Raw genomic sequence first — 108,105 nt, 5'->3', positions numbered from 1 at the left:
CAAAATGCTTCGAAGGCAAAGAAAAACCATGCAAAACACAGGTTCACTGGAGCTGGCTCTCCTAGCTTTCTCTTAGGCCTCAGCCCCACACTATCTCAATCATTAGGTTGTACCCCTTTAAATAGTTAGACCATCCCCTCCCTTCAGGAAACAAACACAATTTGGGCACAAGGATTTTCATTATGTAAACGGTTCACATACTGATGTGGCAGTGTCAAACACTGGTATAATCATGATATATAACCGCAAATATCCCAAAAAGGAATGGTACCTTCCGACCTTGAGTGCCGCGTATGAGCAATGTTGACAGAAGCTGAGGTAAATGTGGCCAACTTCCAATGAAAGCGGCCAGTAAAAACAACTATTACCATCTCATTAAAGCATTAAATGAAGCATGAATGAAAGTCTCTTGTTCGTGGTTTTTTGGTGCTAGAAACAAGGCTTCACCGCATCCATATGTGAACCCATGAAACACCGGTAGAGCAATGCCTGTGTCATAAGTTATGTCACGTTGGTAGTTATCAGCAGATTTTACTGGAACATCTGTACATATCTGCAATATCAACCTAGTGCACACTTTTCAAGCTGGTAAGATAGCAGGAGAATTTTATCAACATCTTTATCACCAAGTTAAATGTTGTGAATGCCTGTATGATTGCAGCAATACCTTGTACTAAGACATATCAGTGACTGTCATGTATAGCATTCTCAATCAACATTTTGATGTGACTACATATTGTGGTACATCATGTCGTGTGAGTAAATGTATTGGTGATTAAGTGTACTGTACAGATCAATTCAGGATGGCACAGGTTGTGGCTTGTTTCTGCTGGAGAATTAGATGGTATTCTTGCAGGAGGATTAAATCGTGCTACAGCATGCACTGGTTATTGTCCCTTGTGAAGCTGTGAATTTGAAAAATTCTCCTCATTTAAATTGTGGATCTCCTCTGTTATTGGCCAAAAAATAAGCCAATCTCTTATTGGCTGCGTTAACAATCATGCCTAAAGAATACTGCCTTAACAATCATGGCAAAACAATGACCTTATAAGAATTGCTAACAAATTTCAGTGGGAACGCTTACTTTGGTGGGTACCTTGCACAGGAGGAAGTGATTTGCTTTACGTTGTAATAGAAACAAAGCTATTATTTCTTAATTGTATATGAAAAATATCCCTTGAATATAATACAAAACTCTCTCTTTTATTTATGCACACACGCATATACACATACACACACACAAACACACCCTTTTATGCAATACTATTTGGGAATTGACAGTTGTATATTGGCTAATCTTACCACAACCCCTGCTTGCCCTGAGGCAAGGCGAGCGCAATCCTCTAACACTCACATGCAGCCACTGGCTGCAGGTCACATGGTGCACTGCATACCACAGGAGGCTGAGCGGAGGATAGGCACCGCTCTGCCTGAAAGAGGTGAGGAGCGCCGACCCTGGTTAGCCTTACACACTGCTATCCCCGCCAGAACGAAGGTGGTTTGTGGGTTCCTGTTCATCCTGTGGCGATGGAATGGAAACCTGAGAGAAACCTAGTGGTCAGCCTGCGCTTAAGACGAGCAGTCAAGATGTGCGCTTTAACCAGTGAGCCACACCGGAGTCCCATCAGTGCTTGTTTTGTTCAAAAGATTGACTGGTTGACACCTCTAAGCATTTTCCAGTTCAGTGCACCAGTTTCTGACTCACCTCTGTCATCCACACACCCTTGTTTAAATTTAGACAGGGAGACTTAACTGGTTTTACGGTTAGGATTGGAAAACCAAATTTAAAAAGAAAATCCGAAAGATTTCCAAACCCCTAGTTGATGGCGTGGGCACGACTCATTGTTCAAGGTACACATTGTGACTTGATTATGATTAATTACACCCCATTGAGTGAAATGTCTAACCCTGATATTCTAAATCTCCATTGGTCTATTTTGTCTACACAGAAATCCTAACGGATCAGCTAAAGAATAAGGATCTGATTCAGAACTGAAACTGAAGCAGAACTACTTTCACTATTTTGACCTCATGATCGATGATCCACGCAGGGAACATAATTTAACAACGTCAGTAGAAAATGACTCCTATTTTACAACCTGGGAAAAGTGTTTGCATGTGTTCAGCTGCTAGTGCTTGGCCAGGAGGAATGTGGGGTGAGTTGTGCTGAGTGGTAATTATGATTAGAGAACATTACAGAACGTGCTCCGGGGCTCCTACAACTATAATCCAAGGCATGACAGCTGACAGCATCTTCAAACCTCTCTTCCTACAAAACATGAAAACCCAGCAGTAATTAAGCTGCATAAATGTCCCACTTTAACACAGCAATGTTATAAAGGTGATGTCTTTCCCACTGAGGTGTATAAACAAATCACTAAACAGGAGATCAGAGGAGATCACGTCCTTTCAAGAGAAACATCACCAGGGGTGACCACACCCTTTTGTTTTATTACGCTGCTGTCAAACGGAGTTGAGTTACAGCATCCTCCGAAAACTGAAGGAGTCTGAATTAAAGTCAGCACTGGAGGACACAGCAGCTATAGTGCATGGGAGGAATCATACAGTCTTCTTGTGCTGTCGAAAGAATGAGTCCCCCTGACACAGTGGGCTCAGTTTGCTTAAGACTTCATAAGTCTTAGCTGTCATTCTCTTATTACGTTCATCTTATCAGCGCCAGTTATGTCACGAATCAAGTTACCCTTTTGCCCGAAAAGCAACAACCACTGTGACTTCTTCTGTTTAAAGATCTGTGGTATATGCACGCGATTGGTCAGTGTATTGGTTTGCGCCTGTCTGCATGTTTGGATTGCACTGACTCCAGCAACCTCATTACCTAGAACCGCAGGAGAGCGAAAGCCTGGGGTGAAGCAGTGAGAAGAGACGGCTCTGTTGAGGGTTCGAGATGATATGTTAGCAGAGGAGGGAGGAGTCACGGCTTCAACAAGGATTATTTATGGGCCACGCCATGGCATGTTTACAGCCGTACCCAGCCAAGGTGCCAAGGTTATGTGCCCTGATGTGAGCATTTCAGAAGTGACAGCATGCTGTGCTCCTAATGTGAATAAACATGCACGTAAAACTGGTGTGAAAAAAAAACAAAGGGCTTTTCAACCTCAGGCTTTATGTAGGTAATGGGACACCTGGATAGGGAACACAGTACTTTGAGGTATTTTTTAGTTCGCTATAGGACTGTATAATTTTGCCTATGCACGCACACTGAGAACACTCCATGGGGACAATGTCACAACATCACATAAATATATCAAGACTTCCCAAACCAAATTAATGCTCTCTTCTTTCCATTAGCCCTTTCATGTTTACCCCTATATTAATGCGAATGTTTCACAAGGTCAATTCACATCGGCACTGTCGGCAACATGAATGGATAGGTTTGGGCAGAGGGGAGTTAAGAGGGTAAATCTCCAAAGCTTAGCTTGCGGTTTTTTTTTTTAGATACAGCAGCAGGAACAGGAGGTGCTTAGTTTACTAATAACAGAACACAGTGCACTCTGGGCTTTCTTTGGGGGGCTTCTGATTCATCGTTGGGTTGTTTGCCTCCAGGCACCCTCCCATGTAATGAAAGAAAAATGAGCCCCCCCCTTCCCAGAAAATAAAACATGAGTGGCAAGAGGGTCGAAGAGGAAGGTAGGTGTCCACGTTGACCGTCACCTGTGGCGTTATGTGTGGCCTCGGGAAGGTGTCCGAGGAGACAGTACCGGGCATCGCGTCTCAAATCTGTTTTCTTCTTGCGTGGGATCATCACAACCTCTCAAAGTGTCCCTTCAAGTAGGTGCCTGACACGCCACAATGCTCTGTGTCAGAAGATCTGAGTTTTCACTTCCTCTGACAAGGGCGAGGTGACAGTTGCTAGTGAGAACACTTTGCTGGGGGTCTGGCATCTCAATACCCGAATCAGGCGTCATGGAACAAGAGACGCTAAGTGGTTACATGTGAGGTGTATGATGCACAGGGATTCGTTGTGGTGGTTCAACACTTCACTTCTCAGAAGGTAAACTTGTGTTGCCCACTGCCCCGGCTCATATAATCCACTTTCACAGAGCAAAGCACAAATTGCACAAGACCTAAATATCACAAACTTTAAAGCCAAGGGATAACAGAGTAAACAAGTAATTTTTGGAGTCTTTTACAATTGCAGTCAGGGCTTTATTCTCCCAGTGCCCCAGTGGGGAATTGACCCAGCAACCTTTCGGTTATGAGCCCTGCTTCTTCCCTTGATGCTATGCTGCTGCCCGGGAGGCAATCTGCTAGGCCGGTGTGGGCATGCAGGCACCAGTAGCGGATTGACTCGGTGAGTTGGCAAACCCAGGCTGCAGCACCCAGCTTGCAAAGAGCACCATGGCAGGTGTGCAACCTGGGAACCCATCACATCAACACCTTATCTGCTTCACAAACATTCACCATTAGTTATGTGCATCTTTCAAAGGTTACTTCTAGGAAAATAATTTACGGCCCTTAGAATAACACCACAAACGGTTTTGCAGTGGGGAAGAATGTTTGTTGGCTTTTTCCCACACCCATTCACAACCTCTCAGAGCTTGTACTGGAGCATAGTTCCACCTTTTTCCACACACTATAGTTACTTTATCAGAATTAGACCTTCTCATTCAAGACATCAGTCAGTGTGAGCAACACCCATCACCTACTGATTCTTCTGTTGTTGGGTCAAAGCCATGTACATTTATGAATTTGCATGTTTTTGTCTTCTGTTGATGAAGTGTTTTTTTTTTTTTTTTTAGCCTGTGCCAAAACACCTCTGAAAGTTCAGTTCAAAGCAAAGGAGAGAGAACCAACCATATGACACAGATCTAATTAGAATGTTTAATGGTTGATCTTCACAACAGTGACAACATTGAAGATGTTACTGTATTACAGACATATAATACAAGTTCTGAATACGATGTTTTATATATTTATATTGTAAAGTACAAGTAATAATTAATATTAATAACAAAGAAGAACAACACATAATAAAAGGATAAAAAAGTGACAAATTTGATGTCAATAACTTTTCAGAATCAGGTAACAGGAACAAAATCAGCCAAATGTTCCATTCCACTGTATGTCAAAACACTGAAGTGCTATTTGTTATAACCTTACAAAATATGCCTTAAAGCAGTAAGTTGATTTCCTTCAAGGAATAGTCCTATAAAATAAGTTACAGTGAATTTGTCTAAACTGACTTTGTTCCCGCCATCCAGCCTTTTGTATGCATACAAACATCAGAAATATATTGTACACGTCTAAGATACTTTGTTTTCTTGTAAAATAGCATTTTTTTCTAAACAAGGAAAAACTACCCATTGTTGTCAATAGTTACATAATATGTATTTTTACATGTGTGTGCGTATCCTGTTACAGATATGCACACACATGCACGCACACACACTCACACAAACGCACACGCACTTATTTTACACTCTACTTTCTTGGCCAACCTTGCATATCAATAGCTTTATTTATTTTGACGAAGTGACAAAAAACTAGTCTGTAACAGTTACTTCATGAAGTTGAACACACAAGACAGACAAATACTTCATATCTGATCACATGATCGCCGCCGGGCTCTCATACATCGTCAGCTGGTAGAGGAGGTATGTTGAATCTTGGTCTTGTAAAAAACGCCATCTTCTCTCTACGGTAGGAGGTGAGAAAGGGACTGTCAGCCTTGGGGCTTGTGTAGAGGGTGTGTACGGATGGACAGACAGATGGACAGACAGATGGGGGGGGGCTGGGCTGTCCTAGCGCCTCACCTGAAGGTCTGCACAGGGAGCGGCTCCTTCTGGCTCTGCCCCCGCAGCTGCAAGATCTCTTTGGACGCCTTCCTCAGCCTCCTCTCTGCCGCCTCCTCCTGCCGCAGCTCCTGCGTGCTCTGCCTGGCCTGCGCGCACCCCCCGCGCACATCGCACAGCAAACATGAGGACTACACATTACACTGGGCCAGGAGGGTTTCCACATAAGCACTACACCAGTCCATTAATGGCCATTCCAGTACTGGTATCTGTCTCTCTGTGCTGTATGTAGGGGTTTCTTCGTGCCGGTAACTGTCTCTCTGTGCTGTGTGTAGGTGTTTCCTCATGCTGGTACCTGTCTCTCTGTGCTGCGTGTAGGGGTTTCCTCGTGCTGGTACCTGTCTCTCTGTGCTGCGTGTAGGGGTTTCCTCGTGCTGGTACCTGTCTCTCTGTGCCGTGTGTAGGGGTTTCCTCGTGCTGGTACCTGTCTCTCTGTGCCGTGTGTAGGGGTTTCCTCGTGGTGGTACCTGTCTCTCTGTGCTATGTGTAGGGGTTTCCTTGTGGTGGTACCTGTCCCACTGTGCTGTGTGTAGGGGTTTCTTGTGGTGGTACCTGTCTCTCTGTGCTGTGTGTAGGGGTTTCCTCGTGCTGGTATCTGTCTCTCTGTGCTGTGTGTAGGTGTTTCCTCGTGCTGGTACCTGTCTCTCTGCGCTGTGTGTACGTGTTTCCTCATGCTGGTACCTGTCTCTCTGTGCTGTGTTTAGGGGTTTCCTCGTGCTGGTACCTGTCTCTCTGTGCTGTGTTTAGGGGTTTCCTTGTGCTGGTATCTGTCTCTCTGTGCTGTGTGTAGGGGTTTCCTCGTGCTGGTACCTGCCTCTCTGTGCTGTGTTTAGGGGTTTCCTTGTGCTGGTACCTGCCTCTCTGTGCTGTGTGTAGGTGTTTCCTTGTGGTGGTACCTGCGTCTCTGTGCTGTGTGTAGGGGTTTCCTCGTGCTGGTACCTGTCTCTCTGCCTCTCGCAGCAGGCTACGGAAGCGCTCGTCCCTCAGGGCCCAGAGCGGCAGCTCGGTGGCCTCCCGGGCCTGTGCATCCTCCAGCCGCAGTTTGAGCTCCCGCAGGGTGCTCAGCTCCTCGTTCAGCTGCCGCTGCCGCGTCCTGGAGGCCTGGAGATCCAGCTCCAGGTCCAGGGATGTGCGAGTGGACTGCTCCACCAGAGAGGACCTGCAGGACTGCTGCCCAACACGTACATTAACACACATTAACACAGTGACATATTATCACAACCACACACATTACTACAACCGCACACATCACTATGAGAAACGCAGACACAAATATGACCATATCAACAAGTTATCACAACCACACAGAAGCACACATCAAGCTCTTCTGAACTGATGTGTGTGAGCACCCAAGATTCTCTCTCCTCCCCAGGGTTTTTATCAACACACACAGTGCATGGTACCTGTTTATATCGCAGAGTACGCCTTTCCAACGTGTTCCTGATGAAAGGGGACTTTTTTGGTAATGTTGAACTATCGCTGTCACTGCGGTACAGCTGAAAGACAAAAATAAAAAGTGCACTATTTATCATGCATATTTCATCCAGTCTTATGGAGAACACTTGAACTGACTGAACCTGGAAATATCAAGCTTTTAGGACTTGGCTCACATATATTAGTGGTGTGTGTAAAGGTGTGTATACCAGTTGTGTGCGAGGGTGTGTGTACATATAATATTGATGTGTTTGAGGGTGTGTGTAGGTACTTCAGGCATGTGTGTACTGACCCTGCAGACATACTGGCTCCGTGCTCCAGGAGAGAAGGTCTGGGAGCGCACGATGGTGCTGCTACGGACGAAGGGAGAGGCGTGTCCCCAGCGCCCGCCCCTCTCTTTCGGCCGCACCGTGATTGGCTCCAGGAAGGGCCCCTCCGTGTTGGTCTCCTTGTCCACCTATCCAGACACAGCCCTGTTACTCACGCACCAAGGTGCTGCCACACCAGTTCTACACTTCTGTCAGACATACAACCAACTTGTATGCATGTTTACACCACAAAATGCCGCCTTACACACTCCAGATTTAAGTGTGTAAGGCGGCATTAAGGAAAACACAGCTGGACTATAGCTTGCATTTGTGGGTAACTCAATTGACAGCTCCCCCAGCAAATGGGAAAATCAGCAAATATGAAGACTTAAACGCAAAAGGGACTCATTCCTAAATACAAAAATATATTTTCAAATGAACAACAAACAAGTGATTAATACATATATTTATGTAGTAACAGTAAAATGCAGGTAATGTGTAAAACAAATGTAAGAGTGCTGGATGTTGCGGTGCTTCTGTTGCCTTGAAACAGAGAGGGAAGCTGTGAACACGGAGGGCTGCCTGGTGTGAATTTTCAGCGCTGGAATGTTCCTGAGGGCCTGTCAATGTGGACCTCTCGGGGATCCCGTTACCTTGATGACAGGGGGTTTGCTGCAGCGTCCCTCTGTGGTGGTGCAGATGCCCTCCATGCACAGCCCCTCGGGACACGGCGTCACAAACGCGGTGCTGTTGCTGCAGCCGCTGTCTACCGACTCCGCCTGCCAGCTCCTGCAGGAGAGACCGCGTCACTGTCCGAGCTGACCGTGTCACTGTCCGAGCCGACCGCACCACTGTCCGAGCCGACCGCGTCACTGTCCGAGCCGACCGGACCACTGTCCGAGCCGACCGGACCACTGTCCGAGCCGACCGGACCACTGTCCGAGCCACTGTCCGAGCCGACCGCGTCACTGCCCGAGCCGACCGCGTCACTGTCCGAGCCGACCGCACCACTGTCCGAGCCAACAATGTCACTGTCCGAGCTGACCGTGCCACTGTCCAAGCCGACCACGCCGCTGTCCAAGCCGACCGCATCAGTGTCCGAGCCGCTGTCCGAGCTGACTGCACCACTGTCTGAGCCGACCGCGTCACTGTCTGAGCCAACCGCGACTCTGTCTGAGCCGACCGCGATTCTGTCTGAGCCGACCGCAATTCTGTCTGAGCCGACCGCGACTCTGTCTGAGCCGACCGCATCACTGTCCGAGCCGACCGCATCACTGTCCGAGCCGACCGCGATTCTGTCTGAGCCGACCGCATCACTGTCCGAGCCGACCGCATCACTGTCCGAGCCGACCGCGTCGCTGTCCGAGCTGACCAAGTCACTGTCAAAGCCGACCGTGTCGTTGTCCGAGCGTTAATGCCTAAGCAGACTGTGTCCCTATCCTAAGCAGACTGTGTCCCTATCTGTCCCAATTGCATCATTTCCCAAACCAAAGGGAGATTTTACTTCTCCCTTAAGATTTTACTGCTCCTACCTCACTTCCTATACCTCACACTGTTTGTATAGAACAGTTTTATATGCCATTTGCCATTTATTATGATTGCTATTTATATATGCTTTTTGCACTTCTGGTTAGATGCTAACTGCATTTCATTGGCTCTGCACCTGTGCTCTGAACAATGACGATGAAGTTGAATCTAATCTAAATCTAATCTAAAAACTGTGAGCTGAAAGCTTAAAACACCTATCACCACACCTTTGCTGGTGCTTATAACAGGAAATTAACATTAGAAAGAAAAGAGGAAAACATCTGAACAGTAACTATGTAACTATTATGAATAAAGGTGGTTTTAGTGTTGGGGTGAGCCTGGGGAAGTGGTACCTCTCTGACACCGCCTCGCCCTGCTCCTCCTTCCTCTCCAGCTCCTGCAGGTCCTCCTCGCTGAGCTCCAGCACTCCTCTCTCCAGCTCTGCAGGAGCAACAGAGTCCTGCTGGGGGGGGGGAGAGAGGCTGTTACACACCCAGGGTGTCTCCGGTTCACATACCTCTGATCTTTCAAGCAAACAGCCTGAAGCTTGCTTCCAGCCTGCAATTATGCGAAATGAGCCATGGTTGGTGAAGATCGCCCAAGAGGTTAAACCAGTACTTTGGGTTTCTATGCTGAGCGTCAACACTAAAAACGGTCCAGCCTTCGACATACCGACCGGCACAAGCAGGGTTTGGTATTTTACAGGTTAAACTGCCCTGAGACCAGTCATACCTCTGATAAACAGGGTGAGGTAGTGCTTATGCAATAACTGCTCACATTGAGTCATGACTGATCGAGTAAATCAAACTGACAGCAAAAAAAGGTTTAATCAACAGCCAAAGTCAACCATGTATGCATCACTCATTTCCACAAAAAAACAAAACCATGACGCATGTAGTAAACATTTTGATACTCAAAGGGCTCATTTCAACAGCTCATGCCATCAGCAGATCAGATCTATATATGAAATGTCAAAATACCAGTGAGTTTCAAGTAATAATTGACTGTCATAGGAAAGGCAGATGGATCATCACAAAAAGGTACAATAAATGTCTAAACCCGCCACACGGCAATTCTGAGCCCTGCCTCCAGGCAGCTGAGCCTCGCCTCCAGGCAGCTCCGCAGTACTCACAGTACCTTGATGTCTTCCTCTACGCTGTCGGGTAGTGTGGGCAGGCTGCCCTCCTGGAGCCGGCCTGGATCAGTCCTGTGCAGCTCTGCCCCGCCCAGCATCTGGACCCTGTGCCACTGGAAGGCCATTTCTGTACAGCCCTCACACTCAGCCAGCCCCACCTGAGCCACACCCTAGACACACACACACACACACACACACACACAAACACACACACACACACACACAGTGAGCTTCCATTACATTAGCTTTCACAGAATTTTCAGAACTAACGCTTTCACCTCCTGAGGTAGATAGATGCTACAGGAAATGGAAGTGTACAGCGGCTCTTATGAACAGAAGAGTCTAGCAGTGAGTCAATAACTCCTGTAAATCCCATTTTGTGATTCGCATTTCCAGGAGCATTAGTGACATTACCATGGCACACAGACTTGTGCCCATTCATTTATCAGAACCACTTGTTGTCCATCTTCGCTAAGACGGGCGAAACCCTCATGCATCCACTGCCAGGGACTGTTCTCATTTTCAGGAGGTCTGCGCAGACGGTTCCACCCACCAGCAGCTCCTCCTGCGTCTGCGGCCCGGCTGCGCAGACGGACAGCTGCAGCATGCGCAGGCCCAGTGCGGCGGAGGGGAGGGGGATGCGGAAGCCCTCGTTGAAGGTGATCTGGGCCTGCGGCTCCTGGGCCTTGCAGCAGTAGCAGGCGCAGGGGCGGCCCGCCTCCACCGGCAGCAGGTGCACCTTCACGTACCTGCACACAAAGGTAAGCGCAGGGCGGGCATTCAACAAGGAGGGCTCTCCACCTGAATGAGGCCATGGGGGGGTCTGTTAAACGCTGGGGGTGCAGGGGGGCGGGGACTCGGGCTTACACTGTGTGTCCGTCTCTCACGGCGGCCGTGTTGAAGTTGTTCAGCTGCAGCAGGTGCAGCAGGAGACACTCGCTGCTGGCGTCGTGACTGAAACGGACAGACAGGAGAGGACACATATGGCCTCAGTGCATACAGGGGGATAGAGTGTGAGAGAGTGATGCACAGGAGTAGGAACAAGACTTACAGGAGCCCCAACTGCATCAGAGCTGGCTCTGCTGTAGTTACATCACTGGGATACTGGACCTCCTCAATGTCCTCCGCCCTGCTGTAGGAAGGAGGGAGAGAGGGAGGGAGGGAGGGAAGGATTGAGGGAGAGAGGCTCTCAAATTTACATCAGAAAGGGAGGCTATAAATAATAGAAGAACATTTGGAAACACTTATTTAAATGACGTGCATTGCACATTTTTAATGATCACATGAATGATATCAAGAGAACCCCAACAATCCACTCCAGGTCAGGACTTGTAGTTCATCTTTCTGGGCATTAGATGGTGTCAATCTTCAAGAAACTACAGTGTAACTGCAATACGGTAAATTGAGATTCATGATATGCAACAAGCACTCACATTCAGGACTGAGCATTCTGAACCATTTCCTATAAGCTCGGAACCTGAGATATAAGATCCTCACCCTCCTCCTGTCTACCATCCAACACAAGCTTTCTGTCAGCAAGAGCTTCACTTTAGAGCCAGCGCAGAAATACAAAACTATAAATAAAAATAAAAAGCAGATTTTTCTGCCAGCTCCTCCTAGACACAAAAACCATGCGAAGAAACTTATCGCAAGTGATTCAATGTGCAGTCTGTGCATGGTAATTGAGCTCATTGTTCAGTGGAAAGGATGAAAAGCATGAGATTGTAACAACTAATGACACCAGATATGATGCTTGGCAATGGAGGACAAGTGAGCCTTGTTTTTTACTCAGTGTCTACTCACTGACAATCGCATCAGTGGACAATGTGTCCTGTAAGACTTACAGCACAACTTTGGATATTTCCAGACGCCATTATGGTGGCATCTAACAGGCTCCAATCGAGGGCAGCCACATAATGTGTTAGGCTGGCCAGTTACAGAACAAGGACAGAAAATGTTGAGAATCACTTGAAAGAAATAATAGACAAAACAATGGAGCAGTGCTCAGGCACTTTTCAGCAGTACAGTGGTTTGTGCATAAACAGATCTGGGTAGTTCTAGAAGCAGTCTGGACAGTTCAATGTAAGAGAAAGGTGGGTTGGAAACTATGCAATCAAGAACTGGCCTACCACATTAATATGAGCAACATGAAAAAGCATTTGGAAAATCCCAGAGAAATAAACTAAGAGATGCCCATGACCCAGCTCAGAACAGCTTCAATCCTCCGCGTGTTTCTTTCAGACTACTGTCTAACCGCACCACGTAGAGAGGAGCTTGCAAAATGTACTGAATATTTACTGGTAAGGCTATGAGACCCATCAGCACTCTGGAATGGGGAGGTTTAGGAAATTTTATGATGAAATAATGACCATATCCATTCACTAAAAAAGGAGGATCAGTTTCCTCCATATCCTGTTGCTTTGTCACTGCTATATGAGCGAAGCTGAAATTTAGATTTCTTGGTGTCTCTGGCCCTCTTGTGGACATGTTAGCAAATATGGTTTACAAATACACACTCATCCAGTGTGTAGCCAGTGAGTCCACCTTAATCTGAGAAAGCAGGGAGCAGGGGAGTATTTAAAAGATCATAATTAAAACGATTTCTGGGCTCCAGCTACCAATAACAACATTTTTAAACATTACGTTTATGTAATACCCCCACCACTAACTCTAATGGATAGCTCTGGCATACAGACAGGCCATCTAGCATGGCCAATGGGTCAGGGTTGGGGTTCTAGGCTTATAGAACACAGTCTAGAATTCCCAAACATGCCTAGAAGTGCTAGACAGGAATCGCAGAATGTATGAAAGAGTTCCCCTTTAAGGAGAGCCAGCTGAAGGCTGAGTTTTGGCCTGCACTCACCTCTTGCTCCAGGCTTCAAAGACCCCGCTGTCGGTTGCCAGAGCGTCGTCAGACAGACCTGCTGAAACTCTCCGGGCCCTTCGGCCAGACCTGTTCGCGCTGTTACAGCGAAGGGTCACTCCTGCACGGACACACACACAGACATACAGACCCAAAGACACAAAGAGCAGTTAGGAACGACCAGCGTCACCGATGTTATCGACATCGTTCTTCACTGGGCGACAGCGGTTCCACTCGCCTGTCGTGGTGAGTATCCCCTGGGGGGCGCCGTCCCTGTGGCTCTTGCTGTCAGCTGGGTGAGCGGCGGCAGCGGCGTCGCCGGGCACGGAGGTGTGGGCGTGGTTGTGGGCGGGGCCCCGGCCGGCCAGCTCCATGTACTCCTCGGTCATCTGGGCGAGGGGGCAGTCCTGGGGGGCGGAGTGGTAGGGCGTGTCCATGGGCGAGCTCGGGGGCGAGAGCGAGGAGAGCGAGGAGCGGGAGGAGAGCGACGCCAGCGACTGCGGCGTGTCCTGCGAGCGCTTGGCCTTGCCCAGCGCCAGGAGGTCGCCGCCCCCGACCCCGCCCCCGACCCCACCTCCGCACGCCGCCGCGCTCCGCGACAGCGCCTCCGGAGGCAGCAGGAAGCGCAGGTGGGGGTCCAGCTCGCCGCCGGCTTCGGGCCGCTCGTACTGGGGCGGCCCGTAGATGTCGCTGAAGCTCACCGAGCTGAGGGAGCCGCGGGAGGACGCCAGGGACCCGCGGCTGGAGGCCAGGGAGCCGCGGCTGCTGCCCGACGACATGGTCAGATTACTGGCCGACAGGCTGAGAGGCAGGGAGAGACAGCAGGCAACAGGCCGTCAAACGCACCACCACACAAAAAGCCACACGCCTCCATACAGATCTCACCACACTGCCCCACTGTACATTTAATACTGTACATTTCACATAGATATCAATATGCAATACTGTATTGCGATAGTATATACATTTCATATACTTCATTCAGACACATATGATATAAATATGAAACAGGAATACAGCCGTGTGTGGCTGGGCTCCACAGCTCACCTCTTCAGCTGGGAGTGCAGGTAGGTGGTGATGCGTGTGGCCTCTTCCAGCTGCCTCAGGAGCACATTCCTCTTCTCCTGCTGCAGAATCCTGACAGGGACACACACACACACACTCTTCCTTTAGCACTCACAGTTTCAATATGGAGCCAGTAAGACAGTCAGAATATCCTGCTCCTAACAACCACATATGGATACAGTCAAAATTTCAGTGTACGCAACATTACGCTACATTATTGTAATCAAACCAGCAAGCTTTCAGTTACAAACCCTGCTCCTTCCTGCTACACCACACTGCTGCCCAGTGGAAGACCTGCTTATGTTGAAACGTACTGCACTCTTTTAGTGAGAGTGGTGATCTTATGGTTTTGTGGTGCTTTTAGTTTTAGTTTTTATATAGCCAAATTCTATACCAAACAGTGCCAGTAAGGTTGAAAGGTCCCACTTTACCCTAAGTGGCCTTGATTCCTGTGTATGTATACTGACTGTTCACACATACCAATGCGTCTGTATATATCAGCTCTTACCCATAAGTAATTACACATGCTACAAACAGGCTGAACAGTAGTTAGTATGATTTACTCTCTTCTGTTCTCACTACACTGTGGCTATGAAATCCACCTTCCAAAAAGATATGGTCATATTAATTTATACTGGATAGCTTTTATGAAGCACTGTGCACCCAGTTAATAACAAACTACATATAAAAAGCACAGAATTACATAACAAGTCAATGAATGTAGTACCAGCTCAGGCTGGCTCAGATCTGATGATGTGCTAAATGCCTAAAATGGCAGTTTAAACAGGTGAAATGTGTTAAAGACAGCAGAAAGTTGGAATGTACATTTCAGTGTCTGAAAACACCAACTGTTTGACGAAGGCAGAGACAGAAAAACAATGAAATGGAGTGAAATTCCTGCAGCTGTCCCATGACTCCACCCCAAATAAAACACTTTGGACAGCACTGGCTGGACAGGCAAGCCCGTGCAACTGCTGAGCTCAAAGATCTCAGCAAATCACCATGCACCATTCAGACACTCAGACACAAACATCCACAGGCGAATCGTCTCTCCAGCCACATCAGGATGTAATGTGGAATTCAGGCGCCCTCTGGTGCTGATTAACAAAATAGTCCAAAAATTGTGGAGTTATGGCAGTGCAAATTACTGCACCGCCCACTGAGACATCCAACACTCCCTGGGTATTGTGGGCATCTTATGGTCAGATGCCCCTTGCCAAGGGGTAACCATAACTGCTGGTTGTGGTGATTTGGGCGCTCTTGTTTTTCCAGCTTCTTGTGCAACCGGTTCGCTACATGGACCATCATTTGTCCCACTGCCCTGCCTTCCTCCTCCTCTTTCTCCTCCTCCTCCTCCTCCACCACCGCCGCCACCACCTCCTCCTCCTCCTCCTCCTCCTCTTCACTCTCTCTCTAAGTACCACACAGCTCTGCTGGTGGCCCAATCTGCTGGCGTCATGTTTCTAGACAGTATTCTATCAGCAGAGACACAGGCTTAATCTCTGCGGAGGCATAGGGGTGCCCTTATTTACTGTGTGCGCTGTATGGGATGCTCTGTGAAATGTATCTGTTTGTTAGATTGGGCTGATAGGGCACTCCTGCAACAATGTGTCCATGTTCAGGAGCGGAGGCCCAGTCCACTGCGCCCTGGAGCTCATCAGGTTTATCCGTCACAAAAGGACAGTTACCCAGGATTTTCCTGGCCTGCTTGCCCCGTTGCCATTGGCTCTCAGCTTCCAGCTGGTTATCTGTGCGTTTCCTCTGGAATGCTCTTGACACGTTTACATCAGACTACAAAACGGTGCCTTTGACTGTACTGATTTCCACAGTTTAGTAAACCTGTCAGCTCTGCATCTGAGAAGGAGTTAAGGTTAGCATTAGCCCTGGGTTAAACCCTGTAAAGCCTGAGGCAGAACCGGTTCAGGCGAATCTGACGGTATGAGGCCCGCTGTGAGGGGACGCATGGGCCGATTTAACCCACTGTCACAGGAAACAAACACATATGACATCGGACCCATATCAAAGAATCTACAAGCAACAACATCCCCAACTAATTGCATTTTCTATGGAAACAGTGGTCCAAGCCTGAAAAGATGACACAGACCCATGTAATGCACAGAAAGGTTGTCACACTGACAGCATCACAGGAGACATGCAGTTTCTCTGCATAAGCTGGTTCTGAATCGCTCTGGAGACAAGACTGAAAGCGCAAGTCCGATCTCTCACTCCCCACCTTCCCCCTGCCCCCCCCACAGAGTGCGAGTGAACCCTGACCTCTGGCTGGCCCCCTGGCTCTGGGCGGCGTGCGCCCGCTGCACCTCCTCCTCCAGCCTGCGGCGCTCCTCCTCCAGCTGCAGGAGCGACTCCAGGGGGCGCTGCTGCTGGCTGAGCAGCGTGATCTCCTGCAGCAGGGCCTCCTTCTCCCGCAGCAGCTGCAGGCAGTCCCGGTCCCGGTCCGCCTCGGCCCGGCCCGGCCAGCCCTCGCTGTCCATCTGCGCCAGCTGGTGCTGGATGCTGGACACTCTGGGGGTGGGGGCACAGTGCATTACAATTACCATACACTTCAAAAGAAAACTTGCTTAACATCTTTAGCCTAGCAAGAAGCTGGCAAGAACCCCCCTCCCCATCTCTCTCTGATTGGTTATCTTGGCTTGAATTGGTGATGGGACCTGCATCTAGATAATCTTTCTGAAAGTGATTCCAACGATGGGCATCATTACTGCTCAGTGTCATTATTATGGTAATCACTGTGATGTAACCACCTTCATTCATTTGATCTGAAGCGATTCTGACACACGTGTGCGTGCTTGTGTAAATTCAATATCCAACACCAGTGTCCTGCATAGGTGTGTGTGTATGTTGCAGCCGTATTCAATGCCAGCTGGCAGTGCCCTGTAGACGCTGGTTTGTGTTTGTGTTTGTGTGTGTGTGCGAGTGTGTGACTGTATGTGAGAGTATGCTTGTATGACTGTGTGTGTGTGTGTGTGTGTGTGTGTGTGTGTGAGAGCCTGCACCCGTGGTGCCAGTCGGTGGTGCCCTGCAGAGGTTTGTGTGTGTGCGTGTGTATGTGAGAGAGTATGTTTGTGTGACTGTGTGTGTGTGTGTGTGTGTGTGCATGCCCGCTGACCGGTGCCAGTCGGCGGTGCCCTGCAGAGGTGGGCAGAGCGCTGGCTGAACACAAAGGCAGCTCAGTGTCAGCACCACGGTCGCCCGGGGGCAGGAATGCATGCTAAATGAAGAATTTGACCACCAAGCTCATTTTCCAAAAGTGGGCCATTCAGAGCGCCGTCCGCTCGGCCCGGCAGCGGCGGTGCTGCGGACAGGCCGCTCCTTCGGCCAGGCGGCCTGCAGACTGCAGACCCGCAGTGCCGCAGCACCTCATGTCTGCGCCCGCTCGGCCAGCCCAGCGCTGCCTCCCGCCGACTCCCGCCGACTCCCGCTCCAGGTACACGCGCTCGGAGAGCTGCCGCCAGCAGCTAAACGTGCCGTCCTTCATCCTTGTTCTTCACCTCCACCTCAATCAACAGACCGAGACGCACTCGTTGACCTAAACCTTCGACACACCCAAAAATGCCGGAATTTCCCCCCGTGGGCGAGCTGCCCGGCAGTATATGGCCGTGAGCTTGGAAGTAAACCAGCTAAGCTAAGAGTGGTCACACACAGAGCTGGACTGTAGGATTTGGGAGGGGAAAAAACCCCCGCCAGGGGAATGACCGCCATTCCCAAAAAAGGTTGTTAGCATTGATACAGCAGCACTTTATGTGGAGCATTAGGAGAGTCAAAACAGCAGCATTGTAGGTACAGCATCAGGAGAGTCAATACAGCAGTATAACTGAGGGCTCACAGCTAAAACGTCACTCACTTTTTCTTGGCTTCTTCATACTGCCAGTTGAGCCGAACTTTATCCACCAGCTGCGAGGAATCTTGGGAACCAAGCTTTAGGAAGAAAGTCATTTCCACCTTAGTTAACCTGATACATCAAATATCTACACAAAATATCTACAAGAAGTATTCTGACATACTTATGTATTCTGTGCTGTATACACACAAAAAAGTACATTATACACTGAATCATCAACAAAATTGCCATCAAAACAGGATTGAGAAAAAAACTTCAGTGCCACTTTATGTTAATATTACATCTAACACTATGAAGACCACATTCATTGTGCTCATCATCTCTGAACATTTTTAAAGAAGATGGATATACAGAGAGGTAGGCAGAGATGTACACATTATACCAAGAGAAGGAGCTCCAAGTGAGGGCTTGAAAAACAGACTACACAAAAGGCATGTTGAACCGTTAGCGTAGCGGGTAGCCGCGCTGCTGGGAGACGGCGAGGCAGGGGGACCCACCTCTCCGGCGATGTCCGTCTGGCAGCCGGTGTCCCGGCAGCCCTGGGTGACGCAGGGCAGGCGCCCGGGTCCCTCCTGCGGGGGGTCCCCAATGCACAGGGTGTGCTGGAAGCTCACCGTCAGCTTGGCCAGGCTCTGCGGGGGATGAGGGCTTTAACACGGGGGAAGCAGAGCACAGCATCGGCTGCAGGACCAGCCTCCGGGCCAGCGTGTACACGGGGGCCAGCTAAATCTCCGCCTGCCCCCAGCATGCGTCTCGACCCACGGCAACAAGCTCTGCGGACCCACCTCCCTGCTGGTGTCTGAGAAGGTCTTGGGGCCACTTCTGAAACACCTCAGGGTGTTTGGGGTGCTTATCTCAGCCGAAAAACAACATGCATAAACTGGGTACATATAAATGATATAGCATTAAGACCTGCATACTGCCCTGCATGAAAGTATCTGCCAAGCTGTATGCCATGTGACCTCTTTGCTGGCTTTGAATTGCATCCATGTCATCCTGCTTCATTTACAGCTAGAAAGCATTGTATACCCGAGGATAAAACACTGTATCTTTCGGTTTTAAATAAGTAACCAATCTAAGAAGATGTAGTGATCTGACACGCATTCATGAGATTTTGCAAACACATATCATAGGAGAGATCACAGCACTGAAATTCCCAGCGAAAAACACACCTCAACGAGATTCAACATGCGACCAGAAGGGGGCATCATTGAAAACGCTGACAGTAATTTGTTTACAAACAATGCTGATTTTAGCCAATGGGAACAGTGAGAAATGTGTCCAATGCTTGGACATGGCAGGAAGCTCTTCAATTTGGCTTAAACCACAAAAAGGTCAGTTAGAGCAGCTCCATCTCCAAGTCAGATCAAACACTTATAACTACTTGAAAAACCCCTTGAAAAACTACTGGAAAAACTACTTGAACTCAAATAAACATTATATTAAATCACTGTTTTGCTGAAATACAGTAATAGACACACTTGAAGAGATTATTTTGCAACCATTTTAAATAGTTTATATAACAAATCAAATTTTGGAAAAGCAATTTCCAGAAAAGAAGACATGGCATATGTGGTAAACCAGAGTAAATTATTGAATGGATACTGTAACAGCTGGTTATCTGATTAAATCGGTCAGGGATTTGGCTTTACAGTTAGTACAACACCACGCACTGTAATAATAGCAGTAGCTGATAGAAATGAAATACAAATAAAATAATGATGCTATTTGGCTGTACCAGATGAGAGGCGCTGAGTTTGGGGTTCTGTGAGACGAAACAGCAGTGCAGAGAAATGCCACCCAAACTTTCCCTTAAAGTGTAGGAAATTAGCAGTAATAATAATAATAATAATAATAATAATAAGCTCATGTTTTCCCAGTTTTTCATGGTCATAGGGGGCACTTTAAAAACACTATGTCTAAAAGTGGCAGTGGTTTGTGTGTCTCCAGCCCTACCTGGATGAGGTCCTGCCTCTCCCTCTCGCCTGTGCTGATGGACTTCTTGATGCTCCGCAGCTCATTGAATATGGCCTGGGCCTCGTCCAGTTTGTAGCTGGCCTGACTGCTGGACATCTTCCTGTCAATCCTTCAACACATACACAAATGCATGGGCATACACGCATACATAGGCACGGACCCACATGCACACACATCAACATCCACAGAAACACGCAGGCACACATGCATGCGCGCATGCACACACACACAGACACACACACACACACACAGACACACATCAACATCCACACAAACGCACAGGCACACACGCGCACACACACACGCGCGCACACACATACAGAGCACACATGCACGCGCATACACACACACACACACACACACACACACACAGGCACACACATATGTCACACCATTTCATATAAGGCTGATGTGCACAGAAGAAGAAAAAAGTCCATTTCTGAAAGCCGCAAACACGCCCCCGTTTTCTCACTGTAGGGTTTACAACAGTACTCCCCATAAGCAGTGACCACTGCGACTATATGCATCTACTGCGAGACAGTGGGAAGGAGGAAAACATGCTTCTGTTAAGGAGCGGCTGCAGTCTCAAAACAACCTTAAAGGGATTAGGGAAATTACTGAGCTGTAATGTACAGAGCTGTACGACAGCAGGGGAAAGGGCCTGAGTGTTTTGGTGTTCGGTAAATTTGCATTAGTATAATGACAGCATATCTGACAGTTGTGCTTTCTTTGCAATGACTCCTTGCCTTTGTTTTGACTTGAGTGCACCATGTCTTTGACCCGCTTTTAACCTGTATCTGATGCTGTTTCTCACCATAATATCGTCATGGTTTTTCTATCTGCCCCTCAATTCACCTCACAAAAAGGAATTTACAGAAGTGTATTAAAAAAAACTCAGTACATTTGGAAACAAGGTTGCTGACATCGTGTCTGAACCTTTAGATGTTGGGATTCCCCTGCACTACTACTAGTGGTGTTGACTCTAATATTAATTTTAAAAACAGAGATTAGGCATGTTTTTATGGCAGGCTTAACAGCATCATAGAAATCAATCCTTAAATACTAGTTTGAGCGTAGGCATAGTATGAAATCTGTATTATTATTTAGATATCCTTATTCTAGAAATATGCACTGCTAAGCTCCATAGGACCTCTTTAAAAACCTTAGATAGCTGGTCCCAAGGGACCGATATTTTCAAGGGTCTGATTTAAATTATGTTATGTATACATAATTTGTTTATGCAATGCAGTTTACATGGTTTTCTTATATATCTAATTGCCAACCACCCTCCGCCACCCTCCCCCTAATTTCTGTGTTGTGTGTATTCTGTGCTGTGTCCTGTGTCTTCATGTTGTTTTCCTGTATGAATGTTTTGTTAAAAGCCCAATAAAAAATAGAATCACAAAAAACAACAAAGTACTAGATGACTAAATGCTCTGATTCAACATAATCAGAGTCCATTTCCTTTTTCTTAAATCAAAATGCTCTGTACTCATTGGCTGTGTCTGGCTGAGATTTGATATGATTTTTCTCTTAGGATCTCAGCTTCCGCCTGAAGAGAAAATTGTCTTGAAACCTTTACAGTGTCTTTGTGTAATACTAGCCTGGCATGAGACATGGGTATTTCCTGAGGCTAAATATTTCAAATAGCAACTGACCAAATGCTCCATGTCGTCATTTATACCATACGAATATATTCATACATACAGGGGTGTCTTTATGCGAGAATCCACATGCTGTACATAAAAATGTACACAAACATCTAAATATAGTTTATGTCAGATTCTGCCCCACCCCATGTTCCACACCTAATTATAAAGAATTAAATTGGGAATGACATCACTCAGACTGTTACCAAACAGGGCGGCGTCTGGGGTTTGAGTGAATTTTCCTTCTTTTATGTGCCTGAAGCCCTTGACGGCCAAGTACAGCTTCCCAATTTGATGATGACTACACCAGGGATTCCCCATGGAAAAGTACTCCAGATGAGTGCTTCAGATGAGCTGTTACTACGAGAAACCAAAGCACATGAAATATAAACATCTAGCTAAATCAAGCTGACAAATAAACAACTCAAAAGTAACTGCCAACCGTAAGGGAAATGGCAAAAAAATTGACTATCAGGATCTTTACATTTTTGTATGTACGTATCTATGCATGAATGTGTGCGTAATACATACATATGTATACATATACACTACATACAGTCTATACGCACACATACATATTTAGCGTGACTTACAGCATAAACTTAGCATGTTCAACTAATTGGAGCGTGAAATTAATTATGTCTTTGAGAAACACACTTTTCATAATGAAACTCAAGGAAAGTGCTTAGTTGGCCGTCAGTGGAGAGGTTGCATTACTGAAATGGCTGATGTGTTCATATACTTTCCCTGGGTTTTCATTTCAGCAATGTGCCTCAGAGACCTTCCTGCTCAATGGGGTAGCCTTTTTGGCCACAGTAAAACAACGTTGGCAGGACGTAGAGGCACCTCTGACCCAGAAGGCACGATTAGGAGTGTGAAACGTGAGCCTGCCACAAAACCCTTCCTGTGTTGTGGCCTTTTTTTTTTTTTAAGCAGCAAGAATATTAGGAGTATAAATTCTCCAACGTCCAGCATGAAACATCACCCATGGAAACAAAACGCCACCACATCTCCATAAAACGGCAGCCGTAAACAAAAAGCAACAAAATTTATCAATATGCATGACTTACTAACACATCAAAAGCGCCTGACCTTAAGTCATTATTGATAATCATTACCGTTTACTCACTCTGTGACAGAGATTCTGTCAATGAACTGGCATAGTATCTTATTTTTTTTCAAACATGAAGCGCAAAGATTATTTCAAAGCCATTTAGGTAAATTGAAATTGAAATCTGCCTTATGCTCATATTGCCAGTGTGAGGAGTCTCTATTCATACGGCTATCTTCATGCTAACGGTGCCGCGGTGCTGGCCTATCCCATGGTGCTCCTCTGCAGGGCCTGCGTGTCCGCCTGCCTCCGAGATCCTCAGTGCTGGCACGGAGCCCTGGGCTCGCCGCGGCCTGCTTCCTGAAGGGCCTCCAGTAACAGCCAGCACTGTTCGCCCCGGGACCCTGCCCCTCACCCGAAAAACAAGCGCCGCTTTGTTCCCCCGCCCCTCCGGAGTCTGGCCGTTTATTCACGTATCCAAACTCGCCACGATCGGCGCCTCTCCACCGCCGCCGAGCTCCCCGGGAACCAGAGGGGATGATGGGAGGCCCTCTCTTTACGGGATGCAGTCTGTTCCCACCTCGGGGGGGAGCGTGCCAGGGGCAGAACCTCTCCCGTTTGGTGCATTTCGGTGTTACGGACAGAGAAGTTCACTCAAAGGGGCTGGGATAGAGGGATTCGTGAACCGTGACCCGTGCCTCCCTAAAGTAGCGGCAGACGTACGGCCGGTTTCAGAGCCGTCTCTCAAGTGGAAGTAAGCAGGAGTTGGAGCTGCGTGCGTTACAGTGCTGAGTGCACAAGACTCAAAGCCTTCCAGCCCAGCTGAGCAAGGAATCCCCCATCAATCACTCCACCAAAATACAAAAAAAAAAAAAAAATTTAATCCATCTGTATGAACATCACCTGAATGCGTACGGTGTGAAAGCCTACAAGGTCACCATGGTTACAGTACATTTAAATGGCAAGCCGGACTGTGCCATAGGGGGGGGAAGTAAAAACAACAATGTGTGTGGTCCTCAGAAAATTCACATTGACAGATTTAATTTTTCTAAAGAGCTCGGTTTTTTTGTTTGTTTCTGTGACAAGCAGTGTTCTTGTTTGTGCCACTTTTGGGGCAAGAAATGCTTCTCCAAGAGATGTGAAACTTCAGGGAGCGCACGCTGTTTGTTTATTCAACGAGACGCCGTGCACTTTTGGCAACACAATTCTTTTTGCGTCAACGGCAGTGACCTCTTATTCCAGAACGGACCTGTCATGAGGGCCCATTTTTCAGGGCCTCGGTCCCTCTGGGTTGGGCTAGCGGGAGAGACGGGGAGCCTCTCTTCCAGAGAGAGAGCCATTTGTGTTTTTGTGTTTCTGCCCCCTTCGCGGAGTGTTCCGGCAGGCTGGACCCCCGGTCTATTCTGGGAGCCTCTCAAGCTGTATATTATCTAAGAGATAAAGGCCCTCTCGGCTTCAGGAAACGCACAGGAATTTGCAGCCAGATATCTCTGCGTTTCTACAGCCATTTCTCCCTGGCTCCCTGTGTGTTTTTTTTTTTTTTTGTTCTCTCCCCACCCCCCTCCCTCGCCCCCCTCCCTCGCCCCCCCTCCTCCTCCTAACAGAGCACTTCCTCTCCAGGGCGATCCTTGGCTCCAGCTCCGCGCTGCTGCATCCTCTTCCTGAGGTGGAGTCGCTTTCCCCCCCCCCAGCCAAACTCAAACAAGCCCACGCCGAGGAGTGCCTTCCCCCCAGAAGCAGACACAAGCAGCACAACCACAGCTTCATCCAGGAGCCATAAAAACACACACACACAACCACACACACACACACACACACACACACACACACACACACAACTGCCCTGTGTCCTGCTAGCGTCCGCTAAAACAACAATGAAGGCTGACACGACTGTTTCAGGTTGTGACAGAAAGGTTACAAAAAAAAAAAAAAGGTGTGTCAAATCAAAAAACATTTCCCTGACGTTCTCACTATTGTTTACGAAGGCTGCGTGCTTTGCTGAATGCGGTCTTTTTCAGATTATCATCTGTAGCTTTTTCGGTTTGATGTGCCGGTGAATAAGAAATCGCTTTAATTGGATGATTAAGTTTTAAATTAAATAAAAACTGTGTTTCTACTGTGTCATTTCATGGATTTTTTTTAAATTTGACATTTTTTTAGAAAATTATTTCAGGACTTCTTGACAAAGGTGCTTCTCTGAGGTGACTACATATCCCAAACATCTGGTCAGGCATTACTGACTGTTACAGGACACTGCAGTGATGTCAGCAGCAGTGACCGTGATGTAATCAGCCACTTCACGAATGAACAACCTGCGGTTTTTAATCAAGGATCACAGCAGCGGCCGTTTTCTTATTCCAGAGCAGAATTTATGATAGATAAATAGTAATATTAGTAAAGATTTATAGTAAAGATTTTTTTTAAGAAATAACAAGCCAATTATATGGAAAAACAAACAGAAGAGCTGAATAAGGTGGGAAAACAAAAGGTAGGAATATTACTTAGATACTAATGAGAACTGTGCTACAGAAAGCAGGGGAATGGGAGGACTTTAGCAGGGCTGTAATAGTTTCAATAGATTGGGTGATTTAGCATATTCATAGAGCAGGTCAATGAAGATACAGTGTTATAAGCTGGTCTCACATAGGCTACAAGCTTTAAAATGAAAAGCTTTCTTCATTTTTAGGCCTTCCTTTAATGTAACATGTAATGTATTTATTGTGAGCTACTCCATCATCTCTAAGTTTCTGTTAAGAAAGGAACAGTTTCTGTTTTGTGAGGAAATGTGTGATGAATGACACAGCTGACTTCTGTGATGTGTGTAGGCCCATCCCCAGCCACTCTGCACTGTAGTGACACAAATTTCCTCTAAAGGGAAAAAAGAGAACGGTTCAGGGACAGAGAGCAGAGGGGGGTGTAGAGGAGACAGCTGGGGTGGAGGTGGGGGTGGTTAGAGACTGGGTCAGACCACGGCAAAGGAGCATGTGAGAGAAGGGGGTTCTGGGGAAAAGGGGCAGTACTCACTCTTGCAGGGTCTCCACACCCATCTCCTTGTAGTGCAGTTCCTGCTTCACCTGAGCCAGCTCCTGCTTCAGAGTGGAGAGCTGGAGACACAAGGCACAGAGGCCGCCAGTGAGAGTCAGCCACCAGTGCGCACAAACCCCGCCCCCTCTCCCCTGTTACCAATCCCGCGCTCCCTCACCCTCGTCACTCTGTCACCGGCGCAGTGGCGTGAACAGTAAGCTCACCCTGAAACCACAGACTGGCACAAACCCGCAGACAACAACATGAACCATTTTTCCCAGCTCCAGGAAATCTAACTACCACTTACACATTTCTTACTTACATTTTCTGGGGGAAAAAAAAGTGCCCTCCTTTAAAGTGGAAAGTGAAACTTCAGGTCATGACAGCACTCGACTGAGTATGAAAATCAGTATTACAGAGAAACGCTGGCTGTTAAGGTGGCCTGTGGTTTTCCCAGGCTGAGCGTTTGGGTGATTCACCTTCGTCAGCAGACGAGTGTCAGCCGTTCCCCCGGGACGACGCACGGCGACATGCCCGGTCAAGCACACAACGCGCTTTCAGGCGTGTCGCCTGCCCTTTCCCCGAAACACACCCTGTTTACTGCACACCACCAAGACAGACAGGGACGCCAACAGCTCCGCAGTGGGGAGAGCCGCCTGACATCCTGAGTGTTAAAACTAATCATTTTAATTATTTCCAACTCAGGGCTGACGCTCAGGTGCGTTGGTGTGACGACCGCTCCCTGAGTTCATGACTCGACTCGGCATAACTAGCCAGCTTGGCTGACACTGAATGAAACTTGCTGGGGTGGCACTTGGCTGGGGCCAAGCTGTGACAGCGACAGTGCCCTACAGTGGAAGGGGCCCTGAAACTCCAAACATGGCCCCAGCAGGGCCCTGACACTCTCCAGCCTGAGGGCTGATCCTGCGGCTCTGGGGCCCCCCAGCAGGCCACACCTGAGCCCCTCCGCGCGGCACAGGGGGCCTGACGTACGAGGCATTGTTCTCTGCTGATAATGACTTACCCTCTCACGCCTACAGGCGATTTCCGCTTTGATTTGGTCAGGGTCATATTTGGCGTTTGAAGTGGATCCAGAGAATGCTACAGCAGAGAGAGAGAGAGAGAGAGAGAGAGAGAGAGAGAGAAAGCCTGTCAGCTAACAGTGAAACCAAACGCTCTTCCAACATTAACAACACCCCCCCCCGCGCATCCTAAAAATGCAGGAAAAGGTGAGCGACACTGTATCCCCTGAGAGAGGGGCCTCTGTGAGAACCGCCTCCCTCGCTCTGTGTGGAGGGGTCACAGTCTCCCGCTGTGGGGTTCCCAGTCTGCGCCCCCTCCCCTCGCGGGCGTGCCAGCGGCGAAGGCAATTCACGGGAAGTGAAGGAGTGAGGAGAGCTTTCACTAGGGCAGGAAAGGGCCTGGCCTGGCATTCACGCACAGTGGAATTCTATGGGACCAAACCCTACTTCAGGGGAAGCCACTGACAGAGGCAGGGGAACTCACTCAGAGCTCAGCTATACACTTTACATTCACTGAGATAAACACTGCTACAACAATATTGTAATATAAAAGGCTTGAGACACAGCAGGGAGAGAGTCAGCGCCCAGCACGGAAGGGGGTGGAAGTCAGTGCTGAACAGGGGAGGGGTCACTTTCTATTCACTTTAATTCATGTGCACTGTTTGAAAAGTGTACACCCTCCACTGTTTTAGATTGCAACGAAAAAAAACGTTTTCCTTGAATGAAGCTTTTGGACTGAGGCCCATGTGACGAGGGACGCAGGGGAAGGGGGTGGGGGTGGGGGGGTGCAGAGGAATGAAAGATTAAAGACTGGCATGCTCGGCATGGCAACGCCACGGCGTCAGGCCACCAGCGCTGGGCTACGAGTGTAACTGAGAGCATTCCAGCTACGAGGGTGCCCCAGAGGGAGCGAGGCAGCCACGGACGGCGGCTCACACAGACACCTCGGGGTAAACTCCAGGGGGCCAGGGGGCTCCCACAGCCAGGTTTGGGAGGAGTGTGTGACTGTGCGCACACAGGTGGGTGATGTTAGGCGACAGCGTTAGGGCGAAAAACAGATTTGGAATATGCATTTAAAAGGGGTGACATCAGGTGACAAAGTTTGGGGGTCTAAAAGCTGGTGAGAGGTGTTTGGAAGAGTGAGCATTTATAGTGGGTGACATCAGACGACGGGATAATGGCGTTGGGAATGTCTCACAGTTCAGGAGGTTCATTTGGAAGAGTGTGCATTTACAGAGGATGATGCTGGATGACAGAACTTGCGTTTTCAAAGCTGGCGAAAGGCAAGTCTGGCAGCGTGAGCGTTTCTAACGGGGTGAGCGGGTTCGGGGGTGACTCACCGCTGGTCAGCGAGCGGCTGTCCTCCTCCGACAGCTCATGGAAGCGCAGGAACTCCTGCTGTGCCAGCTCCAGGCGCTGCTGCTTGATGAGGTACATCTCCTTCTTGGCATTGAGCGCCTCCTCCGCCACCACCAGGTACTCCTTCAGCATGCGCTCCTGCTCCTGCCGCCATTGCGTCCGCGGGTTCTCGATCTGGGTGGTCTCTGCGCGGCGACGGAGATGAGACGAGGAGGGGAAAAAAAAAAAAAAAAACGCAACCATTTCTTGTGATCCTCAGATCTGTGACACAAAGACCCTCAATCTGAAGATCTGAAGAGGAAGAGTGAGGAACCCAAGCTGCGTGTCTGCTGCCCTGCACCTCACCACATGACCGTGTGGAAGCAGAGAAGCACATAATGCTCCGATTAAGGGTCAGTTAACTCTCCATTTACATTTCACTACATTATTTTCATTTAGCACACAGCAACTGACATAGATTACATCATTTCATGTTATCCACTCATACAGCTGAATAGTAACCAAAGCAATTCTAGGTTAAGTACAACAGCAGTGGCCCAGTGGGTAATCAAATCTTTTGGTTACAAGCCCTGTTCCTTACCACTATGCCACCCGACTGTACAAACAGCTGTGTCTGAATCATAATATGTGATTGACCTGTGATCCAAATGTGACTGAACTGTGATCACATTGTGATTGAATCACAATACAGGAGGCCCTTGTCATCCACAGGAGTTGAAAGCTGCGTCCCCCCACGAATGGGACAACAGGTGAATGCTGTACCTTGCTGACTTATGTGCAAAGACGGACTTATTCCTGGCGCAAAACAGCCACATTTAATTTTAAAGCAATAATGCAATAAACGAGTGATTCATGTGTGCATTTATATAATAATGTGATAATAAGGCGCAGTACGCAAAACAAAAGCAAGACTGTAGGCGATGGTGCAGCATTCAGAGGCTCGGGAACCGGGAGTGCTGCCAGCACGAATTTTCAAAACCGCGAATCGCAAAATCGGAGAGCAGCAAGGGTCAGATAAGTTTACCTACACTGAGGGTACAGCTCGCCATGAGTTCCTGAGAAAATTCATAATAAATCCATTCATTAAAAAAGTGTGCTTGACTTTTTTTTGGTTATGAAACCGTACATCTCAGATTCCTGAGAATCTTGATAAGTCTTGCCCCTGAGGGGCCCGGACTCTGCAGACAGTGTCCGAAACCCAGCTGTCTCTCTGAGGAGGGGCGGAGTCTGGAGAAGCTGAATAGGTTGCAGGGGAGGAAATGAACCCACAGAAACCCGGACGGGCTCGGACCGCATCATTCAGGTCACAGCTCGGCTGGTGACAGCAGCCCCAATGGTGGCGGTTTGCTTGTTTAGAGTCTAGAATTCTCTACTATGGTTTGTGGATGCTGGGCCTTTACCTTCAAGTATGTCACAAAAAATTAAAAAAATAAGCCTAAAAAACAAGAAAACTACAGAAATAATGCTTGGTCTTGTGCCATCTGGTTTCTCACACATCTGACCTTTACACTTATACCTAACCCTAACCCTAGCCCTTTACAATTTCACCAAATATCACTTTTTAACCATCATTCAGAAAGTGATAGTTTATTGAAGCAAAAATGAAAGCAAACGGTTTTAAATCCAAATAAGCCCACAATGATGCTTAAGTTCAAGATGATGCGTGACAAGCATTCCTTAGCAGTAAATGCAAGATGTGAGTTGAGATGTAAAGCCAAGATGCACACTGACAAGAACAACTGTTAGTAAGGCTTCATTCAGAATTGACATTACAACACACAGAGATGAGAGACTTCCCTGATGGAGAGAGGAGCATGTGGAGGACTTACTGTTGATGTGGTCGATGTAGTAAACGCCGACCTGCTGGTCGTACACCACCTCCCAGCCCAATGGCAGCTCGTCGCCAACACAGTCGGCGAAGGTCAGAGGTTTGGTAATCCTGCATCAAAAAAAAGCACATAAAACCTGTGAAATTCACCGTCACATATTCAACTGAGGTGACTGTCCCCTTCATACTTCTGTTCTGTGGCAAACCTGGAGTATGGAGTGGAGTATGACAGCAGCGTCTTAAACAACCACCATCAGTGCATGTTCCTGTGAGAGTAACTTCCATGGACTGTTTAACCCCTTCAGGATAAATCTATAGCTTCTGTGATGAACAATATTGTAGAGGAAAAAGGAGGTTCACAAACACATTCCTAACGGCTGAAAAAAAACAACATGTGAATGAAGGGCCCAGTGCCTCTTCCTGGTTTACAGGACGCTAATCTCCACAGAGGAAAAGAGGCAGACAGAGACAGCTCACTCTCGGGGTTAAGGTCATGGGAGGAGAGCGGCTGGAGGCCGATGCCGCATTCCGTATCGCCCCGTCTCTCCCCGCTCGTCTCAGCCATGCTGATCACAGATCAGCCCCTGAGCCTTTGAGGGGAGACTATCCCTTCCCAGACACTGATCCCAGATCTGTGTTTCTGTGGCCTGGAGGAGGGGGGCTTTAAGAGCAACGCAGTGAGGGATGAGGGAGAAAGTGGTTATCTGAGATAAGAATTTTTTTTGGTGTTAAGAAATCATGGATGACGTATGGATGGGGAAAAAAATTATACTTTTTTCTTTCCGAAACTCAACAGTGGATGTGGACACAAAAGCCCTCATAGTGGCCTTGATTTAGGGAACTAGACAGGAGAAAAGAGGTAGGTGGAGAGCTTCACATGCTCAGAAGCCACTGAGGCAGTGCGTACTTTCTGCGCTGCCGTCTGGAGACTGGACGCATGACGCACGCAGCATACCCCAAAGCCCTGACCAAGGCCAAGCATGCCAGAGGTGCCATTCCTTCCCACTGAAAGCCCTTTTCACAGGGGCAGATGTTACTACAGTGAAATTCTTACTGAAACCAATCCCAACGAAACACACTTTGAAGTCACGAAGAAAAGTTTTCAAACAAGCCGATCTTTTTTCAGAGAAAATCATCAGAAAAAAATGAACTCGGATTCTGAACTGACGATAAAATGAGGCATTTTATTCCTCCCAAAAATCAACTCAAACAACACATTTTATATTAAAAAAAACAATAAATATATATACATATATTATTATACATACACATGTAACACAAAAAGACAAGAGAAATCCACAAAATAAATCCAGAATAGGTCTTGCTTCTGCTTCAGATACTCAACATGCACCCCAGATTCCCAAGTGCACTGTAAAATTCAGTTCTTAAATGGCAGATTGACAGAGTCAATTATTTTATGTCAACAAGGAGAAAACAACAGGAGAACGGAGCAATGCAGAGGCTTTAAACACAGTGCCAGTCAACACCTAACAGTTCCATTAAGCGTCCGAATGGGGCGAGCGACAGGGACAGCCGCAGTCTGCAGGTTCCTGAGGCCATTGATTACCCCGGCAACGAGGGCCAGGAAAGCTGATGCCGGGGCCTGCAGTGCGTGTGCGGTGTGTGTGTGTGTGCGGTGTGTGTGTGTGTGTGTGTGTGTGTGTGTGTGTGTGTGTGTGTGTGTGTGTGTGTGTGTGGGGGGGGGGGGGGGGGGGGGGGTCCTTGCATTCCGGAGTGCAAAGAGACAAAGTGACTCTTCACCTTCGCCACTCACAGCGCAGATGAGACATTCCCAGACTGACACTGTCATCTGCAGTGTGTCAGGGCAGGCCATCCGCCTGAAGGGTTAAACACACACACACACACACACACACACACACACACACACACACACACACACACACACACACACACATAAGCCCACTGGAAATGTTAACAGGCTTAAAGACATCTCAGATCTGTACATCAGGCCATGTCAGAACCATCGTTTGCACTGGAAAAACATAAGGTCATATGAGAAAAGAGGTTATTATAGAATATTATTTATATATATATATATACATACATATAATGTAAAATGTAACATACGACAATCATTATTGACTGTAAGCACATATAGCATGCCACCATGTCTTTTCCATGGCACACACTGCCTCTTGCTGTGGTTCAACAGGAAACATCTTGCCTCAAACAACTACTGACTGCCGGCCAATCACATCATAGAATGGTCATTTTTCCAGTGCCTGTCGTCAGTCCATCTTGTAAACCATAACTACTGAACAAAACATACGATTCTAACAAAAGTTAGAATCACAGCACATAGGTAACCAGAAGATAAATTACTGTAGTTTGCAAGTGCCAGATATGAAAACATCCAGGGCGTTAAGATACAAATATTTGAAGCACAAATAACTGAAGGCCCATCTGTTCAAACTTTCTTACTAATTTGTCTTAACTTAGAAATTTGGAAATGTTATAGATCAAATTCACATAATGTGTAGCTTTTTAGCATGCTTGCTGCAAGAGGTTTAGCCTGTTTTTTTTAATTGGTGTGAACGTTTAACGCTCTTTCAAATTCCATGTTTTAATACCGCATCAGTGGTATGGTATTACAGAAATCAATTACATTTACTTAATGCAACACTCATTCATTCAGTTTTATCCTATAGCTCCTGTAAATTGTATATGGTGCATCAGTTTAAATGCATCCCGCAGATGCTTTATCTTCATCACTGGCACTCACAAATTTTAGTCAAATCAGGTCAGAAACGCATTCCAGCAAAAAAAGCATTTTACTGAGAAGTATCATGCTCGAGGCTATGAGACTCTGTGAGAGAAGTGATGTCGGAAAAAAAAAACAGGGGAACAGAACATTATTCAACTACTATCAAAGCCCCGAGAGGAGAGAAATACCTCCTCGCTAACGGATCGGAATCGGGGAACGCTTTTTTGAATGTTTGTTTTGTTGCCGGGTCTTGTGACAGGAGCTCTGGGCCTGCCAAGCTGGGTCATAGGAAGCGGTGTACTGCGGCCACACTTTCACACACAAGTACACAGAACAGAGACCAGGGAAGGAGCAGAGGAGACTGTGTACTCCCACTGCACTTTCACACAGAACAGAGAAGGAGCAGAGGAGATGGTGTACTCCAGCCACACTTTCACACAGAAGCATGCAGGGCTGAGAGGTAGCCTGGCCTACTCTACCCACACTCACGCAGAAACCCTCCTGCCCCTGCTCTCTGAGAAACAGCCCTTTCTGACCTCCACACATTGGGACAGGCCAGCAGCCACATATTTCAACATATACTGGGAGCAGGGCGCAGTCTAGATGTACATACTCTTACACGAACTCATACATTCCCAACACAGGCTCTCCCCGATAATCCAAGCCAAATGATGTGAGCTAATAAAACCACTTGAAGAGCCTAAAATGTGAGCTATATTTGAGAGCGACAAAGATGCCCTCTCTTAAATTCAGCTGTAGAATTTCTCCTCAAGGGACCCTTTTTATGGCCTGACATTCGTTCATTCCTACAGGGGGTGGAGTCCGGAGTCCCTTGTCGGCATAATGGGGGGACAATATCTAGATGCTTATGGACGAAGCAGACTTTAGCTCTGAACATCAGTCTTGGTGAAAACGGTTCACTCTTTAAGCAGTATTTGTTTGGATAAGACCAATATTACTCACATCTTAAGAGACAATTTCCTTATTACTCATAAACATGGTGAATCACCACCTCAAACAAGCAGTCGCTTCCTCCCCTCAGTCTGACCAGACATGGGCCGCCTGTATAAATCTGGAATTCTGACATACATATACCGCCTATGTAAACAATTGTACACATGTGTGTATGTTTGCATGCATATATATTTACTTATTATATATAAACATATGTACATATGAAACTAGCTGATTTTTTATGTTATAAATGAGAACATGACTGCAGCATGCTCAATCACAGTGGTCTGCTTGTTTCTCCACCCAGTTAAGAGGCACAGTTCAGCAATGTCATTTCTGTGGCAATTCTGTTTTAAATGGTGTTACGATAGAGAGCCAATGGGGAGGCGATAAGGGAGAGCTGAGCAATGATATTGTCATCACTGATCTGTACGTGATTCTCTGCATACAACAGCCCCTGGCTGTTCATGGGAGAGACATTCCAAAGATCTTAGTGTAGTATGACATTCAGATACTTTTAAGCACTACACTATCAGTATCATCATATGTGAATGTACTAGATGGCCAATGGTACTTGCTATGCATACTGCATAGTATGCCAGTGGGTGATTTGGGACACAGCCTTGTTAATGCACAGGGTTCTCACCGATTCACACACACACTCACTGAGTCAGACTTAACTGGAAAACCACGGAGGAAAAAAGCGCCTTTTGATGACTTCAGCCTCAAGGTAAAACGGCAGCAGTTGAACAAAACATCCAATGTGTCACTGACAGAGTCATTTGTTGACCTTAGAAATCCACATGCATTATTTGTGTCACAGGTTTGCTACCAAAAAAAACTGGCACTCGGTCCGTAGATTCAACATTTCAAAAAAAGAATCACAAAAACAAAGCACAATCTACAGTATCTGTCCTCATGAATGGAGAGCCGATACTGTTCGGGTGGGAACAGAGTTCTGGGCTCGCAATCTCTCTATTAATGGTTAAAACTGGCCCTTTGCTGACGTTCCTCCCACTGGTTTTCCAAAGGAAGCTTCTCAGAGCTGTGAGAGTTGATCTTCTCAAGCCCCGTCTTCCTGCTGAGGAGGAAACGCGCATTGCCAGGAGCAGAAATCTTATTGTCGTTAGCGTGCAGTTCCTCAGCCGCGCGCATGGGGAAAAGGGAGACCGCTCCAGGACCTATTTTAAGCCTTGGGAATTTCTCAAAAGTTTCGCCCCCGACTACGTCTTCATCTTTAAGTGCGGGCGGAGTACACGGCCGACATGCCATTATAAATCGGCAACGCACGACGCGAGCGTCGGATTACACGCGGGTCTGGTTAATGAAATGATCTCAGCGCTGAACTCGCGCGTCTGTTTGGTTTTACGGAACACGGCAGTGTGAAAACAAGACCTCAGTCAAATTCCCACCGTTCATTTCTTCCTCTTCCCATCCATGATCCACCTTTTCACAAATATACAGACACACTCATAAAACTTGATTTTAAAGATTGTGACATTAGTTCACCAGTAATAGCAGCTGTTCTTAAACTTCTTGAGAGGGCAAGACGGGAAAGCTGTCCTTTCCTCAAAGACAGCAGACAGGGAGGACATGGAGAGGCAGCCTGAGCATGACCTTTGGAATTATTATATTAAATCTCTTGGCGCAACTGAAAAGGGGGATGAGGATCTTTCATGGCAGCAGTGTAGCAAGATCTCAAAAGTATCTAATTTGGAGGGTTTTTTCCCTTACAGAAATATGACGAATAACTTTTTCCTAGAGACAGACGTGGAGCCGAGCTGCTGCGCCGAGAGGCCGCGCCACGAGGCACGGGGGCTTCCCTCCAGCGCTGGCGTCGAGGCAACCGTCTTGTGGCTCGTTCTTCAGAGCCAGACTCAGACCTGAAGCAAGAAAGCTACCCTGTGGAAGCTCAGGCAATTTCTAATCCAGTTTTAGGTCTGGATTAGACTGCATGTAGTCACTGCAGTATTGCCATTTTTGTGTCTCAGCAACTACAACTGCAATAAACTACCTGTCACTGATGCTCTATGCATATTGTCTTGTGTGTTCATAACACTGTAAATGTGTTCTGGTTTACCAAACTTACTTAAAAGAATACATGTGCACTTTCTAGTGGTTCTAGTGATTGGCGCACTTTTTGTTGACACCCGATACCTGTTGAATAATTTGCTTTGTCTGCAGTCCCCTAAATTATTACAGGTTTCAAGGCGGTCAGCAAATATGACTTTGAAAGAGATTTATTATGAAATATTGTTATAATAATTACTCTCCATTACCAGTTTGACCTTCAATGGGGGAAATTCTCGCGAATTTAGTTTTCAGCACCACCCGAGCACGCTTCGATAAAATGAATGGAACATTTATACAATAATATGTATGTATATTTATATTTGTATATCATATTTATAATATGTATATATATGTATTTATAATATGTACATTTATACAATAATATGTATTTATTTTGTCGTCGAGTTCTGTATTAGAATTTTGAGCACGTTTACTTGAGTTTAAAGCGTCGTGATTTCTAAAATCTGTAATGTATGTCTTTTCATTTTAACAAAAACGTGAAACAAAAACGTGAAATGTTCCTTCAGCAGCGCTGGACAGAACCGTGCTGAAAATTAAACATGTTTATGTGCGCTGCATTTCAATGAAGTCAGTCGCTTGTCCGAAAGACATTTGCTAATTCTAAAATAATCCGCGTAGTCTGCGTGTTAGCCGGCAGATATTTCTGTCTGGAATGGTCCTCATTGTCTGGCGACGGCTCTCCGTGGCATGTGAGGCTGAACTTTCGGCCACTGGGTCTGCTGCCACTATCCCTGTTGCTCCTCCGGCACGGTCCGCGTTCGCATCAAAAGCGCCGGAGCCGCATTCCAACTGCCAATTAAGATGCTGCAACCGACAGTTTCTGCATTCCTCTTCTGGAATGTTCCACTAAAAATAATATTCCCAGTTAAACTAAATTACAGTACCCAAGAGGCAGCGTTTTAACACTTTGGATTTGGGCCTTTATTTCGGTGGCCGACCCCAGAACACCTTAGGGGGCAGGCCCCGGGCTCCGTGGTGAAGCGTTTTTAAAACGCTAATAAAATCCGAAAGGCGGATCCGCCGCCTCTGCCTTTCATGTTAGCTCCATCAGCACCATGTAAAAACAGCTTTAACTTGGTAAATTGGCCTACTGTTTTTCGTTCAGGGAGACCTGTCACCATGGCAATCTACAGCCTCCCTGCTACGGCAGCCCAAATGGGACATATTACAATTTATGTTTATGTGCTGCGTGAGCATACCGGTCCCCCATCGGTAATCTTTGCCAACACACAGGGGAGGGTATCTTCGTAGCATCATCACGCATGCTGTTACTCTGCCAAAGCAAGGGACAGAGAGTTCCACTTTACACTTTATCAAAAGCAATACGCATTTTTCTGAACAAAAACAAGCAACACTGGACGTTACGAACACAAGCGAGCCACCGAACATTCCTGAAACGAACTTAAAAAACTTTTTTTTTCACAATAAAAAAGTTTTTTTCTTCGGTATCCGGGACATTCAGCTCCACTTGCAGCAGATGAGGACAGATGAGTGAGCAGATGCTGAAGGCTTCTAGAAAGAAATAATGTCCACGGGACACGGCCTTGAATGAAGCACGCCGCAATCCGGACATTAAAACAACAAATGCAAGGCACACCAAGATAGACACGGTCATACAAGGGCATGGCGCAGCAGAGTAAATCGTGATATGCACCAATTTTAACTCAAATATGCACCGCAAATAACTCCGGTCTTCACGCTAATAACGTCTCCGTGTCTGTGCTGCTGCGAAAGGGGTCTGCGAACGCATGTCGCTGGTAAAGGGGAAAAAAAGCGCCGCAAGTGTTGTTCTAAAAATTGCGATCTGGGTTTAAAAAGAAAGAAGAAAACAACATTAAGAGGAATGCTGCTTGTGTTCCTCCGGAGGGGCTGGTACGCCCGCTCGGCAGCTGTGCATTTCAGGGGGCCACGACATGTCCATTATGTTCAGCATCTTATGAAAATAGGTTTACTATAAGTAGCACGGTACCCTTAAGGATGGTATCTCTGTCCCCACACACATGCAGACGCACATATACACACACATTTAGACCACTTCCAATCACATGGTGATAGTCTCCCTCCTGGGAAAGTGACCAATGGATGAATCTGGGGGAAATAAGGAGCAAGTCCCCCTGGAAAGCGGGATACATGACGTCAAAAGTTAAATTTATGCTATTAAATTCGAAAAAATATTAGACAAAAAAAGTACCATCAACCATTCCGTTTTCCAACCCCCACACTATATACCTTCAGTGGTGAGCACGCTGAGCACTTTGACTTCATACTGGAATTCCACCAGACGTAGTCTGGGCTACATGTCATTGGCGTGAATTTCAACAATCCTAGAAATGACAAAAGCACCCACCCGCAGTTTCGAGATGCAAGGATCGTAATGGCACTTGTGGAAAAGCAGCCGTGCTAATGTTTGTAAACGCTGAAGTGGATTCAACCTTTGGCATTTCCTGTTTAGTTAGCATTCCTAACGTTATTTGCATAGCTAATGAGCAGTAAGCAGAACTACGAAACATACAAGCTCTTCGTCAGAACCTAGAGAGCAGAGGAGGTAGTTCAACATGCAGTGAGATTCTGATTCTGAGCACTTCAGAAATGAGTCAAAGTGACCAGCTGAGCAATAGGACTGCACACCCCCCTGCCTCGGTCTGAATTACCGAGTCCCTCTTTTAGATCAAGTCAGGAGTCGCAAAAAAAAAATAAACACAAAAGCCTATTCAGAGTGATTTAAGAGTTTAAAAACTCAACCTAGGTTAGGAATGACCAACTTCCTGTACTATGATCTGGCGACTTTATGACTAGCCAGAACCGCTGGCCTGAGTGGGCAGTGTCCACCAGCTATCTGCACTGTGATTGGCTGAGAAGAGGATGACGCAATATTATCTGACTAGGCAGCAGCATATTGCTGCAGATATGCTATATTTCAGAGCACCTCTGCATTTTAACATGAAGCACATCTACAATTCATGTGATTCATATTCATCCAACATGGCCTGAGACAAATCAAATCTTGCTTTCTTGAACACTTTAACTATAATTCATTCATTGTTATGTGTTGTATGCACTACATGAAATATATGTGAAATAAGCAATTTGCTCCAAGCTTTGAATCATAACCAAAAGCATTAATAGATATCTGCACAAACTACAATAATGAAAAATGCATCAACTTGTGTCAAATACATTAGACAGCCATACTGGCCAAGTTCCCGGTCCCAGGGTCACAACAAGCACTTGGCACACACCTACAAACAATTACCACGGTGTGCCAAATGTGAGCAAAATCAGGCAGTGTTGTTCTGCATAGAATAAGACTAAATAAAACAGCCACTATATCTTAAAAGTCTAACAATGTGACCATGAAAAATATTTCTAGAGAGAAACTAAAAGCAAATGACAAGCTGGCTGCAGAGGACGGACAGACACACACACACACACACACACACACACACAAACCAACACCAGATGAAACAATGACATGTTCATAACCTATTAGTCCACAAACAGAAAAAGTGGGTGTTATAAAAACATGAGGGGGAGGCAGCATAGCTGTGGGGTTCAGTGCATGTGAATAACCTTTGGTGTTGGAAACATGGCTCTTTCTTTCCAGAATAATTGAATTTGGTGTGCTTTGTGACCACACACAAAAAGCCCCCCTCTGCACAGTGGCTGGCTGCGGCCGGGGCGATTGCATAAGAGAGCTAATAAAGCCGGCCGGCCGGCCCCGGGTGCAGGGGACGACACAGGGGAACGGCCTCTGTGAGGAGGCTTTGTCTGGGGCCACTCGCCCGCGGCCAGAGCCCCAGGGTGTTGGTGTAGGCATGCTTCACATAGCGTTCATTCCACATGCGCGCGCACACACACACGCACGCATGCGTGCACGCGAAGACGCACACTCATAGACACACACGCACGCACACACACACATGCATGCATGCATATATGCACACTCATATACACACTTGCACACTCAAACACGCATGCGCATGCGCACACACACACACACACAAAGCTGTGGGGGTTGACATGCACAGCTGAGGCTACCTGAGGCACCCAGTATCCATCAAACACTCCTTCAATCATTTCAAAGAGGAGCAAAGTTCACACCATTTTCTGCTGTGTTTTTTTTTCCTCCAGCACACAGTTTCTCACACGTGCGCAAGAGCACCACTTATGTTGTTAAATAATGAGGTGAGCCTGTGGAGTAGGCCAGTACAAAGCGTTTTCTACTACATTGCAAGGGAGAGAGTAAATAAGAAAAATCCCAGAGATGTAACAATATTTGCATAATTTTTTTTTACTGAAAAAAGAAACAAGATTTTTTTAAAAAAAACAGGGTGCATGTCCTGGGAGCCCAGACACTACTCGGAAATGGCCCAATTTCACAGGGTGGTTTCAGCGGTTTCCCAGGTGACTGCGTAGTGAATTCGCACCGCGATCACACTTTTCACTACAAGCCGCCACCTAACCAGCGATGCTCCAGAACCTTCCGATGCGCTGTGGGGGCGGACAAACACAGATTGGCGCATGGCACCACGACCACACCGACAAAACGCAGCATCCGGCTGCACACCAAGCGGAACTGTTAACCGTAGAGGCCAGGCTCGGCGGTTCAGTCCCTGCCCAAACTGAAAGGTCTTTCGATGCTGTGAAAAGCAGACACCGAGACTGGTCCTTTCTACAACGCGATATAAAACATACTGTGGAGTTGTTAAACCTCGGAGCTGCTCGAGTCACTTGTGACCTACGGGCCCACAGTCACAAGCACCACGGCATCGCCACAGCACGCTCCTCTCCAACATGCAGTGCCACTGTCTGCTCCCGTAGTATCATTCACACACACATTCACTTCCTCGCCTGAGAGTCACCAAATCGAATGTCACGCCTCCACTGGCCACAGTCAGGTATGCCCCACTCAGGAGCTGGCTGCTTGGGGTTTGAGGTGGGGCATTATAACTGACCCTCTCCTCTCCCTGTAGATTCCTGTTCATTCAAGCAATGACAGTAAAACTGGATGCATGGAAAACAGAAATCATGTTTCCATTCTTTATTAGAAATTGGATGAGTCATTCTGCTCACTTGATTGGTCACACCAGCGCAATGTTTTGTCCGTTTCTTCGTGGTTTGAATTAGCCATACTTTTTCCCCCATAATGCCAGCGTTGTTGCGATCTATGACAAAGTGAGTTTTCCAGTGCGAGCAGCCACTTCCGTCCGACACACTTGCTATGCTACGCTAATGACTGGGCGCTTCGCTGGCCTCACCCAAGCCGAGCTGAGCAGAGTCAGCTGGGGAGAGCCTGGGCCAGGAGCAGCTCGGCTCGCCGAGCCTCAGATCAGACTCAGCCTAACGGGCGCGGGGAAGGCGAGCCAGAGAGCTACACCGTGCTGTCAGTCCTGTGCTCTGCTGCGTCCCTCGCCAGGCAAAGCCAGGCCGACAGCGGAGGGCTAACGGCCCACTCCTCCCTCACTGTCACACTCAGCAACACGGAGCCACATGCATGCAAGCATGTAAAAAGCCATGGAATTCACCACCAGGAAGCACACATTACACTGGTCTTAGATCAGATTACATTAGCGTGGGGCGGACGCGGTCCCACTCGATTATTTATTTTATAATGAATGAGCTGAAAACACAACAGGTTGCTTTCGATGCCTACTGAGCTGTGGTGATAAGACTGCCATGAGGTTTAAGTCAAGCACTGTTATACCAACTGAGCCATTAGCAAAGCTAAATAGTAGTAATAATAATAATACTTTACTTTTTATTTTCAGTAGGTTTGCAGAACTCCATCCATGTGCATAAGGATACACTGACCATGTCTAATTTTTGCCCAGTGTCACAAACATTGTTCTTCCCTGTCACTTTCTTTCACAATGTGAGTGTCTCTGCATCTCAGTTATTTAAGGAGGTCACTGGCATAAAGAGAGCCCTTGCTCACAGGTCCCCCAAGCCGCCCACACCAGCTGTGCTCCTACGGCCACACAGATGTAGACAGGAGATGTCAGACATATCAGTGCAGCAAACAACAGAGTTATCATATGACTGGGGGAGGGCTGCATTCAAGTAGATCAGGTTTTTTTCCTTATCTCCATCACCGCTCTCCCTACCCACTTCCTCCATTCAACAACAAGGGGTACAGCGCTACACGCAAGACACCGACAGGGCCCACCCATACAGAAAATGGAAGTCAGACAGTAAACAGGACCACTCCATTTTGTTTGTGTGTCTGGGGGTTTCTGTGACAAAAAACACGGAGCAGGTTTCATGCGCATTACAATGCAGGGGTACGGAGATCCCACACAGGAGACACATTTCACAGGGACCGAAATCAGAAACCTGCCCTAGGCCTTTCTCCTCCTCCTCTCCCTTTGACATTTTTTTTCCTCTCTCTGGCCGGATCTGCATTTTTGTGAAACAATGCCAGAGTGACAATTCCAGGAACTACCACGCAAAAACAAAGGTCCAATCTAAAAAACAAAACAAAACAAAAAAAAAGCTACTGTTACACTAGCACTGAATTTCACATTGATATTTGGAACCCAGCAGTGACTTCCACGTACAACTTAACTGTCACACATACTGAGAGACTTCAGACCTAGGCCTACTCAACACAGCCCCCAGAGACAGACATACGACTTTTCACTGAGTAACCAAATCCACTTTATTTTAAAATTGAATAAAAAAAATCTGATTTAGAGCTCGCCAGTAGCAGCAAACTCTGACACTAAGCTCGGCATCAGCCACTGAAATTAAAATAAGTCATGTAAGAACGTGGTTTCATTTTGGGTGCTCATGAAAACACAAACGGCGCAAAGCAGGTCCTTGCAGCTTTCCCAGTGGCCTAACATTCCACGCATATTTTTATAGAGCACTCTGGGAACTGCAGTTCGGTTCTCTGTTTCACTGGCAGTTTGTTTACCCTATAAACATGCATATGAAGATTGTAGTCGAAATACACTTGGGAACCCTGTATATCATATGACAAGCACAGATTTCCATTAATAACTCAGTTCGGATATTTAGACAGGCTTCCTGGCGTTCCATTTCATCTAATACGCACTGACTACAGACATTTAAGTTTAACTTCACACATCTGCTTCTCTCTCCTAATTCGGTTGCTTTTTCAGAATATATCGTAGTTCCAGGAAGAGTAATATGTATTCATTTGATGGGTTTAAAATCTTCAATACTCATTACGATTTTCTTACTTAATTTACTACCATGTTCCAGTACACCAGCTACTGTAGGAATCTTATGTTGTTTGATCGGTGGAATCTAACACAGAGTCCTAGAATAAGACCCGGCACAAGCAAATTATATAGAAATTGCCTTCATATCACCATGCAAGTCAGACCGTTAGGACTGTTTCAGATCCAAGAAATACTTGACAGCACATTGCCTATCATATAAATTAAGAGGCTAATGTATTTTTTTTTTTTTTTTGCGGAGAACCCGGTTTGTCGTTTAAACTTGTCAATACTTAAAATGTTGCAATGAAGTCAGCGATCGATTAATTTTGCACCAAAACAGAGGCTCATTATCTTCCATACAAGTGATTCCAACAAGTACATATTTTAGGGAAATTTTAGGGACTTTCTCCAGGAACACTCACATATTAAAGTTCAGTAAGTTAGCCAAAAATGTCAAAGCTAAATTAAATTCTAAAACACAGAACTAATCAACTGATTTAACACAGAAGCCAAACATATGTATTTTTATATTTTTCATTTTAATAATTATGACAGTAAAAAGACGCGTTTCTCCCATTGAAAACCAAAATGCTTGCATTGCTCTTTGAGATCTAGTATTCGGCCTGCTGGACATGACTTATGCATAGCTATCCCTTTTTCGGGTAAATTTCCGAAATCGAACGACCAAAAAAGCTCAACATTTGCCAGTTTTCGTCATAACAACATAGGCTAATGGACCCTGAAATGTTTTGCCTACTTTTGCTTTCCTTCTGAAATACATTTTAACAGATTATACATGAGTGTAACAAAACGTGAACTAGTCCCGTTCCTGTCTTGATGACATTATACACCCCTTAAAGGCGTAGACTTGTGTTTACATTCATTCTTTCTGACTGGTAATGCCACCAATTCATATCATACCAGCACCGTGCAATAATGCAATTAGCTTGTTAAATTGCTCATCGCGTTTTTGCCCCCGCCCTCGCCTTTTCCTGTGGATGCAATTGCCGTAATACCTAAATACAAATCGACAGAGACTAAGATCGGGGGGCTACGATCCCTCGCAGTAATGCTTTACCTGTCTCTCGGGTCGATCCATGAAGTTTGTCGGGTGTTGTGGTCGATGTAAAACACTCTTCCATCGTAATCCCGAGCTTCCTCCCAGCCTGCGGGCAGCGGCAGCTCCGAGCTTTCTCTCCGCTTACTGCTGCTTACCCACGGCATAGCGTTTGGGATGTTGAGGGGGTTCTCGCGGATGCCAGACCCCCCTGCCTTTTCTCCGGTAGAAAAACAGATATTTAATACATTACAAAAGTTTTCTATGATTCCTCAAAACTACCAAAAAAGAGATCGCGAGAAAGTAAGCGTAGAATGGACGAGGGTCCGCCAGCGTCCACTTTTTCCTAAGTTTTGCTGGTCTCTCAGGAGTCCTAACTTCGGTCGTCCATGTTTGCCTCCTCTGCCATATTTCATTCCACACTGTCCATATATGGGCAAAGCATATTTGCATACACGATGCCCAAGAGCCAATATATTATTAATAAAGAGCTAGACGACCCAATAGGAACACGCCTGAGTTTTTTAATGGTGTTTGCAATGGAAGTTGAAGTATCTCCCGAGAGAGACAGCAAAAAATTGGAAGTTTATATATTTTTTCATGTTGGCCTGTATTGACTCTTTTTTCTAAACCGATACTCTGGATGGATGGTTTGGAGTAGTTGTTTTTTGTTTGTTTGTTCTACTGCATGTTTACTGCAACACACGTTTACAGCAAAATTAAGATTTAAAATGCTGCATTGATTATTATATGGGTGTTAATTATGCTGGAAATCAGGAACGTTTTGGGTGAGCTGTAACAACAACAACAAAAATACCCGTATCATAAGCCACACCAAATCTGCGTTAGAAACAGGAGGACTATATTTTGTAAATTAAAAAAGTATGAAAATGACGAAAGTAATAATTTACATATTCGTTAAAAAAAATAAACAGCTATTTATCTGTGTGTTTATCATAGTCCTACTTGAACTAAACACTGTGTGTAACAGGACTCATTAGGGAAATGTTTTGTATTTTATAGTTGTAATTACAACTGTAATCTAATCAAATGAATTCACTTTCTTTTGAGAATAACTGTTATTCCTAAATTGATACATTTTTAAACTAGTAGTTTTTTAAACGGTTTTTATGTACATTTAAGTACATCATGAGCAATACGTTCATATAAACAAAATATGCCATGTGTTCTTGAAAGGGGGTGGATCCATCACTTTTGGATGCTTAGAATGCATAATTAGAAATTGAATATTGGTACGGAAGCGTTACCGGACCGTTTTGAAAGAACATTCAATCCTACAGTGCCCCCGTGATCAATTTGCAATTCTGATATTGTGAAACTGATGTTAGAGCTCCACCAAGCGATTTAAAATATACCCCCGCACATTTAACGCAGGCTATGCAAGAATCACATTATCTAATTGGTTTTAGAAATGATGTTTTTTAAAGAATTTTATTTATTAATTTAGTTATTGTTTTCTGGCTTCACCTGCCACACAGGATTCCACAAAAATCACAAGTGATTCAAGTGAATTAGAATTGGCTGGAATTAGGAAAACGCTTTAACACTCGTCACTATTTGAGATGCAGCATGCTACCGCGCTGGTGCCCATTCCTTCTGGGACTGGTAATACATGCTAATGTAATTTTATGTCATTAAAACAATACGATTGTCTTACTCCTAATCGTTACTGATTGCCAACGCGGAAATGTGGCCGTAATGTGTTCCTCTCTAAAACGATCTTTTTCAGGTATAGATTGAATAGAATGAAATTTTCACCAATAGCCTATTTTGTAAAGGTACATTTGATTGTAGGCCTACTGTGAAATGGATCTCGTCAAGGGGAAATGTCAATGAAACAGACACTTCAGAAACTCTAAAAAATTAAAATAGCCTGGTACCCAATCCTATCGATATGCAGATCGGTGTAACGCGCATGCAACGCAGATCCAACCTAGAGGAAAGCGGTAAATACTGACACTTGATTAACGACTTGACAAACTGTTTTAAAATAAATTTACACTGAAAGTTAATGATACGATCTCATTCAAAAGTAAAATAATATAATAAATAAATATATCTAAATACATTTGATATAATAAAATAAATATATTTTAAGAAAAGCTTGTTCCCAAATAATTCGCTCCGAAGATGCAACAGAAGATGATACAACTGTCAAACACGAGCATGCTATTAATGGTCAAGGGAATGCCTCTAATTAGACAATAGATTAAAAATGCTTAATAAATCACAAAAATATGAAATCTTAAGTTTATTACACAGGCATATCCAACTGATGTACAGCACTATATTATGTTACACATTATTAAACCGAGCTTTGCAGTAGGTCGGTTGGTTGGGTTGAGGACAACCTCCGTCCTCATTCAGCGTTTAGCAGCAGCGGCATTTCCTATGACAGGACTGTTCGAGAGGAATGCTACATGTCTGATTGTTTCTGCTTCAAAGCATTTTAAGAGAGAAAAATGCCCAACTAATAACGGGTATGAAAATAGCAGTGACAGAAATCATGAACAGCCCATGTGCTGCTGTTTGCACGAGCCCGAGTTTCTACCACGTATTTCTCTGCATGTTTAAGGTTTGAGCTGACTCCGCCCATAGGGCAAAGGACTATGGGTCATCATTCCACGATCTCTCTGAAAAGCTCCTGCGCTGAAAACTAAGCCCCCTTCACTCGCCTCCTTTAGAAACGGGATACCTGAGCTCGAACGCTAATACTTCGGAAACTCCTCTGTAAAACTGCTCACTGAGAACTCCTAGTGGCACTATAGTGCAACGACAGACTATCAGACAACCACAGCGCTACAAACCATTCACAGACACAGGACATAAATACTGTTACTTTCCAGGTGCAAATATGTTTATTCAATATTACACGATTTTATGTGTTTTAAATATATTTAACAAAGAATAAATAATAGAGCCATACAGAACATAATTCTGTGTGCGTAACTGATAACTATCTTCCCTTTGGCCACAAAAATGCCAAATGTGAAGGCTGTGCTGATAGTTGTGGGTTTTTTGTAAAAAAAAAAAAAAAAGTTTTATTTTGGAGTGTAGGTCATGTCTGGGTCATATATTTCTCACCAGTGAGGTATATTATGGTAGTTGTGCTGCTGTGAAATTCCTGCAAATCAGATTGGTCAGCTCCATGCAGGGACCGCACCCGCTGGGATTCTGACTGGAAGTGGCAGACCGTAATCACCCCGACATCACCCCGCCCATGCTTACAGTAAGCTCATAATATCAGCTTACCACAGTAAAGTGCTTGTGATGGAACTGGTGATTACGACAGCTTCTGCCTCTACTACATTAAATATTGCATTTATTTAAATAGTGTATTTCAAAACACGGCATGTAAAACTGCAGCGTTTGTAGTTATGAATTGTGTATCACTGTACTTTCTTGTCTGGCATGAAGATTTCACTAAGATGCAAAACACTTCCCTTCTCATGGGCACCAGCACCACAGATATGAATTCTTGGAGTGTTGGCCTATCCTGTGATAGCTGCTAAATAAAATTGCCCCCCCCCCCCCCCCCCCCCACACACACACAAAGTAATACCCAAGATTACACCCTCACCAACAGCTAAGCCTGGAAACACATACTTTTGAGTGCAGGTTTTGAAAAGAGTAGCAGGTTTGAAGATTTATCCCCAGAAAAGTGGTTGGAGGAACATGTGATATGACCATGCAACCTTACACTGCTGATGTAGCATGGAATGGAATGTAAGTGGACTTCATTTCATTCCTTTTTAAATTTAAAGGTTCAAATAATATGATAGGATACATTTAATTTATGAATTGGTGGGACATTTGCTCTCAGGTGTAATGGATTGAAAATGCCATGGATATGACATTGGTGTGAATAAAATGATTCATGTTACTTATACTTCCCAGCAAGCACCTAACATCAAGAGATATACCAAAAATTCATCTTTTTTAACTTTTAAAGGAGAAAGAAGCACATCTCCAGGATATTCCTAATGGGACATTCCGACACACTCAGTGTGCTGAGTTAGCTGAGTTTTTTACACACACACACACACACACACGCACACACACACACACACACACACACACACACACAGCAAGAGAGGGAGAAAGTGAAAAAAGATAGAAGAGAGAATGTGAGAGAAGTGAATGTGAACGAGATGAGGAGGGAGAGAGTGTAAGAGAAAAGAGGCAGAGGGAGAGAGAGAGAGAGAGAGAGAGAGAGAGAGAGAGAGAAAGAGCGAGCTGTGGTCAGCTGAGCATTCTGCTCTGCCATGGGGCAGCTCGGAGAGAGGGTGTTTTGTGTTTGCATCCTTCTGTGTTTGTATTTGCCTTTGAAAAGCTTTTTCTCCTCATCACAGCCTTCATCCTCAGCCTCCTACGACCTGCCGCCACAGTCTACATAGCGTTCACATCACAGCTCTGATGCACAACAGAAGGCTTTTGTCTGCTGACATGTTTCCCAATCACATGCAACAAAATGCCCACTTTGAGACGGCATATCTGTAGCCTCTGCACACAAAAAGGTAAGAAATCCAGCATTCTTAAGCATTCTACCATTCATAAGAAAACATGACTTTTGATCAGATGTACTTTTTGCCATCTCTGTTTATATATGTACATAATTTCAGCACCTGTATATTTAGATCTTGCAATTCTTGTCAGAATGATGAAAATGTTGTTTAATTTAGGTTTCAGTGGACTTGGGGCTATCAATCTGAGTGGACAAATAATTCATGTATACACTTAAACATTTTTTGTCTTGTGATGTGTAACCATGACATGATATTTTACACATTTCATTCATTTGATTCCATGATGTTGAAATATTATTAACTCAATTTTGATGAAGATATCAACTGGTTATATTTTGCATTAACCAATGTTAAATTATTGTATCTTCTGAGTACTTTTTACTAAGTTTACATTGTGGCTGGCAGTTGAAATTAATCAAAATGAACTGACATCCCAGAAAGATTTTTAGAAAGCATTTAAGTATGCATTTTATCAGTTACCCTGCAGGTAGTGAATAAATTTGAAAACACCATAAATGTCTTGCTTGACATACATTTGTTTTCGAAAATGTATCTTATTTATCTATTTTAAAAAGAACAAATCTAAATACATTTGTATTTGTTGGTATGAAACATAACACAATTTATTCTCAGAGAAAAACTGCCAAACTCTCAAAGGCACTACTTGTTGAGATGTTGAGATGTCCATTGTAAACTAGGAATGGTGTCCTTTCAGGGGCCAAATTTAACAAGTAAAGAAGATGTTATCTCTTCTCTGCCAGCCAAGCTGTTTGGAAATTATAGCGTGAGCCGTATAAATTTGTCTTCCACCACCTCAGATTTTATTTGCTTCTCCTTGGAAACCCAGCTGTACAGCTTCCCATCCAAAGTGAGAAAATAAAGCAAAGAGACAAAACACTGACGCGGCCCTCGTGCCCGGAGTGATGAAGATCTTTCTTTTAATGACATCCTGTCTGTGTTTCAATAGCATCCCATGTGGCCGGACTGTTTGGAGACTGGCTGGAGTCTTGTTGTATCTTGTTGTTGCCTGTCCTTGTCTCTCTCTCTCTCTCTCTCTCTCTCTCTCTCTCTCTCTCTCTCTCTCTCTCTCTCTCTCTCTCTCTCTCTCTCTCTCTCTCGGCCAGCAGCGATAGTCACTGCAGAGGGGAGGGCAAAATGTCAAGAAGCTTCTTTCCTCTCAACCGCAGATGATGTGTTTTCCCCTTTTCCCTTTTTTTTTTTGAGAGCAAGCTGATTTTGAAGGAGTGCTCCTCCCAGGCCCCTTCGCTGAAGCCCAGCAGCACTAATTGGCCAGTGTTTTGAAGAGCTCACACGGCGACAGGAGCTCCTCGCAAGCGCGGCAGCACAAGAGCACTCAGCGGCCGAGCCGAGCTGAGCGTGCCGAGCCGAGCGAGCCGAGGGGAAGTCGTCCGTCCTCCGGGCTGCCATGGATGCCGGAGCGTGTGCCCTGGAGCTGCTGGGGATGTTCGTCTCCGTCGTGGCCTGGCTCTGCTCCCTGGCCACCACCATCATGCCGCAGTGGCTGACGCTGTCCACCGACCTGCTGCCCACCGAGAGCTACGAGCTGGGCCTGTGGGAGACCTGCGTGGTGCAGGAGATGGGGGGCATGGAGTGCCGGCCTTACGACAGCCTCCTGGGCCTGCCACCGGACATCAAGCTGGCACGGATTCTCATGTGTGCAGCTCTGGCGTCAGGCGTCCTGGCAATGCTGGTGCCAATCCCGGGGCTCCACCTGGTCAACAGCTGCAAGGGCCCCGAGGGCCGCAGGGTCAAGCGGGTGATGAGGATGCTGGGGGGCGTCTTCTGCCTCCTGTCTGGGGTGCTGGGCCTGGTGCCGGTGTCGTACATGGCCCACCTGACGGTGCTGCGCTTCTTCGACGAGTCGGTGCCCGACGTGGTGCCCCGCTGGGAGTTCGGCGATGCCCTGTTCTGTGGCTGGGCTGCGGGCTTTCTCCACCTGGTGGCTGGGGCCCTGCTGGTCAGTTCCTGCCTCTGCCAGAACGAGGACCGCCACCCCGCCTCCAGAGCGAGGCGTGAGTTCAGGGCCCCGGACCCCACGTCCCAGAAGAGGTCGGAGTACGTCTGAAACCGGTCCTTAGGATTCCTCTGGAGAAAGTCGAACCATTTTGGTGTCTCCCCCTCACTCTCTAGAGGTGAAAGGATACCCCTTTCTCTTGAGGCTTTTTGTTAAAGTCATCTTTGTAACGGGGTGGGAAAGTTGCGAGGACAGTTCTTGAATGATAAATATTTGCTTTCAAGTATTAGTTGCACTTTGAAGCTGCAAAATGTTTTTAAAAACAGTAGCGAGAAATTCATCTGCTGCTTCCTATATACAGTTTTCCTTTCTTGACGCAATCACCATGTTAATGGCTTTCAGTCTCCTAGATGATTTAGAACGTTATTCCATATTATTCGCCAATATTTTGACAGTACTTTGTCAGTGTTTACTAAATCTATACAAATGGAAGTTTATGAATATGATATACAAAATAAGTGATAGCCTACTTGTACATATTCTGGTATTTTTCATCTTGATCTTGACAACACAGCTTTTATGCTCTTTATATAATGAAAGGAGAGATGGTACACTAGAGTACTTGACAATTTGAGAACGATAGAGCGGGCGATATATTGCCATTTTTCAATGCAATTCAGACTTCAGGAGATTTTCCTGGCAATGTGAAGATGACCGGTGATATGATAAATCAAATGGTTAATCAACGATTGTACTGTTTTTGCGTAATCATCTACTTGTATTTATTATTTACACATTAGTTTTCGCCAACACTTGCAGTCCCCGTGTCTCTGTCATAACAGAGCGCATTGCAACGGTTCAGTAAAATGAGAATCAGACCATCTGTAAATCGCAGCATCGTGTAAATTGTGGTTAATATTTGTTTTTACTGTTGAAACTGCAAAGAGATAAAGAACTTAACCAGAAAATGTTTGCTATTTGTTTCATTTGTGTATGTTTATTTAAACTGAAGAGTTTTGAAAATAAGCGGCTGTATGTATTTAGCGTAGCAAAAGTCATTTATACTTGGCAGAGAAAAGGATCAGGGAGAGCAGTTGGACCTTTTATTCAGTCATGGCATTAAGGGTATTATCACACTTTCAAACTGATCTTATTATGTTTTACTAGCCAGAGGACCCCCGGCTGGCAAATTTACAATTTTCGGTCTTGTTCGTTCTGTAACCTTTTAATTCAGCCGAACCTTTTATCGGAGCAAGGGAGGGAAAACTAACTCTCTCAAATGTCCCAGTCATCATAATCATGCTTTCATTATCATCATCATGCTTATCATTTTATTTTCACTGGGTCTAAGATAAAGTCAGATGTCATAGAAAGCCAAACATGGTGGTTTTCAGTGCAGGGGCGTAACAGGCACTTTAAGTAAATCCGACCCTTGAGGGGAAGTGCTGATAATGGGTCAGCCAGGACTCGGTGCCAAAGCTGCTTCTGTCAGCGTGTGGCGCTCCTTTCGGTTCGGGGGAAGAGTGCTATAACGCGTTGAGCTTGAGAGCACCAGATGTCTTCCACCTGTTATTGCGCTGGTCCTCCGCCCTCTGCCCCCGCTAAGACGCGGAGCTCCTCGCCACTACGGGGAAACGAACGCAAGGTCGAATGACAGTGGAAGGCAGCTTTAAACAACGACAAAATAGCCATAACCACTTTCACCTAAAGCCATGTCGTAGTGTTCCACATGGGACCTTGAACTAGCAAAGCTTATCTAATTGCGTGTGTTCTTTTTACCGCGGTTGTGTTCTTGGATCAGCTCGTCTGAGACATGCTTCACTCCTGCCAGACAGGAGCCAGAAAAGCACTTTTCCCCCTTTATTTTAAGAAAAAAATATAACCTTGGTGTGGCAGGTGTAGTCTACTGGAAAGAAGTGTTTGAAACTAATTCCCCCTGACTTCTTCGTAGGTCCCCGAGCTAAGCTGTGTTTAATGAACGGCCTTAATGAATGACGCGTCCTGTGAAGAATTTTAAACAGACTGCGCCGCAGATCCATCACATCAACGTAATTACGCAAGTTCGCCCGGGTCAAGCTGGGCAAAGAATGTCAACAATGTGTTCCCGATTTATTTATTGACTCGTTCGTTTATTTTTAAAAATCCAGGGGGTTGTAGTAGCAATGGTGATCCCGGCCTGCTCCCGATCTCCTGGCGCTACGGTTTTGCCCGGCTCGCACTCTGAAGGTAGTGCATCCCGTAGCCTGCGCTCGTGCTGTCATCTGATGGCTCCCTTGGTTGTCACAATACACAGCTTGCGACAGATACAGCGTGCACTGCGAAAGCATGATACAAGCATTTTTTCCGGTTGCTGTTCTTCTGTCTTCTCGAATCTTCTATTTCAATTAAAGCAAGCTATAGAATTTAACATAAAGTGAGAGCAACATATATGTTTGCGCTCAAAGTACGTTATGGTCGTACTACACACAAACAGTGATGTTGAGTTACACTAAATTAGAATATGAACATAAAAATGAGGTTGTGTCAAAGCGGGGATGCAGACATGCAGAGAGCCCACTGGTCAAAATAAATTGTGTCGGTGCCAGAATTTTTTTTATTGTTTTTTGGAAAGGAATACACAGAGTATGTATAGTTTACGCGGGTTTCAGGGAATGTTTACTGGAACAGATATGGAAATGTTTTCCACACACAGTTTTGGACTGCGTATGTTACGTGCATCACAGGATGTATAGCTCAAATGGTGGGTTTTTCGGCAATATCCAGGTGACTGGACAAAATCTGGTGACTACGGTGTTCTATAACTGAGATGATATCAACACTGAGCTATCCAAAGCAGTGAGCGTCTGCCCTGCTGGATCAGCACGCAGTAGGCGTGTCTCATCGCGTCAGGGGAAAGTGAGCAGTAAGCAGCGCTCCTCCCGCGCAGTCTGTGTGTACTTTACTCAGTTAAGTGCATGGTTGTCCACGGAACTACGCAAGACTGGTCGAACGAGGCAGGTGAGGTTAACGTTTGGCTGGAATGTGTATCAGCGGCTTTTCTGGCTGTCTGCACAGAGGTTTGAAAGAGAACGAACTCGGTGTACCACAAGCCCGTTCCCCACAGCTCTACACTCAAATGTAGAAACACAAAAAATATATGTAAAAAATACAAGCAAAAAATCTTAATTGAGTGGAATAATAGCAAAATTGTTTGGAAAACATTTCAAGCTCAAATCAATTCACTGGAGAATCTTATCCTGGTATCGCAGATGTGCTAACTGTACCACACACACTTAAGTTCAGAGTAACTAACTCCAGGGCATTTTGACAGGATATTTGGGGCCTTGAGAGGATATCAGGTTATCTGTGTTTATTTAGGAGCAGGAAGAGACTTTCCCAATCTCTAATGGCAAACGGCTGACCCAAAGGGACCTTGCTGTTTTCTCGGAGGCATGACGTAGTCTGATATCAGGAGAGACGCTACAGATAGAGGCACATTTATATCAATCTTTGGGAAAGTGTGGGGATGCTCCTCATTAGACTGCCTGACCTGCACTGTAAGGAGAGAAGAGGATCCATGAGCAAAGACAGACACTGTGTATGGATCTCATTTAAGCCCTGAAGCACCTGACCTAAACATATTACCCATGCGTGTCTTAAATCATGGTTAGAAATACACCAAACACTATGGCATGTTAAATATTAGAAAAAGGTCATAAGACACATGGGTGGGGTCCACATTTTTCTTCAATTTCTACAAGACGACAATAAGGAGGTCAGTCTTACGGGCTTATGGTGGTTTCACAGAGTTAAATGTCACTTCTCAACTGGTTCACCTCCTGGCAACTACCCATGCAACACTGGATGCAAGCACTTGTAAGCACTTTATGGTGTAAAGAATATAGCAGTGCAGAAATTAATGTTCATTGTTTTCAGTCAGCACAGAAACCAGTTACTGTAGGGAGTCATGCTGCGTTTGTCCTGAGCTGTGGTTCACAACTGACTTTCTGCACATCTCTGCACATTCTCTGCTATGTGACTAATCACCTAATGAAGGTCTAACCTAAAACACATGGTGCATTTTCCCTTAAACTTCTTTTTTTTCCCCCCCACAAATAATCTGCTCCTCTGCAAGTTTTCCCTCTGAACAGCACTGCACAGGCTAAAAAGCACAGCGCGAAGCAAGCCCCAGGTAGCTCTAGGTTACGAATGCCAGCGTGGCACCGTTAAGCCGAAGACGTCAAAACACAAATTAGAGATACAATCTGGCTAACTCTCTGTCTCCAGTGAGGGCATTTGTGGAATGCTCTTCTTCTGTATCATTATAGGAAAATTCCATATTCAAACACCAACACTTTTCTCACAGTGCTGTTTTAGCACATTCAGGGAATGTTCGCATAGAAGCTTTCAGACAGCAGACCTGGTAAATACATATGGTTGTAGAAATTTAGTGTCTCAGTAAACCATATATACAAGCAGTGAAATTCTAACACACTTAACATGTGATCGAGAGTAGTAAATCATGCGATCATAAATACAACGCAATTAAAACGGACTATAAATGCTTACAATACACATGTGATCTTCAATGGCCTTCCATCTTTATTTTTTACCAACAGCTTGTTTTTTGTGACAAGAATTCAGAATTCAGAATTCAGACTGGCACTAACCGAGATCCTGCCATTCCCGGTCAGTGCCAGATCTGCGGATGGCCACTTAGCAGCTACTCTTCTCGTAGTACTACACTCCAGGGAGCCTCTCACATGAGCAGGCCTCATCTGATCTTCTCAATGGGTTCTCGTCGGACAAAGAGCCGTGCCCTGGCCCGACATAAAAGGCCCTTTGTTTGTGGGCAGCCTCCCCTCTGTACAATGCTGACAGGAGGGAAAGCAGTTTGGCCTTAACGCACTTCCTGTGCAACAATCGCTCACTGTGACAACGCTGCGCAGGGGGTCGGCCCGAGAGGCTTCACGTGTCTGCCGCTACCAGCCGCCGCCCCGCCCGCACACCCCAGCCCTCCACCTGCTCACAAGGTCACCCTGCGTCACCCCCCCCCCCGCCTGCTGGTGTCCAGGTAGGAGCAGTAAGGAGCTGAGCCTGTGACCCAAATGTTTTCTGGTTCCACTGGTAGGTGAGGCACTACTGTTACACCCTTTGGTTCCTGCATCATCAAATAACCACTTTGTAAACAGATGATATATCTGATATGCGTGTGCACTGTGTAAAGGTGCCAAGCAAATATATAATGAAGGCTGAGGCTGATTATTTTGTTCTTTTGTTGGGAGACTGGTTGAGAGAAAATTTCAGGTTATACACTACTGCAGACATCACTTCACTGGGACGATTAAGGAAAAAAATAATCAGAATCATAGATTCATCATGGCATTCTGGAATCATAAACTGGCGGGAATAAAAAGATGACCCAGGCCTCTCTACAGCGTGCCTGTTTCAGTCTGAATCCCTCCCTGTGACTGAGCCTGCACTCGAAACGCTGCGGCCCGTGATGAATAAGGCGTGACCATGAAGACTCAATGTACAGACACCGTGAGCTGTTTTCAAAAAAAAAAAAAAAAAAAAAATCCTAATTTAATTGGATATAAATAATGTGCCTCTATCATGTAATCTGTAGGATTACAGGGGGTTTGTAAGAAGAAAATCATAAAATTCCCACTGGGATTTCTGTCAAAGCCAATATCTGATTTCCACAAGATTACAGTACAGCGAGCTACAAACCAAAAATCCACAAAGCCCCGCTAATGGGGGCAGACAACACACAGAGAGGCTCTGGTAAAGTTCATTAGACCCATGGCAGGGGGTTCCACCAGCCAGCGGCAGGTTGCTTGGGTAATTGTGTTCCCCGCGGAGTCTTCCATGCCAGGAGGAAATCCCCTCTTTCCTCTGTTCACCGGCTAAACTCCAACATCCAGAACTGGACGCCGGACGCTAATAACCACAACAATGCTGGTTCGGTGGACTGGCGTTACCTTATAAGCCGGGAGGACGCGTTGGCTGAGCAGCGGTTGCTCGCGTTCACACGTGCCTGACCTAAACCGCACTCAGCCGACTTTGCAGGGGGCACGCCAGCGCCCACATGAACTCGAACCCTGAGATTTTAACACTGTCGCTTCGATCGGTCAAAACAAAATAAAACTTCTGTATAAACGTCTGTGGTGAAAGCAGCTAACTAAGGACTTTCCACAGAGACGCATTGAGAAATAGCAAGGCATACAGATGCAGTTGCAGCCTTGAGTCTTCGATGCAGTCGAAATTGAAGAATGTTACTTGTCTCAGTTTGCAGGCCTGGACCTCAGAAAGATCGGGAGGCTCACACCGAATCTAAGCTGGAGAGAAAGAACCTCATACACTCAAAGCAGTCAGTCTGCAGAGAAACGTATATATCCTCATTCAGTCTAGTCTGCATTTGAGATGCACATTTCTCCAGTCTGGTAGCTAGCCTCGTTAGACCTGAGGTCACACTAGTACTAGCGTATTTCGAATGTGACTTTTTTCACAAGGAAAATGATGTGAGTCCTGAAGGGATTTGCACTTGCCCGTGGGCCCCTGGGGCTGATGGGATAGAGTGAGCTGGGCGAGGAGCTGCTTTCAGCCCCCCTTCAGGGCACAGCAGCGGCAAATAACCTCCATACAACGGCAGTGATCAAGAGGGGGCGGAGGCTGTTGCTGACCAACACCTCCTTAAAAACGGAAAGATCACCATCAGCGAAGAACTCCACCTGAAATCTTAAGACAGGCCGAAGTGGTTAGCGTTTGCACGCGATGGGTGTGTTATTTCGGATGTGCTGTGAGGACAGGGAGGTAGCTGTGGTGCAGGAGCAGGTGGCCGATAATAAAACACGCAGACTGCAACTCAACGCCCAGGAGCGCTGAGGGCAGCGTCGAAACGCGGAGGAGCATCATCTGACCACAGCGGAGAGCACATCTCGGTCAGAACGCTGGCCATCCCATTTTTCTGCCCACATCTCAACTTCCCTGACCCAAGCGTGACCTTCTGTCTCTCTTATGTGCATTTATATATATAAGGATGTGTATTTCTCAGAATTATGTAACTGGGTATGTGGAGGTTTACTTGCATGCGTATAGTATGTGTTAGCATTTTGTTTGTAATGATATAGTCTTTAAGTTCCACATATTGCTTTGCAATTACATGTCAATCAGTGCACACACAGTGATTTCAGAATTATGCACTAACACTTTTTCACATGTGCTTAGTGGTGCAACTTTTCATGCCACTTCATTAGCTGCAATGTCTAAATTGCACTGGACAAGAGCGACTGTCAAATGACACTTTTGTGAAAAAAGTAACGTAATATCACTGAGTAGTAGTCTAGTGCAGTGGCAGGGACGAGGGGCTTGTTATCCCAAAGGCTGCTGGGTCAATTTCCCTGCTGCTGTAACCTTAAGAAAGGCTCTTAAACTTAACCCATTCCATTCCAGTAAAAATGACCAGCTGAATAAAAACAGGTGATATGCACGTCACTCTGAGTTAAGAACATCTGCCAGGCAAAGCACTTCCCTCACAAGTGATGTTCGTAACATTCCCTAAGAGAGCACAGGTAAAGCATACAGCACATCCACCCACCCGCCAAAGGAGAAGGCTGGAAACAGTTCCACGAGAGAGTAACGACTGATGTCAATGAGTAACATTCAGCTCCCATTTTGCTTTAATGTGTCCCATTCTTGTAAAAGTACAATATATGATTGGGTAAACACAGCATACATGTACATGTGCACACATACATTAAGATCTTGAGATGCAGGGTGGTGAGAGTGGAGAGTACCCAGGCACAACTTCACATATGGATTTTGTTCCTTCAGCTGGGGAATGCTAGGAGTAAAGTGCTAACTCAGTTTATTTTTCAATCGATAATATCGTAGTGCCCTTTTAACCACACAGGGCTTCATATGGCAGTTACCACTCGGTCTCTTCAGCTAGGAAACGCCTTCCAGAGACTGGGAAAAGGTCTGGCCATTCAACAATAATTGTGTTGAATGAAATAATCTTACAATCTGGCAGAATATTGAAAAGGAAAAGAACAAAAAATGGAGGACAAAAAAAGACAAAACAAGTGAGCGAAAGACTGATGGTGTTTTCGGGACCAGCACCTTACCTTCATTGAAATGTTATCCTTGTATGCATGTTCCTTGTATGTTTTTTCCATAAATAGGATCAGATCATTACAGCAGTGTTAACAAATGCTAAACTACATAATGTGGGGATAGTGATCTCAAAATACATGAAAGACTACTGGCGTATTTCACTTTGCTAAACCTGACTGAAGGGGTAAAATACTCTCCTATTCAAGTCCTCCATATTTATTCAGAAGGCTATAATAAATTACTAAAACCGACAGTTAATTTCTTCTTGTTTTCAAAAAATTTTAGACAATATGAAAAAAATGCGCCACTCTACAAAGCAAGTAATTTGGGGAGATTGTTACCCATAGGCTAAAGCATAGGGTTTATCGCATTCCCTGAATAAAATAAGATTTCGAGCAGCTGTGTTTGCATGTGCTATACTTCTTTTCAGGTGCTCCCTTATAGTAGTTCCAACAGAGCATCTGTCTCTGTGTGACAAAGCACAGGAAAAAATAGTCTCTGTCTGAGGAATTTAAATATAATGGCGGCAAAGCAGAACAGCTGCAAAGACAACAGTCTGTGGTCTTTCTCCAGTTGGAGCAGGACTGTACATCTGTGGACGAGGAGTGCCACTGCAGACAGACAGGGCCTTCAGTAGGGCGTCCTCTGATCCAGGGGCAGGCTGTCCGTCAAGCACTTCAGCTGCTCCTCCCCCAGTTTGATCCTGTCCTCCAGCTTGCGCTGCTCGATGATGAGCGCCGACTTCATCTTGACGAAGTGCTCGTAGTCGGCCAGGTCGTCCTCGCTCAGGTAGCTGGCCAGGATGTCGTAGACCACGCGCTCCCGCCGGTCCAGGTTCTCCTTCAGCTCTTTGGCGTCTTCGTGCTGGCAAATCAGCAGCTTCCGCTTCTCCGTCAGGGTGCGCTGTGTGTGTGTGAGCGGAGGGACAAAAATGGTGAGTGGCATTCTCTACCAATCATGAGGGGGAATATCAGATGGCAAACAAGCACCGCTCACGATAACCTTGACAACATTGGTCAAAACCCAACATACTTCATCTTTACACAATTATGAAACCCAAATGCAGCAAAAAGATACTGCTAAAACAGGCCAACCATTAAACATAGAGCAGCCTGCCATCAGAGTGCCAGCAATCACTGACATTCCACCCGCACTGCCTGTTACACTGCATGTGGCAGACGTTAAATCAGCACTTCTACTGTAAAAAAAAAATGATCTAAGCTTATCTTATGTACAGCGGGCAAGCACTGCCAAGGACAGACTCTCCTACAGCACGTACATTTGGAGACGGATGGATATATACACGGATATATACACCAACAGCACTTTGTCATTTCATGCACGACTTCAAACATCCCAAACATACTTGAGAAATGACAATATCTCTTTTTATCACATTGTCAAACTGAATATATCATGTGTGAATGTTTTTTTCTGTATAAGTTTGACATATCTCTTGATATGATGACAGCGTTAGCACTGAGTGTGTAACACTGGGGCATCATACCCATTGTATTATTTTAAAAACCTTGTATAATCGCTGTGTGGTTGTATAAAAACAAGCTTTGGGCATCTCTCATTGTCTGCTTAAATGTCACTTTTAACAGTGTTTTGTGTAGAATGACATCATCCTGATCCCTGTATGCCGAGCGTAAACATTTTGTAAAGACAATGTTGGGAATGAGGGTAATACTTTGGCAGCACATCCATGAGATTAATTAAAACACCTTATACAAACACACAAACACATCAGAACCTTAATTTAAATAATGTTGAGGTTACAGCCATGAATCTGATACCCTGCACTGTACTGTCGAGTCTACTGCCAACACACTGTGCTGCGTTAGTGGTGGGGTGTGTCCTTCACTGCCCTGCCCTCACCTTCTCTCCTGGCGACGCCCCCTCCTCCAGGTTGTTGAGGGCGTTCTCCACCCGGGCCAGCCGGCCGGACAGCGACAGCAGCAGGCTGACCACCTTGTCCAGGTCCCCGACGAACATGCGGAACTTGTCCAACTCGTTGGGCTTGCACACCCGCTGCACGGTGGCCTCCACCTCGTCGCCGAGGGCGTTGTTGGCCTGGACATCCTCCCGCAGGCTCTCGCGCGCCTCCCGCAGGACCTGCAGCTTCCTGCTCAGGCTGTCAATCAGCTCGTGCTGCCGTGGAAACAAGAGACCTCAGTCACAGTGGGGGTTCCTGCAGCTGAACCAGCAGTGTGGAATGGCATATCTCCTTCAATTTTGTGAACAACATTTATGGTTTTATAAAACATTCTATGTAGAGGTTGAGAAAAACTTTTCATATGTAAACATACATGTAGCTTTATCACATTCACAAGCACACACGTGCGCTCACATATACACACACATATGCAAACACGCTTAATTACATCAGGCCTATTACAGATTCCAAAACAATACTGCTGTACTGAACATTTTTCTACCTTGCAATTCCATGTAGCTCAGTGACAGACCTCTCAAAAAAATAACAGAGAGGAGGTGAAGGATTCGCACCTTCTTGTTGGCCAGGTCAATGTCCAGCTCGTCCTCAGAGTCCTGCTCCTCGATCTGGTCCTGCATGTCCTTCATCTTGATTAGCAGTTCCGCCTTCGGCGCTGACGTGCTGTAGTAGGAGGAGCTAGTAACTAAGCCAACTGCCGCAGCCAGGTTGTCCTCCTCTTGCCTGGACAGAGAGACATAAAAATGCTCAGCATAGGTACATCACCTCCCTCCTATCACCTGTGTCACTCTCAAACACACGGATGTACACACACACACACACACACACACACACACGCACACACACACACGCACGCACACACGCACGCACGCACGCACGCACGCGCGTATGGCCACGAACACACACACAGGCTGGAACCCATACTGAATCATGTGGTCTTGTGCTGGATCCCTTACTGAATCGTGTGCTCTTGACCCCATATATAAAAGTCACAACTTAACTATAAAAGTATTTATGGCAAGTTGGCAGCAAAGATGTTGTGTGAACTTTTGGAATAGTACAGAATTTTCCATAAAACCTTCAGTGATAAATAGCCACGATGTAACCTTCAAAACATCCATTATGTAATAAATTTCCATAGTTTTTTATCTTGCCATTAGTAAAACTGCATATGAATATGAACAAAACAGAAAAGTTGTTATATATTATACCACATGTCCTGCTGTGACCCAAATAATGGCACACCACAGCAGTTTATATTGATATGAATGTTGGTTTCTTTTCAACAAGATAATTTAACATCAGATAATTGGCAAAAATGGCTCAAAAAACATCCTCACCATTATCCTTCCTTGTCTCAAAATGTTCAGTTTACTGTCAAGTCTAGTTAGTCTCACTTCTCTGACTGAAGTTTAAGCAGTAGTGCACAAATGTTTATTGAAGACGGACTGAAACAAACAAGGGTTTACCCATATGGATGTACGTGCATACTGACTTTTGCTGAATTCACACTCCCTGTAAATGTGATTTAACTGAAATACAACATGTTGCAAGAAGCCACCAGGAGGTGGCAGCACAGCAAGGGCTGTGAAGTTTGGTATAAGCTTGCACGCTTTTGGCTAAAACAGCTTCCTATCCATTCATCCCACTGTTTCAATAAGGAACATTTCCAAGTCTTACTATCTCTGCTCAAAGAGGAGAGGAAATATTTGAGCTAAGGAATTTTAGCCTCATCCAAATTAAACAAAAATGTTGCCCACCATGTATTACAAATGTGAACTGGCTCTTCACAGAGGGTTTTACAGTGTACAGAAAGGATGCCATGGCTGAAGAAGTTACAGCCTTCACCTTGTTCATATGGCACTGAAACATGGACACCCTGAGGAGCTGACTAGTGGCTATACGGTCACCACACTCTCCACAGTATGGTTTACAAGAGAAGCGCTCACCGCTCCTCGGTGCTCCTGGGGGAGCTCTGCTTGGGGGCCGCCCTGCGGCGCTGCTGCGCCTCCTCCAGCACCTGCTCCCCCTGGGGGAAGATGCCCTCCATCAGGTCCATGGTGGTCTTCATCTTGGTCTGGTCCAGGATGTCAGCCAGGGACTTGTCCCTGCCCAGAATGTCCCTGGCGAGCTCCTCCCTCTTCCTGTCCTCCTCGGAGCTGCCGCCGATGGGCGATGCAACCTCGCGGGCGGCATCCTGCACGGGCGGGGCCTCCTGGGGGCCCCCCGGCGGGGAGCGGGCCCCTGAGGGCCCCAGGTCACGAGCCCCCTCGGGCTCCTGCCCTCTCTGCCGGGTGTAGGGGGAGAAGAGGGAGTAGGATGGCTCGGAGGGGCCCAGGCGGGCCAGCTGGGGGCCGGCGGGGGGCTCGGCTGGCGGGGGGCTCGGCCGGCCCTCCCTCTCCATGCTGCTCTCCGCCTGGTGGACGATCTTGACGGGAACCTTTTTCACCGCGCTGTGGCCCTCCGTCAGCTTCCCCATGCTGTAACAGACAGGGACTGTGAGCGCCACACATCCAGCTTTCAACCCACACTCTGTCACACGGCAGACCCCCTCACCCACAATGACCCAGGAAGCAAGGGTACAAAACCGTCCCTAATAAAGTCACAAGACCAACGATACGCACAGAATGTGACTGACGACATCTGAGCATACGTCAATCCATCCCACAAGGCTGTATGAACTAGTGCCACCGAGCATACAGACATAGAACACTGAATTTCATCAAGCACAAAAATGCCCACCACCCCACTGCAACACTGAAGAGAGGGCAACATTTAAATTCTGATAGAGCAGCCAAAAGGCAGTCTGAAGAAGTGGGCTTTCAGTCTGAAACCAGCCACTTCACCACCCTGACAACTGGACCACAGCTATGTCTACACACTCCCGCTGTTATGAAAAACTTACATAACTGACTCAACACTTTGGCTGATGAAACAAATGTTACTGAGCAGTGGTCAAAATGACAACCAAAATGAAGCAAACAGCTAATTCCAAAAAAAAAAGCTAAATGAGCTAAATCCTCAGCATAAATCACCAAATAATTTGAAGTATTTTATGGTCTCTTCTGAGGTTTTTAGCCTCGTCTCTGAAAAGGATTGACACTGCACCCCTAAGATGCCTGCTCCTGGAGAAATAAAAAAGCAACACACAGAGACAGACACAGATCTGATAAAAGGGTGTGGCCCGCACAGCTGAAGGGGGTCACATGACATTATGAAATTAGAGATTTTTTTCCATGCGCAGCCCTGGTAAGCAAAATCACAGATGAAGGGCAGCACTGTGATTGAATTAGTGAAAATGAATGCATTCAGCTGTTCCCACAGGGGGCTTCAGGGGCCCCAGCTGTCACAGCTTACTGGGGGAGGGTGGTTATCAGGGCAGCTTACCTGGAGGGGGCGTTGTCGTGCAGGGAGACAGGGGGCCTGTCTGTGAGCCTCTGAGGGGCGAACTGAGGAGACGGTGAGCGCTGGCAATCCATGGAAGGTTGGAGGAGGGAGGTGGGCTTGGAGGAAGAGGAGGAGGAGGCGGAAGAAGACGAGGGTGGGAGAGGTGGTGGCTCAGGTTTGTAGGAGGCGACCCTGTGTGCGTCCCTGTGCTCGTCCTCCGGCCCCGAACCCTGCTGGGGGTCCTTCCCGGGGAAGGGGCCCGGGGAGAGGGCGGAGTCGCGGGCGGGGGAGAGGGGCCGCTCCGCGCCGGGAGAGAGGGGCCTGGCAGCTCGGGTGCTCCCCTGTGCTCGGAGCAGCGACTCCTGAGAGTCACTCAGGGAGGAGGCGCTCCCCAGGCGCCTGTACTTGTCCAGTTTCGGAGGGGGCGGCCTCTGAGGAACGGGGCCCTTCTTTTTCGGAGCGGGGTCGGGGGCGGGGCAGCGGTACGGGGGCGGGGCCCCGGCAGGGTCCCCCGGGTCGGGCCCGTCGTGGGGATGGTGGTGGTGCGAGAGCGGGACGGGCCTGTCACCGCTCTCCGGCTCCTCCTTCACAGCGGGCTCCGCGCTTGGCTCCGCCTCTGGCGTCTCACCCCTGCCCGCGTCAGACAACCTGGAACACGAGAGTACGACATCACACACCACAGCGAGACACCTCCCGCACAAGACAGTTAAGGATCTACAAACCAAAAAAACAAACTTTGAGATTTGCGATCAGTGCTGATTCACCGTTTTACAATAAGCCGACCAGATTCACTCCTCTTCCAGTCCTCACAACAGCTTCCCAGTGTTCCTCAGAGTCTTTCCATGGCAACTTTCAGCCAGGCAGACTAAACTGCATTTCTGTGCTCCCACAAGCTGGCCTTGCATTGGTAATGAAAGATCTCTCGCCGTCAGCAACTCACATTTTTTCTTTCTTTCTTTCGGTCAATTGTTTTTGCTACATTTTTAACTCTTCATATTCCGGAATTTGCAATTCAACAGTGTTAGCTAAGAGAACAACAGGCCTCTTGTGTGACTTCCAGGCAGGCGTAGCGGCCGTTTATGCCCATGTCTGAGCATGGGAGAACATCCCGGAGACTTACAAGCACAACGCAAAGGCAACTCTTTCAGCGGCTCCACTTGCGAAGATGTTTAGCGTTGAAATTACCACTGAGGCAAAAACAAGAGGAGCTGGCAGCAGAGAGGTCCCATCCTTCAGAGCAGGAGGATGACAGCATTTCAGAGGGAAATAAAACAGCTCGTTTTCCCAGCTAACAAGGAGGAAGCACAGCTAATCCAAGCTCGCAAATCAGCTTAGAGATAAAGGCACCACCGACAAGGGCTTCATTCTTAGGCTACAGAGTGTGCGGACTCACGGAAAACGACCCAAAGCAACACGGGCATGGAGCTCACGGCGAACGGCCGAAACAGGAGGAGAGGGGAGCGGTGAGGGAGAGGAGGAGGAAGAAGAGCAGCTGTACCTGACGGTTCCGGGGAGTCGGCGGTTCTGCTGAGTTCTAAGAGATATAGGGAGACAGGGGTTTGGGCGGAGGGGACACAACGAGGAGGGAGAGAGTAGAGGAGAGAGAGAAAGATGAGGGAAGAGGGAGAGCGAGAGAAAGAGAGAGACTGTAAGAAAGAGAGAGGCGTGCAAGTGGGCTGGAGTCTCCACAGACAGGAAGACTGTAGGAGCAAGAGCCGAGAGAGGGAGAGCGAGAAAGACAGGAAGAGGGAGGGAAAAGAGAAAACAAAACTGAAGGGAAGAGAGGGGAGAGTCTCAAAGTGAGAAGGAGAGTGAACGAATGATGGAAGAGGGAGAGTGAAAAGAGGAACGAGTGACAAAGCACAAGACAGAGGGATGGATAATGACTGCAGGAAAAAAAAAAAAAGAGGAGCCCGAAGCACAGAGTCTCGCCGTGTCTCTCTCAGCCAGTCTCCCTCACGGTAAAGTCACGCAGAACTACGGGCACATGCTCAGGTACATGCGTTTCTTCTCGTCAAGCTGAGACAAGCCCACCTCCATGCGCGGTGCGTCCGCCTGCAATTAACCCTTCCCGCGGCGCAGGGAGAGCCGAAAGCACCGCATCCCTCCCCCTTGTAATTATGCCCAATCCCCGCCTCCCCGATGACTGCTTTTAAAGACAAGCAGCCTTTCTTTCATCAGGGGCTCTTTGAAGCTGGTGCTGTATCACAACAAATTCTGACATAATAAGGCGCACAGGTGGATCTGAATCAACACCTTAGCCGCCGGCGTACAACAACAGACCTGCCCCGGAGCTGTGGCAGGAGACTCTCCGCTCAGCCCAGCGCTGAGAGAGCCGTCAGCGTCGCCTCATCTATCTCACACTCAAAGAGGCTTTTGTGTGAATGAAGCTTTAGATGAATTCTTTGTTTTGCGGATGCTTCTGCTCAGGGTGACCCGCAGAGCTCATAGCTGGTGTATTCCACATACACACCAACAGACGGAAATTACTCTGCTCAAGGACACTACAGCACAGACCCACCGGGGATCTGATGAAGAAACCTGCCGGTTATAAGCTCAGCTGTCTAATCTGTATGGCTCACTGCTGCGGACTGCGAATGCCTGTAACATGCTGTGAACCTCAATCGCAGTGAGAACGTCTGTGAGGATTTGTGTGGAAATTGCAAACTGTGCTGTTTTTACAAAAAATACTGTGCAGTTTTGACTGTGGGATGGTCAAAGCGCTGTCCAAACTCACAATCTATCAAAAATGATAGACGTCAAACACACGCTGTTACTCAAGGATAGTTTGCCAACTGTGTGGAGAAATATGAACGATTTAACCTTCTGACTAACGAGACCAGAAGACATACTGTGATCATGCATCACTCCATATCAGCGCTCGCTTTGCCCAGGTAGCGTACGGCGCGTGCATGTCAACGCCAAGCGTTTAAAGCGCAGTTCAGAGCCACATTCACTTCTCGGTTCGGGTTAGAACGAACAAGTCAAATTCCTCATGTGGGACACGTCATCCAAGAACAGGGCATTCCGCATGCGAAATACTCCGTAATGCAAGTGACCTGCAGTCCATTTCACCGCTAGATTCAGGCAAGACAGCTCCATGGTGTCTGAATGAATGCAATCATGAATGCCCCTGATGTGTAGGAGATAGTAGATGCACAGTATAGGCAGTGAGGGTGAGTGGGGTGTTCATCTGAATCCACAGGTGCCCACTGGAGATGGAAGGGTGAGGTTTGATCACACCTCAAAATGGGTGGAGCTATCATGTTTTATCAGCTATAAATACAGCACCATTTTCCTATGGAAAGCCATGTCCCTTGATTGAAAGTCACTTTAAGTCAGTGATTGACAGCATACTCTTGCTCCATCCATTGTAGGACTGTACGATTCCCCTACAACCATTCCTGTCACCTTATTCGCGAATCTATGACCACACCAGAGCTCATCCTTATGCTTATCACCTGAGCTGCAACCCTTTTCACAGCAGATATGCATGGCTGCCTTGAAACCCTATACAGAAATACCAGTACAGGAGATTCAAACAGGGTTTCACAGATCCAACCATTTAACATCTATCAGAAGGTTGCCTGGAAGAGCAGACAACACCGAGTGTAGACATCAGAGAAACAGCTTTAGTCTGGTCCTGCAGTTTAGTTCACATGACAGCTTTAGGAACAAAGGCCCATTTGGGAAATGCAGCTTTTATTTGCGTTTCAACAACATTCATTCAACAACACGCTCATTCGGAGCTAGTCGAAATGGACTGGATTACAGGTCACAGCACACGTATGATGTCACTGATGATGAAGTCATCATCAGGCATGGCTCCTTCAATCCACAGAAACACAGGCATAGCACAGGGTAGGGCTTTTTTTCTGGGTCCAGAGTTTTAACAAGGTTTCGGGGTGTTGCATGCAGCATGCTCGGAACAGTTCGCTTACTGTTTAAAAGACGACAGAGAAAGAAAGCTTCAGCCACGAGAGGAAGCCGCTGGAGAGCACCTGTGAAGTGTCAAAAGTTAAGCGCATCACAACGTACCCCAGATTATACGACACGAAGGTCTTTAGAGGCCACATCTTTACCCCTTGAGGCAAGGCACAAATTTCCAACGTGAAAATCAATGGCCGCGTCAGACCCGGAGAAAAGAAAACAAGCGATTAAAGATTCCTCTTGGGAAAAAAAAAATCAATCTCGTGGCTTCGCCGCTCCCAGTGGCTTGTTTAGAGCAGAATGTAAACACGCGAGGCGTTTAATCTCATGTCACATGACATCATCGCCAAACAGCCGCTGGGATCCACACACACAGGCTGGGCCTTCGCCCTGCTGAGGCAACACCACCAAACATCCTGCAGCTATGTTAGCTATAGCTAACAACATGCTCCCAGCGCATTTCAAAGCATCAGTGCCGCCTCATTTTAACAACACTGAGTTCAGTTTTTTTTACCTGCCCAGGGTCTAAAGATGAAAATTAGCATTACAGTTAACTCTGGCACTCCTACATAGCAGCATGTGCAGAAATGTTGATTAGTGTGCACTGTCCCTGTCAGATAAACATAATAATAAAAAAAAAAATTAAATCATCGCTTTACTATATAATTATGAATTAACATGTAAATCTGATTTTAACTTGGATCTTTTCGGTTATCTGGCAATAGAACTGGACTTGTTTACAAGGGTATAGCTAGAACAAAACAAAGTAAATAGCCCTTAAACGTCTCCTTAAAAAGCTAAATCATTTTTACTCTTTGCTTAGAAGACTAAATCACGCTCAAGTTTTATTTTGGCATAGCCTCTTTCTAGTGCGCCTTTTAAAACCAAAAGCAGTCAACCAGACCGAAGCTTAAAACAAGAGCACGAGGCACCTGCTTGTATATCAGGTGCTCTTCTGTGTGATGGGGGCCCAGGTAGAGAGGCCTTCACCTACCGCAGGAATTCTGCTGAATCACAAGCCCAGAGCAAATGCTCATCTATGCGTCCATTTTGGGTCTACCCAGCACTGCCTTTAACCTGGGAACTCCTGCAATGGGGAATGTGCAAAACCAGCTACTAAAATGTATGGTTCCTACATTCAGAGGAAAGCCGAGTCGCTCAGTTCAATTTCAGTGTCTCAGTAAGCTCTCCTGCCTTATTTTAGCTCTACAGGTGCTGGTTCTCCCATCACGCACAGACATGGACACAATTTAAGGGTGTGTACCCAGTTATCCCTTTCCATGCCTTGCATAGTCCACAAAGCCTGACACTGGCTCAGCACTAAGTAAGCTCCTTACAGTTTAACTGTTAACTTACAGTTTAACCCCTTTCCTACCGTAGGGCAAGGGCCAGGCTCACTCACCAATTTCAAGTTCTGAGCGATCTTCCTGAAGGCCAACACCTGACCATGTGAGTGAAGCAGCACAGCCTGACAGTACAGGGTGCTGACCTGAGTACAGCCAGTCAAGGGGCCAGGGTGGAGGACTGTGAGGTGACACTGACACCTCCAAAGCTGGACTCCGCCGATATTCCATGAGGAGCAGGAGATTTCAAATCACTAGAGAATTACTTTCTCTAGTAATTTAAGTCTTTAATAGCGGTAGCTATCGACAGCTACATTGACTTTACATCTATTACAGATATTATTAAGTACATTTAATTGTATACTTGTTGTAAACTTCACTACTTTACAAACAACACATATAAATATAGCTAATTGTAACCATGTAATGTTAGCTAGCTAGGCTAATGTTCATTACTCAACTTGAGAACTTAACGTGAAGGTGCGCTCTTTTACCCTCTGATTATGATACTAGTGCAGTGCGTACAGTGTATATTCGTTTGACCTGTCGCAGCTTGGCGGCTACAATGGAAAGCCCACTGTATCTTGTTAGCTGAGTGCAGCCAGATTTTAGCATGGCTTAGCTCACCAGGGATCTGTCATGGGAAAAGAGGTACAACTGTACCACACAGCTGCCATTGTAACTAAAGGGGAAGAGCTCTGGCCAGATGAGCAGAAAAACCTGCTCTTCACTTAGACCGAGCGTGTTTTGACACCTGCCGAGAGAGGGCTGGGGCCGGCCTTCTCTGAGGTCCCAAAGCACGCTCAGTGTGCAGAGAATTAAGTGGTCAGCAATACTTACAAATTAAAAGTATGGTTAAAATGTAGGGGTCTGCAGTGAAAAGTAGTTCAACAACATCAAACAGCTGGACAAGCATCTCTGCCTGTATACTACAGTTCTCATTCATGTAGAACTGTGAGATCCATAAAACTCACCTTATTTCAACAAGTGAGCTCGTATGGACACTACACGATAGCATGCACCTCATCTCTCCCAGTGAGTAATTTCTCAAGTAAGGAGAATCCTCAGATCCATTTCCAAAGAGCTGATGAGAAATATGTGAGAATGCAATGTGCTGGCTCTGAGCTAGCTGAGACCAGCTCACAGAGGACAGAAAACGCAGCCGGGATGATTCAGGCCTCTGAAGCTGCAGTCACGCCGGCCCTCTCGCCCACAGCTGATCACACACTCTCCGCGTGAACCTTGCACGCCCACGCCGCACGGCCTCGCCCCTGTGGATAAAGCACGGACGGCGGTGGGGGGGGTGCGAACACGGCAGCCGTAAAGCACACCCTGTTCCTGCCCCAGGCCAGCGCCCCGGCCCACGCCAGCCACCCCGTGAGGGCGGATTTCGCATGAGCTGCGGCTCATGACCAGGGTCATTCACACGGGTTCATTTAGCCGCAGGGAACAATCGCAGCCCTTGCCTGCTGAATGTGATCCACCTACTCGCTTACACTCCCCAGCATGGAGGCACTCAGCACGGCGCTGCATGCTAAAGCCTCTCTGCTATGGAAACAAGGCAAGGTGGCTTAAAATACATCAAGACAAGCTCACAGCAGGAGGGCATCAACCACAAAATTCCATGATTATTCTCTGAAGTGTCCATAATCTGCCCCTTGCAAGTACGGCGCTTCCTCCCGAGTTCAAGGTAAAAAGCCTGAGGTTTCTCACCTGGTTGTCGCCCCCTCCTGTCCGGCAGGTTGTTGCTCCGCCTGAGAATACTCCGTGGTCTTCCTCACCTGGACCGGGACGTTCTGGAAAACACATGCGCGTGTAAACGTGTGCTTACATAGAGCCCCTTCGTAAAGCGGTGTGCACGCTGCAACCTGCAGGAGAAACCTGTCCCCACACTGGTTCGGGTTTCACCGCTTTGTCCCCAACACCGCGATGCAAGCCTCATGACGTGGCTATTGTGCCTGTGCAGTCTTTTTTAGCGTTACAGTATCAGCTGCGTTTCAGAAGGAAAAAAAATAACCTCGGCGTTTTCGTTTTGTTTGAGGGTGTGCCTTTATGTACAGAGCCGGATTAATGTTTGACTTGACTGGTTCTTTTGTATGTTCATTACTCATTCATCCTGGCTGTGTCAGGGTAAAAAATGGCAGGCTTTGTTATGGGAGAGTGCTCTTCCTAATGTGTCAACAACGCAATTACACAAGGCTTATCAAATCAAAGCACTCTGCTGCATTTTTACGTCTTTAAGGCTGTCTATCTCCTGCAAATCATGTGTTCTGACACTCTCTGGTGTGCCCAAAAAGTAGTAAGAGACTGAACAAAGTGGAGAAATCTCAAGAGTGACGTCTTGCAGTCATAGTGGAGTCATGCCAAGGAGCAATCAGACAAGAAAATCTTATGGTCCTGAGAACGTAATGAGCTGGAACGATAGACAGTAACACAATTAAAGCTCTGTGTGGAGCTTATTACCGGCCCTGCAGTGAATCATTACCCCGGGGAGGTGCAGGGAGAGTGTTTGGACTGACCTCTCCGTAGAAATCGGCCGAGGGGGACGAGCGGGACCTCTCGTGGACGTACGGAGGCTTGCCACGCTCGTCCGGGTCCGGGTCCAGGATGTTGTCGGCCGAGCGGTACCTCCCAGAAGCCCTCGCCTCCGCCGGCTTCCTCTGCACGTTCCAGGTGGCCTCGTACTCCGCAAAGGTGCCCAAACGCTGCTGCTCCTGCAGGGGGCCGCACTGCCCCTCCGCTCCCGGGAGGGGTCCGCCCGATCCACCCCCCGACCCCTCTCTGGCTGCTGGGTGGGCCGTGCCCCCCTGCTTCCCCTCGCCGTAGTCCCCTGAGGAGCCCTGCAGGGCTTGTTTGGGCACGGGTTTGGAAAACGCCGGCTTGCCGGTGGCCTCGAACACCTTGCGGCGGTCGGCGAGAGAGCCGGCGGCCTCGGAGCGGGGCGCGTCCTCCTCCACGCCCACCTCGTTGATCTTGTCAGGCTCCGAAAACGAGCGCACCCTCTTCTCCATGGGGAAGCGCTTGCGGCCGCCGATCCGGGACAGCGGTGCGCCGGCTCCGCCCGGCTTGCTCGGGAGGGCCTCGGCGAGCCCGGGCAGGGGCGCGGCAGCTTCTTTGCGGGTGGAGGGGTACCCCGGCCCGGCGTCTGCCGCAGGGTGCTCCTGCGACGGCGGCTCCAGGTCCCTCCTCCTGAAGGAGGTGGCCTGCAACACGCGGGCCTGCGCCTCTTTCAGATGGTCCTTGTAGGTGCTGGAGAATGAGCCGTCGGAGGAGGAGGAGGCGGAGGCGCCCGCTGACTCCGCCCGCCAGGCCTCGGCGTCCTCCTCGGCCTCGCCGGCCGCCGACAGCGTGGCGGCGCTGCGGCTCTTCTGCAGCTGCGCCCTCTTGGTCTGGATCTCGTTGCGCAGGGTGGTGGCGAAGCGGTCGCTGCGCCGCACCTGCTTGCCGTTCAGGGGCTCGGGGCCCGCGTGGGGGCCGCCCTCCTCTCCGCCCGGCCCCCCCATGCCGTCCTGGGACAGGCGGTGCAGCATCGGGGTCTTCTGGGGGCAGATCGCGCCCTCCTCCCGGGACAGCCAGGGGTCGTGCTGGGGCCGCCTCTGCTGGCCGGCCGCGCCGCTCTTCTGCTCGCTGTGCTTGCTGGGGGGGTAGCTCATGTAGTGGCTCTCGGCGCCGTACCCGCAGCCCCTCCTCGGCCCCGCCCTCTCCTCCCCGTAGGGCTTCGGCACCAGGGTGTCCATGAGCGCGCCCGGCCGGTCAGGGAGCGGGCAGTGCCCGTTGCTGTCCTCGGCGTCGGGGCACGGCTGGGCGCTGGGCGGGTGCTTGGGCTTGTGGGGCTTCTGGGAGCCGGGGGGCGGGGCGGGGTCGCTCCTCCAGCCCTCCACCTTCACCAGCGAGGCCTGCGCCACGCTCTGCAGCGGCTGGCGCGCCGTCACGCAGTAGTAGCGGCTGTGCGGGCCGTGGTCGGCGGCGGGCGGCTCGGCGGACAGCGAGGCGCTGGAGGCGCGCGCCTGGGACTGGCCGCACAGGTGGGCGGGGTTGGTGGGCAGCTCCTGCATGCTGCTGTAGTAGCAGCCGCCCGTGCCCGCGGGTTTGGGCGCTGACGCCACGCGGGGCTGAGGGTAGAAGGTGCTCTCTTCGCTGTACTGCCGCTGGTGCTGGGGGGCGTAGGCGTACGGGGGCTGGCCCAGGCGCACGTCCGTGCTGGACAGAGAGTACTGCTTGCTGGAGTTGAACTGGTTGTTGCTGCTGTAGCCGCTGTCGGCTGGGGCGTAGGGGTGGAGGGTGTCGTTTTTGGAGGGCGGGACGTAGCTGTGACGGGAGTCGGGAACCCTCTCAGGCAAGTGGTGGCCCCTCTGGCCGCCTTCGGGGCCCTCCAGGAACCCCCGGTCGGCCCCCCGGCCCTGTGCCTGTGCCTCGGGGTAGGGGATGACCAGCCCTTTCTCGTGAACTTTGGTCACAGCGAAGCTGTCGCTGCGCACTGGGGGGAGGGGCGGGGGAGGGGAGGGGGCCTTGGCCTTCTTCTTCTCGGGGACGTGCCAGACGGGGCCGATGTTGGACCTCCCGGAGGAGGGGCAGAGCCGGGACCCCGGCGGCTCCTCGCCCCGGGGGCTTTCCCGCCCCCCGCCTCCCCCGGGCAGCTGCAGGTAGTCCGGGCGCCCGCCCTCCCCCGCCCCCACCCCCACCCCCTGGCTGTGCCTCCCATTGCTGTGCCGGCCCCCTGCCTCCCACTGCCCCACCTTGTACAGCATGTTCTCGGTGGAGGCAGCGTTGCTCTTGGAGAGGGTGTAGTCCGGCGTGCTGGAGGCAGTGGAGAAGGAGCTGTAGGCGGAGTCCCGCTTGCTACCGCCGCCCCCACCCCCCAGGTGCTCCACGCTATTGCTGGACTTGGCCGGGGAGAGGCGTCCCGGCAGGTAGGGGTGCGAGTGCTCTAGGCTGTCCATGCTGCCCAGGGAGCTGAACTGATCTGACACTCGCCGCAGGTTTGTCTGGTCCCAGCCGCCCGAGAGGTCGTTGGAGGATGAACTAGGAACAGAAAAGACGAGAAGTTTGCTTTTCTTCTCTTTGGTTTTTCACGCAAACAAAGGTGACTGACCTACCTTGGAATATTCCCCCCCCAGTCAATAAATGATGATAACGAGAATAATTATTTAATATGTAACCAAGGAAACACTCAGCAGCATGGCTTGCCACAACAATCCTCAGCAGCTGTCATACACAGCTACACTGCAGTATAATCTAATCAGTTCGGCCTTGTCCCACCCAATGCCAATAACCCCAAGAGTTGTCGCTCAAATCTGTCCTCCGATTTACACACACAGATTTCCAACACAGAGATAAACACGAAGAGGTGACCACACTGTTGCTCCACCTATTGGTGAAACAGGTAATAACACTGTCACACCACTTGCAGGCACTCCCTGGAGAATGTGACTAGGATGACAGATGCAGAGAAATGTTTGTCAAAGGGCATTTCCTCCGAGTGTACAGCTTAACAAGTAAAAACAAGAGCGCCGAGCGCCCTTTGAGCCCCAGAGCTGGTTCACCTTGCATCATATCTGGCCTGCCAGACTGGCGCGGGCGTTGACTGCGTTTTCACAGCTTCTGATTGGCTCTCGGTGAGCTTGGTCGAGTGCCAGGAGTGTGGTCTGCTCGCGGGTTCGTTTCTCCTGGAGAGAGGAACGGGACACAGGGATGGATTACGGAACAAAGACGCACGCTTTAGAGTTTAAACGAGGTTACATAAACACCAGGCAAAGCACAGGCTCGATCACAGACTGCAATCCTCACCACAGAGCAAAGAAATCTGATCAACGGCAACAACAAAAGTCAGGGCGACGTCACGAGACCACACCACAACAATGGAAGCAAAACACATAATATGGCCAAATCAATATGAGCCATACGCCCCTCCTCCCACCCAGTCACAGTCACACTGCACCTCCATGCACCTGCTTTAAACACTCATGTGTACTGAACCTACCCCTTAAAGCGGTGCTTTCTGCAATGCATGCAAGGTGGAAAGACATACACATTAATCCCAAATGACACAAGAACGGAAAAATGTTCTGTTCAACTGCTCCCGCCCTATTCACGCTTTCTTACTCGGCAAAGACCGCTTTACAGCTGGTATGACGAGCGTCTGACACTGAAATCAGTCTTTCCAGTCAATCACATGTGTATTGACACTTTTCACATCTAGGTCCAGTATCCAGTGCTTGTTGCACTTATGACCTGAGCGTGACACTTCTAAAGCACACCACTGTTCTTTTGGAGAGGGTTGTGCGTCTTTCATGGCTCCAGAAATACTGTAAAGGAATGTGTTAGTTTTCATTTCATCATTTCATACACACTCACATATGCACTGTACACAAAAAAAAAACACCGTAACTCCAGTGTACAATGGACAGCACTCAGGGGTCATACTGGGTAGGAAGAAAGCAGATCTTCTCACTACCTAGAGTAGGATGGCAGAATGATTACTTCTGAATATTATTTTTACTGTTAATGCCATGCCATGCATTTCTTCCTGCATTGTACTGGAATAGTGTCTTTGGCCTTTTTTTCACATCAGGAAGCTTTTTTTCCTGTTTTAAACGTGCATAGTTTACACAAACTTGGAGAGGTGCCCTGGTAGGAAGAAGGTGACCTAAAGAGAGTGCGGGCAACATCTCGGGTAACCCCAAATTTCCAGGTATTCTCACACTCATACTTCTTTAGAGGAGAGGTACATTATGCTGACTGTATGCACTACCACTGTACTGGCCATCAGCTCTCTTAGTTGATGAGGGGAGGGGATTTCCCTAAATTATTAGGGGGAAAAATGAAACATATTATCACGGGTTCCCTCAAACATTTCTTTGTTTTAGTGCCGGGCTATCTGCTTAATCATTACAAGAAAGAGGCCTTTCTTGATCACCTTTAAAGCTGACTAACCCTAGCCAAATTTAGGGTTAGGCATTTGCTTTGTATCTATTTGTACCCATTTTCTAGATTCAATTAACTTAAATTGAATCATTTTGTTCTGATTAAATAGCCAAAAATATAGAGATGCAGGAAGAAAGGAAAGATGATTTATATATAAATTATAATCAGACATTATTGACCAGACCTTTAAGGTTGGATTGCTATATTAATTACCATATGCCTTTCAAAACCTGTATTCAGTCTGCATGAATAGATCACAGACCTCCCCAATGGTAATGATACAGTGAAAATCACTGAGGCACTTGGATATGCTCAAAGGGATCTTCACCACCTCCTGAATCCCAACATAACCCCTGTGAGTGCTCTATGGAATGCACAAATGAGATCACACAAACGCAATTGAGAATTAATGAACACTACCACAGGATCACTTGGACAGACAGACAGCTACCGTTCCACATGGCAATGGGGCGCTAATGTCATTGGTTGGGATGAGGTGGTGGGTGGAGATGGGGTTACTGGAGCGCTCTGATTGGAGAGATGCGAGGGGTGTGGGAGGTTGGGGTGGGGGGGTGGGGGGGTTGGGGGTGCAAGACAGCTCATGATTACTATGATACCATACCTCATAGAACTGCGCAAAATCTTGGTAAGAAAGCTCCTGGCCACATGAACGTCACTTTCTGAGGGCATTTTCTGTGACACAATATCCACCATTTTCATCTGCCTGTGCAACAGGGAGGGGGGAGGAGGAACACATACTGCATCACTGAGCTCAAAGACGTTTGGAGGCTGGGAGTAAGGGACTGCAGCAGCAGGTCACTCCCAACGCTGACCAGCCGCTTGCCACATTATGTAGATTTGCACAGGTAACAGAAATGGCTTCATGAAGTGCAACAATGCAAATCACAGCAAAATGTATTTGTTAGCTCTATTCTATTCAGAAAATGTGACATGTTTAGCATGGCTCCCGCAAGGAAGCAACTTCAGGGTCCCAAAACCAGCGTAGTCCAGAAATCTCTTAGTCGTTCCCATCTTTGGAACATTTTCATACCTCAAAAACATCAGTCACTGCAAACCTGAAACACACACTGAAGCTAACTGACAAACATTCACAGTATGCTGTGTACAAGAGCAACACAAGGAAAATAAGACAGCAAGTTTTCTGCCGATAAGGCAGGAAGGTATTAAGGAGACGAGGATGGAGCACCGAAGACAGTTGGAATGAGAATGCACTACTACATCTGACAGCAACATCCTACTGAGAGACACTTAGCGCAAAGTTAAATCTATACGGTGTAATTCTGGTCTTTCTGCCCCCTCTCCTGGCCAGATAGAGTCCTGTTCCAATGATTTGTGGTACACTGTTTAGAAATCCAGCACGACTCAGCCACTACAAATCAGTATTTACGACAGAGGATGACAGAGTTGCAAAGACAGAAAGAGAGAGTGCAGAGATTGCAATTTGTGGTCAATGTTTTGCACATCATGTACTTTTACAACTAGAAGGGGGATGCAAGGACGTAAGGAGGAGGGGGGATGAGTCAAAATAATCACTGCTGACCCTGAAATCTGTTCTTCTGCTGGCTGTGTAAACATACAGATTGTCTGGGAGGAGGCGTGCGCGGAGTCACGTGACCCATCCAAGTCCGCTAACGCAACATGGCCTCTAGGAGTCCGTGGCGAAGTGGCGCGACCTACCACGGCCATATGGCGGCGGGGGTTGCCGGGAGACCGCGAGCTGAACAGCATGGGACAGGGCTTAGTGGCTCTAGAATCTCCTACAAAACCAGATCAGCTGTTTCACCCACCCCGCCCCCCACATCCCCTGAGACAAGCTGTCGTCTGACTGTAAAGTTCAGCATCTCGACTTTGCTCCATCTTAAACCTGGAGGATTCCACAATCATGGTGGCTTTAGGACTAACTGCAAAGGACTTGCAGGGTTATCTCTGAGGGCTAAGAAAAGAAAAGCAGGCTTTCCCCTAAAATCTCAGTCACATGAAATTCTGTCTTTCAGTACTCCTTAAAATGAACGGGCCTAATGGTGATACAATATGGCAACATAATCCCAAGCATTCAAAAATGGAAACTCTTTACACTACAGTCCTGTAAACAGAAACACAGACAATAGTCAATTCTGCAAATAGTCCTGTAAACAGACTATTTACACATAAAGTCCTCCCTCTGATCAATTTCTGTAACCTACCTCTTTTTTAACTGACCAAGTCAGTCACTCATTGGCCAAATGACATGAGTTTCAGACTTTGGGGTTTCTGTGCACCCGCCACACATTCCATTCCACATAACTGTGAGCTCCCCGCCCTTCTCTTCCTGCGGACTGTCTCAGCGCCCCACACACATGACCCAGTTCCTCTGCCTTCCAAAGCACACCCCGGACTTACTAACAAAAAAAAACACACAGCTAAACAGCTCGGCAGGACAAAGGTGAAAATGTATTTTCCGGGCCTCAATTACGAAAAAACAGGAAAAAGAGAGAGAGGAAAGTAAGAAAATGTTTCTGGTTAAGCCTGAAGGAGGTTGAACGCGTGAGCTGGTATCACACAGCGGACTATGTGAGAATGTGTAAGGACTCTCAGCGTTTCACCCGGCCGGGTGAACTCCCGCTGCCCTCCGGGGCCACAAGGTCAAGGGGTCCCTCTCTCCCCGTCACCCCGGCACTTCCAGGAATGCTCTCCTGACAGGGCACGCAAACACACGCTGCATTGTGCTCCGCACGCCGACTCATTTAAAATGCAATATATGGGCAAGGGTGAGGGTGAAGTAGGCCGATTTATTTGCGGCGCACACACACAAAGAACCGCGAGATCCTTATTTCAGATGGTGCAGAATATCCTTTTCTTTTCTGTCTCATAGTTTGCTCACCAAGGAATGGTAGAGACCCCAGATTTTGCGTACCAATAGAGTGTTTCACTGAAAAGCTCGGGGGATATGGTGTGGAAGGTACTGGCAAACCTAAACAAGTTTTAAAGAGGGAAAAAAAAAAACAACAAAAAGGAAACCTTCTCCACACAATCAATTAAAAATACGCGAGGACAAACTAATTGAGGGGACAAAGACATGCCTGCTCAGGGAGCCTGCTCTTCTTCATGGAGTGATGTTAAAAACTGTTCCCCCTCCCCATGCCTTATGCAAATGTTCTGTTGCTCAGTGTGCTCTCCACACATGTTGCTCCCAATAGAAATGCAAATGGACTGTATTCATAAGCTGTATCGTCAGGGCTACGGCGCAGCCTCCGCAGATATCCCAGCACTGTGAATCAATGGAGGCTCGACAGCCGGGGGGGGGGGGGGGGGGATCCTCTGCTCATTTCACTGTGTTAGAGAGGAGGGTCTCTGGGATCTGGGAGAGAGGCACATTTAAAAACAAACAACACCCTCAAAGGCCCAGGGACACAGGCCCCACTGCACCAACCAACGAGAAAAGAACTCCGAGTTTCCTTCACAGATATCCTGCTACTGAGAGTGAGCGAAAATAAAAAACAACTCACGCAAATCCTTGGCTGAAAAACGGCCGAAGGTCATCTTCAGAGAGCGCCGACAACGGCGCTGCCCTCTAATGCTTCTGGTGTGCCCAAGAGAAAACAACGATTGACTTCTGAAAAATAAACTACCATGTATGAAATTCCTGTGTGGCACTCCCTGTCTTGAAGCAGTGAGAAAACAGAGAAGCCTCCATCTCGTTTCTGGTTCAAAAATGACAACACAAAACACCAGACTTAAGCTAACAAACTAGCGGATCAGACACGTCAGAGACGTGACAGAAGTCAGACAAACCGAAGCGGAGAACGCAAAGCGGACTCACCCGGCTGCGGAGGAAGCGGATGAGCTGTGGAATCGGCGGTAGCGGCGGGGTCCCCCCCTCCTCCCCGAGCTCCTGCAGGTCTGCGGCAGGGTCCCGGCGGAGCCTCACAGCTCCCTAAAGCTGCAGGTCAGAGTGGGCCGCGCTCCAGCGCCTGCACATTCCACAGGCGCTTCAAAGACGGGCCGGGACGACGGGCCTCCACCAGCTCGGGGGGGGGCTCAGCGACCCCGCTCCGAAAAATACCGCCAGCCCTCCTGAGTGTTTTGAGCACACACATGTACACGCGCATGCACACGCATCGACAGGCGCAAACTTCCGCTGCTGAACAGTGTGAGCTTCAGACTTAACAGCTGAGTCTTCAGAATTTCTGTACTGAAGACTTCCTTCAGGATTGCCTCCCACCTCCCCACATTATATGTGTACGTGTGTGTGTGGGGGGGGGGGGGATGGGTTGTCACACCAGTTCCCTTAAGGTAATCTGCCAGCCTGCCTCCTCTCATTGGCAGGGAGCGCCTAAGCTAATCAGCGGCTGCAAACACAGCGCTCCCACCATAAGCCAATCCCGGCTGGCCTGATAGTCCCGGGGCTTCTGCAGCACGGTCTCAGAGAGCCTACATCCCCAAAACTGCTGTGATTTCTGCCGCTGTGCTCACCCAGCCTGCCAGCAAAGACCTGCTCTGTTAGGACTCATCAGAGAGACAGAGAAGTGGGAGACAGCCGCCAGGACAAATTTCAAATGTGTTTTTTTTTTAATTGTCAGACACAAGGATGCACAAACAACCTTGCTAACTTTTGAGTACTGACTATATTATTAGGTGAAATTCAACAAGCAAAGAAACTAAAATGTAACCATTCCTGGCATTCCATTTAAATAATTCTGCTGAGAGTTCTTGCCACATTTGTAATAGACTATGGCCCATTAACCACTTTCCAAGAATGATTTAACAGGAAATGTATTTTTTTTTGGAAACACAAAGATGTGAAGTTTTGCACAGTTACCTCAACAAGGAAAAAGTATGTGCCAACTTCAGGTAGAATGAGTCAGGCATGAGGTCTAGGAATGGCCGCACCCACATTCTTAGGCCTCTGTTTAAGTGGGCACTGTGAAAGGACCTGTCTAAAAATCACTGCTTGACAGACAAAGGTTTGATTAAAACCTGCCTTGGCACTGTTACAAGCTGTCTGATGACGGGCAAGAAGAGGAGTCTCATAGAACTGTTGGGGCCTGCAGTTGATGGGAGAGCTTCACAAAGCAATCTTTCACAATGATCTACTGTGAGCTGGCTTCTCATCCATGCATTCCAGACAGGAGGTCATTTCAAGGCATTTATCCTCAGATAAGTGTTGCATTTTCAGTTAAAAAAATCCTGAATTAACCAAAGACAGTACCTCTCAATGTCATTAAGTCATTCAAATTTTAAATAAGTAATGCTAAAGGTACCCCTTTAAATGACGAGAATGATTTTAGTTTGTATACAGTTTATGTTTTGTTCTTTTTTTGTCCTTGTTTTGGCTGTGGCTGTGGTAGTCTTAAGCAATATCCTTTGTGAATATTAAGCAAGAACTCTGAATGTACCTGAATGGTAGGTATATTCAGGTTTGAAAGCTAAAAATGACCAAATATTGTCTAAAAATAATATCACAACCCCACCTGAAAATCATGATACTGTACATGCACACAGTCAAGGGCCTGCAGGTGATTGCTTGATTTTGGAGATTTGCAAAAGGCTGACTGAGGCTCTAGAATAGGGACTGTGCTGTGTGTATGAGTAACAAAGTGAGTGCTGCTGGTAGTCAAATCAGCTTCTGGACCGGCAGACTTACTGAGACTCACTGAGACTCGCTGAGACTCGCTGAGACTCGCTGAGACTCACACAGACTCACTGAAACTTGCTGAGACTCACACAGACTCGCTGAAACTTGCTGAGACTCACTGAGACTCACACAGACTCACTGAAACTTGCTGAGACTCACACAGACTCGCTGAAACTTGCTGAGACTCGCAGCCCTGCGAGTCAGCGGCAGCCTCAGCCTCCACGCCCCACACCCGGGCCTCCAGAGCAGCGGGCAAGAGCAAGCCCCCACATTACCACAGTGAATATCTGCTGTGCTCAGCCTCCTCCATTGTCTGCAAAAATCCATTTCCTACTCAGCACACAAAGGGGACATTTTCGTAGCCGGTACTGCTGTAGTAAACTCTGTTATTTTTACAGACAGAGAGAAATAAAGAAGAAAGGGAGGCTGTGTTTAATGGGAAGTGGAGAGTTAGCCTGACCCTGTTATCATTTCCATTTGTGCGTTCTGTGTATGAAAGCTCGTTTTGCTTTAGACATAGGCCTATTTCTGAAACGGTAGTAAAGCCAGCTGAATTGACCTGACTCAGGAAAAGAGCAGCGGCGCATGGCCTGGGCCAGGGAGTGTTAATGAGGGAAAAGCAGCCCACAGCTCCTCTTCACGACCCTCAGAGCTGAACAAGACAAGCGCCTCTCCACCATCCAGTGTTAGGGTGAACATTTATAATAGGGTTTCCCCCTGAAAAGCACTGTGTTACAGCACGGACATCTGACAAACAACCTCCATCCTTACACCTGATGGATACACAGTAATAAGGCCCAAAGGGGTGCAACTTAGTCAGTTTCCCACTGCTGCAACTGTGGGCAGATCGCTACTTCAGACTTCAGAGCAGCCATTCTGTATCCATGTAGGAAACATTTCCTTCCTTTCATTCATTCTGCACAATGAGAACCAGTAGAGGTGATACATCCACAAGTAAATACCAAGGTCCGAAATTAACACCTGCCGACGCGGGTAGATTTTCTCTTTGGCGGGTTAAAGTTTCAGGGTCACCAGCCTTTTTGGGAGCTTATTGTGTAATAAAATAAAATTCTAATTAAGATAAAGTTATCGAATTATCACACACTATGTTGATCAAAGAAACCGTCTGAAACAAAAGATGCCCAAATACATGGCGTAGTTTTTAAACTGTAGTCTTAGTCAAAGGCAGGAGTCCTCTGTCTTTTTGTCACTTGTGAAATCTCATGTTGGTCATCTGTGCAGAGTTTCTGTTTGTCTAATCATAAGTTACGTATCACAGTGTGATGCAAATTCTTCTACCAAGGGAAAATTCAGCTCGAAAAACTCACCAGTTGTAGTCTGAGAAGTAGTTACCTACCCTTTCCCATGAATATGAATTTTAGTTACACTGAAATAAATGAGCTGCAATGTTGTGAAACAACTCTGAACAATTCTCGCATTTTATTTTAAAAAAGTAATACATTATTTTGGTTGGTGAAAAATCCACCTGACTGGTGGTCCAACAAGTTAATTTCGGACTCTGTAGTAATCTACAGTAATATACAAGGAAAGGAAAAAAATCATGTATTATAACAAGACAAGAGTCCTGTAGTTATGAAATCAGCAAAAGCTTATGGCAGATAGCCCAGGCAGGACCCATTTTTTACCTGTGAATTCTGATAGCTCAGTTGTTATTTTTTCACTGCAGTGATGCCGCATGATCAAATGATCATTAGTGCAATTGATTATTTAGCCAAACGCTGATTCATCAGCTCATTTACTAAAGCTAACTCTCTGAATGCACAGCGGGCAGGATCACTGAGCCACAGCTGGCCCTGTCACGCATAATGGGAACGCTGCTATAATCACAGCCAGGGCTTAGCAGACAGCCAGAGCGCCCCCAAAAAACCCTGCCCCGTCCCTGCTCCTCTCTGTACTGCCAGGCCAGGCTGGCACGCAGAGAGCCGCTCTGAGATGCAGTCCCTGTGATTTGCCCAGTGCAGCAGGGTCATTGCTGTCGTCTTTCTCTGCCTATAACATCAAAGCATAGGTTAACTGTGATGTCATCACTGGCTGTCTGGGTTGAGAACTATCCCATGCCAGCTAAATGCCTTCTTCTCTTGCCTCACCTCCATCAGGCACTATCTGAGGCAAGCTTGGGAGAGAGGAATGCTGATCGGAGCACGTGGTCCACCGGTCACCACGAACACATCCAGCCAGATCTCTCGAGACCGCAGTGAGATCCATCCCACGTCTAGGTCACGCAGTCACTCTGAGCACAGACATGTCTTGTTCTAATAGGCCAACATCCCATAATAACCATTTACAATGGACACCACTTACAGACACCACCAGGTAGACCGACCCGGTGACATTAAGCAATTATTCAACAGTTCTCATTTAATTTAACAGAATCTCACGCTGTCTGAACAACAGAACAGGTGACTTATAAAGATGAGGAATGTGGTTGTTTGGCAGAAGTGTGTTGCAGTAGTAACCAGCAAGCCTACAAAAGAAAAGATCGCCAGCTTGATTCCAGGGTTCGGCACTGTTATACCCTTGAGTAAGTACCGTTGATTGAGGTACTTATCAAAACTGCTTCAGTGAACATCCAGATGAACAGGTAATATAGTAGTTGATGATAATTAATGATAATAAATGGAAATTAATTACCATTGCTTAATTAAAGGCTAATCGCAGGCTAATTATCACATTAACTGGATACTTAATTGCCATATGGCAATTGACTGACTGATTAATTAATTAACCAATTAATTAATTAACAATATTTGTAAAATCCACTCTTGCTGCTCACTTTTCTTCCCTAAATTTCACTTCCATCTTTCTCCTCTGTGTGCAGCTCTTGCCCAGGCTCACTGTATAATCTACACCCTCTCCCTTTACCGCTGCGTCTTCAGGGCAACGTGCTGCCTCAGAGCTACTCCCCACTAGCAGGAAGTTTATATGATATGACAGCATGCCCGCGAGCAGCAGCCCGAGCGTCTCACTTCCTCGATGCACTTCAGATGGTGACGATTACCTGCAAGGCGCCACCTGTAATCTGACCTTTCAGTCTCACCCTGGGCACGCCTAATGCTTAAACAACACTGCAAGCTAACCATCCACTACGAGCCTCTGTGGTGGCCTGAGGCTAATGCCTTTTCATTTACTGAGAGGACCAGCCACCCAATGGAGCAGTGGACCAGCCAATCAGAGGACCAATGGACCAGCCAATCAGAGGATCAGTGGACCAGCCGACGTACAAAGCACCATGTGTGGCTTATCTCCCACCACATGCTCCCATGCAGACGGCATAATCCGCCACCACAAACAGTAAATAAAAACGTCATGGCACTGAGACAAATGACTGTATCAACAAATACACCTCGCTAGTTCAACGCTAAAATAATATTGATTTCAAAGCCACACTGAAAAGTCATGTCTCAAACTTCAGTAGCACAGCTACACGTGCAACTTGTGCAGTATACAGTACTTTCAAACCCTGGAAAAGAAATTTAGTCAGAGTGACCTCGACTATCTGACAGGAAACTGATAGATAGGTAGGTACGTAGGTAGATCAGTATTTGACAGGTGGGAACATGGGTAGGTAGGAAGGTATGTGACAGGTAAGTAGGTATGTAGGTAGCTGTTTGACAGATAGGTAGCAAGGTGTTTGATAGGTACGTAGGTGGGTAGGTATTTGATAAACTCACACAGGCCATTGTGGCAATCCTCGGTGGGTTGACAGAGGTCATACAGGAAGGCAGACATGCCCATGATTAACATGGAGCTCTTTAGCAGGAGCACGGGCCTAATCCACAGCAGCTGTGATGAACAGGGCCAGCGTAAACACACCAAACTGGTGGTCTGCGTTCGGCACACAGGTTTCACCTCACACAGTTCGTTCTCCACATTGCCCACACTCAGAACACCAGAGAGAATTTACCACCTCTGCTACAAGAAGGAGCCACACTCAGAACACCAGAGCAAATTTACCACCTATGCTTACAGGAAGAAGCCACACTCAGAACACTAGAGAGCATTTACCACTTCAACTACAGGAAAAAGGAAGAAATACTACATTCAAAGCATAAAACTTCAATTATTAACCTAGTACTATAGTACTATAGCTCCTAGTACTATAAATACCATATATATATTGTGTCAGTGTGGAACACAAAATAAAATCCAGTTTAAGAATGTACTTTTAACAAGGAAAGACTTGTTTGCACAAATTCTTGGTGCAACTCTAATCTAGTGCATGTATCTCAAATCCCGGAGTCCTACATTTCTCAAGTTCCATGAAACTGGTAGATGATGTAAGTGGTGTCATGGCAACAAAGGACGGCTACAAGTGCAAATCGGAGCACAAAGGGTACACCATCAACACGACCAGCTGAGAGGAGGATACATTACAGACGAGAGCTCAAACTGTTTTTCACACGCAACCAATTCTTCTTTACAGAAGAACATATATTCCATTTACAGAAGAAAACCCTTGCGCGTTCAAAACAAAAACAAATTCCTTAAAAGAGTAAAGCACCTGCTAGCTGTCACCAAAATGATTTCCCTGTTATTAACTGACAATTCATCTCCTGTACCCCAGGCAACAGCTGATTCCTTTCTCACAAGCCAAAAAAATCCTGTTGCACTTAGCCTTTAAACGTAAACTGGTTATACTGTCAAACTACTACGATACTATCACTGACTGATGTTAGCATTCAGTTAATTCATTCTTGGAAAGTTACACACGCTCATTTCACAAGTTAAAAAGCTGGCACAGACAGAATACTTCTAGCGTGGTACACTGCATTTGTCTGCATTTCAGGCTACATATCTGCTAAACGACCATAAACGATCACAGTCGTTTCCTCCCACCTGTCACACTGTGCGGCAGTTCACACAGCGCTGGCGTTGGTTCATTTCTCCCCGGGGCTTGTCAAAACAATGACTTCCAATGCAATCCCGTCACCAGCGTGAACTCACCTAGGCAATGGGATGTTCCACTTTTCAAAGCCAGAGGGGGGAGACACGAAACCGTTTGACATTGAAACGGTCATTATTTTTCTCTGTGTTTTGTAGCGCTGTGCGCCCTTTTTCTGTGGAGAGACCCAGCAATGCGACGCAGCTGTGTCCATGAACTCTTCACATATGAAATTTCAACAATGTATAAACAAAAAACAGAACCCCCCCTCCCCACCTCCCCTTCACACTTAGGCCAACCTTTTCCTTTTTTAAGCTGGAACCAAACAGGAGCTTTGCAAAGGATAATTGGATTCTGTACTCTGTATTCATGTAGCTCCAGCCAGCAGGGTCAGAGCAGTGTAACCACTCACCATAAGCAGGACATTTACACAGAAAGCGCGGGGCACACAGTTCAACTGTAACCGTTATTAACATTATAACTCATGCGAAAGAGGAAAAATCTTCTTAATCAACCAGAACATCACTGTGTTGAAGACACATTAACTGTTTTTCCTACTAAAAGAAAGTGATTCGCATTCTTAAATGAAAAGAAATCGGCTAAACCTCTTGACAGGTTAATTCAGCAACCTCACTTTCAGAAAACCCTCACTTTACATGCACACACCACATCACGCATTTAATGCACTTTTGCACATAAGCATCATACCTGTTACTTAAATATACTTTCAGTGCAGTTTCAATGCAAGTATATTTCAGATCATACCCTCTGTCTCGATTCATAAACCTCCAAGGTCAGTGCATAATGCCCCCTAGTGGCAATTTAGTGTAATGAACGAAAAAGGAAAGTTATAGGTATAATTTAAGAAATACTCAAAACTATAATCACAATGACACAAATCGCAAAGTGCTTCCAGAGTATTTACGAGACAGACTGTCTGTCACTGCAAGCAGTTGAGATCTAACTAATGACAACAATCGCAGATATTTTATATTTGGCTTGATCAAAGCAACTTCTCTAAAGCAAATGCTATCAAAAACCATTTTCTCCGAATTAATAAAATTTGTATAAAAATCTGAATTTATAAAATGATCAATATTGATTAAAAAAAAAAAAATTAATTTAAAAAGGCACATTATCTCATGATGTGAAAAGTCTGTATCAACACTCAATTCTGTTTACACAGGAGCTCACAGTAATTCATTACCATTACCGCTGTTGTCCCTGTGGTGCAAGTACCAAATTTGGACACAGCAAGGACATTTTCAGGGTCTTCAGTATTCTCCTGTAGCATGTTTTAAAAAGGAAGCAACACTACTGTTATCACATGTTTCCCACATTTTCACATGTGGCTCCATCTGTCCTGAGCCATTTAAATAGGATGAATTTCAGCATTTCTGGGAACAACCGTTGGAACATATTTTCCACCTTGCTGCGCAGCACCACCGTGAAACTTAGAAGTCCCCCAGCATCCGCTACGGGCGGAGAGCAGGGAAACAGGCTGTCGGAAGCGCGGCTGTAAGCAGAAGCATCGGGAGGCGGTAATGCAATCCCGGGTGCGAGCGGGGGAAGTCATTCCGCTACTGGCACTGGACAAACGATTCCATCGCCGGAACACGACCCCCCGCGGTAAGAAAACCTGGCACAGATCCCCGCACCAGAACAAGAAAATCCACAGAGCCTGTAAAATTACGACTAAGCTACCTCTTCTTGCAATATCAGCAACCTCTAATATCATTAATAATTTTACGTGTCTTTTTCTAAACATTTTTGTACCGTTTAACGCCACCAGGTGGCCCCAGCTGTCACCCTCCTGACAGCTAAAGCAGGGCATCTTGAAGAGTTAGCTGTCGACAGGGTCAGACATCTCAGCTGATAACGGTAGTGTCACAGCACCATTAGCGAGGACAGATGTAAACAGTTTAAAAACACAGTAAACAGCAAGAATAAGTGAAGTGTGGTGAAGCCTAAATGGACAAAACATTTCCAAAAACCCTTCAACATTCATTACTCAAAAGATGTCTCTTTACTGAACTTGTGGTATCCCTTTGTGAATATTTGTAATAACTGAGCCCTAGCAGCTCTGGAAGGGAGACAGAAGAGTCAGCCTGTGGTGCTGCATATTTAAAGTCCCGGAGAGAGGCCATTGGGTGAAAACAACAAATGTGTGTTTCATGCCTCAAGGAGTAGTGGTCAGAGCTCAAACAAAAACATGTGTTCAATTAAAAAGCAGCTCTATTCAATCCAGTAAATTCAACTGTCAGCAAGGGACAGAATACATCTGCTTACTCGTTTTTAGTTATCAAAGGCACAATGTAAACTGACTGGGACAATGGGAACATCTAACGGTCTGACAGCTGATCCAGGGACACCCCCTTGAACTGTCTTCGCAAATCAGTGTGTGTGTGTGTGACCAGTGAGAGGATTCAAGTCCTCACACAAAACTAACTGGCTGATCAGCCATAGGTTTCAGCCAAAATCAAGACCCACATCTGGGAGACATTAATCAAGCCTATCGTACACTGGAAGAGAGCAAAAGATTCTCGTCAAAGGAGAAAGCCAAGCTCTGCAAATACATTTAAATTAAGAAAAAAACAGACCTGAAGAGAAACCAGGACTAGTTGCTCTTTTGTGTGTGTCTCCTTGTTATACCTCTGTCTCTCCCCTCTCCAAACTGTGACCTTTGACCCTGCGTCAACCTCCACACATCTAGTTGCCTGTTATAAGTGTCGGGGCAGAAAAATACAATCCGAAAAGAATCGGGATTCCAAATTCCACGGCATGCTTGTAAAGGCAGGCAGAGGGCCCCTGTCTGGGCAGTTACGGGGTTGGCTGTTTCACGGGGTGACTGGCGACCGTCACTCGCCAGATGTCTCTGCCGTGGCGCGGGCCCAACGCAGCAGCCAGGCATTGGAATCCAAACAAAGCAGGCGGGGGGGGGGGTGAGAGGCAGCCAGTGCTCGTAACAATGCCCCGGCCCACAAGCCCCCTTTGTGTCATGGCGTGCGCTCAGATGGAAAGCCGCACTCTTTTGTCCCATTTGGCCTTTCATGGTGTCATCAGCGCACGAGGGTCCACCATCTTTATGCTTCAGCCGACGAAGCCGGGCAGCACCAGCTGGAGACGTCCTTATTTCTACTTATTTCCATTTTCTCTCCACATTCCATTACATTATTGTCATTTAGCAGTCACTCTTATCCAGAAGCGTACATAGGTTACAGTTTTATTATTTTTATACAGCTGGACATTTACTGATGCAATTCTGGGTTAAGTGCCTTGCCTAAGGGTACAAAAACAGTCTCCCAGTGGGGAACTGAATCAGTAGCCGTTCGGTTACCAGCCCTGTTCCTTATCGCTACAGCATTCTGCTGCTGTAAATCAAAAGAGTCTGGAATACACCGCCGCCACAAGATTTAACCTCTGTGAGGAGGTTACGGCTTCCCATTACCACGCTTGCACCACAAGGTGCCGACGACAGTTTAGAGGTGATTCCAGGAATCAAAGTCAAAATCGAGCAGTCTTTTTGTGCTGCCTAAAACAAACAACCAGCTGCAGAGGGATTCTGGGACATGTCTCTCTCTCTTTCTCTCTCTCTCCGCCTCTCTCTCTCCCCCCTCCGGATCCGCGGGACGACTCCTTCACATGGACCTCTGGGAGGAATGCGAGGCATTTCGCGGCCGGGCTCTGGCTTTGGCACGGCTCGTGTCCCAGTGCCGGTTCTGCACAGGTCAGCAGTGTGAAAACCTCATCTTTCAACAGCCGGGTGCTCTCTCTCAAACTCCGCAGCTATTCATAAAAACTCCTGAAGGCAAACTGTTCAAGGGTCAATATGTACCTTTGCGGCAGAACAGTTTCAAATACATAACACATCTCACATTGCCGCATTACAACCAAACACTGAAGCCCAGGAAGGACCAACCAGCCCAGGGCCAGCTCCCACTCAAGCCCTCATATGGCCAATCCTACATTACACAACATTATTGTCACTTAGTAGATGCTGTTATCCAGAGAGACTTATACAGGTTAAAATTTTATCCATTTATACACCTGGATATTCACTGAAGCAAATGTGGGTTGAGTATCTTGCCCAACGGTACAAGAGCAGTGCACCAGCAGGAAACTGAACTAGCAAAATTTCAGTTATGTTACGCGCTCCTTACCACTACATCACTAGTGCTAATGCTAGTGTACTAATGCTAGTATAACTAGATAAACCCATGAGTGATGGCTTTTAGTTCTGAAACTGCAGACAAACCTCTGGTTTTGACAGAAATAAATGAATTTGGTGGGGCATCCCAATCCTCCATTTCAGTTTCCCTACTCTCCTTCCAGCTAAAGTGAAGCTACTGGAAACATGAGGTTTTGCCTGATAATTAGGCCTCAGGTGACACAGTCCCAGGTGTGGCGAGAGGTAATCCGCACTCAGCCAACTCCCAATCCGGTATTACCCAGATGCCCGACGCCGCAGCAGCGCTAATCCCGCTATCTGGGCTGGCCCTGGCTGTCGAAGGCTTTGTTTTCAGTGCTCCGAGCCGCGCGTTGTGACTGGCGAGAGCTTCGCCCGAGCAGCGATGGTGGCTCTGCGCGAACGCTGCACGTCACAGCCACGGCTCGGGAACAGGGTGACATCACGTCTGGGCAGCGCCAGAGATGGTTACGGGGCACGAAAACTGTGACTGGCTCAGAGAGGCAGGGACAGAGAGAGGCCAATAATGGTGTGACCCTGGGTTAAAAAGAGCGAGCCTAGAGGGAAAGGACTTCTTAATCAAGCTCTTATTGTGAAATACAAAAAACAGCTTCAATGTGATATTTCTTTGTCTTTTTACTAATACACTGTGAACAGTACACTAATCTCTGACCCGAGTTCTTTATGTTTTATTGACTCTATTTCACCTCCCCCTCTATCTCCCTCTCCTTTTCTCTCTTACTTCTTTTACTTTTTACAAATCCTCCTGTAGATGGCTGTTGAGAGTTACAATTTGCTATAAAGTCTCAATACAATGCATCTGATTCTTGTAATATTACTTATACCTGCATAATTGTATCATTCACATCGAATAAAAAACCTAACTAAAAGAAAATGAAGGAAACCAGGTTCCAGAGTTTCCGGGCTGTGAGCAGCACAGCCCTGATTACTGGCCTTGTGTCAGACCTGATGTAAGCGTGGAAGATGAGTATGACGTACAGGTGAGGGCAGGTGAGGGCAGGTAAGTGCGGACAGCTGTGCCGACGGTCAGTGGTGTGGGCCGAGCAAGCGTGCATGTGGGGAGAGGTGGAGGCAATGGGCCACCCCTGCCTCAGTCTGGAGCCCAGCATTCCTCCCCCCCCCCCCCCCCCACCCCAAACAGAATGACCTCATAGTTTCTCATTAATAAAAAATCACCCTATGCAAAGCAGGGCTGTGTGCTCAGCCTCCGTGCATGCGGATACACCTCGCCTTCCTTCCCATGATTCATGTGCCGCATGCAAACGAGGGCGAGTCAGCTGAATCCCCGCCGGCTGCCGCACCCCCTCAGGGCCTGGGGATGCTACGGCCCACTCACATGCAAAACACGGCTCAGCTGGCCTGCCTCGCCTCTGGGTGCGACACAGAAGCCCTCGACAAGGCAGCGAAACACACACACACGCACAGCCTCTGCGGTCACCGAGGGGTTAATCCTGAACACGGGATCTTTACTGAGCAATTCCTGTTTTGAGGATTCTGATGGAAACAATACACAAAAGTGACCACAAAAAATGTGCATTGCGGAAAGGAAATAGCAGTTAAGTGCCTGTGCAGTTAACTCTTCAGGAGCTGGTTGCACTGCATCCAAACAGAGCTGTTTATAGTTATGGGGGACTTTACAGCCATGTATTATCCTGTTAAGAAGATGCTGGTTTTGGTGAGTGCCCAGTTCACACTCATAGTTAAACACGTTGTGGCTCTCTCTCTCTCGCCCCTCCTCCTTTGTGGTACAGTAATGACCCATCATCCTTGCTCTGTTTTCTGAGCTGCACTCCGCCTTGTTTAGTGGCCTTGCAAAATTATCAAGTGAGCGTGCTATTTGTGTTTGCGGCGTAACTGCAATTCAATATGGCCTCCCTCCTCTCAACTGTGTGGCTCGGCGAGGCTGGATTACAACTCTACAACTCCCAGAGTAGCCTTCGGGGAAAAGAAAAAACTTACAGAGTTCAAGGCTGTTACAGAGCCAGCTTCCTCAGCTGAAATATTCTTCCATTCCAGACTCTTCTGCAGTGTCTGTGAAGGTAGCAAAACCAAAGCCCTGGTCTTGATTTATATGGAGTGCCGTGTGACCAGCTGCAACTGCAGTGGAGTCCCTTCACACTTCCATTAGTCATTATTAATGTCACACAGTGTTTGATGGCAGTATACACCCATGTTCAACATCTGGTCTGACAGCAGTAGCCAGGCGTCAGATCGCAGGAGGTTTTGGTGAGATGCAGCCTGTGTTGGGGAATCACATCACACATTGTTCCGGACAACAGTCATGTTCTTCTCCCTAGATCAATGAGAGATCCATATTTCTTCACTGACACAGTAATATAAGCTCGTAACAGAAAAAGCTGGACTGAAGACATCAAGAGAAATAGGTGCAGTGGTATGAAGGTGCATATGTGTGTGTCTGGATGTTACAATACATTACATTACATTATTGGCAATTAGCAGACACTCTTCTGGAGAGTGACTTAGATTATTTACAATTTTTATCCATTTATACAGCTGGATTTTTACAGAGGCAATTGTGGCTACCTTGTCCAAGGATACAACAGCAGTGTCCCAGCGGGGAATCAAACCAGAAACCTTTCAGTTACGAGCCCTACTCCTAACCGCTACACCACACTGTGTGTGCGTGTGTGTATCACTCGAGCAGCAAGCTGGGTCAGATGACAGTTGTGGAACATTTGACTGAACATCCCCTGGTGGACAGCCATGCAAACTGCCCTGTTCTTATCACAGAATAACATGGGAAGTGAACGTGATAAAAATCACCCGACAAAGGAGTCTGCCTGTCATGCCCCATCCCATCATTTCCATCTACAAACAAAGGCAGCCCTTTCCACGGGCGTCTGGAAAGAGCAATCTCTGCCCCAGCTCATCCAAAGCCCGCAGTACCTGGGGCTCTTCTCAGCACTGCCAGTCTAACTGGCAGAGAGCAAGAGCATCCTCTGTTGCCATGGTTTCCCCCGCTTCAACTCTGGGCTTGGCAACCATGGCAACCACCTCGGGTCCCGTCGTGGCATGAGAGTTGAACGGAGCGCAGAGGAGACAGCGACAGGTGTATATGTGCGTGTGTGCGTGTGTGTGTGCGTGTGTGTGTAGGAGAACTCCAGGCACAGCCTACCTTCTAACCACCAGCGTCAGGGTCTTGTGGGAGCCCTTGACCAGGCAGATGGCCTCCTGCCGATAGCCGCTCAGCGGGATCTCGTTGATGTTGACGATCTCATCACCAACCTGGAGCCGGACGGCTGCTGCCTTACTGCCTTCCTCCACCTGGAGCGCAGACAAAGGCAGCGTTAGCGCTGAGTCATTATTCCTGCCCTAGGGCCTTCCCCTGCAGTATACACTATTATTACTATTACTACTATACCATAATTACTGCTGAGTCATCATTACTGCACTAATGCCTTACACTGCTTTATACACTATCATTACTATTACTATTACACCATTATTACTGCTGAGCAATTATTACTATCCTAAGGCCTTATAATTTTATCATTATACCATTATTCATAGTCACTCAGTAATTGTACCTATGTATTACTAGGATGTGTGTGCTCCACACACACACACACACACACACACACACACACACACACACACACACACACACACACAGAGCAACTAATACACAAATATTTGTGTGCAAACATCACCTAACACCTAATTAGCTTTTTAGGTCAATTCTGAAATGCAGCTACTTCAGGATTACAAGTGTACCGCAGGGTAAACTACTTCATTTGAAACAGGACATCAATCATATTTTTCTTGGTCTGGCACATAAAAAGAGGAAACATGAAACACAATATAGCTACAGATAAAAAAAAAATAAATAAATAGCTTAGCATTTTCCGAGAGATAAGAGCCACTGTATGTATCTACGAATGCAGCCCAGAGCTCTTAATGTAGCCCGCGGAAGTGAGAGCAAACACACAGCAGTGTGTTCCAGCACTGGGGAGCAGCAGCACTCTGTCTGTGTGGACATGAGGAGTGTGTGTGGCAGCAGGAGGGGCTCGCTAGAAAGAGAGGGAAGGCCGGGTCACTTCCCACAGGGCCACACCATGTGACCCCCTCCCCGAAAGTGCTTCTCGAAAGCGCTTCCCTGGCATCGGAGCCTGAAGGTGAGCCAGAGCGTCCTGTCTGAGGAATGCATGACATCATGCAATCGCCTCGTGACACACGCCACCCCCCCACCAGGGAGAGAACACCAGGCAAGGGGGAGGGAGGTGCGGCCAGGGGTGAAAGGTCACAGTTCACACACGTCCTGGTGATTCACCGATAGCTGCATAGGAGCCCGAGGAGCACACAGGCCCAAAGGGCACCACAGAGACGCAGAATAGGAGGAAGCCTAGATCAGAGCCAGGGGACGTGGACACAGCAGTTGGGACCGGTGATTTCACCCAACACTGACCGGCCAAAGGTGGGTTAACAACAACCAGACTCCCTCCGTGCACGGTTAGCCACAGACTGGACACTCTGTCTCGTCTCGTCCCATGTAATCTATCCGTGGCGTGTCTAACCTGCTCAGAAAGAACAACTGCATTCCAACCCATGAGGAATTACTGACCCCTTTTAAACCCCGGCAGGCTGGCTTCCATTCAACATCATTAACCAAGAGAAAGAAAAAAGCATGGAAAAAAAAAAGCTTAACCTTTGACCTCCAAGTCCTCCCAACCCCCCATGTCTACCTGAGAGTGTTCTGCTTGTTAACACATCTGCCCGGCCACTGCTAATGAGCACGCTCCACGAAGTGGTGGCGGGCGCGCATGTGTGTGTGTGTGTGTGTGTGTGCATGGGGGGGGGTCTGCGTGACTCAGCCGTAGAGGTATGCGCACCTTTGCACCCACCCCCACCCCCTCAACATCTTACCACAGCCCAGTTAGCACCAGCTTAATGAAAGCCCCGCCTTATTATTTTCTAATAAAGAGCAGGATTTGGACACAGCTGAGGGGGGGATCTTATATGCTGCAAATTCCACAAGGGCTGCGTAATGCATTCTTCTCACGCATGAGACGCCCAATTGCACAAGACCAAATAATTGAACTTGCTTTAAAAAAAAAAAAAAAGTCTGCGCACCTTGGTACCCGACAGCTCCCTGGCACAGAAGCACCATGACTCTGATTCACAGGGCAAAGCTGATTACGCTTTGCAACCAGCGAGGAGAGGATGAGAGACACAGGGAGACCAGCGGACCTAACGAGTTTGCGCTACGGTGTGGTCCGGGCCCCGACTGCGGCCCCCCCCCCCCCCCCCCCCCCCCCAGGAGAGACCCCACAGTGTTAGGGTATCAGGGTGTCCCTCACACCAGGCTTTCCTCAGGTGTCGCTCACTTTGCCCCACCTACAACAGCCAAGTGACCTCTCTCTCTCTCTCTCTCTCTCTCTCTCTCCTGCACAGCTGTGACCAGCTCAAGAGGAGATTCAGACCTGCCATATTTACCACAAGGGCCTTCAACATTCGCAGACTTCCTGCGAGAAACATTGGTGGATAAGGGTGAAAAACAAAACAGAATAGAGCTACAGGAGAAAAAATAAAGATAAGATCCCGAGGGCAGAGCCAGACATAGACGAGCAAAACGAGCCTACATTTAGTGGTTTGGGAAGTGGGTGGGTGGCGGTGCATTCTGGGAGGGCGAGATGCACTCTGCATGCCATTCAGATTTTACTGGCCGCACCAGCGTCCCCACACTCTGGCAGGCAGGGGATGCCCTGCCCAGGCGCCGGGGCGGGGGGGGCGTGGGGGGGGCGGCTGCAAAACTGTGCCGGCGCTTTGCAGCATGGTGCGCTTCGCACAAGGACGTGCCAGGAAAACAAAAAGCTGGAAAAGTAAAAAAAAAAAAAAAAAAAAAAAGAAACGGCGTGGAGCTCTCCAATGAGCAGGAGAGCACCGGGGATTTTAACAGATTCCAGATGGTGAGCCTCACCTCTCACCGCTTAAGCATTAAGATGTTTACCCGAGGGGGGAACTGGAGGATTCATCACAGTCTCAATCCACAGAGCAGCCACTAATAAGCTCAATCAGACTGAATCTGCACCGCGCTAGGACCTTACACAAAACCCAGCAAAATAAGTAAACAGCAGCGCAACCCCAAACGCTGCAAAGCTGGCCAAGAGCACATAAATCAGTCGCTAAAGACGCAGTGCAAATATGTTGGGCTCCCACCATTTATATCACACAATCATTCAGACTCACTGATCAGCAAGCATAATTTCATTTACAGCTCAGAGCAAGTTATCGTGCACAAGCACATGAAGAAAGACAGAGTAAGGCAAACCCGTAATAACCTCATTCAGCACAATCTGCCTGGCCGCATGCACCATGGTGAGAGAGTAATCACGTACTGAAACAGCGCCACATTCCTCAGAAAAACATGAACAGAGTCCAAGAGGGGTACAAGAGGCTGGACTACAGATCCCATGAGGACAGGCTGGGGTACAGGAAGAGGGGTGACCCAGTCAGAGAGGACAAAGAGATACTGGATGAGGCAGGGTCACCACAGCCCCATTCAGAGAGGGGGCTGTGGTGCAGGCAAGGAGGAGGTGTCCCAGTAAAGGGGGGGTGTGGGGTGCTGTCCTGAGAAAAGAGAGGACTTTGGGGTACATGGGTGAGGAAGTGTGACATACTCTGTACAACCTTCAAGACACAGTCTATGCTTACCTGTTCGGGTACACACTACTATTCACTTGCTAAATAAATGCCTTTAAGCTGTCAGCTTTTAAAAATCCCCAGGGAGCAGCCCAGGGAGCAGCCCAGCCTGCGCACTGTGCAGCGTGGACACAGCGGTCACGGTCCAGCAGCCTGACCGCTTCTGTGCGCTGCTGCTCAGACACATACACCACTCTGCAGCGCTGGAGGAGCCGGAGGGAGATCACACACCACCTTCGGCTGGTCTCTGCGGGACAGGAAAGGGGGCATCTACCCCCGCAGGCTGCGAGCCTCGGATAAACCGTCCCTCCGTCCCCGCTCCTGTGGTTCCTCTTCCTCCTCCCCTTTGTGTGCGGTCGCTGCCGGCCTTATAAATAGTCCTCCCCCCCCCCCCCACCGCCGACTTGTGGGAGGCCGCGTTCGTGGCAGAGGAATGTGCCCCGGTTCTTTTTCTGCTGACAAACGCTCCTGTGAGCAGCGCTGCTGGGGGGCGATCTGGGAGGCCTTCGCCCCCCCGCGTCTCACCAGCGAGCAGGTTTATTAGCGCTGCTCCTCCGCTGCTCCGCTCCCCAGCCTTCCGCTCCTGGCCAGCGTGGGGCGCTGCCAGGGGTGGGGGGAACATGGGGGGTTACGGAGGCTCGAGTGCAGAGTTACGGGAAATGGCGCGCGGCAGAACGGGAGCCATGAGCCGGCCATCTCGGGGGGAAAGAAACAGGACACCTCCACAAACCGCAGAGCTCACGGCTAGCAACAAGGGTGGGACCGAGCGACGAGGCAGGAGAGAGAGAGGGAAGAGACAGAGAGGAAGAGGGGAGAGGAAAACGATAAGGAGAAGCATGAGAGAGGAAGAGGAGGAGGAAGAGGGGGCCAGCTGTCATCCCACAGATAAAAAGCATTATCACCATCACTGTCAGAGCTGCGCCCAGTGTGCTTGCTGCGGACCATCAGCACTACTACAATTCAGCTGTCTGTGCCTCAACCTGAGCCACAACCCTCCCAAATAATTACACAGGGTGCGAAAATGATGATGATACATCCCTCAACTGCACGTCACCTTGAACTGACACAGCATTGCTTATTTTCACTCCTCTTTGGCGTCTGTAAACACTGTTAAACACATAAGCTAGAGAGAAGTCCCAGGGACAGACTCTCTGACACAAGCTATCCAGCAGAGCTGAGCCAGGCCCTGTGGAAGCAGTCCACCTCCAGCAGCGGCCCTAGTAAGGCTGAGGCCCACGCAGGTCGCATGGCAGGGTTTCAGGGCGTAATCCCACGGCAGGACACGCATGCAAATGGGTGTCACAGCAGCGAAAATGCTGAAGGCCCACACGCAGGACTGATGCGACCCTGACCACGGTGCGCTCGCTCCCTGCAATTCAAGGACCACTCTGACAGACCGGCCGCAAGGCAAGAACCCAGACTGGCTTGGGACGGTTATTTTTACACCTGCTGCAAAGCTGGACAGTATAGTAGCTCCTTCTTGGTGTACTTTACACTAATAAAATCCTATTTAAGCAACACAAAGAGAGGATGCTCCTGCAGAGACCAGGGGGGAAAACATTCGACATCAGAAAGACCCCCAGCAAAACAGGAAAAAAGAAAGATGTAAAGAATAAACTATCCTTGTTCTACAATGAAATGAGGGGGCTGGGGGTCAGGAAATCATTTCGACCAGAATTCTTTCAGAAGTCAGGAGCAGTGTTCTTTTTTTAGTGACCACTTCTCTAAATAAAAATACAGCTTTTAGCCCAGAGGTTGGCAAAAGGTGAAAAATTCCCCTACCACAAGACCTAATGGGTCTGATTCGGTGATGCATGCGCACTTTCTCTAAGAGACTAATCCATATGAACAGACAGCCTACTGGAAGTGCTGGTTTGATGAAACAGAGGGAAAGAGAAATGATAGTGAGATGGAACTGTGAGAGGGCTGATGGGTGACAAATGTGGCGGACAGCGTGGAAGGCGGCAGGATTTCGCGAGCTGGTATCCGCCGTCTGCAGGCAGCAGATAACGGGAGGAACGCCACACTGACTGCATCGGGAGAGGCCCGCGTCCGGCCTCTGGAGGATCGTTATGGCAACCTGAACAGCCCTGTTAAAAATTAAAGAGCCTGAAACCAGAGAATGTCAGGTAGGCGTTTTTTCACCCTCCGCTGTCCTAATGCAAACAGGAGCGACACAGGGGTAAAGGGTGCCCATACAAGGTGAACAGACATTCTGTTTCCACAAGCTGTTTTCTTTTAAACAAATAACCTTGAAACAGTGCCTCTCACTGCCTTCCCACACACACACAGACACAGTAAAACACACACAGGCACTAACACACACACACACACACACTTCAATCGCCTCTCTACCCATAAGGAGTCTAAACCTTCTGCTGTCGAAGGGTGGGTGGGGAAGTGCAACTCTACTCCTCGGTTTGCGTGTCTGGTTATACACACCACCAACACACACACATATACACACACTCTCACATAAGATCAAAGCCACTGAAATGCCTTCCAAAATGACACTATGTCTTCCAAGTCATATTCAAACACAACTTTTATGAAATGAACACAACACCTGTACAGAAAGCTCCTGTACAATTCACTTCAGAAGTCGCCTTACCAAATAAAACAAAGCTGGCAGACCCTAAAGTTACAGTCATTTAGAGGCCCACAAGATGCACCTGCTGTTCACCATTATTCAGTGGATTTACCTGAAGCATTCTGATCCAGCCTTAACAAAATATTGATAGTCTAAATGTAAATGAAGACAAACCTGTGTTATATTTTAGCCATACAAGCTAACAAGTTTCTTGAGTTGACTTCAACCTTTAACAACAATCTGAGCAAACTGCAAGTAACAAACAGGAAAGCACACCTTGATATTAATGAATATCTATAATGAAGATGATCTTTATCTTCTGTACAGCCGTATCAGCTGTTCAGCAAGGAAGTGAAATTTTGGCCTGTTCTTAAATTGATCACTCATGCCTGGGTACCAACCGCTAATCAATTGATTCAGTTGTCACCAAGGGTGCTGCCGAGGGGGGACCAACACCTTCAGCATCAACTCCTTCTTTCAAGTCAATGCACTTGGAAAATTTGCTCAGCCATGTTCTTTCAAAAGTCCTTCAGGAATACAGCCAGTAACCCACGTTGCCAATTATAAAAAATGGCATTTAAATGTATAAGGTACAAGGAATGCGGCCATTTCAACCTCTGTTGCGTCAAACGGCATAAGAGCATGGTCCTGGGGAGAGGGACATGTGCGGAGCCAGAACACGCACACAATGTTCACAGTGTGAGAGGGGATTGTACGGGTTTATTGAATCGGGTTTTAAATAACGGGATGGAGATCTTTGCCGAAAACCCAGGCTATGGGCGGAATGCAAGGAATTTTAATTGGTTCCAGTTTGTTTTGAAACAATGCCCTTTTTTGCAGTCTTAAATCCTCCGGGACTTTTTTTTTTCCTTTCATCGCAAAAATCAAGAAGGCCTCAAGTTCAGCGGAGCCAAAGAAAGCCTCGAATTTAAAGAGCCCTTTCAATGATGACTTTTTATGATTGACTGTTGTGCTATAAGCAGCAACGCTGCGATCCATTATAGTTTATATCTCCACAGTATAAAGCCGTGAAAACTATCACTGATATATGACCTGGCATCTGGCCAGTGTGATAAAGGTCACTTGAGTGAGCAGTCATGGTCCCCCAATGGGCATTTCATCATGTTAGCGCTAACAGAGAGCTTTTAAGCTTTTAAGCCACTGACATAGCGTTAAGCCACCTTTGCAACAGTTTAGCATGATTTATCAGGGCTAGAGTGCAGTATTTTAGTTCTCTGGGTAAACACTTTATAACTGGCTAACAAAACAAACATGAATATATAACGCAATGTATTAGCGAACTAAACATTCAAATTGTCTTTGTGCCAAAAAGCTGTCCAAATGGAAGTTAACTGTGGGCACATAGCAGACAGACCCATTCAAAAACTGATCATGTTCACAAGATCCAGCTCCTTCCACAAATAATCCATAAAACCTTAGCCCCACACACACACACAAACCCAATGCCCCCTCTGAAACAGCGAAGCAGTCAGGAATAGGACAACACCAAGCAAATAATCCATCCTCATCACTGCACTGATTGAATGCTGATTTTCCAGAAAGCGAAACCCTCAAGTCTCTCAAAGTAATGAACACTTAAAGCTCACAATGGATTTTTAATTCTGTGACGAAAACAATTCTGATCTCAGTGGCATCAGTCAGTGTACAGCCACTGTTCTCAAGTATAACTTCCTAAAACCTGCACACTGAGGGCCTGATGGGGAAAAAATAGCAGGGAAATACCCCCCCAATCCCATTCTCTGTTTTTCAACAGGTCCCTTACCTTCCTCCCCCTACTCTAGCGCAAGCTCGGCGCCGGCAGCACCGACCCGGGAATCAAAGCCCGCATTCCGAGGAGCGTTCTGAAGATGACAGGGCCCTCTAATCCAGGTTAAATTTATCCCAGATGGCGCACTGTGCCATTCCAGCCAGCTCCGGGCCGTCAGGAATAATTCAGTACATTTGGAGAGTCTTGCAAAGCTCCTGCATTCCTCTCCAGCTCCAGGCACTGCGGGTTACGAAAGCCGGCGGGCCCCTCCAAAGAACCCCCCCCCCCCCCCCCCCCCCTCCTCAGACAGAGACAAACATCAGGGCAGATGAGACAGAGTGCATTTTGGGGCAGCAACAGCATTGAGTTAGCTGGGGGGGGGCAGATTTAACAATGAATTCTGGGAACGGTTGAGCCACAGAGTGCCAGTGCACAGGTCATGACCAACTGCTGCCTGAAGTTTAAAAAAGTGAGATTAATTTGTGCTTGTGATTCAGTTCGCACAAAGCCAAATGCTTAAAAGTGGAAGAGTCCAATCTGCCACACAAAGAGCTGTCTCTCTGTCTGTCCGACACTTACGAAACATTTATGACCCTGAGCTCTCCTCTCTCACAACCTCTCTCATCCACCGTGAGGACTGAAACATTAACGGGATTTTTGGGTGCGAAAGCATTCCATCTCAAAGCTGTCTGATGCAAGGAAAAAGCTGTCTACACTATGTTCAATTATGATGATCTTGCAATATAAAAATGACCCTGCACTGGTACCAAGTCATTATCACCTCTACACTTACAGACATGACATCTGCTGCACGCGCAGCTGACTGACCTATTTAAAAGGCAATCACACATTCAAAGAGCTATAAAAACAAATCAATTCGACAGCAAAGCAGAAGGAAAAAAAGCAGTCACACATTAACTTATTTCACCAACCGCTGAGGTATGACCGAATCCCCTGGAGGCGCTGCCGTTTCCCCGTCCCGCGTAGAAGGGGGTCCCACGGCGACACAGAGCAAGAAGGATCCCCAGCCCAAACACCAACGGGCAACCTGCATCAGTTTACTCTAACAATTCAACGCCGTCAGTGCGGCAGTGGCCAGCCATAATGCTCTCAGCTCGCTAAGAGCCTTAACGCCTGCAGGAATGTTGCACCTTCCAGTCACATGCACTGGAAACCAGTGGATGAGGCAACACGCCTTTCTCCCCCCTCTGGAAATCCTGGATATACAGGCTGTGGTGGCGCATGAGTGGCCGAAAAGCCCCTGCCCTGCACGCTAACAGGGGGACTTTGAACTCAGCTGGGTCAATATGGAAGCTGCGCACAATGGGAACGGAAGCAGAACACCACAGACAGCAAACAGCAGCTCCTGCCAGTCTGCCTCTCAATGAAGCAGCAAGGTCTTTCGGAGTTTATTATTAACCAGACTACAGGGGACTCGTTCGGGCTCCTTCTCCCCTTTCCTAAAGGAACCCATTCCCCATGGGGGGACACAGTTTATTCGATTACCATTACCTACAAATGAATTAAGGCACGAGCACATTGAGAAAATTATAAACACCATCACCCTTTCTGTCATCTTCTGCATCTCCCCAATGTATTTCTCTGCCCACCCACTTCTCCATCCCCTGCCCTGTATTTCTCTGCCCACCCACTTCTCCATCTCTCCTATGCATTCCTAAGCTCCACCTACTTCTCCATCTCTCCCATGCATTTCTAAGCCCCGCCCACTTCTCCATGTACCTCATGTGTTCCCTAGCTCCGCTCACTTGTCCATCTCTGCCATGCATTCCTCAGCTCCAGTATTTGCCTCACTTGCTCCTTTTCAATTTTCAATTACAGGAACTTGAACTTGTAGGAAATAAAGGCTAATGGCCTGACAGCAACTTTGGCATAGAATCTGTAAACCCTGGGGCTTCTCTACTGTCTTCCCAAAACAACAACTCTGGCCTGTGATGTAGAGGATGTAGAGGATGAACACAGAAATCTGTCCGAACAACAATGTGGCTGTCAAAATGAGACTGACTGAGTGAGACAAATGTACTATAAGCACCAATACACCACCAAGTATTTTGAAAACTGATATTAGCCATCAGACCCTGGTTGCTGTGAGGTCCAGTTCTAATAATGGAGAAGGGTCTGAAGGAGAGCATACCACCAACCACAGTGGCAGTGAGAGCTCTCAGCACCCACCTCCTGGGTCATGGGACCAAACAGGATCTATGCACCATGTCACACAACCTCACCTCCACACGCACCTCTCCCTCCATGTGCTCTCCTAACAGGCTTAAAACAAGGCTCAGAGTCTGAGAGATGGTTGCAAGGGAAAAACAGATACTCCTTCACAGGATACGAAAGAGATCCCACGACTGACACCAGTGAAATGATGTGTGTCAGGTAGATAGGGAAATCTCGGCTTCTTGCCCCCCCCCAAAGAGCAAAAAGACCAAAATCAATGGTGACAGCAGCTCTCCTTCAGTGACACCAGTTCTAAAAAGACAGAGGCTTTATCAAGTGGCTGCATGTGATAACACACAGTATCACTTGTCAGCACAATATAAGAGTGCTACACTGCAATGATCACCACTGATTCCCTCTGTAGGGTTCACTCAGATTAACTGATAATCTTGACAGAGATGGCAGTGGCCAGTGGGACAGCTCCAGTCGCCTGGAAATGGCAGTGTGTGGGCTCACCTCCACCACAGCGCAGACTACTTCCCACAGGAAGTCTGGCATTGAAGAGCACTGAACAGACTTGAGTGGAAACTCCCTACTCTACCAGCAGCACCATGCCATATGCACACACAGCTCTGAAACTTCACCATGCTCTTCAATGACACAGATAACTGGACTTTGTGGTTCCGCAGTACTCTTTTAATGTTTATTAATTTTGCAGGTTATGTATTAAACATAATATATTTAAAATACTGTACTGGTGGGGATTATTTTTTGGCATAGATTCACTGCTATATGAATAAAACAGCCCATTAGGCTGGATATTAAGCATGTTGCATTACCTAATACGAATAAAACCTGAAACATGAACTGTCTCTTAATGTGCTCAGGACAGAAACTGCATACCAATAATAGATAACTTTTCATCACTTACATGATGACAGTTTAACACAACCAATGATGTACATTTTTTGGCACAGCCCTAACATATGAATACTACTGTTATTTAATGGCATGCCTCTGCGCCAGCATCAGAATGAATGAGCATGAGCATGAGCATGTCACATGCATCAGACAGGAAAGATACCAGAGGTCTTGGCTGAGGCACTGAACATTTTAGGGGTTTGAAAAACAGACGTGTGCTGGAATAGGCAGCCATCCAATGAGACCTCTCGACCGGACAGGTTTATGGGAGCACATGACATCATGCAACAGGAAAAGTAGAGATGGTGAGAAGCGGAACAAAAAGTCCCACAAGGAAATCCTGTCATTTTTTTCACAGCCATCTCCTGAATATACCTTAGGTCAGACCTCCGCGATCTCTCTCGTGTGAAACTCATTCAGACAGGCACCAGTCCACCAATCAAATGTCCTGCTGTGGAAGAGGTACTTGCGAGCATGCTCCTGTCTGATTTTTGTTTTATGGAAATTACATCCCATGAGTTAGACTCATGGGACATTTACAAATGCAACCTTTGGGTGTCCCGCTGTTCTACAGCACATAACATTTCAGATTACAAATAAAGTCAAGTCATTTTAGAGATAATTACACCTATATAAAGCAATTTGGATTCAGACTCCAATGACTGTCATATCAACTGCTGTATCAATGTTAAGAAGACATCACACCTGATAATCTGAATGATTACCTATTAACAGGAAGAGCATGTCAGAAGGCTTGAGGAGGAAGGGCAGTATTATTTCTATTAATATTCAGAAGCTTAGCAGACCAGACTCTCATATAGTGAATTTTACCCATTTGTATACCTGGATATTTACTGAAGCAATTCAGGTTATATACATTAACTGCACAAGAACAGTATTCAATATGAGAACTGTACCAGCAACCCCAGGGTCACAAGCCCTGCTCCTTTCCACTATGCCACACTGCTGCAGTACAGTGGAGATCTCCTTAGGAAGGGAAAAAAAAATCTTGTGGTCACATGTCTATTTGTAACTCTAAACAGGGATTTCTGGATTTGACAGGCCATACACCTCTGATAACAGTAATAATGACTCATTAACTCAGCCCTTTTGGCATAGTGGTGCAAAGAAATTATCCACAGTGCTCCAGTAACTATTGATAAACCAACAAATATCCATGTTAGTTCACTTTCCCCTTGACAGCGCTGCAGACCCTTGCTGTGACTTCATTCATTAAAAAGTGAGTCATTGCGCTAAACCATACAAATGCATTCAGCTGTATAATATGAAAAGCAATGTTAAAATCAAAAGCGTTTGCAAACTTTTATGTGCATGTAGAGATAGTAGAAAATGGACTATTCCAAGACTGATGCCCAAATAATTTAAAAATTGCATCACTGAGATCGTTGAAATAAAGCTCAAGAATTAATACAAATTCAGAGCAGTGTCCCTTTAATCAAGCACACTTAAATCGCTTCAATTGAAATGGGGAAAAAAACAAGCACCAGCGTTTGACTTGACCATGGCTCGAAGAAAAAGCTTCAGTTCTAGTGATTGACCAATCTTTTTCTTAAATCACAAATTCTGATGAGTGAAAAATTGTGCCATAGTTTGAGCGTGTACACAAACAGGATACTCACGCATACTCGTGTGTAACAGTAATAGATCCATATCATTCCAATTAAAAATGACTAACAGGAAAGAACTAAAATGGAGCGGAGTTCGATCGGTCACAGCCAGCTACAATTAAAAGCGCAGAACTGATGGATGCACAGACTGTCATAACACTACTGTCATAATATTGCCACCACACTCCACTGCCTAACAGCCATAAAACACTGGCGCTACCTGTTGCATCTGATTTGGTAACTAAAATTCTGCTTAACACAAGACAGGTGATTTACCTTGGTTATGAGGAGAGGTTCGCGGTGCTCCCGACCTCCTCTGAGCGTGAACCCCCACGGCGCCCCGCCGGTGAGGACAACGTCCACCAGCCTCCATCCCTCGCCATCACCGAACCTCGGCTCCAAACTCCCCAACACTTCCACCTCTTGGTGAAGCAGTCCTTGTACTCTTTTGCAATCTCTGCCTGTAGATCTCGGGTCTGTGCTGTGATCTATGGCATCCATGGTATTAAATCCCGTCTGATCTTGTGAAATAGAGGTGTCGTGGGGAGAATAAAACAGAATAAAATCACAAGTGAATTCGGGTTTGACACGACATTCTCTTAGAAAAAGAAAAAATATTTAGTTAGCTAGCTAGCTACTTGTATGTGATAAATTGTATCTTACAGCTATACCGGTTGTTAACTAGACTAACATATCGCTCCACAACAGACACATAATGATCTTAATTGAGAGTTATATACATCATGTTGGCGGCTTGCAAAAGTGAATAATCTCAAAGCTTTCTCACTGTCACACCGGTGCACCACGTTCAAGTCAATATGGCTAGCTGTTCTAGCTATTCGGCTAGCTAGCTGCCATGGGGGATCTGGTTTATCTTTTTCCTAGCGTGTAAACTACGTTCACTATCAAGCTAATTTAACTAACTAGTTTACGTTACAACTAGTAAGATGACATTTGCAAGATAGCAAGCAAACGATCTGTAGTTTGCTGTATCTGTTTAGCTAGAGAAATACATACAGAGTTGGTTAGCTAGCAAGTGAGGTAGCTAGGTAAACTGCTCAGTTAGCCAGCTAACGTTGCAAAGCAAAAATTCTCAGACCATGTAGCTTGCTAGCTAGTCAGGTATTAATGCTGACTTCAATAAAAGAGTGTAATACGGTGCAGTATACCGAAAAATATCGGCTGGTCCGACTTCCCTCTGATCCCAGAATGGCAAATACATCCAGTTTGTTTCAGTCTTTCATTGAAGGCGATGGTGAAATTCTCTGTCCGCAACCTGACGAGATCCGTCTCTTTCAAACAATATTCTGTAGCTCGCCAGCTAGCACGCTAGCTAGGATCAACAGGCGGAATCAGGTTTCCTTAATCTCACATATCGGAAAAGTGCTTGCTCGCTGTCCCTCTACCGATGCAATAAAACTCCACTGCAAGTATGCACCTTGCAATCAAAGTTAAAATTGAACGCACTCTCCCGACAACATTCTTATTTTCTCAATTATATGACTGAATCCCGATGGGACAAGCGAC

The 108,105-nt window shown here is 47.2% G+C and overlaps 3 protein-coding genes across 9 annotated transcripts; 1 reads left to right on the top strand and 2 right to left on the bottom strand.

Moving 5' to 3' along the window:
- Nucleotides 1-5,177: 5,177 nt before the first annotated feature.
- Nucleotides 5,178-44,332, bottom strand: wwc3 (WWC family member 3). 3 transcript variants are annotated; one of them, XM_036545972.1, is made up of 23 exons: nucleotides 43,953-44,332; nucleotides 29,916-30,025; nucleotides 28,068-28,271; nucleotides 26,730-26,806; nucleotides 25,706-25,785; nucleotides 19,961-20,090; nucleotides 18,502-18,636; nucleotides 18,008-18,081; nucleotides 16,420-16,668; nucleotides 14,128-14,217; nucleotides 13,319-13,881; nucleotides 13,081-13,201; nucleotides 11,269-11,349; nucleotides 11,085-11,171; nucleotides 10,771-10,966; nucleotides 10,220-10,387; nucleotides 9,436-9,545; nucleotides 8,209-8,344; nucleotides 7,540-7,704; nucleotides 7,217-7,309; nucleotides 6,753-6,983; nucleotides 5,775-5,902; nucleotides 5,178-5,656 (listed from the first exon to the last, which is right to left on the bottom strand). In XM_036545972.1, exons 1-23 carry the CDS (start codon nucleotides 44,096-44,098, stop codon nucleotides 5,590-5,592), a joined length of 3,441 nt encoding a protein of 1,146 aa, XP_036401865.1. In that variant the 5' UTR covers nucleotides 44,099-44,332; the 3' UTR covers nucleotides 5,178-5,589. The 3 variants fall into 3 exon arrangements, with proteins under 3 accessions (XP_036401865.1, XP_036401863.1, XP_036401864.1); XM_036545970.1 differs by lacking the exon at nucleotides 5,178-5,656 and having other exon boundaries at nucleotides 5,845-6,983; XM_036545971.1 differs by lacking the exon at nucleotides 5,178-5,656 and having other exon boundaries at nucleotides 5,845-6,983; nucleotides 9,436-9,542.
- Nucleotides 44,333-48,214: 3,882 nt separating this feature from the next.
- Nucleotides 48,215-51,412, top strand: LOC118789340 (putative claudin-24). Of its 2 annotated transcripts, none has more exons than XM_036545719.1 (2): nucleotides 48,215-48,469; nucleotides 49,709-51,412. In XM_036545719.1, the coding sequence occupies exon 2, from the start codon at nucleotides 49,905-49,907 to the stop codon at nucleotides 50,562-50,564; it is 660 nt and encodes a 219-aa protein (XP_036401612.1). In that variant the 5' UTR covers nucleotides 48,215-48,469; nucleotides 49,709-49,904; the 3' UTR covers nucleotides 50,565-51,412. The 2 variants fall into 2 exon arrangements, with proteins under 2 accessions (XP_036401612.1, XP_036401611.1); XM_036545718.1 differs by having other exon boundaries at nucleotides 49,703-51,412.
- Nucleotides 51,413-59,153: 7,741 nt separating this feature from the next.
- On the bottom strand, nucleotides 59,154-107,873 carry LOC118789423 (protein Shroom2-like). Of its 4 annotated transcripts, XM_036545837.1 has the most exons (12): nucleotides 107,748-107,873; nucleotides 106,855-107,099; nucleotides 93,973-94,121; nucleotides 76,714-76,815; nucleotides 74,711-74,833; nucleotides 71,687-74,189; nucleotides 70,881-70,963; nucleotides 63,895-64,542; nucleotides 62,457-62,987; nucleotides 61,062-61,230; nucleotides 60,432-60,704; nucleotides 59,154-59,453 (listed from the first exon to the last, which is right to left on the bottom strand). In XM_036545837.1, the coding sequence occupies exons 2-12, from the start codon at nucleotides 107,077-107,079 to the stop codon at nucleotides 59,181-59,183; spliced, it is 5,079 nt and encodes a 1,692-aa protein (XP_036401730.1). In that variant the 5' UTR covers nucleotides 107,080-107,099; nucleotides 107,748-107,873; the 3' UTR covers nucleotides 59,154-59,180. The 4 variants fall into 4 exon arrangements, with proteins under 4 accessions (XP_036401730.1, XP_036401731.1, XP_036401732.1 ...); XM_036545838.1 differs by lacking the exon at nucleotides 76,714-76,815; XM_036545839.1 differs by lacking the exons at nucleotides 93,973-94,121; nucleotides 106,855-107,099; nucleotides 107,748-107,873 and adding an exon at nucleotides 79,912-79,973.
- Between the last annotated feature and the right edge of the window lie 232 nt (nucleotides 107,874-108,105).

The sequence above is a fragment of the Megalops cyprinoides genome, chromosome 14 (genome assembly GCF_013368585.1).
Source record: "Megalops cyprinoides isolate fMegCyp1 chromosome 14, fMegCyp1.pri, whole genome shotgun sequence".
NCBI lineage: Eukaryota > Metazoa > Chordata > Actinopteri > Elopiformes > Megalopidae > Megalops > Megalops cyprinoides.
Note: the sequence above shows the minus strand (reverse complement) of the source record. Positions and strands in the feature narration are given on the sequence as shown.

Bases quoted from the DNA above. Each gene is read 5' to 3' on its own strand.
- wwc3 (XM_036545970.1), bottom strand. From the start codon at position 44,098: ATGCCGTGGGTAAGCAGCAGTAAGCGGAGAGAAAGCTCGGAGCTGCCG. The intron at 18,082-18,501 runs GTGGGTCCCCCT...TTCTTCCTAAAG, and splicing joins AGACGGACATCGCCGGAGAG to CTTGGTTCCCAAGATTCCTC. The intron at 7,705-8,208 runs GTAACGGGATCC...GTGTCTGGATAG, and splicing joins GCAAACCCCCTGTCATCAAG to GTGGACAAGGAGACCAACAC.
- LOC118789340 (XM_036545719.1), top strand. From the start codon at position 49,905: ATGGATGCCGGAGCGTGTGCCCTGGAGCTGCTGGGGATGTTCGTCTCC.
- LOC118789423 (XM_036545837.1), bottom strand. From the start codon at position 107,079: ATGGATGCCATAGATCACAGCACAGACCCGAGATCTACAGGCAGAGAT. The intron at 94,122-106,854 runs GTAAATCACCTG...TCTGCGCTCCAG, and splicing joins AACCTCTCCTCATAACCAAG to GTGGAGGAAGGCAGTAAGGC. The intron at 59,454-60,431 runs GTGAGGGCAGGG...ACACACACACAG, and splicing joins GGGCGTCGCCAGGAGAGAAG to CGCACCCTGACGGAGAAGCG.